The 140,730-nt window shown below is 41.0% G+C and overlaps 5 protein-coding genes across 15 annotated transcripts; 3 read left to right on the forward strand and 2 right to left on the reverse strand.

The window, feature by feature from the left end:
- The first annotated feature begins 6,528 nt into the window (after positions 1 to 6,528).
- LOC110986696 (pyrroline-5-carboxylate reductase 3-like) lies at positions 6,529 to 14,796 on the forward strand. Of its 3 annotated transcripts, XM_022248809.2 has the most exons (8): positions 6,540 to 6,675; positions 7,500 to 7,568; positions 8,378 to 8,502; positions 9,157 to 9,221; positions 10,401 to 10,580; positions 11,094 to 11,303; positions 12,253 to 12,345; positions 13,361 to 14,796. In XM_022248809.2, exons 3-8 carry the CDS (start codon positions 8,403 to 8,405, stop codon positions 13,541 to 13,543), a joined length of 831 nt encoding a protein of 276 aa, XP_022104501.2. In that variant the 5' UTR covers positions 6,540 to 6,675; positions 7,500 to 7,568; positions 8,378 to 8,402; the 3' UTR covers positions 13,544 to 14,796. The 3 variants fall into 3 exon arrangements, with proteins under 3 accessions (XP_022104500.2, XP_022104501.2, XP_022104502.2); XM_022248808.2 differs by lacking the exon at positions 7,500 to 7,568 and having other exon boundaries at positions 6,529 to 6,675; XM_022248810.2 differs by lacking the exons at positions 6,540 to 6,675; positions 7,500 to 7,568 and adding an exon at positions 6,742 to 7,277.
- On the reverse strand, positions 14,030 to 20,124 carry LOC147799826 (chromatin accessibility complex protein 1-like). The gene is made up of 3 exons (XM_087131214.1): positions 19,771 to 20,124; positions 17,617 to 17,737; positions 14,030 to 15,803 (listed from the first exon to the last, which is right to left on the reverse strand). The coding sequence occupies exons 1-3, from the start codon at positions 20,035 to 20,037 to the stop codon at positions 15,742 to 15,744; spliced, it is 450 nt and encodes a 149-aa protein (XP_086987340.1). The 5' UTR covers positions 20,038 to 20,124; the 3' UTR covers positions 14,030 to 15,741.
- An 83-nt stretch (positions 20,125 to 20,207) lies between these two features.
- On the forward strand, positions 20,208 to 61,036 carry trappc9 (trafficking protein particle complex 9). 5 transcript variants are annotated; one of them, XM_087131168.1, is made up of 26 exons: positions 20,208 to 20,453; positions 23,874 to 23,943; positions 31,515 to 31,747; positions 33,755 to 34,131; positions 34,851 to 34,996; positions 35,448 to 35,576; positions 35,966 to 36,084; positions 36,799 to 36,867; positions 37,326 to 37,346; positions 39,419 to 39,619; positions 40,267 to 40,336; positions 42,395 to 42,488; positions 42,964 to 43,140; positions 43,800 to 43,954; positions 44,545 to 44,630; positions 45,071 to 45,197; positions 45,820 to 46,033; positions 47,213 to 47,292; positions 48,619 to 48,762; positions 49,390 to 49,535; positions 50,151 to 50,293; positions 51,274 to 51,384; positions 53,215 to 53,436; positions 54,102 to 54,295; positions 55,720 to 55,844; positions 56,835 to 61,036. In XM_087131168.1, the coding sequence occupies exons 2-26, from the start codon at positions 23,901 to 23,903 to the stop codon at positions 57,048 to 57,050; spliced, it is 3,642 nt and encodes a 1,213-aa protein (XP_086987294.1). In that variant the 5' UTR covers positions 20,208 to 20,453; positions 23,874 to 23,900; the 3' UTR covers positions 57,051 to 61,036. The 5 variants fall into 5 exon arrangements, with proteins under 5 accessions (XP_086987294.1, XP_086987296.1, XP_086987300.1 ...); XM_087131170.1 differs by having other exon boundaries at positions 49,393 to 49,535; XM_087131174.1 differs by lacking the exon at positions 37,326 to 37,346.
- A 568-nt stretch (positions 61,037 to 61,604) lies between these two features.
- On the reverse strand, positions 61,605 to 73,659 carry LOC110986728 (uncharacterized). 5 transcript variants are annotated; one of them, XM_022248876.2, is made up of 13 exons: positions 73,607 to 73,659; positions 73,235 to 73,324; positions 72,520 to 72,609; positions 71,209 to 71,265; positions 69,392 to 70,849; positions 68,952 to 69,054; positions 68,624 to 68,716; positions 67,916 to 67,969; positions 67,519 to 67,616; positions 66,864 to 66,965; positions 66,398 to 66,476; positions 65,644 to 65,847; positions 61,605 to 65,047 (listed from the first exon to the last, which is right to left on the reverse strand). In XM_022248876.2, exons 3-13 carry the CDS (start codon positions 72,598 to 72,600, stop codon positions 64,983 to 64,985), a joined length of 2,394 nt encoding a protein of 797 aa, XP_022104568.2. In that variant the 5' UTR covers positions 72,601 to 72,609; positions 73,235 to 73,324; positions 73,607 to 73,659; the 3' UTR covers positions 61,605 to 64,982. The 5 variants fall into 5 exon arrangements, with proteins under 5 accessions (XP_022104568.2, XP_022104567.2, XP_086987310.1 ...); XM_022248875.2 differs by having other exon boundaries at positions 72,520 to 72,614; XM_087131184.1 differs by having other exon boundaries at positions 72,520 to 72,620.
- Positions 73,660 to 73,784: 125 nt separating this feature from the next.
- On the forward strand, positions 73,785 to 93,418 carry tm9sf1 (transmembrane 9 superfamily member 1). Its single transcript, XM_022248823.2, has 14 exons — positions 73,785 to 73,931; positions 77,107 to 77,196; positions 78,167 to 78,248; positions 78,843 to 78,947; positions 79,498 to 79,616; positions 80,758 to 80,934; positions 81,980 to 82,051; positions 82,615 to 82,762; positions 83,653 to 83,778; positions 84,287 to 84,379; positions 84,730 to 84,840; positions 85,613 to 85,775; positions 86,824 to 87,015; positions 89,208 to 93,418. The coding sequence occupies exons 1-14, from the start codon at positions 73,830 to 73,832 to the stop codon at positions 89,407 to 89,409; spliced, it is 1,782 nt and encodes a 593-aa protein (XP_022104515.2). The 5' UTR covers positions 73,785 to 73,829; the 3' UTR covers positions 89,410 to 93,418.
- The last annotated feature ends 47,312 nt before the right edge of the window (positions 93,419 to 140,730 follow it).

The raw sequence follows: 140,730 nt of genomic DNA on the forward strand, positions 1-140,730 counted from the left end.
TTTTCAAACTTTTCGTAAGCAACCTCACCACATTAAACCTAGCCAAGGTAACATGAATCTTATAAATAGTATTCATAATTCCCACACTAGTAAACATGAATATAGAAATATATATTTCAGCAATCTATTCCAATAAATAACTAGTGAAAACACTGAATAATAGTCAAGATGTTCACTGCTCTACGAAAGATGTCCACTGTACTGCAAATTAAAGGAAGAAAAGCCTGTAAAGACCACCGATTTCTTTAAAATAAATGGGAATTGCTCTCCATTGCACATTTAAACAGACTGATGCTAGTGAGTGCTTCGCTTCCTCCTCAAGAAAAATCCCCACTGCTCACATTCAAGCCTATGCTTCGCTGTATACTTTTAAAAATTACACCTTTAATCATTTTTTCCATATAACTGAAAAGGTCCCCTTACCAAGGCTGTGAGAGTGATTACAATGTTTACAATGTTAATGTTAATATTCTACACTATCTGCTTCATAAGCCTTTTGAGACTACCCAGCTAGAAGCAATAACATACTGACTGTAATTCTAAATTAACCATATTTTAAACGTACATTATTGTACAATTACATTTCACATAAAGTTAAGACACCCCCCCTTGTAGAATGAAATGTTTTGGTCTTTTTCAAATTATTAAAGTCTTCAGTGATACCGATATTTTTAATCTTATGCAAATTTTTTCATCTTTGCTTGACCAAAAGTTACATTTTTTTAAGTTGCATATGTTAATGAATCCATTAAATCATGTTGCAGATGCTAACACTGTCAAGATCATTTAGCATTTTGTGTACCTCGTTAGAATAATCTCTTTTACACTTTATCAAGACATTTTTGAAACCAAAATTCCAGTATATTGGTGACTGCTCTCAATTTGTTTTTAGTTAACATATATTTTATCTCTTTGATCTTATTAGGACACAATGAGGTATCGACATCTTGTCGCCTTGGCAACTTTAATCGCGTGCCTCATGAAATTGCCAGATGTGAGGCAGCTAGATGAGGTTGGCGTGAGAAACCCCAACTGCATATGGGCCCAAATCGCAAAAGCCTTACATCTGAAAAATACGATAAGAAATAGGAGATGGCTGTATGATGAATGGCGCAAAAACAGACATGGCCTACGACACACTGTTCTGCAACAGAGACAACACTTTGCTGACGAGACATGTAGTCTTAATCAAACATCAGTGCAACCTCAAAATCAAAGTTTGCAGGAAGATGCGACTGTTTCCTCTCCATCCTTCAATCAGTCCAATGATGAGGTTGCTGATCATGCCTTCCCGAATAATGTACCTCTAGAAACATTACATCCTCTTGGCCAAAGTATACCTCCACGTAAAACCTCTACTACCCTTTCTCTCATTAACTGTAGAGGTTGGAGTCCTGTAGGTTTCCACGGTAACTCTCCATCCTTCAACCGTTCCAATGATGAAGCCACTGAAGTTGTCTTCTCCGGCACTGTCCGCAAAGAAACATGTTCTCTTCCCAGCATTGGTACTCATCATGATGCAATGTTCTGCTCAGTCTTCAGAGTATCTTCAGACAGTGCAGACAATCAGAGCCTTCACTACATTTGCCAGAGGCCAAATGATGGGAGACCCTATGTATACAGTGCGATAAATGCCATTAGTATTATTAAAACGTGACGCAGCTACGCAACTTTTCGTGAAATCGAAAGTGTATCGAGTACCTACGGCATAAATTTGTGCCGCAAGGGTTACGCACGGCTCAAAGTTACACCACGTTTCGTGAAATCGGCTGCTGGCAGGACTTTTCCCAGGAACACTTTGCAGCAATGCACTCTTGACTGTTTCATGTATCCAACTTTCTCTATAATACCATTAGCAATAAGCAACCGCATGCAGTGCGTGTTGGTTTGGTATTTTTTAAGCGTCTGAAATACACCGAGCAGGTATAATGATGATGCTGTTTCGCCAACAATTCTGTAAGGTCTGACGGGGGTATTTGGGCACCAAGGTCATCAAAATCAATGTCAGTGCGACAGTTTGGCATAGCAGCTCAGACCAAGCTGGGTTGGGTTGAATACTTCGTCATTGGTACTTTGTTTAATGATCGCAACGTCATCGATTTTCAGTCTCATAATGCGGAAGAGAAGTAGTCGGAAACATTCATGGTTTGAAGACGTCTTTCCTTCAACAAATTTTGGTTTGAAAAGACGAGGAATTATTATGCTATTAAAGCCTGCTGAATTCAATATTAATAAGCTGGCTTTTTACAGACAAAAGTCTCCTGGTTCCAGCAGTGGATGTCAATCATGGATCCGTCTTCTGACCACATTTGGACGCAGTGCTCGTTTGCTCGATTTGGTTCACCCGGACTCCAGTTAACGAAGCCCGAGGGACTCCCATCGGTCCAAGCAGTAGCGAAGGAATTGTTCATGGTCAATCCAATCCAGAATAGAGAGCCTATTCCAGCCGATTTGGCATAGCGAGCAATGAAGAGGCTTTCCTTGGCATTGGCCACTGATGTTAAATGAGCAGATCTTCCTGGTTTTGAAAAAGCCCGGCAAAACTTCTCGGCATAAGCGAATGTTTTTCGCTCATTGACGCTTAGGTAGCAGAAGTTGTTATAGGCTAGCCAGGGCGGTTGGCACGTGACATTCTTCCAGTTCAAATTACACCTGCACTCTACGAATGGTATTCCTATCTGCAAGAACATGTAAAAAGAGAACACACAAAGTTTGATTTTGGCCATGTCGTCTCAAAATGTGCAACTCTGTTTTTCCTTTTGTTTACTTCCTTTTGGTAACATCTGCAATTCTTGAGCAATACTCTCAGAATGCCATTAGCCAATCGTGAAGAGTTGCTTTTTGTACATCCAATTAAAGTACCCGGTAACTGCTTTTCCAACCGCACAGAACTGGGGATCTCTGAACTGTTGTAATGTATGACCGTTGCGCATTATTTTCATCCGAGCGCTGTGTTCAAAATCACTGATCTGCCCGCCTATGTGGGTCAAAGCCGGAATAAGTTACCGAATAAATTATGGGCCTTTTCTCTCAGCACTCTGCGCTTTTTATGTCGTACGTTTTGCCGTCGTAGCTAGGCAATTAAGGCCGTGTGCAAATTACGTACCTGCTGCATACAAGTTCATGGATAGTGATTATAGGTCCATAGAATCGTGTGTAATATTAAGCTTTTGTCAGGTAATTAGAACACGCCCCAATTACTGCAGTATGAATTTCAATAATGCTGTTTCCGAAACTGCGCAGTACTGTGGGTCAGAGCCGGTGAGATAAATGACCACTATATGCGCATTTTCCTGTGTCGTGCATGCGCTTTAACCCATAATCCGCGCTTTTCCGCCTTTCAGTCAACTACTTGTATAATGACAAGGAATCCCAGCGCAGTGATGTCGGATATTGATCGTCATAAAAAAAGGTCAACCGTGATCGGCTCGCTGGGTTTTTTTTTTTTTTGGTTTTTTGTTGGGTTTTTTTTTTTGGGTTTTTTTTTCGTAAAACTGGCATCTGCATTACACGTTTTGTTATCTTTGGAAAGAGCTCTGGCGTATGGTAATCAATTATACCAACAACTTCTTTCATGCTACTCCGCTTCGCTCATACGCATAAGAAACAGTTTTAGTTTTACATAACGTCAGAATGAAGGAACAGACTCAAGGAAATTGCATTTCCAGAGTTTATTATACACGATGGGGAGTGGTCTTGCACTTGCATGCAAATAATGTCCATTTCTTTTCTCCCCCTTTCTCTCTTTAAAGGAACCATAAAATAGAAATACCTTTATAAATTTTACAAAAAACCTTGAAATTGCATCTCTGGGTTTCAATTAACCTTATTTCAATTTTTTGTTATGCAATTTTAACCCATATTTGATGCTTTATTAGTTTTTACGCTGATGTATATTTGCATATTGATGAGCAGAACTATGACGTCCTCCAAGGCACTGAATCTCAATGTTGCGCTGATTTGTGCGCGGAAAATTTCTTGATTTTTTAAGCACTGCTACGGCTGATTTTATTTTCTTAAGCAATTTATTGCTATGGAAGTGTTTGGCAATAATCCAGCAAAAATCCTTTTCCCAGAAATTTTCCCAGATTGCAGATTTGGAGTTCATAATTTCAACATAAAAACATGCAACCTGATGAACCATGTCTTCCTGGATTTACATCAAAGCAAAAGCGTGCTCACTTGGCCAGAAATGCTCGGTCAATGTTTAATATTTGGAAAAGTGCACCGTTCAGTTCACGCAAAAAGATGTCAAACAGTCTTCATACATGGAGAGTACATAGATGCACAAAAGGTAATTATATTAAGAAAAATTCATTTCCTGGACCCTTTAACAATTACACCGGTACCGCAAAATAAAAGGAATTCAAATCTCTTGCCACCTAGGCCACAAACCTATCTAACATGGGCAGGGTCAACACTGGGACATCTGCCCTCACCATAGGATGTACATCGAAAACGGAATATCAAATTTCTGTTTAAGACAACTTGAAGTCAGGAGCACTGATTGTTATACGATAGTACAAAGAAAAAACATAACATTTACTCAAAATCCAACACAGCAAGAAAGAATTACAAACTATACGATTATTACATCATAATGGTCTTTGCAACGAACATCTTCTACATCTCTTTTTACATATTGGGTTTTTGCTGCTGTCGCTTTCCAACGACCATGTTGAAGTATTAAGTCTTCAGAAACCCCTTTATTGGCCAGATGAGAGGCTCCCCCGATCGGAGACTATGCAGCCCGTGGTTATTCACAAATGAAAAGGGACAGAAGTCTTACGATTCAAAAAAAGTAAATTATTCATTAAAAAAACAGGATTGTTCGTCTCTTAAATCTTACTAAATCGTGGCTGGAGATGCTCCTTGACGTGGAAGCTATTGTAGCGGTAATAACGTATTATTGTGTGCGTTTTTGCAACTGGTTTGTTCATCAACAATCTGCCGGTGCGCAGTCCTTACGACCGAATATTCGATCGAATTGAAAGTTGAATATTCGAATAGCGAATTTATATTCGAATTGACTCAGCCCTTGAAAATATCTGAGCATTTAATTTGAAAATATTTCAAAATGTTCAGACTAGTCTCACAGGGTTTGCCCACAGGGTGTCAAATTCAAGTGACGTCCGTGTATGGAACTCTTTTCCTTCCTTTGAAATAGCCTGAGGCTGAAGATACAACCGACTGCGTGTCGTGAATAAAGCCTATTTTTTCATCACTTGAATTTCGGATCATCTGTCACCATCAATGCGAGACCCAATCTTTCTGATATTAATCAAAGAGGGCTTGCAACCAAAGACCAATGATTTGGAAAATGTTGTTCAATTTACCTTAAAATCCCGGTTTCCTATTTTCCCCAGGGCACCCTATTAATTTGATTGAAAAAGTAGAATTCTTGAGTGAAGTTATTTATGGGTCTAGACTGGATTCAAAACCTATAGCCTTACGCATAACAAATTCCTTTTTAATAACTCCGTGCTGAACTGAAGGGTTGCGTTTTGGCAGTCAAAACCAAGAATACGGGCGATTCACAATAGTGCGCCTACAAGAGTGCAACGCGCTAGCCAATCATAATGCTCGAAATCTGTCGATCCGCGTTTGGGGAGGGTCGACAGGTTTCGCCCATTGTGATTGGCCAACGCGTTGCAAACTTTTGGAGGCGCATCGCTCGTATTGGTCCAGTTCGACTTAATTTGGAACCCTATCTAGTATGCGTACTCAAGCAATGACCTAGCCTTTGATCAAGGCGCCTGCGGCGAAATGGATAGTCAATACCACATAACGAACCGCAAGCCCGAAATTAACCATGCATGCGCATGCAGTAGCCGAGCTGTGTATGTCGTGGACAGTGCGTGCGGTCGTCGTGTAGTCTTTTTTCGTGCGTTGGTTTGGTGCTTAAACTAGTCTCCTCCAGCTCCTCGCTCTTGAGCGACTATCCATTTCGCCGCGGGCGCCTTGATGAAAGGCTAGCAATGACCAAGAGAAACAACGGGCCTCAACTTAAGGGTGCACTGAACCAATTCAAGCTCCATTGAAAACAGTGTAAAATCAACCAAGTTTGAAGCCCCATGGCAGGCAACTGAAGTCCCTGAGGCCTCTCAAACAAAAAACAATGTGTTGTTCGGTCCTTTAGGTTTCATTCGATTTTCAATTTTTAGTAGGTTAACCAATGAATTTTTTAATTATCCGCCCAAAACAAACTCACCCCCAAAAAAGTCAATGTTTCCAAGTCTTCTCAGCGGCCATTTTTCAAATGACATCCCTCACCTTCCGGGGGCTCTTCTGACTAATTTTCAATCCCATTTTTGTCTGCTTTGCCCCCAGATGGGTGCCCCTGAATCTACAGAGATGATCCTGGGCCATACTGACACAATCCCACCATTTCTTGGCCCAAACAGACCCCTCTTTTCGAAACAATCTCTGGGGGGGAATTTTCCTCGAATTGGGACACTGCACCCTTAATCGAATGCTGCTCAGAATACAACGACTGGTGGCGCTATTTGAAACTTGGCGCGGCGCCAGCGCAGCGCGCAACGTGTCACTAGTAGTACAGCACGCTAGTAGTACGTATATAGTGACATGTTACGCATCATTAAAATCTTTGGGCCGGAACAAAGCTTAAGACTAATAGAGCCAGCGCTCTGTCTCTTGCAATCCTTGACCTTGCAAGTAAGTAGGAGTGGGCCTGCATGTGTAGGTTTCTGAATGCTGTACGTGCATGGAGTATCTCCAGCCACGATTTGGCAAGATTTAAGGGACAAACGATCCCGTTGAGGGTTTCTTTTCCTTTTAAAGTTTTAGGCCTAATGAGGCCGAATAATTAATTCTTTTGCTTTTGTCCCTTTTCATTTGAATCTGCGTGAAACAAGCCGCCATAGTGCAGTGTTTCTCATTTAAAACAAAAGACAATTCTCCCTTTTCATAAATTTTGCATATATTCAAATACGTAAAATAATATTCGAATATTGAAAAATCGATCAAATATTCAGATATTCGGCACAGCACAGCCCTGATATTTTCCCCACTAAATTTGAGTGTTACTGTTAGGCCGATTGCTTTCTGATGGAAGAATTAAATCATTCACCGCTTCGAGGAGAAATGAGCCAGTTCGCTATTTCAAAAAAGGAAAGTCAGGAATGATGCACACTCGTGAGTCTGCATTGGGCCATGTAGGGCAGACTTCACTTGTGCATTCATTTTGGGCATGTGCTGTTGGAATACCAATTCACTTTTGAGAGATGCCTTCGTATGGAAGTCTTCCCCAAAGGAAGGTGTGTTTAACAACTGTGTTCAGTTTTTCAAACAGTCAGGATTGAGTTTTTAAAAGGACGTGAAAATTGGTTCTGTTTTAGGTACCCTCCCTGTCATAAGTTGAGATGGATACATGGGGTTAGGGAACCCTAAAAGGACAGGTTTGTTATGTTGAGACACTCTGCTGAGCAGCCGTACCAGGCACATGTACCTTGACCTCAGTCCAGTCTCTTTTTTTTCAGTCAGGTTGTTTGGACACAAGATTGACACTTCTTCACCTAAAGACGTCGTGATTGATGACCTGTATCAGTGTATGTCAGAATTGAACACAAACTTGGGCATCAGTTGATCGCTATTCAGTAGTGGGGAATCCAACCTTGAATAAAACTAATGCAAGCGTGAAGCACAAAGCCCTCATGGCGTGGGGTCTGGGGGCTTCTGAAAGGCTGAAAAAAAAAACTGTGGAGAGGACAAATGATATGATATCCCCACACTTTTGAAAGTGGGACGGAGGGCATGACACATGGCCCCCCCCAGTCCCCCACCAGTTGACAAGAACAGAACCGTACATGTATGTGGACTTGACACTGATGCTTCCAGATTGGACAGTTCAATACGGGCGATTCACAATAGTGCGCCTCCAAGGCTTTGCAACGCGTTAACCAATCACAGTGCTTGAAATCTGTCAACCCTTTCCAAACGCGCATTGTTTCGACAGATTTCGCACACTGTGATTGGTCAATGCGTTACAAACTCTTGGAGGCGCACTACATGTATTGTGAATGGCCCGTATTGGCAAAAATATTTTGTTGCCTGTGTGAAAATGTAAGCTGATGAGATTGAAAATATACTTTTTAAAACAGATCTCTGGAAATAAGCCTAAAATTTTGCAACAGAGCCCACCGATTCTCGTAAACAGCCAGTTTTTAGATCATCAGTCAGATTGATGTTAAATCAGTTATGCATGACCTTAACATTATCTTGTTGGTATCAAGTGAAATAGGACAATATGAACTTTTGAACCTGTTCATTAGCTACTGTGCAGTTCACCCCCAAAGCGCAGTGTCTTTTTTCAAAACACCTGCATTTCTTGTATTTTGCAAATGTTCCGATTAAACAGACAAAAGAGCAGAGCAAGTTGAGACATGGCGGATTGTGAGAGAGCAGATCTGTCAGGTATGACAGTGGGCTTTGTAGGCGGAGGTAATATGGCGCAGTCCGTCATCAAGGGGCTACTGAAGGAAGGTAAGTGGTGGCAATCAATGGGGCCACGAAAAACATTTCACAGCTAAGCATGCCTCAATACTACCCTCCCCCTCGCAAGATCCTTCAAACTCCAGGAGGATTTTTGTAGATCTTGAAGGTATGAGAGAGAAGTACGTACATGTGAGGCTCAGCTGTTCAAGGAGAAGGCATTACCGTTGTGGCACCACACCCATGCACGTGTTAATTAAACTTGACATGCGCCCATATTTTGGTCAAATAGGTATGGAGTACCGAAGTGTGATATCATTTTGAACCAGAAAATGGACAACAAATGGAGTACGCAAGCATGTTGGTTCACAAACTGGTCCTGGTGCTAATGTGTTTTACACACATAATCATGCCCATGTGTATTCACTTCAGTACCCTGTTGAACACACGTTAACTTCCTGCAAGCCAGCATGGAACCACCACATAAGAATTTAACTCTGCGCGCCGGTTCTTGCACTCGGCAGCCATTTTCACAATTTCAAGTTTTGACACACAGGTTTTTCCACAAGTGTAGTCAAGCCCCAGCTTCCCAAGCAAAAGTTATTTTTTTTTTAGAAATAATGTGAACTGTCAAAAAGTGCCATGGATACTTTTCCTTGTTTATAATTTTCCAGAGTGTGTCTTGTGTTTTCCTTGCCGTCACAGATCTTGTAAAACCAGAACAGTTCCTCATCAGTGCACCAAGCGACAAGAATCTCAACAAGTGTAAGGTAATTCTGTTAAGAATGTGGGTTGGTTCTGGCTAATGCACTAGAGGGCTGTAACTGAGATATACAAGTTCATGCTGAATTTGACCAAAACATGCGTTGCAGTTAGCCTTCTTTTCAATTTTTGCGTCAATAGCTTTAAAGGTACTTCAGTGCCTTTTCGGTTTTTCTGCTAATGGATATTTCCATATTCATTGGCACATCTGTGATGTCATTTCCTGGGAGAAAACCTCATTGCTGCATTGAAGTTGTATTGAAAAATGCTGCTCTTTTGTTCCTCATGTTCGGCGATTCATCATTGCACGAGTACATCCTGGCACGAAGTCAGTAAGCAATTCTCTCCCGAAAATATTTTCAGTGAGTAGAGTTTGCGTTTACAATTAGAACAGAAACCCCACAAACTGAGCAGTGCCTTCCCTGATCATTTGACCTCACAGCAACAGTGCCCACTTTTGTCCAGCAATTTTAAAGTAAAAGAAAAAAACCCAAACGGATGTAGCTTTCATATATTTAAGAAGGGTGCAAAGTTGCACTGAAAGAATGTCTAAGAAAACTTCATTGCCCGGACTCTTTTTTAAACACTTGCTGCCGGGTGCTTTTAAAAATGCAGTGCACACATACGGGCAGTTTTCAAGATTTTCAGTTTTCAATATTCTTCAAAAAGTCATCATTTCATTTAATGGACATTTACACCCACACGAATGACTGTTGCCTACACTAAGCTGACAGGTAACCTTCCTTGACTCCTGGGTATGTCAGCCAGGCATGTCGCCCTTTAAAGAGAGCCTAGAATGGTGAGGTGTTACGTAATTTCCTTTGCCCCCAGTGGATGCGAGTGGTGTCTTTTCAAACGTGGCTGGATTAGCATGCAGCGGTACTGTGTCGCTCATCAATGGGGCCCTCAAGCACTTTTGTCTACGGTGCTAATCCACAGGCGTGCTATGCCCAAAACAGTGGTATACTGTTTAAAAACAGTGACGGATTACCTTCGAAAAAAGCAAGCCGAAAAATGATGGCAATTCCCAACGCCAAGTCTTTTGTTACACGGACCAGCTCTTTTGCCCCATTTTGGGCACCCTGGCTCTGAGTATAAACCCATGGTGCTCGAAACAAGGTTCCCCGGCAGCAAGTGGTTAAGAGCTTTTGGAAATTGCCAACAGGATGTATGGTTTTTCCCAACAGGCTTTGGGACTTCGTGTCACGCACAGCAATACGGAGGTTGCACGAGAGAGCAACATTGTCTTCTTGGCTTGCAAGCCCTATCACATGGTTGATGTCATGGCAGAGATTGAGTCGTCGATGGCAACAGACAGGCTCGTTGTGCCGATAAGTGTCGGGACACCAGTAGAAATGTTTGAAAAGGTATTCAAAAAGACCTCAGAGGTACCAACTGATTTAAATCGTTTCCTTGTTTCACGATATTTTTATTTTATGGACTCTATATGTAGCCTTATAATCATCATTGTTACATAGATATATGCAATATAACCAATGAGTCTGCATTTCATAGTATTGGAACATCTTTCTACAGTAACTCAGCTGCATTACACATCATGTGGGCCAATTTCCATATAAGAAGACTTTTGTACTGTTTTTGTGAGACAACTACCATTGATATGGTTAGAGGGTGTTTTACTCTGTAAAATTGATTAACAATATCTTTGTAAAAAGCAAAATACAGTGTACAAATTTTTGACTTTTTAATTTTACATTTTACATAATACTTAACAAAAACGTGTTAACTTACAATGTACTTTACAAATGGCAAGAAGAAGTGGAATATTTGAAACTGTTACAGTGCCTAACTTGTCAGCTGCTAACTCTAAACAAATGCATCCGGGTATTTTGGTGCTTTATTGAACTGCTCTCTTGCAGGGACTACCACGTGCGCACGTCATCCGTGTCATGCCCAGCCTGCCCAACGAAGTGTCAGCTGGCATCGCTGCATACACCTCGTCCAGCAAAGCCACAACGCATGACAAAGCCATCGTTGAGGCCCTCTTCAAGCCCATTGGCTTCTGTGAGGAGGTGAAGGAATCCCTGCTGGATATCACGGCGCAGCTGGGCGGAGCCGCGTGTGCATGGGTGGGTACCCTTGATTCAGTCACTGAAAGGTGGCAGGACAAAAGGGAAAAAGTCCTTAATCCCCCCCAAAGAAAAATAGTTCTGCTTGTGTTTACATGGCCTCTGAAAACTGGGTATGTAGTTAGGAAATTTGTTTTTTCACGTTTTTGTACTGTTTCAGTGCGCAGCTGAGTGTTAACTGGGTAAAAAATAACAAAGGAGGTCAGGTGGCATCTATTTCAAATGAAATCAGCAAGACATTAAACGGTATTAGTTGCATGCCTTAAGAAGTCTTTTGACCGTTGTTCACCACATGCTCTTCTTAAACTTGCAAAGGACCTCAAGTCTCATTTGTACTTTTTAACTTCTCACATCTTTCAGGATTCCTCAGAGCCATGTGATGCATTTTGAAAGATCGAAGTACAGTAATTTGCAAAAGTTTAGGACCACCCACAGGAAATGCATTAACCTGAAGGAAAACCAAACTTAAACCAATCAATCATGGCAACTTATGGTTATTTTGAATGTGTAACCTTGGTACCTTGGTTAAACATTTTTGACTACATTTCCATGATTTGACTGTTAACAGTCTAATATTCAGTGTTCCCGCCTTTATTTCTGATTGCTTAGACTGTTTTTTTTTCCCAAGCTGCCTTACAGACAAAATGTCATATCAGACCTGCCTTTGCAAAAAATTTCATTCAAATGGGTATATAGCACCACAGTGATGTTATGCACCACTGTAAAATCATGTTAAGTAATCATTTGGTGAGACAATGTAATGCAGGTCCAGTGACAGAAATACCAATAAAATTCCAGGTAGTCTTAAACTTTTGCAAATGACTGTAAGCCGTCAGGGTTTAAGAAATACATTGTAAGATTGCCACTTGTAAGCATGTTCGTGTTATGTAGCGAATGTCACTGAGTACATGTATACAAAATGTGTGAGTTTCTGTCTGATTTCCTCCAGCATGCCATAATTATTGAGGCTCTAGCAGATGGTGCTGTCAAGATGGGAATGCCCCGAGACCTAGCCAACAAACTAGCCCCCCAGTCAATGATGGTGAGATCATTAATGAATTGGGTGGGGGAAGGAGTAAAATAAGGCCAGTACTCCACCCCACCCCCCACAAAGGCAACTTTTTAAAAATTTCATTGGGACCATTTTTGGGGACTATTTCACCTCCCGTTTCCCCCAAATTGTTGAAGAAGCCAAACATTTAGCCTGAGAAGGCAGATTAAAATATAAGTGTTCAGTTTTTGTTTTCCCCCAATTTCTTTTTTGCAAATGAGCCGCTACAAAAGCATTTGTATTTGTTCAACATGTGACTGGTCTTGTGATAGGACTTGTGCCTGGACTTACGGATGCTAGATTTGTCAATGGACGTGTGATGGGCTCAACTACAACGCTGTCCATCCTTTGGTCATTTTAGCAGGCAAAAGAGACTAAAACAGTAGAACTGGTAAAGGGCTCACAGTGGCCAGCAAAAATTAAAAGTCAAAAATTAAAAAAAGGAACTGGTTGGTGAAATGCGAGGAATAAAATGCAGCTTTCAAGAAAACATGAATTTTTGAGTGCTATCATTTTATTACAGTTTTTTCATTTTGGCAAAGGTGACAAATATTGCCTTATGTAAAAAACATGCTCTGAACGAATGATATTTTACAGAGGCATGATCACTAAAGAATAGAGGACTTGCTAAAGATCTGTTAACCTTTTATGCCTTTTTTTGTGACTGACAATCAGTAACTAGTGGTGCAGCAAAAATAGTCATGCGCATTGCTCTCAGATCAAATCACCTGAACGGTCCACAGTTACCTTTCTGCTATCTTGAAATCACTACATGATGTATGAGCGTGCTCCTGGCCTAATAGTATGTTCTTGCTCAGCCACTGGTCACACCCTCACTGACTGGCTGCACAGGAGCGTACTCCTGCATGTGGATATGGGTAGTAACCGGCTCGAACGCAGCCAAAAGGTGTTCCACTCTTACAGTAGAGTGTTTCAATGTTCCGTGTATATTCTGTCACTTTCGTATGGTTCTTTTGTATCCAAAATGTACTTTTTCCCCCCCCAGGGTGCCGCAAAGCTGATTATGGCTAAGGGGATCCATCCAGCCCAAGTGAAAGACAATGTCACGTCACCCGGGGGGACAACGATACGAGGCGTCCACATCATGGAGCAGCGCGGCGTGCGAGGGGCCATCATGGATGCAATGGAGGGCGCTGTGCTGTACGCTCGAGAAATTGCCAAATTGTGATGGAAACGAGTTGCCTCTGTAGAACTGTCTGAAGTCAATTTGGCACACAAGGTCAATCCGCTAAGCCGAGACCACTGCAGAGCCAAATTTTATGTTGAGCAAAAATGAGCAGAGAGCCAATCTAAAGTAATGTCCTTTGAATGGATTTTGGCTGTTAATTGGCATTTTTTAGCAAATAGTTTCTGTGCTTTGTGTTTCTATGCTTTCTCACAAAACTGGTTCAGAGGAGCAACCGAATCATTTTCCTTCTCAATGTGCACAAATTGATAGAAGTGCATGTTGGGCCTTTTTCTTAGAGCTCTCAAGCACACAAATGTGCTACAAGTAGAAAACATGCTCAGCAGAAAGAGGTTACCAGCCAAAGAGCATGTGACACATGCAACTTTACACTGGTTCCCAACTCTCTGCAGAGCATGTAAAGTTGCTAAGCAAAGTAGGCTCTGCAAATTATAGGCACATAATTTTAGAAGTGCTCGAGTGTCCGTCAGAAGCACTGCAATATGCGAAGCCGACAATTATGGACAAAATCAATACTCAGATTATTCAAATGAATGCTGCATAGACAAGTAAAAGTTACTTGGCATTCGCAAATTATTAATTTGAAAATATAAGCCACTGAGATGACCGTATTTATGGAGTCCTTTTCCTTTACATAAAAATGCAGTGTGCTACTGTATACATGTAAATACACAAATATTTTTCCCACTATGCAGTACTCATTTTGGCGGACCTTTATTAACCAACCACATAAATAGGACCACAGAAGTGAATGCAGCTTCAGACTGTGGGATTTATTTCCAATTGAACTTGACTTGCAAAACCAAGTTATCTTTGTCTGACCATGGTGCCCCTATTGCACCATCAATTACATTTATTTTGTTAGGCAGTAGGCAAAGGTATGCCGTCACCACTAGCTGACATGAATCGCACACAACATGCACAATCAGTAGCATTTAAATTAGGTTTATTTATACAAATAATTGTTCCCAGTAAACTGTTGTTTGTATCAGTGTTCAGACCATTTAAATCAATGGTTCTACGCTTGTCACATTGCAATGTTTTTTTAAGAGAAAAGTGATTTTGATATGCCAAACAAAACCAAATGCCAAATAAACTAATAATAATAGTACTAATAATAATTCAGGCATTTAAAAAAAGTATTCTTACACAAACTGGTATCTCTACCCTTTACACAAGAAATAATGTAAAACAGAATGGTAAATTGAAATTAAAAAAAATTATACTGGAACACACTCCATGACTTTTTCAGCCTTGAAGTATCGTCCCCACTACTTCCTCTGTACTGTACTTTTTGTTCTGGTTGATTTGTGACTTCCAACTAATCCATCATTTAAAAGTGAAACTTAAGTGTCCAGTGCCTTCGTTACATGACGTTTTTGTAACTATACATGTACAAAGTCTTCTTCACTTTGTACTTGACTGAAGTAATTTTCAAACTTCTTTCAAAAGGCTTTGGGTCTAGAACTACTCTTGTGCTGTTCAGCCAAGATTTGCAGGCTATTAATGTAGATTTGTAAGCTGCCCTTCATAATGGTTATCAGTAAGTAGTGAAGTCGGTATTATTTTTTTAAGTATTTCTTACCACAAGCTTACTGTCTTCATAAAATGGGTAACGCATAATGAAACTTAGCATTTGAAGATAAAATCTCACCAAACACAAAAACAATACCAAAATGTGGATGGGAGCTTTTTTTTCATCTTCCTGAATTCCCTACAAAGGAACACATTCATTGTAATTTTGTTGGAACCACAAATTCCGTCCAAAATCCCATGGTTCAAAAAGAGGGATGTGGGTGCATCTGGGCGTTAGGAAGGTAGGAAATAAACCTTCTGCAAGGTAACCCTAATTAAAGTCCATGTATTAGTTTGATGCCACCAGGCCCACTTTCAAGTTGAGTTAGAGGCTTTCACACAAATCTTGCATTCTGTAAATCAGTACGGATCCTCAACATTTTTCACCTACATGATGACATTTTCATCACAATAGAGCATTGGCTGTGCCCCTCTGAACAGAGCTCAGTTTACTTTTCCTAAGGCAAATAACAAAAATGACTATTTGTTTGGCGGGATCCAGTTGCAAATACCGACTCCATTTCTTCCTTGCGAGAGCTCCTGAGGATCCACGTCGATGCAAATATTTCATGCCAATACTTTAAACATATGACGCCAGATTAGTGCTAGCTGCTATTTTCCAGTGACTGCAAGTAGTCCCTTGCAAGTACTTTCTTGGGTAGTACATCTGTGAAGACAATGGTAAACAAAGACGGTAAAATCCTAAAATTAAACGAGCTTCACAAAATTGAAGTTTGATTGGGATTCTGCCGAGCAGTATTGTGGCACGGAGGGATTACGTGAGATTGCGCTGACCAAGCCTTCACAGTTCAAAGCATGGTGTCTCGTGAACACATCCATGGCTGGTGACCCGATGTAGGTAGCAACACTACAGGAATAATATCGACTGTAGGGCGGGTGTCATTTTAAGATGGCAGGGAGGGCACGTAATCCCTCTGTGCCGTAATACGGCTCGGCAGAATCCCAATCAAACTTCACTTCTGTGATTGGATTCTACCTCGCCTAGTATTACATCACTCCATGATCACGTGAGTTGCTCAAAGATATGTGTGAATGAGACACCCAAGAAAAGCAAAAGAACAGGAGGTGCGTGGTGTACGTCAAACAACTTCACTATCTTATTACATGTTTTCAAATAACAATCACCATTACCATCAAAGGTACTTAAATGAACATGTTTAGTCAGGCATCTTCCAACATGGGTTCTTCTGACTACAAAGCAATTCTTGGTAAACTGTGTGATCTAAGCAAGTAACCTAAGAAAGTACTAAAACTGTACTGTTGACTTTACAAATTATACATGTACTTAACTCCACTTCAACAAAATGAAGTAAAACTTTCCTCCAAAACTTTCCATCAATAGGTCTACTGACCCTAAGCAACAATGATTGCTCATCACTGCGACATATCCAGCAGCACATTAGCAAACGTGCCGCCGACATCGTGAGGAATTAGTGATTTATTATAAGTAGCAAATGTTGATGCATTTGACCATCCTGCACATTTCATGATGAAGTCAAGAGGCAGTCCACTGAGGTGTGCCGCTGTTGTGGACGATGCCCGTAAGCTATGAGATTTAAAACTCAGCTGTATCAATGCCAGCCTCTTCCAGTGTACACTTTAACCAGTGACTGATAGTGTCTTTGGATGCAGCTCGATGAGGCTTTCGCACTGTCATCGTTTTTGAGTGATGTCACAGTAATTTGTCACAATGACGGCAATCGCATCCACACACTTGCGGGTGATAACAGTTGGATCCCATGTTGTCTTATCAATTTTACCCGTTTTGAGATCCACTAGGGTATCAACAACCTGTAGCAAGGGCACCAAGGATGTCAGTTGAATGCCTTGCAACTTCTGAAGTTTTACATCTTCTCACTTGGAGGCAGTGCGAAGTTGGCTCCAGATCTCCGGGTTCACCTTAATGCAAGCCATTGCATTAATTGATTGCATTTTCGTCTTTGCCATTTTTGTGTCAACCATTTTGGATTTCAGCATAGCATTAATCATTATTGCCAATTGCCTGCCTTGTTTTCATCACTGAAATCTTGCACAATGCCCTCCAAGAAACCTGTGTTGTCTGCATTGTCATATGGCGTGCCTGTTGGGTTTGCTTCGGTGTTGTCGACTTTTGAAAGCAGAAGTTCGTTAAGAACTTGATCAGGATTGCCAGCTGGCAACTCATCTGAAGCCATTGGCGGGACTTGATTTTCATTCCCTGGCCATTCTGGCTCTGTTGGCCGAGTTACAGTGCATGGACGAGGGTTCATGGCACTTGCCAGTTGCTGGAAACCCTCCTGCATTTCTTTGCAGAGCATCTGAATAGACTGTTGTTGCATTGAAATTAATGAAGTGGTTAAGCAAATAGTAACGTGAAAGAGTTTTCATACATTGAAGACGAATACAAAGTTGAAGAAAAATTGTGTCTAAGAAAAATTCATTGTAGCTGCAGTTTAAATGATTCAAAAAATATTACTTGCCTGCTAGAAATTGAAATGCGATGTCCTCATCCACCACCTGAGCCAGGTTACCATACGCCAGGCTGGTCTTGTTTTGGCTTCGGTTGTAAGACTCCTGTGCGATGTGCTGCACAAACAGTTCCTGAGTGGTACACAAAAGAGGCACATGTACAGTGTATGGAGTATGAACAGACCACTGAATTGATGGCGCCATTGAGATGTGATCTTATCATGAATAGACAATACTGTGGCTTTTTTGGATAAGGAAAATGTAAAATCCCCTCAATGAGGGCCTAACCCCACCACTGTGGTCAAGTCTTATCTGCTGATCAGACTATACAACGATCACTCGCCTTGACGGCTGGCCACCCACGCACTCACCGACCACAAAGGAGGATTGTGAAGTTCGAGTTGGAGAACCTATTCCTAAAATTCCCCCTCAATCTCACCCCTCCCTGGGCCCACCTAAGAAGACGACACCATGCTGAATATTTGTAGGATTAATTTTATGAAAGAGAACAGGATTTCTGAGGGAAAATATTGGGTAAGAATTATGACGGTGACAAAAACACGCACTCTAAAAATAAGTATGTCGACAGCGTCCAAGCTCATTTGCTAGAACACTGCTGATTGGTTGCTGAAAAGTTCAAGTAACAAGCCAATCTCTGATGGGTTAAGATGAATGACCATCCTTCACTACCAGTTATCTGCTGTGCACAGTGAATATGCATCAGTGTGAGTGTCGATTAACTCGACTGCACTGCCACTAACTTAACTACACGAGCAAGTCACATTTTCTCCGAATTTACTGAGCTAAATTTACAAAATAGAGACAGCATAGTTAAAAGAACATTGCCTGAACTTTTGGGGAATAACTTGCAAAGGAAAACAAAACAGACAGGTCTGCAACTACAATAAATAGCTACAAAAATAGGAGATCAAGTCTATCAGGTGTTATTTTAGGTCTGTTCCTGTTGGACAGTGTCTTTTGATGACATTTGATTGAAACAACATGTGTAGTTTATGCACTTGTTATTTGCATCTTACTCCCCGTGCATCATGCATCAATCTGATGCACATACATGTACATGCATGTGCACAGTTGCTTGACAGCACCCAAATACAAATGAGCTGTTCAGCACCAGTTCGACATCAATTTATGACAAAAACCAACTTCCTTTTCTTCCTGAAAATCTAAGCTTCCAAATAAATACTATTTTATATTGTTTCATCATCTCCTTATACATGTCTTTTGGGGATTTTTAACAGAAAAATGCACATTTTTTGTTACCTTTTTGCAGTCTTCACAAACCAAAACAAGGCTTGACGATGCTTTAGTTAAATGCCTCGAGTCATACATCAAATGAAAGAGTATATTAAGCTCTACAAGATGATGACATCATCGTTCCAAACTCGGTTGAGTCTCGCGAGATATTAGGCTTAGATGAGACACACGACAACAAACAAAGATGGCCGCACACAGTTGTTGACGTAGTGTAAGTGGCTCCAATCTTACATTGTCATCATACTTTACACCCAAAACTCGACAAAAACGGACATGATAAATGGTACTAACACAAATTTTGGTTCTTTTAAAGTTTACAACACAACTGCTTTTTAAAATATAGAATTTGATGCATGAAAAGGGCAGAAATCAATAATTGAAAATAAACACTTTTACATGCTTCCGGTTCCAGAAATAAAATTTAGAGGTGCCTTTTCACTGGACTCCCAATTTGAAGACTAAAGAAAGTACATGTACATCACTACAAGTACATGCATGGTACATGCATGTAGGCATTGCCCCTCCTCTCCCCTGCTAGATAGTTCGTATGAACCAGGGGACAGGGAAAAATACATGTACGAAACCTCCATGCACATACATGTACATTGTAGGCCTAGCCTACATACATGGGGCCTTAGCTAACAGGAACACAGCCATGACAGCTACAAAATCTGACATGTCTGACAATCAGCATGATCAATGAACATGATGAATATGTCTTTGCCATCGCCCACACTGGCACTGCACAAGTTTCGCTGCGCTGCTCACCTGTACTATACAGGCTGTAGGCTGTACCGTGCTGCACACAACGTGCACAAGACCGGGCCAGCGGTACCGGTATCAATTTTCCTCAAAAACAATTATTATTTCCGCACAGAAATTGGCCATACCGTTGCTTTTGTTATCAAGAACAAAGATTCTTGTCCAATGACTGTAATGTCGGGTGAACTTTTCATGATCGTTCGAATCCTGGCGACGGGCAACAGCGTCAACTTCGTCGATTTGTCCGCCATTTTTTTAAGTCCCTTGTCAAGTGAGAACCTAGTCTTCATCAACGTGATTTTTTGTACAAAAGCCAACGAAAGTACCCTGAAACTGAGCAATGGGTGCCCGACTATCATGAATTCGTAGGATAAATGATAATTCTTAGTTTGCATTTATAATTAAACCAAAAGCATAAGAATATCACATTTTTATTGAGCAGAACTGTAAATTGATTATCATAGAACGTCATGAATTGTTACAAAGCGAGGAGTATTTCAGTTAAAGGCAGCAGAAATACATTTGAAATCACGATGAAGACAGTGCGATGAAGCACCCGCACAACCTCTTTCTCTGACAACGTTTCATTTTACCTTAGATTGGCGTTTTTGTTCGCGCCATGTGCGTAAACGAGGTTACAGGTGACAATGTGTCGATATGTATGGGTGGTCTGAACTGCGCTTGTACTTTTTGCCATTAAAATGTAGGCGTTGCCGTGGACTTCTGCGTCGAAAATCCTTCTAAATGTGATCAAGATGTGTCTAACTTCAAGACCAGTCCCAGTTGCTACGTTCCCAGTATTCTGAAGTTTGTGAGTATCCTTTAATACAAATAATGCCAAACGACAGTAAGCCCTGCCGTGGCCATGACGCCTTGCCCGGGCTGCTGCATTTTGCCATGGTACTGGCACTGATTGGTGACGGTGGTGGCAGTGAATGAAGATGAATCGTCTGATCATGAGTGACACTGATTAATTGTGATTGAAATGATCAGGTGATGTGTGCAATTTTTGACTTGGTTTGACTTTATTCTGTGTTTAAAACTTAAAAAACAGATTTTGTTTAGGCTATCACTGTATCAGTATCCAGGTATGGGATCAGGTCAACTCGGACCCAAACCAACTCGGACCCATTCCAACTCGGACCCATGCCAACTTGGATCCATGTCAACTCGGACCCAATACTAACTCGGACCCACGACCATCTCGGACCCACAACCAACTCGGACCCACCTTGAGTCAACTCGGACCCACTGAGTCTTATGGTTGTATTACACCAAAAACGCGCCCGTAGACCGAAATAGCGCCGACTGTTGAACCTCGCGAAGAGGTTGGCCTTCATTTCTTTCGCTGGAAATTCAAGATTATTTTTTTCCGCTGGAAATTCAAGATTATTGCCAGATTGATCACTTTTCGTTTCAATTTTATGAAGTTTTTTATTCGCCTTTGCCCGAAGATACCCCCCTAATCGTAGTAAAACTATGCACTCATATGAATGTAGCCGCCTGCCTCTATCCAAAATAGGCCCGCATTGTGGGGCTCTTTGTGAAAAAAACTCTGAACCGGAAACTATCAATCCCAAATTCGGGATTTATATAAATAATTCTATGATCCCTCGTGATTATGGCACGTCTTATTGTAAAAAATAAAAAACCGTGGGGATCACAAAATATTAATAATGAGCTTGCGAGCAGACATACAACGCTTCAAAACCGTCTCCAAGTTTAAGCCAATGGGAAATATTCCACATTTTTATTTAAAATGATTTGATTTGTGTTGTTTGAAATTACTAACCTGTTTGCGTTATTTGGACAGTCAATTTAGGCCTGTATGGATGAATTCCTCCATCTGCCTAAATCTTGCCGGTATTCGGGGAGGGGAGGGAATGGGGCAAGGTGGAGGTGTAAGACTTGCCAGGCCAAAAAATGTGAAAAGTGAGGTGAGGGATAACACCATTAGACACTATAAAAGGTCAATGTTTGTGACATTGATGTATATCTGCAGTATCTGTTGTATGTATGCAGTATCTCTTATGTACATCAGAAGGGCCTATCTGTGGCTTCTTATTGCAACAAAAACTTTGGGGGCTGTTTGGTGAAAGTTCATTCGATTTCTGCTGGTGATCTGGAGTGCCAAAAACACTTCGGAGAAAGGGCGTCAATGATTTGGTACTGTCAATCACACTCCAAAAGCTGCTCCCATTGGTTGTCCTAAGCTCCCACTCCCCGATCATAGGGTCTCAAGAATGGAAGGTGACAAAATCAGTCTTTGTGGTCAATCACGTCGGTACCTCGGAAGCTAATACCTGATTAAGATTCCAGATTACAAGCGGCAAATAAAACATCAAAGGAAATGTGCCTCTATAAAAATACGACGCTCGTCGGTTACTTATCAATTGTTTCAAGACATCACTGATATAAAATCTAGTCCTGTACAGTTTTTAACCACCATGCCTGTTCAAACTCGAAAACGGAGAAATTCTGGGAAGCCTGTGCCACTGTTTCCCTGCATAACGTGTAGAGAGGACGTTAAATCTCGGCAGCATGTAGTGCAAAGGTGTCATTTACCAAATGCTAAAATGTAAAAGTGGACAAAATAAAAATTTTCAACAAGTTAATCACGCTCCTGGGTTTGGGTCCGAGTTGACTCAGGGGCGATCCGAGTTGGTCGTGGGTCCGAGTCAGTATGGGTCCCAGTTGGTTGTGGGTCCAGGTTAGTACTGGGCCCGAGTTGGCATGGGTCCGAGTTGGTCGTGGGTCCGTTTTGGCATGGGTCCGAGTTGGCATGGGTCCGAGTTGGTTTGGGACCAAGTTGACTCGAAACCCCAGGTATCACTGTCAGCCATGTCAGCTGTGTTTGGTTTGTTGTTTCTATTTATCATGTTTAGTTACATTTTAATAATTTAAACTTCTTTTGATCCAATCATGCCAAGAAAATCTACTAAAGTATACAATGTGATTGGTAGGTCTAAATACTCTGATGATAGACATTTATAAGACCAAGTTTACAGTCAACTTAAACTGTTAAATGGTTTATAGGCCTGCGTGGAAACAACTTGTCATGTTAAAGTCTTTATCTGTTTTCATTTGTATTTTTGTCTACTTTTTAAAGGTAGACTCAAAAGAAGACTAAAACTTCACCACTGTTCATAACTCTTAATGTTTGATCCTTTTAACCATTGTCAGTGGCATAAAACAGAATGCCTGAGGTCAATGAACTGTGAGAAAGGGCAGTAACAAGTGTCTTTATAGAGAAAGACACAAGTATGGTCATTACCCCTTCCTGTGAACAAATCAAACACAAAGATTCACTTATCTGCAATACCCTCATCAACATGTTTAGATTGATATAAATTTAGAAACATGCTGAATCCGTTTGTATTTGCTTTGTCCCATTAATAGCATCAGTCCCAACTACCGGTACAGTGCTACAGTTCGGCTGACCCACCTACCACGAAAATTTATCAACCTTCTGCAGAGCTCTAGGTTTTTTTGCAGTGCAAAGCTGACAGAATTCGCCAAAATACTTGTATGCCACCCTGTCGTTCCATCCATGACTTAGACAAAAAACAAAATTTGGCTAGCATGTGTTCCTAGTGTTACGAAAATGATGATGGCACATGCAAAATCAGTTGCAATAGTTCACACAATTGTACATGTACCATTACAATCACTAAAATAGCTTCTCACATCTACATGCAGGAGTATCTCCAGCCACAATCTAGGGGACCAACAATACTTCTTGCCCTGCTGAAGATTTCTATTCCTATTTTTTATTGAATAATTTACTTATTGAGTCATTGTAAGATTTCTGTCACTTTTTATTGAATCTGCTTCAAACAAGCCTCCATGGTGCAATTTTTCTTTTTTAAAACGAAAGAAAATTCTCCCTTCCTTTTTATGAAATTTGCATTCAAATATTCAAATTCGGAAAATCCAGTATTTGATAATCGATCGAATATTCAGATATTTGGCAGAGCCCTAGCATGTATAGTGGAACGCCGCTATAATGAATGTTTTCACGGCCTTGTGGGGTACCTCCCATTGTTCCGGTACCCCACAAGGCCCCATGTATAAGCGCATGTATACATGTAGATGGGACCAACCCAGCTCGTGCATTGAGACTGATGCTATTGTTGGGACGTGGGGTCATTGTGGACTGACATGTAGTATTTTTTTTTTGTGATGCAGACTTTTAATGCAGTATTTTTTCATCAAATATGCTTTTTTTCAGCCTTCCACCCAGATTTATTTGCGTCCCATGGCGGCTGGTAGCCCCTCCCATAAAACAAGGCCAATACATTGTAAGAGGCGAGTGGGAATCATCTAACCTTCCCCGTTCATCTCACTCATCTCGTTTTTGATGGTTCCTCCAACCATTGCATGTAATTTAACATCCATCCTAACCAAGACCTGGCTTTTCTCTGTGACTGATTTTAGATCATCTTTTGAGGAAGTGCTCAGAGTAAAATGCCATGTCTTCCTCTGCCAAGATTCGATCGTGCTTTATGAGGAACCAGTATTTTGTACATGTATGGTATAGTGTACATGTGCCAATATGTGCATGTGCATAGAACCATGGCATTTTATCGTGCACTTCTATAGACCTTGATTGCCATAATACCTTCATTGCATACAAGACAGGCTAATACGATGTTGTGCAAAAGGAATTGTTTGGGTCGACTTATGGCTGAGTAAATACACTAACGGCATGTACGTGACATATTTTTATGAACGCTAGTTTCATTATGGAACCATGCTCAGGTTGCATTTGCCTAACGCAAAACATTACATTTTTGTGCCCATTCAATTGAAAATTGATCACGTGCCTTCAATTGCTCCACTCTTCAACAATAGCCATTGTACATTTCCGTGTAATTTTTAGATTTTTTTGAACCAAAGTTTGCTTGAGTGTTGTTAATCCAGTATACTTTAATACTAATAGTCGGGGCCTACATGTAGCATAAGAGTACCGTATTTTCAGGTTCACATACATATGTAATTGTTCTTTCTTGTATTAACAAAAAGTGTCAACCTCTCTCTCTAACTTTCTTGTCATGTCAGAGATGACTCTAAACACCCCTGCTTGCTGTGTTCCATTGCCTGAATTTTAACAGTATTTGACATTACTCAGGCCCCATCCCTTCTCAGAGTGCATACGTGTACATGTATCATATTCTGTATGTCTATACTATTACGAGAGAAACCTGCAGGTGCTCTGTCCGCGTTGCCAGTGGAGGTGCCGGCACACCGTGCATATGTCACGTTTGTTTATTGGTCGTTCTTGGGGTCGTATCAAACAGTCTTTGCTATTAGGCTTGTGTGCCATGGTCCTGGTTCTGATCTTCCTGTGGTCGAGCTGAGTACGGATGGGATTACACCTGCATGATTGGTCGGGAGCAGTGTGTGTTGGTTCCCCGACTGTTCTCTTTTTAGTCTGGTTCCCTGCCCAAAGATTGCCTGACAACTCTTGATAATAAAATCTTAGGTCAGGCATCACCCACGAATATAAATAGATAGACTTTGATTTTCCTGTTGTGTCCATGATTATCATGGAGTGAAATCAGGCAAACAAAGGTTCTCGCAAGCCGAAGACTACTTCCATGATCGTGGCTAAAAGTATCGAAAATTGTTTCACGGTTACCGGTGAAACTGCGCCATGGTGTAATGACTAGGCATGCACGTGGCTGGAATCTCACGTAATAAAATAGATATGATGGAAGGGTCAGGGGTCACAAGTTGAGAGCCTGGGTGTTTTCGATTTCACTACAGTGGTGCATCCTGTATGTGGGCATTTCCCATTCATTGTCAGGTCCCGGTGCTTCCTAGATTCTCCTCTAAGGAGATTATTGAGGAGACCTTCAAAGCCTGCATTGGTCAAAGGAAGTGTATATACTGCATTTCGCCTGGCATTAATTGATTTCGGCCAAGGCAACCTTCGATTTCATTGTAAATTCAAATATGACGATCAACAGCTGCCATTAGGATATGGGAGTTCATGTTCAACAGCTGGCCTACTTACTCAGCCGGGAATAACGGAACATCAACAGCACCACCCAAACATACTGAATGTAAATGGGACGGCTTCAAAATATTTCGGCTATTTCCAAAAACTGGAGGAATTCCTCCAGTCTTGGTCACGTGGACATTGGGTGATACTGGACCCTTTATTCGTAGAGTAGTTAAAATCATTGGGCCTGGTATCCAGACCATTCTCTTTTGTGCTTCTTGGTGGTGACGTAGTACCTGCTGCGGCATTCCAGCTTGTCTGGTCCTCGGAATTTTGCCGAATATTCACAATATGTGTGCGCTACATGTATCTCCAGGTGTGTGACATGGATACATGGTACCAGTTGCAACCTTCCTGTTGGATTGGTCAACAGGAATGATGTGAATATTCATTATCTATTCCCTCTTCTCGTGTTGTTTTATCTGTTCTTTTTCATGCAAGCCTGTGACGACATTGTACCGGTAGCAGTGCTTGGTTGGCATGAAAGGTGAATATCCATGTCCATCCCAAAGTGCCAGCATTGCAAATGGTCTCCTGTTACCACTTTTCTGACAGCATGCCAGCTATTCCCATTGTCTAAAAACCACTGGCACGGTGCCTGAGTACACGTGGTGCTTTGCCATTACAAGAAAATAATAACAGGTACGACAATCCCAAACATGCACATTAATTTTAACCTTGATTTTTTCGGAGAGGAGGATATGTTCAGGGGATGATTCTGGAGCAACGTCCAGCGAATATTTCGAAAAGACAAGCACTTGGATGTAACAAAAATAGAACTTAGGGCCTACAAATTAGGGCCCTGCTCTTCAGATCTAAGGCCTGAGTACTTGGTACGTCTATGTATTAATCCCTAATACAAGTATTGGTCAGGGCACAATTACTTTCACCCCATGAAAATAAGAGTAATGAATACTGTTACACCCTAGATGATGAACGCCAATGTGAGCATTCATTGTAAATTATATAATATAGGTAACAACACACGGTCACTGTTTGAAACGAGTATGAACGATTGATAAGGAAGACTTGAAAGCTCACAGTCAGAAACTGTTTCTAAAGTTCGTTGCCGACCTCTGCTAAAATTCTCCCCTCGCGTTATGGTTTAATGATACAGTTTCTAAACGGGGCTTAATTTCTTGACTCTGTATCTAATTCTTTCTCGCGTAAGGTAACTTTGATTTCGATTAATGTATTCGGCCCCACTTGAGTACTGTTATTAGCAGGAATGATGAGGTTAAAAAGCGATAAGAATGGTACTCCCTGAAAGCAATGAACAGGATTAAAAAAGAAACACCTTTACATGTACATCACATTCCTGAATAGAAGGAGACACATTTGCACTCTACCTCCATGGTATCACTCATGCCACCTTGACACCAAACTTGACTGATTGGCCAAGCCATTTAGGAGAGAGTGGCTCATTCAGCACTTGAAGGTGACTTATTCTTCAGTGTTGGTATCGGCCATGGTGAATAGTTTCTGACTGGTTGCAGCATCTTTCTATACTCCTTAACAATCTGCCTGTCTTTATAAACACACAAATCTACCTCAAAAAATCAATTACAATTTAAAGAACTCAAATGTCCACAGTGGTGACAAGGTACACGTACATTAAAAAAAGTCAACGGTTGCCTCAGACAAAATGAAGGTTGAGATTTGTAGGCATCATTAGGCTGTCATCTGCAAAGTGTGTTCCCTGCGTACTATTCCACAAATTCCTCACTTAAACACGGGCCGGGCTTGATGATGTCCTCCGGAACACTGTCGACTTTTACACAATGTTTTTAATACCACACGATGCTAATGTTGGTAAACATTAGAAATATTCAGAGATATGCCAGCAGCAGCTTAAAAAGATTGTTACAAACCTAAGACCTCTGTAAGATCAGTTTTATCTGTCTTGGATATCAAGCGAATTTTAGTCTTTTAATTTGTGTACCTTTTTGGTGGATAATCTTTTGTTTTATTTACATGTGTACATATGTATTTTTTCTCTTCTTAAATCATGCCAATAGAAATAAACTTCTGATTTTTTTATAATGCAGACGATAAGTTTTTAATCTCATCTACATGTAATTATCTTAGTAAAATTACACTGGAGTGGACTTTTGTGCCAACTTCTTACTTTTACCATTGAAAAGGAGACAACGAAGTGTTGAAATGGTCCTTTCTATTTACCAGTATGTTGGCCTCAATTCATTGATCATTCCTATCCCAAGAACTCTGAGTAGAACAGAGAACCCAGCAGACTTTACTTCTATCAAACTTGAGTTGCCTGGAACAGCTGCAGTATTCACAAAAGAAGACATGAGTTGGTGTCATGCTGCTTCCTATTCCTCGAAGGCTGTTTTTGTCTACACTTCGAATTCACTGTTTATGGGCCATCCCCTGTGAGAAGTTGGGTCTCTTTATTTAAGTATCATCAGTCTGAAAAATGTCAAAATCCAGAGATTGTCGTGTAATCGGAAAAAAATTATTACTTATTACAAATTCCATTTACTTTGTTGACACATGATATCGACGTCTCAGCTCAACCATGCCTCAACCCATCTAACAGGTGCCGTGCGTAGCACGGCATCCCGCTAGTGCCATAAAATGTCAGTTTTGTTGTCTTTGATTTTCCAGCCTTCTAATGCTGGTATGAGGAAAGGAATCTCTAGCAGGCTTTTGTCTCCTAGCTTGTACCATGTTAGCCCCAAAACAGTCAAATGGCTGCCACAGCATAAGTCACATACATGTACAATACATGTACATGTACAGTGTACATACCAGTACATGTATACATGTACTGTACATTTACAAACACCCTCCATTTTGTTTCAACGTGAGGGACTTGAACAAGTCTAACATGAAGTGAGTCATTCCTCTACAGTAGTAGGGGAATGGACATACACTGTATGTGCAGGGAGATATGCTTCCATGTTATATACAATTGCAGTGTACATGCATGTATGAGAATTCACTAGGTCCATAGAGCACAACTGAAGTGGACTATAGTTAAAGGGTGGCAATGTGAAACTTCAACTTACAATGCACAGAATGCAACACAGGACAATTACACCAGTGTACGTGAAGCGACAGTGTGAACGTAACATTTTCATGTACTCATTTGTAGTGACAGAAATTCTGTCTTGGTTTTTTTTATGATTTGGAATTGGGATATGCAACCATACCGGTATGGTTGTTCATGTAGATGTGTGTACGTGTACATGCAATACAAAATGGAGCTACATGTATGTGAATTGAAAGTGTTTAAGGTGCAAGGAAGTGAGCGTGTGTTGCCCATTCGGTATGATTCATCCATTCAGAATGAGAGTAGGGAATTGAACATGCTCTGTGTGATGGTCACAAGATGGAGAAGGGAAATTCAATTGTACAGAAATGTAGAGGAAAGTGGCACAGCTACATACATGTACACATGCATTACGGGGACGTCACCCAGCAGTAGACTGACAGTACAGTACAGTGTACATGTACATGCATTACTGGGACATCGCCCAGCAGTAGACTGACAGTACAGTACACATGCATTACTGGGACATCGCCCAGCAGTAGACTGACAGTACAGCACAGTGTACATGTACATGCATTACGGGGACATCGCCTAGCAGTAGACTGACAGTACAGTACAGTGTACATGTACATGCATTACGGGGACGTCGCCCAGCAGTAGACTTACAGTACAGTGTACATGTACATGCATTACGGGGACATCACCCAGCAGTAGACTGACAGTACAGTACAGTGTACATGTACATGCATTACGGGGACATCACCCAGCAGTAGACTGACAGTACAGTGTACATGTACATGCATTACTGGGACATCGCCCAGCAGTAGACTGACAGTACAGTACAGTGTACATGTACATGCATTACGGGGACATCGCCCAGCAGTAGACTGACAGTACAGTACAGTGTACATGTACATGCATTACTGGGACATCGCCCAGCAGTAGACTGACAGTACAGTGTACATGTACATGCATTACTGGGACATTCGCCCAGCAGTAGACTGACAGTACAGTACAGTGTACATGTACATGCACTACTGGGACATTCGCCCAGCAGTAGACTGACAGCATAGTACAGTGTACATGTACATGCATTACGGGGACATCGCCCAGCAGTAGACTGACAGTACAGTGTACATGTACATGCATTACTGGGACATCGCCCAGCAGTAGACTGACAGCACAGTACAGTGTACATGTACATGCATTACGGGGACATCGCCCAGCAGTAGACTGACAGTACAGTACAGTGTACATGTACATGCATTACGGGGACATCGCCCAGCAGTAGACTGACAGTACAGTACAGTGTACATGTACATGCATTACTGGGACATTCTCCCAGCAGTAGACTGACAGCACAGTACAGTGTACATGTACATGTACTAGTAGTTGATGGTTGTCTAATGCAGATGTACATGTACACATGTACATTGTATGTGTATATGTGTACTTAAGGTGTACATGTATGCTCTGTTCTTGTATATGGTGCTCACATTTTGCTTCATGTTGGTTTGGTTGTTACTCATGTGTCATTCGTGTTTGTCATATTTAAGTTTTTGATGGAACATCAAGCCGAATTCCAACAAACACGTACAAGGGAAATTTTGTCCCCAAAACTGCTGTAGAAAGTTTATGCGTACACATTCAAATTATTACCTTGATGTTTTCAATGTACATGTATACACATGAAATATCAGATTGCCCATTCATGTGCATCAATTCAACTGCTGTGTTACATGTACATGTAACTTCTGAAAACCCATGATTATGAATGCGCGCACGATACCGTACACATATGGGTACATCTTCAACTGTCCTTGCTAGACTTCTGGGAGTAAGTTCAGAGAACAGAGTTATGTCGTATCACTGATAGTGATTTTAGCCACCCAGACTTGCTTTATTGCTTGAGCACCTTTCATTTCCCATCCTCAGCATTTGCATGTACAGCATTGGTGCAAGCCACAAAAAACAACTCTTTTACTCACCGTACAATTTATCCACCGTACATTACTGGCCTAATTGATTTGCCCTGTATAAACAAGCAATAAACTTAAAGCTTTTAGCTTAACAAACTTTATGCAAGAGGGAAGAGACTGCTTTTTCCAAAAAACTGCTTTTTTCCTCACTTGTGAAGATAAAAAACCTGCAATGCAAGCCATACAGAGTCAGCCATAATCTGACTGAGCTTAAGTACATGTACATTGGACCAGTGAATACAAGATAGAATTCAGTCCTACATACATTTATGTAAGCGTCTAATTCTAGACCAGCTTGTCAATCTTTGCTTTGCTACATCCTCCAAATCATTTCGCTTGTATCTGAAGAAAATGCCCTGATCTTTTAGGCATGAAAGTGTTGTACATCTGCTCATGCCTAGGAAGAGGTACATTGTACTGCTTGAATTATATTTCTGTGGCTGGCAATAAGGTGCATGTCTATGGGAAATGGTTACATCCGCAAGCTAGAAGCTTCCATAGGTGCACGTTTAATTTCTAGCCATAGCCCAGTATTTCAGATGAGGCTTCACATGTAATCCTCTGACGTACAGATATGGAATCTTACTGTTCACTCCTTTTTAAGGGGCTGACCACGGACAAATCACTTGGCTATGGCTGAAAACAATACACAAGTCTGTAGGAAATACGTGACACCACTAGCTGGCGGCTCCCATTTGTATTAATCTCTGTTAAGCATTCTTGTTATTTCCAGCTGGAGCAAAGTAATTGGGTGTTACTCCTCCAGTTCACTCAGTGTAGTAGGGTTTCTACCTACCGGTATCAAGCTGAATGGCTATAAAATATCACATCAAAGGAGCCTAGTTTTGACTCTTTGACCTGTTCTTGCAGATATATCTAGCAAAGCCATGAGTGTCGCCGACTACAGCCAACGGGCTGAGGACCACCAGCGGCTATTGGTCCTGGTTAAGCCCCTCATGCAGCTCAAGACCAAGTTCTATGCCCGCATCATCGACCGCGTCACCAGTGTGACCTACATCCAGCTGCCGGACTCCAAGCGTAGCATGTGGATCCGCTACAGGCAGCACATGCACCTGGAGAACAATGATTGGGGAGATTTCCAGGTCAGTATTTTCAGTCCGTTCACTTCAAATTGGAGAGGTTCTACATTTGTGCTTTGCTGTAAATATGAGAAACGGAATTAAGGTGCAGTGCCTCATCTCAAGGTGCAGCACCTCATCTCAAGGTGCGGACCTTCACCTTACGGTGCAGCACCTCACTCTCAGTTTAAAATGCCTCACTGTGAGGTATAGCTCTGAAGTGCCATACCTCACTAGAGGGGGCACTTCAGTGTGAGTTGCTATAATTCTTTGTAAGGTACATTATCTCACCTCATGGTATAATAATGCATATGTAGCTTTATATGAGGGACATTGTCTCAGTGGGATACAAGTCCTCTTGGGAAGGCCAGGCGCTAAACAGTTGCATATATAACTCACTTTGCATCAAGTATATATTAACTCAGTTTGAGATTTTCAGATGAAAGCGCTGTCTGTAAAATTCCAAATGCAGTGCTCATTGTGCACAGACATTGACTATGCTGTCAACTGTGGGCAAGTTGGACCCAGGACCATAGTTAACCATAGTTTGACTAACTCTAATTGAACACACACTAGACAACCATGGTTGGACAAGTGTAGTCAACTATTCGCGACCAGCCTATCGAGGTTTGTCGCATCGTTGGTTGCCATAAATCGTTAATTGCACAGTGCAGAGAGGACCAGTTACGGTAAAAACTTGATAAGTCGAAGCCCGTTAAGTCGAAACTCCGTTTACCTTTACGTCTTTCTGTATTCCCGACAAAAGCATAGGCCTTCATGTACAAGAAATTCGAAACGTCAATACCACTAAAGCCGCTTATCTTGAAGTTTTGGTAGGCCAATTTAAAAAAAAACACTGAAGAATGATGAATAAAAAGTGATGAAAGAACGCTTGCCTTCATTATGAGTCATTACTGTCACGCGCATGGCTTTTTTCTTTGATGAGCCGAGCATGTTCACACGGGCTGCCATTGTCACGTCGACAAGCACTGGGTGGGCATCAACCGCAATCGTAAAAAAGGCCGTGTCCGAAACCGGCTTCCACAGCTATGGCTAGGTCTAATGTGTGCGCATCTCCATGCATTTCCAATGGAGTGAATACCAAGACCTAGCTCTAGACAAGAGATTCGGATGCAGCCTAAATCAGGCACGAATGATGCGCCCTCAAGTGCTTTGTACATGTATCACGTGACCCAGCACGGAAACCCTGACCGACTGGCCTGCGCACTGCGTTTATGCGGTCACAACCCATCAACCAAAGCAAATGAAGAAATTCTCAAGGTACCGGTACATAACTTCATTTGTTCATTGTTTATTAATGTAACACATAAAAATATGTTTAATGATGATGTTTGTGGAAAACTTGCACAGTACGGATAGCCTAAAATCCACTTCGTGTTCAACTCAGCTTGCAGGCCAACTGCCGTAAGCCAGTAAGGTTGCATGTTCACTGAAGCAAGTAACTTTCGATAACTCGAATGTCGGATAACTCAAACTTTTCGTCCATTCCCCTGAGCTTCGACTTATTGAAATTTTACTGTATAAGAAAAATGGTGGACAAGCAGTATGTCAATGGTGAACGACCATTTTCACTCTTAGTTTTGCTATCTTGCCCTTCCTGCTGCCACCTATTTCTCTCCCCTTCTGGTCAATGATCTGACAACAGTTGACTAGGGTCATTCGCACTTCAACTTCACCGCACAAACTCTAGGTACGTCACGAACCAACTTCTAGTTAACCAGTGGTCTTTGATTGAACTCGGCCTGTCTTGCTAGCTTACCAGAGCCAACAAGCATCCCGAGGTTGTACTGCCTCATTCTGAGTTCCCTGGATCACTTCTGTAAACGGGCTCTGACAGATGCTGTTTACCCTTAGAACTTTCGCTTTTTTTTCTGTTGAACTTGGTTATATTAAGATTTGATAATTTGATTTTTGTGACTTTTGGTTTCTGGAGTGTGTGGCATTTATAAAAGCCATAAGGTTACATGTAGGTGAATTTGTGTAATTGCTGTTTGATTTGTTTTTTTCAAGGTTCATCGACGTGTTGCTGGTGTGATCTGCTTGGGAAAAGCAACGTGTGATATTGAACTGGCCACAGTTTATTCAAACTTTGAAACGCTGAAGCAAACATACCGCTACACCCTGTTTGACGCCAGGTGCTTCCTCTTTGGAATGACCCAAGCCGAGGCTGAGAAAACGGCCTCCGGCGCCCGGCCAGACGTCATCTATTACTCGGGACTGGACAACTGTGAACAATTGGAGGATCATGTGAAAGACTTTCTGTCGTCCCTGTTCTGGGTGCTGGAGTCCAAGAGGTTGGATCGGAAGAACGACAAGAGTGACCGCCTGCCGTTGTTGATGGCGCCCTTTGAGAGGAAAGATATGGTGGGAATTGACACTGAAACAAGGTGAAAATAGATTTCTTAAGTTGTTTACATAAAAAAAATATATACAGCTGTCATATCTCACCAAGAATTTAAAGAAATCTGTGAACTTGAAGTTATTTTACTTTAACCATTTCATTTTGGGGGATGGCTGAGCTTGCATTAAGTTGTTGGCTCGTATTTGTGACATTTTTACACAAAAAGTAAAGAACAAAATATAATTCCACTGTTGCAAGATGTCAAATTTTTGACACAGGGTAAAAAAGAACCTTCACTTTTTCTTGCCCCCATGCACCAGAAAAATTGAGTGTTAGTACATGGGCTTGAGTGTGAATTATCAATGACCCTGACTTCAGAATACTTCGTTTATTTGGGCTAAAACACAGTTTAAATAATATATTGATTTATGCAGTTTCATAGTTTTATCGAATACTACTTCTCTCTTAAGTTCAAACTTCAGAGCCACGCATGTACAGGCCCATCACAAGTCATCTAGTCTTAATTCACGAGCTGTGTAATGAACTCTGGCAAAGACATTGCGTTGTTAATCCCTGTAACTTGTGAAGAGACTTGTGAATTGCAATTGATTTGTGATTTGGCTTGTGAATGACTCGTTATGAACTCGACTACAGAGCTGTGTGACGAAATAAGTGATCACCAGACATGCTGGAAATTGTACTCACGTTAAGCACGAGTCCTACTCAAGTGGCCTGTTGCTGATGTTCAGTCGCTGTCCTTTTCAGAACCTTCAAGCGTAAAGTTCAGGGAAGAATGCGCAAACACCTCGCCGATCTGCACCTCCTAGCTTGCCTGACACAAGAGGCATTTGTACACTACCAGTCTGCTCTGGAAATACTCAGAGGTGCTAACGACTGGCTTTGGATGGGAGGTACATAGGCCTTTAGATTCAGTTGAACATTTTAAAAGTGGAATCAAATTTTCTGAGTGCCTCACAAGACACTTTAACCTCATAAATAGTTTACTAATAAACAAGACATTTAACGGGCACCACTCATGTGTACACACATACAAGTGGAGGAAGAACATTTTTAGACTTCTCTTGTAGTCCATCTTCATACAGTAAGCAGTGTTTTCATGGGCATGATGCGCTGACTAAAAATGTTTTCAAAAGCAATGTGAATTGTAAAGGCCTCAATTCGCGCACATTGTAGAACTGAGTGAAAATATGAATATGAGTAAGCACATGTACATGTAATGTCTAGCACTGAAATTATTTGTTCTACACACACTAAACCTCACACAAGGTTTTTACTCAGTGAACCTTGTGTAGACTGTATCTACGTTGGTCCTGCACTGTCTGCTTTGATTTTGCTCTGCAGCTTGCTGGGAGGGCATGTGCGCTGCCTCAGTCATCCAGCTGTACCCACCCAAACCCAAGACGGGCATCCCACGGAACGCCTCCTTCAGTGGGGGCAACTCCCTTATAGGTGGACGGGTACACAGATCAGGTACGGGCCATTTTCCAACTGTGGCTACCAACTGTAGCCTCGGAATCATGTGGCAGACATTCCGAATGGAAATACATGCACTCTAAACTGTGCTTCTTTTGTCTACAGAATTTGATTAAGTCAAGTAAATCAGGTTTTGGTACTCACCTACTTCTCAACACACTCTGAGTTTTTACCTGTCTCTAACAAAATGCTTGGTTATGAAAACAAGTTTAATACACTTGAGTGTTTACAAGAGAGTAACAAAAAATATCCATCTGGTATCTTAGTAAATCTGCCATTTTGAAATAAGGGTCAGACAAGATGATCTAATCTGGATGCAAAAAAGTAGACTTTCATTAAAGCGCTGTCACCTGGTCAGTTTGTACTTGATGTTTCTCTCCCCTCAGAGTCGTTTGATCTTGCCAACGGTCTCCCGGACTTTGTCTCAGAGGAAAGACCCAAGAATTGCCTGTTGGCCGATGACATCGTGGAAAAGTACAAAGAGGCTATCAGCCACTACAGCAAGGTATGTGAACCACTGAGGGCGCTGTACAGAAGACGCAGTCTGGGGCAAGTTTGAGTCGCTGCCATTTTTCTATCACTGGTTCGATTTCCATTGGGAACCTGTTCACACAATATATCCTGGGTTCTGGGAGAAATCAATCAGCAATTGACGAGTGGTCGTCAAACTTGCCCGTGGTTGCCCTATCTGAGGCTATGTTTGAATCAAATGGCTGTGGCTTGGAGTAGCACACATGCTTATGAGAAATAATGTAGCTACTAGCTAGTGGCTTCCATTGATGCATGTGTTATTTATAGCCCTCGTTGTAACATGGCACTGCTGATCGGTTCTGACTCTGTAGAACAGGTAGCCAGCCATGACCAACATGGGAGAGTAGAACACCATCCTTACATTTCCAAACGTGCACAATTTTCTGGATGAAGGACTTTGGGATGAATTTTGTCAGCCTCGGCACTCCATAGATTCAAAATTTGGGCCAGTCTGACTGATGCTGGTTCTACAAGGGTTGAAAAACACCTTCAGATCAGAAAGATGTTGAAAGTAGCTTGTCTACTGTGACTCCTTGTTAATAGTTTGTGGATATGCTGGGTGGAGATTCTCACTTGCCTGAACTGACTGTGAAAAACGACCAAACTGAAAAATGACCTTGCTGGCTGCGTGAATTTGTCTGTGATATCCAACGGTAACCATGTCTCTTTGGAATAACACTCATTGCAGTACACCAACGCTGGCATCGTTGAGATGGAAGCTTGCATCAAAGCCACACAGGTTCTCGTCCAGCAGAAGGTGAGATTACCAGTCTGTCGGTCTGTCCATCTGTTTAAATTCTGTCCGTCTGAATTTCTGTAGCCTTTAATTGCCCAACAATGCATAGCCTGTGATGTTTTACATCAAGAGTGTCTGGAGGGTTTATTTCAGTTTCAAGAAAGGCCATATTTGCAAAACATGAAACCATTCATGAGGAATTGGTTACGTCAGAGACATTTTCAGTACAGTGGCTGTTGAAACTGATTTCAAAAGGCCGGCTGAATTTACCTTGTACCGACTGTTTACCTCCGAGAGCACAAGGTTCTTTGTCACATTAATTTTGACAGCAATTGTGAATTTCCCACTGAACTTACCTAAGGAATGCACATTTCAGCTAAGTTTGCTCTCAAGTGGAATAAAGCGTTTGTTGTTCATGTTCATTTGTCTCACTAACCAGACTCTGTTTTTATTGTACTTACTCCAATCTCATTCAACAGGCCTGTTACTGCAATCATAAGGTATTTGGATGTTAAGGGAGGGTGCCAAAACTCAACCCCAATCCCGTTGGGAACTCTGGTTTTTTGGGGGGACTTCGCACATTTATATCCTTGCAAATGCTGCGTTCTCTTAACGTGCTGAAAGTTGTGCACAGTGCCTCGGCTCGGATTGTGTCTCTTGGGTTTTGATTTCTGTTGTGAAAACTTGGATCAAGTTGTGAGAACTATGGCGCATCCTCACATCATGTTTTAGTCCCCAAAGTAACTAACCGGCAACTTGCATTTCGTTCTCACAACCCAGGAACAAGCGAAGCTAGAATTACCTATGTGCAAGAGTGTCTGTGCTTCAACAAAATCACAAGAGTACACTGGATATTTTTGTACCGATCTTCATGGGAGTACACATATTCACATCTAGCACTTCCTCAATAAGAGTTCCCAATGGATTACATCACGGGTTGGGTGTTTGTGAGACACTTCCCGTAGCAAGCTGTGTGATGATAATGAGCATGATTATGTAAGCATGTGGGATTGTGTACTGTGCTGTATGATGGTTGGTTGAAACGCAGCAAATCCCTTGTCACTGATATACGTTTGCTGCATGGGGGATGGGCACTATTTGGGGACAGTCTCTGTTCGGGAATGGGAACTTTTTTGGGGACATCACTTGGTAGTGTCAAAGGTTGGAGACTTAAAGAGAATTTTTGGATTGATAGAGCAACACTAAGAACTGAAATGCGTTGTGGTTTTTGGTCATTGTGTTGGCAGCAACTGTAGTTAATGTTACATGAAACTGTTCATAAAAATTGAGGCCTTTGTATAGGAAGAAAGTGATAGGGTCTTTTGTTTAAAGGTCATTTTTGTTGAAATGCAACACATAAATAGCACAATGTTTACTTTAGATTTTGGGTTACTGCTTGAGGAAACTTCACCAAAGCATCTAGTTTTCCCACCACAGCATTTCGATAACTAGCAATACAGGTAATTCGCAATACAATGTACTAGCAAGAGCTAGCTACGAATAGGCCATTTTTAGTTCACAGCTGAAAAAACATGGTATTTATGTGTGATTCTGTGGATATTTATGAGGTTTTTCCCCTTTTTGAGTTTGTATGGGGAAAGAAAGTATCTTCATAATTGAAAATAGTATTTAAAACAATCGATGAATCTTTTACCCAAACAAAAAAATGGAACAATTTAAGGTCCCCCCTACTGCTGGCATGAAAAATTTGTTGACCATTTTCGAAAAATGGCCTATCTGTATCAATGTCCCAGTGGCACATGGTGTTGTGAATTGCCTATATATCTGTGATGACATTTTTTTTCCTTTTGCGTGACTGCAAACAGATTTCCAGTTCTGGGATGTCCCTGTACATATCTGATTTTATTTTCCTTTTGTTACCAATTTCAGTTTATCAGTATTGTTGTTGAATCACATTGTTAGAAGTTATATGAAAAGACCGTTGAAGATTTTTTTGGGGGGAGGGTGATATTCTGTGTATTGCAAATGTACAGTCTTTAGTTTACTTTTACGTTTATAACAAATACAAGGTTTTAAGATGAAGATGGTGTGATGGTTGTTTTGCTGCATGAATCGTCATACAATTACTTTCATGGATGGATGCATTGTGTCCCTTTGATTATATTTTCTTTAGATTCATAATCAATTTAGTTAAGGGTATTTATTTCAGTTGTCTGTACTTGTTATCACACCTCCCTGGCATATGAGTTTGAGGGAAATTTTTGAACGGAATTTGATGTTCTATTATTGCCTGTCACCAACCAAATTCAAAATGCATGCTGTGCTGTGGGAAAAAAGGAAAATTAAATGAGCCAATACGCACAATTAGTGTGTAAAAGGCATGCATGCGTGAACCAGCTTGTGAACCAAGACACGCGCGTACTCCATTCGTTTGCACTGCACTTTCTGGTTCACACTGACGTCAGACTTCGGCACTCTATTTGGATGAGACTTGTTACCCTCAACCTGTCTACTGGTGCAGATTTTTTACCACAGTTGGGACTGATTTGGCACAGAATTGTAGATGATACTGGTAACTCCCCATGTCCACTTTTTTTCTGTCTGCCTTTAGAAAACTTTAGAGGCTGCGGACTTTCTCCAGAACGTCATCTACATCAACGTGAACCTGAGTGACCAGGAGAAGGTGGAGCGTTACAGCGCCCTCTCTCGCCTCTTCACACTGATCGGTTTCCACCGAAAGGCGGCCTTCTTCAAGCGGGTGGCAGCTATGCAGTGCGTCACTCCCCAGAACCAACATCCGGCCTGGAACATGGTATGCAGGGGGGACAGGGTGCCAGCCGTCAGTCACCGTTGTAGCCACATGGCAAATGTTTACAAACTCGGGAAGTAATCCTGAGTGCTTGGCAAAAAAAAAAAGGTTGTACTTGGCACTGTATAAAAATAGTTCCAAAAATGTGGGATTTAGCTAAACCTGAGCTGTTTGTATTTAATTTTTCAGCTGATCTATTGCAGGAGTGTGCCTTTAACAGGTTTATTGCAACCAGGTACCCACTTTCCACATGGTCAGGTACCCACTCAACCATACCCAAAATAATGTAACCATTTCTGTACAATGTAGTCCATTTCTTCTGTTGATCCACTGAGCAACTTTTATGCCAGACATACAATATTTAGTCCAAAGTGCAATGAACCTGCAACATAATCCCATGCTGTGCTGCTGCACTGCGAACTGAAAAAATTAAGACGTTGAAAGACAAAAATTGTAATGTCATATTTTGGGGTGAAAGAAGAATTACAGATGCATAATTTAAACTTGTTACCCCAGCCTCAAAACATATCATTGCTTCACTTGCCATCAATATTTAAGGGGTTGTCACAATGCCAAACCTTCACTACAAATGTACAGTGTACATTTAATCAAATGTTTCATGCGTTTAATTTCTTGGTGTCTTATTATAGTGCAACCAGTTATTAATGGAGGCAATAAAAGGCTACAAGTTGACCCTTGACCCCAGGGAGTATCCCACAGGTAAGGTGACGTATGGCCTTTTGTGCTGCATCCTTCAGATAATTTTGGATAATGTCGTACGCCGCAAGATCTTGCAAATTTTTGCCAGAAATCAGACCTTTTGAACCTTTTAAGTTTGTGTAATTTTTTTACAAACATATTCTAAGAACTAAAAAGTATTCAATCGGAAAATATCACCCTTGCCCAATTTGAGACCCTTTGTGAAATTACTAATGGCATCCTTGATTAAAGTGTGACATTTTGGAGTTACTGACTTCCAGACATGTTGAATCATCCTGTGTTGAGATACAGGTATTTGTTTGGTAACAAATCCATGTGGCAGGTTCCTCAAAATATGGACCATTAGATAATGTTCAACTTTGGGGGTTCATTTTTCCTGAAGTGAACGCAGTGAATTAATTCCCAATGTCTGATGTAATGAGCGAAGTCATGGCTGATATCTGGAACAATGATGACTGTGTCCATCTTTCAACTTAATTGGAGTTAATAAATTCAAGTCTCAAACGCCAGCATTTTGGATGGACGTGAACAACCTGTTGAAATGCCCGAGTATTTCATCCAGGCCTGCAGCCTTGTCAACAGAGCCCAGATTGTGCGGTGTTATACAACTGTCTTTTCAATAGGGGCCAGATTAGTGTGCGGCAGTGCTGTGTGGCTCATCACTGCTGTGGTGGAGCACTTTTGTCCCCGGTGGTAATCCGCTCGCTCTCAATGCCCCAAACCCTGGTATACGGTTTCAAAACAACGCTGGATTATCACCACTTTTGAGAGTGAAAAATGCCGGTAATGCCCAGCAGCCTGGTCTTTTGTTCAGAGTACAGTCTTTTGTTACAGGGCCCTGTTTCCTTTGTCCGAGTTCAGAGACCCCGGCCAGGCATATAAACCATACGGCTCCGATTTCGGGGTCCCCGGCTGGTAGTGGTTAAAAAAGAGTGCAAAAAAGCACCCCCTAACCATCATCCTTTTATGACTGGACGGATCACATTTTCTTCAAGCGTGTTTCTGAAAACCGCAGTCCAAAATACCGATCGTGGCGATTTTGCAGCTTCCATCTCTATCTTCCGGTTTTGTTAGAGAACGTTTCGCTGCATCGTAGCCTGTTTGACCTTTGACATCAACCCAGATAATGCGCCCTCTTTTTTATTCGATATTCATGTGCCTCTCCACGGAATGGCGAAGCTCCAGGATTTGTCTCTTCGGAACAAGGTTTCTCAAAAGAAAATCAGTCATACTGAATGACGTTCGAAAAAAATGATGTTTGAGACATAAAATTCGATTCATAAAGAAAACCCAATGCACAGAGTTAATAATTTTAATGTAATTATTAGGAGGGATATCTCCAAAATAAATGGCAAAATGAACATCGCGCATGGAATTTTTAAGTACTACATGTGACAGCATTTTCGGCATTCTCGAATGTTATGCAATTTTTGTCAAAATTCTCGAACATCATCAAAATTCTGTTAAATATGACGTTTGCAAGGAACATATTGTACTCTTTATACATTTTTGATGCAGCCGAACTTAAAGATAATTTTCAGTGGTTGAAAGGTTCAAGACCTGGCAGATATGCTGCTATGGTGAGAGTGATTATAAACGGTTTGAGAATGAAGAGAGCCAAACTTTTCTCATCATTTTCCGTCAATTTTTGCTCTTCTTTCATGGCTTATATTTTTTTTAAAGTTATTTCTCAGGTGCTCTAATACATCAGTTGAAAAATATACTGTATTCTCCTTGTTGTTGATAGAGGTTTTGAAATCAAGTCCTCTGATGCAAACACTTTGACGTAAAACTTTAAATGAATTCAACTCCATTTGATTTGCACTGGTAGCCAACCAAATGTACACATTATGCCTAATTATCCCCAAATAATCATTTTTATAAATCCAAAGATGCTAATTTGTATTTTACATGATCAAAGTCACTCTTTTAGAAGTTTTGAAAAATGACTTCCAGAGTTGCATTTTGGTCCATTTTATGAAGAACATGCCACATCCAGATTCAGAGCCAGAGAGATCTGGATATCAGAATAAGTAATGTTATTTATTTCTTGTTTAGATCAACCCTGTGGTTGGCCACTGCTGCAGACCAGAATCCTTCATGAGCTTGTCTTTTCAGCACGACGCATGGGGGAATACGGGCTGGCTGTTAGGTAACATGGCTAATTTTAAAAAGCTGCATTTGTAGCTGGCAGAGTTTTAACACTTGGGTTTCTGGCTGAATAGGGCATCTTGGAAGTTCAAGCCCAGCTTGTTTTTGTGTTACATGTATAAATGTTCTCACTCAGACCAGACCAGCTTGCATCCACATTCAGAGTGCTTTTCCTTACTTCACCAGCTTTTAGCTAAGGACCTTTAAAATTTTGCTGCGGATAACATGTTTTACTGACACGTTGCAGAGCTAGTTTATTCTACTGCCGCCACCATATTTTGGAACTTATACTGAAAGTTAAACTACTTTTAACTTTGTTTTGAAATGCAATATATTGTGGGCTTATATTATGGCCTTGATGTTTATTGTCCAATTTTAATAATTCTTTTGTCAGAATTGAAGTGTAGTGCATTTGAGTGTGGAACTAACTTATTCCACTGCTGCCACCAAATTTGCCTCATTCTTTAAATCGGCAGGATTTTGTCCTTTATGCTGCATGTTCTCCATGACCAGCTGAGCACCACCGAGAAGAGAGAGATTGCCATCAACCTAGGCACTCTGACCAACAAGGTCGCCGGTGTTCCGCATCCGATCGCCAGGGAAAATGGCACCATTATTCCAGCTGTGCCCTTCACGAGGTTTCCAACGGTGAAGTGAGTATACATTAATAAAGAGACATGTTTATTGGGGTTCCTATCCTTTTCAATGTCATGAAATTTTATATTAAATTTTCAGGTCTGGAAAAGTCATTGGCATTTTTTAGAATGAAAACGTTGTATAAAATACATAGAATTTCGTTATAACCAACCTGTTTCTCTTTTTAAACTTTGAATATTCATAGCAAATTACTAAAGTACTCAAAATCCGATTTTTGTGCTTGACTAAATTTTTAATTGTTAGTCATTCAAGTTTGTTGGTCTGATTTGTTGTGTAATTTGTCTTTTTTCTTTAAGCACTTTCTCAGAACTTGTTTTAGAATTTTGATCTACATCTTGATAGACGAAGTCATGGCTGTGCAAAATTGTTGTCATGGAAATGTCGTGAATTGTCCTAAAGGTGTAAGAATTATTCCAACTCCACATCAGTTAATCCTCACCTTTCTAGATTCTTCAAATCCACCAGCTAGGAGGTTTTGGCATTACTGAACTTCACTACACAGTGTTAAATTCTGGAGGAATCAGAAATATTCCATCTGACAAAATGCCTGAAAAATTTGACGTAATGGATATCACTTTTTCGGTAGAAACAAGATGCTGACAGGGTATTAATTTTCAATGATTTTTATTGAAAATCTTTGTGTTATACCCCCCAGGGCTTTTCGGTTGGTTCCCTTGTCAAGACAGCTAACTCCATTATTGCAGAAGTCTAGCCTCAGTACCAGTCCTTCAAGCGAGTCGCTAGGACCGTTCATCTACTCCCCGATACAGAACAGAGTCTGCAAAGATAAGAAATTAAAACCCAGAGTTGGTAAGATTTGCAAATACACAAAAAAAGATAACACCATCAAAAAAATTATTGTTTTAGTATCATGAACTTAACAGCAGAATAAAACTAATGACAGCCACATGATGCATTTTTGCCAATAATTTTGAACAGGATATCTTTGTCAAAAAGTTTATATGACCAGAAAATGCTTAAAGTCCCTTCAAGAGAACCAGGACCACTGACTTATTTTGAAATGACTGCACCGGGTTTTGCTACAGTCACTCTTTACAACATACACCAAATGCAACTTTCATTCAACCTCAGCCATTTGTTAGCCATTACAAATCCCTAAAAGTCTCAGGTTTCTGTCGTCACAACCCCTCCACTGGATGTTTCGTGGATTTCTCTTCATCCCACTTTTGCATATTACACTAAGGGCCCAGATAAATGGTCTGGGTACAAGTATGCCCTTCATGAAGGACTACATGATTCTGAAAATTGCTTGCAGTGGCAAATGAGAGATTAAAAAATCAGACTACATAAAAAAAAGCACAGTCAGCTGTTCTTGCTCATATGGTGGGTCCAGCATAGTAAAAGGAATAAAGATGGCCTTGTTGGTCTTTATCCATCAGATTTCAAGTGGGTGGCAGAAGATGTCTGCGAGATGTGTCTCAACTTCTACAACCCCTTACCGTTTGAGCTGCGAGTCAGTAACTTGGTAAGCTGTGTGGTAACTTAAATTTTTCCAAACCAGACATTCCATCCAGTACACAGAGATCACAGTACTCACAATGTACATGTACCTCATCTGGATGCAGTTGTTATTGGCAATTGAAGTTCTGCCCTCAGGTATGCATTACTGAGAAACTGTTTCTTCAAATCAAGGGCTTACAACCAGAATTGCTGTTTGAGGAAAAAATGGCGTTAAATTGTTGGAACCTTTCTGAAAATTAGAAACTCCCCCAAACCAATTATCCTCAAGGTGTCTGTAACCAATATTTATGTATAGGACACAGGCATTGCTGGCTCCAAAACCTTTACCCAGTATATGCTAACTGGTTAAATGAAGCTAAGAGTGGAAAAGGTCTTGTTTAAGCCCTTGAAATAATGTCTGAGATACACTTGTGTATAATTCAGCTCAAATTTTATTTGTCACAGGGCTTTCTGACAGAAGGTTTGAACTTTGACCCCATCCCAGCCACAGTGACCTTGCCAGCAGAGTCGGGTCCTCACACCGTCTCCATTATGGGGACACCCAAGGGGGCAGGGATCCTGACCATAGTAGGTAAGAAGCAGGGTAGTTAGTGACTGAAGCTATAAAAAAAGGGTCTAAGCAAGCATGCTGAAGATTACTTGTCACATGACCTGTTCAGTAACAGAGACGTCACTGAAAATGGTATTTACAAAATGTCTTGCTCAAACTGTATTGTGACATAGCAAACTTGACTTGGTGTGGCTGGGCTAGTAATTGACTCAACTACAACTCCTGAAGAATAAGCAGAACCATGCCTGAGTCCGATCAAAGAAGAGAATATTTGAATAGTCAACCTGAAATTCAATCAAGTATTTGAATATTTGTTCCAGCAGCGGATTTTCACTCAACTTTGCCTCCAGACAGGCAGTTTTTGTTTATACTCAAAGTAACACGTTATCATTTCAATAGTTTGGCACGTTTAGCACTTTTGCCAGCACAAAGGAATGATTTATCATCCAGCAAAACTTTAGCCAATGATACAATTCAGAGAAATACTGCAGTATTTCTTTGCATTTCACCTGTGAATAACCAACTTGAAAAATAGATATTTGCATGTTCAATAAAACATCAAATTTTCGACTGTTCGGCCCAGGACAAACTCCCCCCTCGGATGTACATCCTCATATTTCCAAAATATTTGTCCACCCTGCAGGGTACACCACCAACGTCCTCGGGGTGGAAAACCACTGTCGTTTCAAGCACATCTCCACTGTGCCCCAGAGCTACTATGAGGTGGCGGTGGTGCCTGCCTTACCCCTACTGAGGGTCAAGACTTCCCTACCCCAGGCGGTCAGCACGCTCAGCCTGGACCCGGCCGAGAGCAAGACCAACACCAGCGCAGCTGTCAGTCTGTTCCAGGGGGAGAGGTCAGTCGTCATGCGGTCATCTTCTCTAACCTTCACTCCCAGGGACCCATTTACACAAGCATTAAAGGATATTCCAAAGACATTGACTCCACTCGAGATTGTTAAGTCCGAGAATGGCCAAACTGTGCCATAAGGTGTACGGGGGATGAACTGCTTTAGTTTTCAGACTTGGGGGATTTGTCATAGAATTCACCCTGATACATCACGCTGGCCATTCAGCAGTCTCTGACAGACGGGCTGGCATGGTTGAGTGCATCCCTGTTGTTTGTACAATTCTTTCTGTGGGGTGCTGTTGTTAATGTGGAGAGGCTTTAATCAGCCTACTGAGCAGCATCCGTCTTGTGTCTAAATGTGGAATACATATGTGCTGCATACCATTTTTCCTCACTGCATTGGATTATTGCTCATTCGTGTAAACAGGCCCTGATGTGGTCATCTTCTGTTACCGTTGTTGAATTTTATGACTTGCATGCAGTTATTGAAGTTTTGAGGAATGATACAAAAAAAGATTTGTGTAGATTCCAGGATCATGGACCCCCCCATTGTGGATCATAGGGGTTGCCCCTTTTTTATTTTGTAGGGGGAAAAGAACTAAGAGAGCTTTCAAGAAGCGCGAGAGAGAGTTTGTGCCTTGTTAGCTAAATTTTTTGGCCATTATTCTGATCACGCTGCTGGATGTTTAGTGGATTTTTCTTTGGCCTCCATTCTCAACTCCTGATGTCGGTTGTTAAAGATGATGCATTCCTGCTCTGTTACCAAATCACAAAAGGAGACTTTAGGTTTCCATAAATGTTGCTTTATTGATACTTCTCCAAATCACTGCTTCAAGCTTAGCCATGTCTGGCCCCAATTGCATGGAATTGGTGCAGAATAAACGTACTTAACAAAGTTATCAAAAATAATATGAAAAAGTTGCTTATCATAGTGGATTTACTAAGCAGAACTAGACCTGGTATGCCTATATATTTGATATCATTTCGATAGGTTACCCTGCTGTAATTAGGAAATACATTTTTGTGCGTAACAAATTTTCATGCTTGGTTGTATTTTGTTCTTGAGCAGGATGATTTGTCAGCATGAAAGTGTAAGAGTTTTTATTCTTTTTGAAATTGTTCCCTTTTTTCCAATTATCCAAACAAATTTTCTGTGAAGATTTTTTTATATTGTTGTGTTCTTTAGTTGCGAGTGCGGAGTGACGTTAATCAATGGCGGGAAGGTTCCAGTTGAATTTCTGTCACTGAAATTAAACTCCGAATCAGGTAAATTTTGCAGGCAGTGCTTTTTGGGCTAAAAATTCTGACTTTAAAAAAAACGCAATTTTTCAAAGACCATTTTCTGATATAGGTCAAGTCCTTGCTATGTCCCATAAGAAGTTTCACCCTTGGCAACATTCAGGGATTGCAGTGGTTTCCGTTCTACTATCAGGCATTTAGGTTGTAAAACCCTCAACAAATTTCACATCACTAGTCTTTCTGATGATTGTGTAATTAAAGCAAACACTGCATTACGTATGGGACTGGGACAAGGGAACCTATGCATGGACTGACCCTGTATAGCAACACACCTCATAAACTCACTTTACTGGGATCATTTGAACTATACCACAACCTCATATTTTGCAACACTTCTGAAGGTTACCGTGGAGCAATATTTGCCGTATCATTAGCTGATGTCTACAGCAGAGGCATTACAAACAAATCCGAGGACACGCCATTCCTGAAGGGGCCGTCACACTCAAGCACCTGTCTTAACTTGAGCTCGCGCGTGCACTTTGGCAAGTCATGACCCCTTACTGGTGGGAGAGGAATGTAACACGTGCGTACCGCCTGCGTGCCAACAGGATGGCCCCACAGTAATGGCTCCCAATAGATCTCTCTCATTGGGCACCATCTTTGTAGGAAAATAACAACTGCTCATGCACACAAACAGGTGTGCTTGTGCACGGTGTGCAAATATTCTCTACACGTGTGCACATTGATCCAGATATCTTCGAAATATGGCGCAGCCGATGCAGGTCACCAAAATGTCGATGGACGAGGCAATCTGTAGGAAGTGACGTCATTCTTTGCATTCCTGCATGTAGATCTATCCTTAGCACCAGATTTGTCTATACCCACTCACTGATAGTGACTGGGGGCACATGTGGCTGTTTAACCCTGTCAGTTGTCCCTGTATATGCCGAGTGTTAGATCATGTTTACACATCCTCTGGCACAAAATGGTTTAAAAATCATTCTTTGACTGAATTTGCATGGCGCCAGACAATATTGTAATCCCCCCTTCACCATTGTGTGCACTAAGAGAGTGCTATTGCTCAAAGATATGTTTCAGAAGTGTACTTACCTTGAATGGAAGTTTTTATCTCAAGGGGCCAAGATGTAAACAGAGCCAATGGGAAGTTTATGGTTAATTATGACAAGCCATGTCCAAATCAACTGGCTGTGGCTAGAAGGAACAAATGTCTATGGGAAATGGCTGTAGCCATTATTCAGTGGCTTCTATAGGAGCCTGTGTTATTCCCAGCCATAGCCTTGACTTTTTCTGGACACACCACTATTCTTTTTCTTTTCCTTGTGCGGTACATAGGTGTGCTAGCTGATAAAGTATTCAGTTGGAGCGAGGAGAACATCCGAACGCAGCTACCTTTGCAGCCAGGGGGTCAGATGATGTTCACTCTGTACATCAAGGCTACGGGGAGCTTCATTGCCAAACACAAAAACAACTCAAATGGTGAGGACGTTTGGACAAAAGATTGGCCCATTTTGGTGAATTTTCTTTGAGGACGTTTTTAGTTCTAATAAACCTGCTTCTGTGGTCTTGTGTTTTGAAGAGATACACACATAAGGATGTAGTCATTGTGGTTGCAACATTTCTGTAGAGATTTTACAATTTCGTGTGAAGAAGTCATCGGTTGGGGGATTACTAACAACTAGTCTGGGGAGTCAGGTTGGCATAGGGGTTCTTTCCTTGCCTTTCACCTCTTTGGCCCGGGTACTGTTCCCAGCTCAGCCCACCTGAACATTAGGATTAGTCCCTACCTGATTCTATGGGTTTTACCCAGAATATTCCTCTGGGGTTTTCCTCACACCTCTGAAACTGTAACTGCTTCTTAATGTCTCCTTAATTTGGAATCAAAATCAAGAACTGATACTAGACACTGTCACCTCACCGCAGGGATGAAGTAAAGTCCTGACCAAGCTGGAATTAATCTTTGGAAGTTAGTAATCTAACTGGCGTTGAGAATTGCAGCATGGGGAAAGTCAGGTTCCAAGCGGGTCGGGTGCCATTTTGGTCTGTGGGATGAACCTGATGCCGCAGTAATTCTCTATGTCATGTCGCATTATTTTCCTTTTTCAGCAGACATTCCGGTGACGCCTACCCCCAGCAGAACGTTTGAGTATAGCACGCCAAAGAGTACACCCAAGCGGTCGGCGTCCTCGACCTTCTTGGAAACATGCAAACCAGACAGCGGGGAGTCGGTGGAACCAGACAGCCTTCAGAGAGTAAGTGTATGCAACATGAGTTCAATTTTACCTCTGTATTCGTATTAGAATATTAAAATATGCACTTGGGAACTTCTGTAGTTTGTTTCAACAGAAATCCCTCAAAATGTGGCAAAGACTTTTTGTTTCGTTTTGTTTTGCTTGAAGTTTTCACCAGGTCAAATTAGCAATGTAAGAAAGCTAACTAGTTGTTATACTAGTTGTATAACAATAAATATGACCAAAGGAAATGAATGGAGTAAGATTTGAACCAGTTTAATGATAAAGATGAACAAAAAATTGACTGGAGCAGGCTGCTTTCCCATCCAGCTTTCTGAGTCCTATTTTTCCACAAGACTCAATTGGATACATTTTCGCTTTGACATTTCAGACATACCTTCTTTGTCCAAACACTCAGAGTCAAATCTCTCCTACTTACAAACATTGTCCAGTTTTCCCAGCTTGCTTCCTCCTGTTCTCCCTGATATTTTGAAATACTTGTTGGACTAAGAAAAGCATTTGACCGCAATACTGGTCAGGTAATACTGAACTGAAGTGGACAAATCCGGTACCATTTTATTTTTTTGAGATTAAATTCTGCCATTAAAGGGAAAAAAATTTGGTCTGGATTTACAGACTGTTGAGTCGACATTGAAGATTTCCTATACTGGTGGGCCGGGTATGGAAGAAGATTTCCACCGGGAGGCCAGCGTGCTACTTAGGGTGGACATCAAGCCGTCGGTGGTCTTCACCCAGTGGAGTGCCATCCCTGCTACGGAGTAAGTTGTATGCCCCTGTGGGTCTGTCTCCCAGTGTGTTGCTGTATGTGGCTGTATGTCTGTCAGAAGAGGCTACCCCAGGGGGCTGTGTCACTGTTTGTGTCTAAGTGTTTAGCACTGTGCCTAGGTGTTTGGCCCTACGGCACAGAAGGCAGCGCAGTTATTTGTGAAAAGAGAGAGGAAAGTATTGATATTTTATGTATTTTTATTTTATTTAGTGGCTCTCCACTGGCCAGCAATATATAAAATCAGTTTAAAAATACGCATCTGTTATACATGTAAATATTAAAATCCATAAAATTCCAAAATACAAGACAGTACAATGAAAGACAGAGACCAATCCTCGCCGAAGTAATTGAGTCAGTGTGTGGCAAGATGGAACAGGTGTCCAGCGCCTCTACCAGGCCATCCTACCACCAGAAGACAAAAGAAACAAAACTAAGAAAACAGTATGGCACATTCTGTGACGTGGAGACGAGTGTGCTGGAACAGTTTTGATCGAGTGTCACATAACCAGCAGGGTCAGGTTACTGAAAATGGTCCAAGCCAAAGGCACAAGGATGCCATAAGTGACCAGACTTTGAAGTGACGTATTAAGTCACCACCTGGTTTTTAGATATGACATTTGTACCTATCCAGCACTCTGTATTCCTAAGATAGCTCTTGTCACAGAGTTTAAGGAGTCAAACTAGTCAAGTTGACAAATTTCCAACAGCATCAGCCAACCAGTTTATTGTAGTGTTCTGTGGAACACTCACTAAACTTCTCTCTGTGGTATGTGCCTTGGGTACATTGACATTTGTGGTGTGTATGGCATGACTCAGCAGAGAAGACAGTGACCTTCAGCAACATTTTTGAATCCTTTAAAACCCTCCACATGACGGGCTTTCAACCAACAGGAATACTCAAACTATTCAGGTATGTTTGCCTGCTTAAAGGAGCGCATCCTAACATTTTACTCTCTGTCTGTGCTCTTCCAGTTCCAAAGAATTCCATCTGGTGCTAGATACGCTGAACGCAACCAGCCAGGAACTTGACGTGCAATATGGAGACCAGGCCTCATTGGTACTAGGCAGTCAGCAGAATAAAAGGTGTGAAATTGAATAGATATGAATGTTGAACTTGGGTCCCTGTTCCAATCCACGCCTTCAACTATGTGAAGTTACCGGTAGGCTTGGCTCTACATATAAGCGATCTCGGGTGAAAACTCTGGTCTCTTTAGATGCTCTGTCTAAAGTAAGTTAAAAAATGATGGTTTTTCACAATGAAGATCTGGCTCTGTATATGTCAAAGTCAGCCAGGAAAGAGGGTTATTTTGTTCAGTGGCGCAGCCGAGCAGGGCTCTTCTCAGAGGGCAGGCAAAGTACTTTTGCAAGAACCATGTTAAATAGGTCTGAATAAGTCTCATTTTTTTGGGGGGGGGGGAAGAAGTTGCTGTCCATGCCCCCCTCCCTTAGCTACGCCACTGGTTCTGTCATGACTGGTAACCTGCAGTTTACCGGTTTGAATCTTGATGGAGATGTTCACCACAACTTGTCAGAAGCTCAGAGTAGGGTATTGTGAGCAATGTAGGATGGCTACAAGTCAGCGTGCATGGGTTGAAATCCTCGGGCTGGATTGCATATATGGATACATATATGTGTAAACTTGGTAGTACATGTCATATGTTTGCAAGAGTGTGCCCTGATTCTGGCCCAAGAAGTTCAGTTATAAAGGTGAACAGACTGAAAACGAACGTGGCCAAACCCCTCCAGCTCTTACTAAACACAGCAAGTGGGTTCAGAAGTCATAATCTAGTGGCTAGTATGTGGGATGGAACTTCAAATCAGTGTTGTAGCTGAGTGCTTAACAAGCACTCCACTTGTATTTTTCACTTGTCATTGGACATAGTGTCTCAGGCACTGTCATTACTGACAGTGAGTGAGCAAGAACAAGGGAACACTTCATATGAATAGCGTCTGGCTTTTATTGATCTTAGTTGCGTTGTAGTCACCCACTTGACAGGTGTTCCGCAAGTATTTTTCCGAAGTCATTGTAAATACTATCGAAAGGACTCACTATTAACCACTTGCTGCCGGGTGGATTTTTCTTGAGCAAGACAAGATGCCGGGTCCTCTTCAAGATTCTCTGTTTTCAAAATTCTTCAAAAATTCATCATTTTGGGCACTACTCTGAAGCTGACAGGTAAAATTCATTGACTCCTGAATATTTCAGCCAGGCCTGCAGCCTTGGAAAAAGAGCCCAGATTGTGGGGTGTTACGTAAGATTCTTTTGTTCCCAAAACCGGCACCATGCACTGCTGACCTCTTTTCAATAGGGGCCAGATTAGCGTGCAGCGGTGCTGTGTAGCTCATCGCTGAGGTGGTGGAGAGCTTTTGTCCCCGGTGGTAATCCGCTTGCTCTAAATGCCACAAACCATGGTATACTGTTTCAAAACAAGGCTGGATTATCTCCACTATTGAGAGCGAACAAATGTCGGTAATGCCCAGCAGCTCAGTCTTTTGTGCTGAGCACAGTCTTTTGTTATAAGGCCCAACTCTTTTGTCCCAGTTCCGGGCTCCCCGGCTCTGCATATAAAGCCTATGTACCCAAAAACGGGTCGCCTGGCAGGAAGTGGTTAACAGTAAATGAACAACAAAGGAATGTCACTGCTACAGTTTCATATGAACAGCTTGTGTCAGTTATCGAGGCTGGGGTACTACTGATATCCTTGGGCAGCCTTCCGAATATTTCTTAAGTAAGTGTGAAATACTTGCCTCTATTGTTTGGATTAAGCTTCAAAGAAAGAATGGGCCACTATTGTCTTGTGCTATGGTGAATTTTGGACAATTCGAAGAAGGTTCCGGGAACAGTCACCAATGGATTCAGGATCTAATGACAGGTGTGGTGCTTTTCTTCTTTTGCTTCTTGAATGGGTCCAGGTTAGCTGTGAAGCTGAAGCGCTTTGTCGTGGCCCAGCCGAGGAAGCCGACCCTCAACGGCTTCACCGAGTGTGACATCCGGCCAAGCGGTGGCGGCAGCGTGCCCCAGATTGCCGACGTCCAATCACAGAGCAGTGAGCTGCCAGGCACTGACACGCAAGCCGGCTTAGGCAGCCTGTATGCCCAACAGTTGGCCACTATGGTAGACATCAGATGGACATGCATATCCTTAAACAAAATCCTTGTTTCAGTTAGGTTTTTCTTGTCTTCTTTGAACTGAGTATCCTATTCAGTGCTGAAAATCACTGATCTCCCAATGGTCCCAGTAAACAAGAGTACAATAATGCATGTATACAAAACACATAAAAGTGCAAAATTAAATATGGGTAATCTTATTTTACAAGATGAAGTCAATATCATTTTAAAATAGAAACTTAAAAATGGCTGAAAATTTTAAGACAAAATCTAAACACAAAAGTTGAATAGGTCAGAGTGTCCATCAATCACCGATAATTACCAAGTTAATCAGTCAGCCTTCAAAATGTCAGAAATTAAATGTGGGGCTGTGTGAAATTGTGCAGAAATCAGTTTAATGAGATGCATATAAAAATCCAATTGATTGAGGTGGCGCCATACTTGTGCGCATGCCACATGTATTTTTTAACTTGAGTGGAAAGCCATTTTAGGTTTTAAATGATTAATATAGACCACTTGTCAGTAAGACTCATCGAAAGTGTCATAGTTTTGTGCATTTAAAAGGAGAAAGATGCACATATCTTCCCTGAGAAAATCTGTGTCATGGACCCCTGTCATCAGTAGACATCAGTTTAATATGCCAGCAACAAATCCTCCATGATTTCTGTCTCTTTCCTTGACCAACTCGTCCACCCCGCCTTGAAGAAGTCCGGTCTGGCCACGCTGGACCACCTGGAACTCTCTCCGTCCATGCTGGATCACGTGCGCACCTGTCCCATCCACTGGCAGGTCTGTCTGGAGGACAGGCTAGTCAACACTGACAGCCAGGCTAGCTTCCCTGCAGGACAACCGCTGAGCGTGGAGGTCACCATCACCAATAACATGGGTAGGTTGCAATCGCGGTAACTTCTGTCGTATAATAGATTGAGTGATGCAGCCTTTGCCATCACTGACACCTGTTGTGTAAAATTCCTTACCACACCGTTGGAAGTGTCTCATATTAAAGAAGAATGTAAGCATGCAACTAAGCTGTATTCGTAAATACCTGGGACAGTTTTTCTAGTCCTGTTGGTCAAAAGGTGACCGTGTATTAACATTAGATAATGAGTGCTTAGAAGTGATAATGCCTGCTGCGTAAATCATGCGCTGGCACATTTATACAATTGAATTGGGTCTGGAGTCTGTGTGCACGCAACGCGCCACGCCTGCACTAAGTTTATTGAAGGGGATTCTTTTAGACAACTTTCAAAAGGAATATACCATAAAATGGACAGGGGGGTTCCGGAAAATGAAAGTGAAGTTTTAGAACAAAATCGTTGGAAATCGGTGATTTGTTTTTACCCTCTGAATAAAAAGGTATTTATGAATGGGAATAAATGTGTGCTTGGCCAGTTTTAAACTAATGTTTAAGACCTTGCTCAGGAGAACAAACTCTGGGTAGTTGCATCCATTTTCCTGAGCCAGTCTTAAACACACATTTAATACTGGTGAAGCACATGTTTATTCCCTTATTTTGGATCAGTTTGATGATCGACAATTCATCCTTTTTGCTTCTCCTTTTATTACATTGTTAATATTGGTGAGTTGCCATATTGTATCAATCTTTTTTGTTATCTTGTGGACGTTTTTATTATTGCCAATGAAAATCTAATGTTTTACAGCATATTGTAATGTTTGAGATAGAATCAGCTCTTCAGAAAATAAACGAATAAACAATATGAAGTAAAATGAAGTGGTATGTAAAATGGATGGGTTGTCATTGTGATCACCAATGCAGCTGTTGCCATAGTAACCAGCAATATTGAGAAATTGTAATCATGGTAGCCAAGAGTGTGGATAAGGTGTAGTCATGGTTGTAAGAAATATCCGGAACATGTTGGCGTCAAGGAATTGTGAAGATCAGGTTTTTTGTTAACGTGCTGTGGACTTCAGCCTATTCAGAAGCCTTTCTTTGTATTGTGAATCTGGAGGAATATGGAGGCATTACTTTCATGTAGAATTAGATTTGTGCATTCGAGTCTTCAAGGCATGTATGTGCAACCAAAACCTCTTTGTATGCTACTTTCAACTTTGACAAATATTTTCAAAGGATGCATCTAAACAGTGATTCAGTTTAAACTGCCAAGTAAGAAAATACTTGAATAACTAGTAAATACCATTGACTGGTCTTACGTTCTGCTGCATGTTTTCTGTTTATGGTTTGAAAATTGTGTGGTTAGTTGTATTCACAGAGCATGTAATGGAATTAGAATGATTCCTTCGATAAGAACCAAAAAAGAAACCAAGCATTCCTTTTTTCCCCTTTGAAAGATGAGGCAACAGGCAGGTTACAGTTGTTGGTGGAGCCGTACATAGATCACCAGAATGGAACCAGGGAGGTCAACCCCCAGGACAAAGTGGTTTGCTCTGGAAGCTGCAGTATTAACAGTGACAAGGTAGATCCCATGCTCATTTTCAGGGTCGGCATTCATTCAACTTTAATCACCAACTGTTATACATGCACATGTCTAAAAGACACAGAACACTAATTATTTACTTCTCTTTTTTAATACATATACATGGTATCTTTGCTCTTTTTGCACAATTGACAACTGTGCTTAAGTCTATTTAATGTGAAACATTACTAATTTTGATGATGCTGGGGCGGGATAATTATCATTTTTTTTTTTCAAAATTCTTCACTTTAATACTGGACACTAACACCCACTCTAAGAACTGTCTGGTTTCTACTCTAAACTGACAGACAAAATCTATAGACGCCTGAGTATTTCAGCCAGGCCTGCATCCTTGTAAAAAGAGCCCAGATTGTGCGGTGTTATGTAACTTTCTTTTGTTCACGAACCTGGCACAGTGCACTGCTGACCTCTTTTCAATAGGATCCAGATTAGCATGCAGCAGTGCTGTGTGGCTCATCACTGCGGTGGTGGAGCACTTTTGTTCCCAGTGGTAATCCGCTTGCACTAAATGCCCAATACCGTAGTATACTGTTTCAAAACAAGGCTGGATTATCTCCACTATTGAGAGTGAAAAATGTCGGTAATGCCCAGCAGCCTGGTCTTTTGTTCCCGAGTACGGTCTTTTGTTACAAGGCCCAGTTCCCTTTGTCCGACTTCAGAGACCCTGACCATGCGTATAAAGCATACGTGTCCGGTACCGGTTAACTGCATCACTTAACAGAGTCTGGGTGCTCCACTACAGGAAGATTCTACTTCCTCTTGATGTCACCCCCATTTTGCACCTACTTCTTGAAATGAAACAAGTTATAATTTAAAGAACATTACTAATGTAATTTAGCAATGTAATTTTCAAATTGTTGCAAAATGGAAATAAAAAACAACAAATCAACCTGTAAGGCCACCAAACACATATGAACTGCCTCAAATAAAGGATTCAGATTCCTCCTCCAATCTCACCCCTGTTAACAGTTAGAGGCTGAACAGTCCCTGACACACACCTCATCCTTCATCTTCCTCTTTCCTGGCCTCTACAAGTTCAACATCACCTGCACGGAAATGGAACCTTCCCAGCTGGACCAGGCCCCTGTTGTGGCTCCCATCATCATTGAGGAAGATACCATTTTCACTAAGAGGGAGGGCCAGTCATGGAAATACCGTCCTGCTCTGGAAGTGATGATAACATAGATGAGACTTTAAAACAAAATGTCAAGAGGGGAAAAGGTCTCAGTATATTATGAGTGGTATTTTCCTTTCTCAATATGCCCTTATAAATAATACCACAATAGGCATTCAAGACTCAATTATTGTAAAAAAAAAAACCAGTTTTAAACGTGTCAATGTAATTTACATGTAAAAACATTTAAAAAATAATAAAGTCAGCGTCTACCAATTTGGACATTTTTGAAACTTTCACAAAAGTAACTGTATTTGATGATTTTATCATGGAATGTGTACAAAGTATTACAAAGGATATAAATTACGTCATATTTATATTTATGGAGTGAACTTGTAATGAACTTCAGTAATTGCCACAATCTTTAAACAGTTTTCGCTTAAAGTTTTTTAGCGTCATTTATGGAAGCAATTCGTGTCTCCATGGCAGAATAACCCGGCCTTGTCTCAGAAGTTTCAATGTGACATGTTTGGTGAAGAAAACTACCAAAGTAATCAGATATTGAGGGTCAAAGGTTAATACCAACTACATGTACTCAGAAAGGGTCAAAGGTCAGTGCCAACCAATTGTAGGTGAAAAATGTTGAAGTCTGCTATTGATTTTCATTATGCAAAAGTAGGTCCAGGGACCGGTGTCTAATTTGCTTGGTTTGGGTCCAAAATGGTAAATGTTGCAAATAACCATTGTGTCCTGTTACACACATTCTTGTACCCACCACTTGGGTCTTGAAAAGAAACTTATTTGAAATAAAACCCTCTCCAACTTGACTTTTGTTTTTTATGTAAGGCACTAAGACATCAAAATGCCCCCAAAATCCTTTGCATTTTATTTGTGGTACATTTGGAGCACTGTCAAATATGCAAACATGATTGTTCTTTGTGTTGAATTTCCTATGTGTGTGTGGTATACTTCAAGAGCGTTTTTCCACGATGCCCATGTGTAGTGATTGTATCGTCCATGTTTAAGTTGCCTAGATTAGCCAGGAAGTAATTATGTAACAATAAATATGGTGTCTTGTCCCCAGCTGCATGTCCTGACCGTCCTACCTATTCATGTTTCAGGGCTATTGTTACCTTGTCCAATCTGGAGAATAAGTATGGTTCCTGGACACAGTCTGCCTGCACATTATGGCTTCACCATTAATGCTCCAGTGCCACTTACCTGATGGATTATCAAAAAGTGGTGTCTGGACTTCTTCCTTGTATTTTCGTATGCATCAGGATATTATCCAGCAACCAGACTCTTTTTTGTTTCTTTTGGATTATATATATGCAGCAAGGTATGAGACGGAGAGAACCCCCCCTGCTTTGTGTTGGTCATTGTCTGGCAGGAATCTGGGGAATTCCTTTCAGACATCTTGGGGGATGTGTTAAGTAACAATAGTCTGGAATGTGTATAGGGATTGGATATGTTGGGGGTACCCCTCGGTCTCATTTCTTGCTGGGTATATTTTGGATGAAGCTTGAATTGTATAATTTGCATGAGGAATGCCTGGTATTGCATGAAACAATACTCAAAATTGATTGTATATTTGTCCATTGTTGGCCTTAACCACCTCTCGTCTCATACTTTTTCTTTTAACTCATATCGTTCACAGGCAAAACAATTGTTGATGCTGAAGAAAAATCCTACAGAGTTCATCTTCTGTGTTAACACACCTCAATTTTTTTTCGCATTCAGTAGTTTATTCCCCGAGTTCCTTTAATTTTTGTCTGTATTTTCTTCCATGCTAAGCTATTTGCAGTTACAGAGTTGACTTAAACCCTCTCGGATAGCTAAGATTGATGTCATAATAGTAAAAAAGTTGCCTAAAAGAAAGAAAACAAAACAAAAACAAGCACCCCTTGTTAGTAAACTAACTCCACCCCAAAAGTGGCTACCAGTAATTTCAATCATACTTTCATTTTCGTCATTCAGATATTGCTTTTCTGTACATCAAGTTCCCATTTGGAATTTTTTTCTATGTAACCTTGGTTTCCTAACCAACCAATGTAGAGGAGCTACTCCCCTCCAAAAATCCTGGTTACATGCATTCTGCACTCTCAACCACCTTTCTACGTACATTTTCCACTGATCCGTTAAGTTTTCAGGCCTGTGTTTAAACTGTTGGTCTAAGTGCATTGGGCATATAAACCCGACACTGACAGTGTATTTTACTTTAAAAAAAAAGAGTCAGCATTTTATGCATCGTGCTTGTTATATTTTTCATGCTGTTTACTTGCTTGGATATTGCTGATGAAATGCTGAAATACTTTACTTTTTACTGAAACTGTGGAAATCATTTATGACAAATTTACTTCAGTGGAAAGTTTAGCCGCATATTAACCAACATGATAAAATGATGTGCTGAGCATTGACGACAACCACATCAAATTGATTCTTTGTGCTGTAGGTATAGTTGAGCTCAGGTCTGAAACTGAGGCGAAAACTTTTTTTCAACCCAACTTGTCCACTCTAGTCAAAGTTTCAAGTCAGGCCCAATTCTAGCGTGGCCTAGGTTGAATGTAGACTTGAGTCTGGATTCTTGTCTTTGAATGTCATAACCATCTGACGTCTCATGTGATAACTTGTTATTTCCGAAGGTGAGTCTGTGAGTCCAGGACCATTAAAAATTGTTAAAATTGAGGGTCAAATTTGGGCCGGAGACCAAGCTCAGTTGGAATGACAGAAGATATAATAGTTATTTGTAAAATGTACGGATTTTCTCATTTTTTGTGCGAATAAGAAGGCAACATTATTACTTCCCCTACCCATCGTTCCCGTAAAAAAAATTCCCAAGGACCATCTGAGGTCCCTCATTCAGCTCAGTGGGCCTTAACAGCACCTGATGTTGATATAGTGTTGTAGTCCGGTACATTTTAACAAGTGCTGAAATACAGTGCCTTGTGGAGACCCAGGACAATAGGTTGAAAAGGTCTCCGCAGGGAAATTCTAAAGGTATAAAGGTCTCCACGAGGATTTTGTTTACGTTTTTTCATTTTTCTGTTTTTCCATAAAGTGCAATGATCAGTTATTGAATTGCACTATTTAAGCACTTGTATCGTTATTATTGTATTTTATTATTATTTCTTAAAATTAGTTTGGAAATTACTCAAAAAGGATAAATTGAAGCATTTTATACAAGGGACATGCAGTTGAAATTTCAACCCAGGTAAGTAACTCTGGCTCATTCAGGAGCATTGTGAAAAATGGTGTTTCACATCGAAGTGTTTTAGCACACAACAAAGCATTGTCTCCATAAGGATACAAATTCCAGTACCGGTACGGCGGTGCGTGTACACGAGTGTAACTACAAGTACAGGTACTTCCACATGTGTACTAATGGAGTATCTCACTGTGAGTACAAGTATCAGTACATCATCATGAGTATGAGTACATTTGGAAAAGAATCAGTTCGAGTTCCAGAAAAGTACTCAAGTACATGTACAAGTACCCACAAAATTGTGTAAATTCTCTCCTTTAACTGTTGTCTTGATCTGTTGCCATTACTGTCAGGCAGGAATGCCACCTGCAAACTCTGAATATCATGGTCACAAATGTGCAAACTCAAAAAAGTCCAATTTCTGGCTTCTTAAAAACTGCAGTATGCTCAAAATGTGGGCAAGATTTGAATTGTTCGTCAATGTTTGTACTCTAGCAGTCTTCATCTAGTTTTCTCTGTGCTTGTCTTTTGCTTTGGGATTTGATGTTTTGTTTTTGCTATTTTGTTTTTAATCTTTGGTTGCGTCTACCAAACTGTCGCAGAGGGCACTTACTTTACGCACACAAGTCCAAAAAACAAAAGGAGAGTTGTGTGATGAAACCAGACAATTGACATATCAGTGTTAATGTTGCTGCTTGAAGAAATGTAAGAACTTAAATGTTTTATTTCCTCAATTGGAAAATTCTTTTATAGAGTTTTTAAATACCATGCTTTGAAAATCACAAAAAAATCCTGTTAAACATACTTTTACATAGCCACACAAAGTGAACGAATAAACACGTTCCTGGAATCAGACTTTCATTTCTGAAAGTGCATTTGGATCTCTATTCTTGTCTTGTGTCTGCTCTTCAGAAATAAATGGGATGGGGGATATTTCGCTTTAATTTTGTATCTAGCTTGAAAGCCTTTTCTAATTAAAGACATTGCCCAATGGGGTCCAAAAAACAAGAAAAGAAAAAGAAACCCAGTGTTTCAGCTCCCACCCCGCAAAAAAGTTAGTTCCTGATCTATCCTTTTGCACTAAGTTCTGTGCAGATGTTTGCCAAAAGATGTTTCTGTCTTTTGTCTTTGTTGTTTCAGTCTATTAAAGAGAGGTAGACTTCCACAATTAGAGCAGATAACCCCCATAATGAACAGTGTCTCCTGAAGTGACATCACAGAACTACTACCCTGATTTGTCTGGAAAAGCACAGAAAATTTCTACTTTGAAAGAAATTTTTTTTTTTAATTTTTAAGAGTAGAAAAACTGGAAAGTTCCAAAGTAAAATTAATCTGACCCTTCAACGCATCACAAGACTCCCACTGCACATATTTCATAGGCTTGTAGCTACTGCACATATTTCATAGGCTTGTAGCTGTAAGGTGAAGTTTGTGTTAATTCTCAATTTATTAATCTCTCTTTTATGCAAGCAGATGGGCATAGGAAGCTACAGTTGTTTCAGAGAAATGGCGTTTTCTTGATAAAATATCTTAAAAAGCTGAATTAAGAAATGCACTTTTTTGCACACTCGGATTAAGTACATGTACTAGGTTTTTCAGTGGTGAAGTACAACAGCATCCAGTGATCGGAGTATTACATAATGGCTCAATGACCCAATTCGGTATTTCAAAAAGCCAGGGTCTTTTGGGGAACATAGCATGTGCGCAAGTCGGTGTAATGCTGCTATGATTGGACAGACTATTGTGCGCACATAGCTGCTTCTAAATAGCCTCGTTCTGAGCATGCGCTGTTGAAATACCGAACTGTCTCATAGCTGAGCTTGGACATTTAGTCGTGAATTTTTATCTATTTAATGACAAGTGAAGAAGCATTTTGATCAAAACAGATTCTTTGAAGAAGACTATAAAAAGAATCATGTAGACCATACTCAAAGCAAAAAATGAAAAGATGAAAATCTGAAAATGGACAAGAAACCAAAAGCAAAACAAACAAACATGGCAAAAAATGATTAATGATAAAACTCCTTCCCGGAATGACCAAAAATTGACAGGAAATTCTAATCTTTTTACAAGCCTCCTAACATTCAATGGGTGAGATGATCTAATGTGATAAAGCCAACAAGCTTTGATCTGTGCTAGACTTGAGACAAAGTAGGCTATCCAAATCCAAGCTCTGTCCGTCTCCAAATGGGCCTGATTCTTATTTCAAGACTAGGGCTGGAGTTTTTAGCTCCACACACTGGTTAACTCTGTTTTGCTACAGGACCATGGAAATACATGTTGGCAACCAAAAAAAAACCTTGACTGGGAAAACCAGGCATGCAACAGAGAATTCAAAAGAAGTGAAAATTCAAAACGGCATAAGGCTGTACGATATTTTTCAATTTGCAATGGCGTAATAAACTGTAAAATTAGGGGAAATCAACATATCTGACGGAAAGATAAAAGTACATGCCTTTGAACCAGTGGTATTTTCAGAGAGAGGGCACGTGGTGGCTGAGGAAACCTCCATTTCCTCAAACAAGGAACACAAAATTCTATTACAGGAGCCCTTCAAGTTAAACTGGGGCTAACATTTCCCTTGTTCATCTGCCAACTGTCAGCTCTTGTGTTCATACAACTATCACACTCCCTGTTGCTCTTAAACAATCTACATCATAGCACACAACTCATCGTGAAGGCCAGTATGAAAGTTAACAAGATTACAAAACTGAAAAGTCAGATAAAATATTCGTGTAATGAAGTTGTGCACATTTCACTGCAAAAAACATATCTTGTCAAATTTGCTTTGCTTTTGTGTTTGTCCGAGGTATGAACCGCCCTTTAAACCACGGGCCATTTACCCAGGGATGTGCAACCGTGAGCGGCCCCAGTACAAACACATGTGTGACCTTGGTTCCATGCGTGTTACGGATTGCAATTACCCCCGCAGGCACTCTCAACTTTCTCGAGAAACCTCCCAACCACATGACACGCGTTGTAGCATGCAGCATGTACAGTGCAGCCGTAGTTATGCCGAGACGACGCGCCAACGCGGTGCTTAAATCTATTTGTTTTGACGAATAAATCTTCTCCATTTATCGATTTCAAGGAGAAACGAAGTTTTAATGAGGCAAAATTCCCCAATTTTGTGGTACACTTTTCTCAGAATGAATAGGATGAAATATCTTGAGCAGCATATTTTTAGAAAGGGTGTACCCTGACTTAAACTATTACAAGAAAACAAAGTGGTAGACAGGAATATATGTTTTATTATTAGAGAAAGTGTTACATAATCCAACTTAATTTCTGCTTTGATATTGTGCCAGCCGTAACACGCACTGAACCAGCTCTGAGCTTAAGTTGCACATCCCTGGGTAAATGATCCGTGTTTAAACACACCAGTACTCGTAGCATTCAAGATTAGAAGAAATTTCAGTGTTTACAGCAAAAGCTATCAGAAAAAGATTGCACATAAATCAAAAACAGAGACAATAAGGAAATGCTGGCAACAGGTACAGATTGAAGACCTTTTCATATTTTGTCAGTCACACCAGGAAATGACCTATCTTATGAATAAGTAAAGCCTATAAACACCATGGAAAACCCTTCCATGAAGTCACTTTGTGGTGTGTTTTACCACAATGGGTCATTTCCGGGTATGACCAATGAAGTGTGACTCACCGTGCTAAAACCAGGTTGAAGTCGGTAATATTGACATTTAACAATTCTCCCCCTTCTGCTGATTTCATGTTTCAAAATGATCCCAAGTATAAAGTTTGTCAGCAGAAAGCTTTCGTACATGTAGTTAAGAGCAACAAAAGTTCCAACATTGTTGGTGTGTTAAAATGGTAACATATCCCAGATGACAGCTTTTAATTCTTCAGCCTGGCTTTGAAATGGTGAGTTGAATGTCCATAGAGGCGCTATCCAGCATGTGACCTAAATGGAGTCATTGGTCAGAACCAAGAATTTGGATTGGTTAACAGCTGTCAGATGACCTATGCATATTCTAATTTGTTCAACTATGTACCTCTTGGCAAACACAATGGCAACCTCCGAAGTTCCAAAAGTCCCGTCACTGAAATTCAAAAATCTACTGAAGCCAAATAAAAACTAGATAGCCTTCAAACTTTTTTACACAATAGATACATCTCCTCATATTACATTTGAACAGGACCTGAACAAAACTAGGCTGTTTACCATTCTTTCCATTTTTTTGTACTTGATCTCTTTACAGACAAAAGTAAAACTACGGCTGGACTTTGGTACAGAAGCAATAGATATTTCATTTTTCTAATAAAATCAATCATCAATAAAAGAACTCTGTGCATATCAACTACAGACTTGTTTATTTTCTTTAGGAAAATAATTAATACTTGCATTTCAATCCTTATTTTGCTATTTCATTCAATATTAATGTTTTAGGGTGTATATTTCATATTCCATGGCAACATATGTATATTCCATCCATATATCCCACTTTATATACTATGCTGCTTAATATGGATTTAGTATAGCAAGTTAAATCACACTGATATCATTGTCAGAAAAAAATGAATCTGAGTACTTTTCCAAAAGTTTATAGGCAATTTCATACAAACTTGAGAGATTTAAATACATTTATTGAGCAATTTTACAGGTAATTATTTTCTCACAGTCCAAACTCCTTCAAAGTCACTTTTTACCGGCTTAGAAAGAGCAATCATATGGTGCCAGCCCCCATGGGGGGGGGGAGGATTTGTTTGAGAAAGTTCCAGGGAAGGCTGTGCCAACCTGACCATGATTTACAAGCCTGTGTCAAGGGTCACAGGTCATCTTTTCATCGGCGAAGTTTCTTGATCATCTTCAGGGTCTTCATCATCATCGGTGCGACGATTTTGGCCGCTGCGGATAGGAAGAGAGTTAATCATTTGAGAACATTCAGTACTTTACTAAACAAAGTTTCTGATATTAGTTTTTCAGCTGTAGGCTCTGCGCCAATGACCCGGCTGTGACTTCGAGTAAAATGGACATCTACGGCAAGTAGCTGTAGCCATAAGGTAGCCAGTGGCTTCTTTTGATGCACGTGTAATTTCCAGCCACGACTTTTAGTGCCAGAACGGGTGAGGTCATTCATGACAGCGGACAAATGGGCTTCATTTTTTTCCACTTTCCATAAGTATGTGTAGGACAGCCAATTCATCAAGATTTCCAATTGTCAATGGAGTAGAAATCTGGTTGCTAAGCGTACAAGACTTTTCAGATCAAGGCTGCAAAAATAAGGTAAAACACGGCAAATAGAACACACTCTTGGCAATTCTGGAGACTGCAACACACACAGAAATGTAACAGACACTTCTGACACAGACTGAGACACACATGAAATGGAATCCACACACAGCACTGAGCGAGGAATCTGTTGTTAAGAGGCGAGGGGGGTGATTAGAATGGTGTGACTGAACAGGGGCTCCACGATGAGTAGGAACCGGGTTTCCTCTTACGTCTGGCCCGTCTTCGCTGAAGGCCTGACGCCTCAGCCTCACTAGAACTGATGACCACGGATGACCGGTCGGGCTGGACAGTGCTGTGTGAGCGCTTCTCTGGCATGAAAGTCCCCGAGGCTGTGCCGTGTCGCAGCTGCTGACGCAGCACATTGCGCGGTGGCTTGGCCGGACGGTCCAGGAATGCCATTTTGGTGAGACGGCCTGCAGAGAAGTTAACAATGCCAGAAACGTGACCCAACCCAACAAATGAGTCGTAAGTATCAACAGGAACCTTCGATTCTTTTCCCTTAAGTAATGCCTATCTTCATTATGATGCCAAACGAAGTGATATATCAACACAAATATATTAGTTTACTCTTTCCAATGCAAATGTGGTATTCCAAAAAGGAGCGTTCTAGGAAGGAATTCCTAATATTCAAAACCTACGTACATTTGGACCACGCTATCTACTCCATCTGGCTCTAAATTTTCCTCAATTTTTGCAGTCCCACTCAGGTGACATACACGTGTATGATTACCTCAAGATACCTGAGGTAATCAATGACCTTCCTCTAACTTCTAAAAACCACTCCTTTCTTCACCGTCTCCCCTTTACAGCTGTCTCAACGCTTGCCAGCTACAGTGCCACAGGCACTTTGGAGGAATCTCCGGTTTCATTACCAGAGATAAACAGTGACCACTCAGCAAGGAAATGTCTAATTGAGCTGGCCTAGTATCCATCCGTTTGTTAGAGCCAGGCTAAATGACATACCTGGGTCCTTGGCTGCCATATGAGCTGAGATGTTAGCTGTAATTGATTTCAGCTTGGCTTCTCTGGCATCATACTCTCTCTGAACAAAACGGATAAAGGTGCTGAGATGATCAATTGACTCATGATTTAAACTGTGACTCAATAAAGTGAATTACATGCTGAGCATCAAATCAAGTTAATTATATGTTGAGCTACGACTCAAATCAAGTTAATTATATGTTGAGCTACGACTCAAATCAAGTAAATTATATGTTGAGCTGTGACTCAAATCAAGTAAATTATATGTTGAGCTGTGACTCAAATCAAGTGAATTATATGTTCAGCTGTGACTCAAATCAAGTGATATAAAACTTAAGCTTTGACTTGGAACTCTACCTGACCTCAACCCAGAGTGACTCTCAATAAACAATTTTTCTGCAATTCAGCAAAGGACGAGTCCTGAGATAGAGTATTTTTCTCGACTTACAATGTAAATTTCTCTCCAGGACTCCATTTCCTCTGGCTGCTTGCCCTTGAACTCCCTCTCAACGTGTTTCTGCCAAAGCGGATCGGTGTCTTCAAGAAAATGCTAGGGGAAAAGGATGGTGTCTATCGCAGTCAAAATATTGACAAAAGACATCGTGTGATGCCAGTAACTGAAAAAAAAAGTTATTCTGGACTAAGTCACAGACATAAAAGTTTACAAATACCCAACTATGAGTCAGGTTGGCATAGCGGTTCTTTCCTCACCTTCCATCTTTGCCTCCAGGGTTCAAATCCCGGCCCCGTCCACATGCGGATCAGGTTTTCAGTCCCTCCCTGATTCAGCGGGTTTTACCCAAAATATCCCTGAGGCGTTTTCCTCCCTCCTCTGAAACTGTGACTGTGGCTTAAATGCTACCGTGCCTAGGGCACTTTTGAGGAATCCTTGGTGTCATTACCAGACACGATTAATAATAATAATTAATAATAATAAAAAATATGCAGACGGAACTTTTGAACTTCTACCATTAAAGGGTTTACATTTTTCAAAACTGTTTTCTTATGATCTTGCGAACAGTGATACATCACATTTTTATCCAAGCATTTATGCATCGACTAAAACAGATCACAAGTGGTATCATAAAGAATCTGGCACCAACCGGATTACAGTCCTCCAGGTGGAACAGCTGCTGTGGAGTGCACTTTTGTAAGACGGGGTACAATATATCATAGGGCACCCCACCTACATCATCCAAGGCTAAATACAAAACAGAAAGAACAAAAGAAAAGTTAAAACTTACACTCTTTGGAGTTAATTCAATCATCACGTGTTTACATGAGAAACAAATTAAATATTGCTAAACGGGCCATTCAAAAACTGAAGGAAGATGAGCACAAAATTCAAATCTGACAAGAACGGGAGAATAATGCTTAACGCTCAAAGAGAAACGTCGCAAAAGGAAAGTAAACCTTAAACACTGGACTTCCCAATGACAGCAATGTGTGTCACAAATAGGAAAATTAGATTTCAATGGAACAAACCTGAAATATACTCACCATCTATGTTGTCACAGAGCATTTCCATGCATATGTCATATAACCGTGGAACACCTGAAACCAATACAGTAAATTGTAACACATTCTTCGTAACCCTCAGCGGTGACAATAGGTTTGGCTTCAAATCCAACAAAGTAAAATTATATCTAAAAGAGGTTTTGTGTCTGGAAGATGTTAATTGGCACTAGGTTGTTTTGCCCTTCACTGTTGTATGTTTATAAAAATTATGTTTGCAATGTATGGCACAGTATGTGCCAAATTTCTTTTGTTCCACATAAAATTTCAAATATTGTCAGATCCTAAAGTGGTCTTAACCACTTGATGCTGGGTGTAATTTGAAGTTGCATGACGTAAAACCGGGTGATTTTCAAGATTTTCCATATTCAAAATTCTTCTAAAAAATCCTAGCTTCGTTTACTGAATGTTAACACCCATACTAATGACTGTCTGGTGGCAACTTTAATCTGACAAACAACATCTATTGACGCCCGTGTATTTCAGCCAGGCCAGCCGCCTTGTAAAAAGAGCCCAGATTGTGCAGTGTTATGTAATTTTCTTTTGTTCCCAAAACTGGCACAGTGCCAACTTGCGTCTTTTCAAAAGGGGCCAGATTAGCATGCAGCGGTACTGTATCGCTCATCCAAAAAGAAGAACTTTCTTAAAAATGGATTTTGGACAACTTTTGAGACAGTCCCTAAATGTATTTACTTGTGAGCCGATTGATTCGGGATCGTCCAGAGAAGACTTTAGTCCGTCCCTGCTTGGAGGCAAGATAAGCCATCTCCTCCTCAGGCGTCAGAGCTACAAACACAAAACAAACAGCATTTTAATGTTGTTTTGAAAGCCTTGGATTTTTTATGAAGAAATGTGGGGTCATTTGCAAAGCCCTCCAAAAAGCAGCGTTACTTGATCATGTATCCTTTTCAGGTAAAACTTAACTCCTTTGGGCAACTGATTTTTATCAAGAGTATTTATCAAGAGACTATGACAAAAGCCTGATCTCTGCAGAGAAATGATGAACATTTAGTCAGCTTACATCTCTTCTTCATTGGAGATGGTACCTCAGGAAGACGTATTGGTTTGTAGTTAGGCTGAATTTCGGGCAAGCTCAGCGATACTTCTGTCGATTCCCTCCTCACCTGATGGAATAAAACAACACTCAGGTTACTGAAAAGAAACAATTTTAACTACATGATGCAGTAGTCAAGACAATCACAAGACTACAAACACAAGTGGTCACAAGCAACTTGGGGAGCAATGACAAAGGAATGCTTTTGTTGCAGTTCATTTGAATAGCTTGCGACTTGAAGTCAGACTGAAGGTGGTATGTTGGTTGTGTGATGGTCTTATGGGATTTCATGATGGTTGTTTATGGTCTTGTGACGGTCAAAGTGGACTTTGGCGATCACAAAAAAATCACACTTGACAGATCTTGATCTTTGACAAGTAAAATTTTCATTTTTCATTTTTTTTTACCTTTTTGGCCATTTTAATGGCTTCCTCCTCTTCTTCACTTATACTCCTTTTCTTCCTGCTCCGCCGACCTTCTTCTGACCTCTGACCTCCCGACAAACTTTCTGAGACTGCCTGCTTACCCTGGAGGCTCTTCTCCTTTTGTGAGCTTTTCACGTTCACCTTTGCCCTGCTGGGGTCAGTTTTGTTACCTTTGACCTTCGCCCTACCAGGGTCAGACAAGGAAGTACTGGCTGGTTTGGCACTCGCCTTGCCCACTGTTGAGGGTTTAATAGGGCTGGTGCTGGTGGGCATTTTCAAAGAAAGTTTTGAAGTTGTGGGTGGCTTATTTTTAGTGACTTTTTTGACTTTGGTTACCATGGGACCCAGCAGGCAATCTCCAAATGACATTCCAGAGTTATTGAAATTCTGCCCATCTGACTCGTCGTCCAAATTATCCGTCTTTACGTTGTCATCCTTCAGCTTTTTGTTGCTGCTCGGTAGTTTGGATTGAGGTTTGTTGAAACCTTCCTGCTGCTGCATTGATGCTCTTGGCTTGATCTTGTCGGACAAATGTGATGCTGATTTTCCCTTGTTATCTGTTTTGGTTGAAGTTGATTTCTGAGACACAACTTCGCCGTTAGTAGTCAAGTTCTCCTTTTTGATAGATTTTGTCACTTTCTTTGGATTTGATTCCAGCGTCAACTCCACATTAGCAGTTGTATATTTTTCTTTTGTGGTATTTTCTTTCCAGTCAGTTTTTTTGCTACTGACAGAATTGTATTTGTCATGAGATTTGTGACTATGCCCAGAATGGAGTGTTTGTTTGTACTCTGAAGATTTCTGTACTCCAATTATGGCAGCTTTGTTATGTGATCCATCATGCGACCTATCATGTGGCTTGGCCGAGTCTGTCACAGATCGCTTATCTGAAGAAACATGGCTTTTGGGTTTCCCACCAGTTTCCACGTCTCTCTTATCATGTGACTTGGCCGTTCCACTTACAGGGGAGTGATGGCTTTTCAATTTCTTCACAGGACTCCCACTGGAGGAAGAGGGCTTCTCCTTCAGTTGAGTGTATTCTCTTGCGGATGAGGCATCGTTGCTCTGGTGCTTCCGTTCAGTGGCAATCTTGGAAGAACCCTGGGACTTGGGGGAGCCGTGCGTCGACGTGTAACAACTCGTCTGCGATAACATTTTCGAGTTGGACGGCCTGTGTGGTTTGGAGACATCCTGTGACCTCGGCAAGCTGTGGGCATACGGGCTTTGCTGCTTCGGAGGACTGTGTAACTTTGAAGCTGCATTGGACCGAGGAGACGATTCTGTTTGGGTCGGCATTTCACTACCCTCTTGCCTGTTGGCCTCTTCATGCATGGCTTCCCGCACCATGGCTTTCCAAGTCCTCACCAGGCTGCGCGCCGTTTCAGCAATGTCGCCCTCATACTTGCGGAATCCATTCACAACTTTGCCGATTCCTGTTTCCTGTAGGAATATTTTATAGAACATCAAAAGAAAAGTTTTACAATTCCTGCAAACCTGTTTCTGCTGCAAGTGGATCTGATAAAACCAAAAAGGGACCAAGTTATGAAATTTCATTGTTGGCATCCCCTGAGGGAACACAATTTTCTGAAGGCAATTTTCAACTAAACAAGAAGTTCACAGTACTTTTTTGGATTCTTAGAAAAAAATGCAAATTTATGGCTTGTGGGAAGGGCTTCTTAATCAGAGCAAGTCTTGATCAGAGATACAGTCTAAACCGGACTTGCTGAAACAACTGTCCGTTCTGTACTGGTTAAGGTTATTATGCCCAGCTTTAAAAAGTCATGTGGATTGCTACTTACATGCAATACATCGATGGACATAGGCAACTCTGATAGTTTTTGGAGAATCCTCAAAATCTACAAAAGCGAAGAACAATTGACTTTATCAACACTGACTTAATCATTTATCACATTCTTTATTACCGGGAATACATGTAAGTACATCTGTCCTTGATGAGAGGGGACTGCCAAGTTATGGTAGTTAATTAACCAAACTTCTGATGTGTTTATGTATTTATTGTTGCATTATTTTCACACGAATATACAAGGGCTGTCCTACTTAACCAATTGCTGTCGGGTGCCTTTGGAAATGCAGTGTCTAATGCCGGGCGATTTTCAATATCTTCGGTTTTCAAAAATCTTCCAAAATTCATATCTTTTTTATCCAGAATGCTTAAACCCCATCGAGTGACTGTCTGGTGGCTACTTTAATCTGACAGACAACATCTATTGACACCCGTGTATTTCAGCCAGGCCTGCCATCAAAATGGTCCACATTGTGCGGTGTTAAGTAATTTTCTTTTGTTCCCGAAACCAGCACAGTGCGCTGCTGGCGTCTTTTCAACAGGGGCCAGATTAGCGTGCAGCAGTATTGTATCACTCATCACTGGACCGCTGGAGCACTTTTGTCCCCGGTGGCAATCCGCTCGCACTGAATGCCACAAACAGTGGTATCATCTTTCAAAACAATGACGGATTTCCTCCACTACTGACAACTGAAAAAATGTTGGCAATTCCCAGCGGCCCAGTCTGTTGTTCCGAGTACTGTCTGTTGTTACAAGGTCCAGCTCTTTTGTCCAATTTCAGGCACCCCGGCTATGCGAACAAACCCAAGGTACCCTGTACCGGGCACCCCGGCACAAAAAGGTTAAGACGTTGACTGCCACGCACAATTTCACAGGGTGTTACCATTTGCCTAGTGTAACCATGCGTGCATATTTAATAGGTACCTTTCAGGTGTCTGTTTGAACATGATCATTTTACAGGTGTATGTCCTCAATACTGCCAGCAGTGTATTCGTTGTGCTCTCAGTGATGCCAGTGTATCAATTTATTTCACAACAGCCTCTCATTGTCACACCTGTGACAACGTGTACACTTGTGGGGGACAGTCAACGTGTTAATAGCGTAATTTAACAGGACCTGAAATCTCTGATTTTTGGTATTTTTGGCTGGCCGCCCAACTGCTTGCACCACCCACTCACCCTCTACAAAGGAAGGAATTAAGCAGTTATCATTGACATGTATCAGTTTCATGACCATGCCAGTTGCTAAAAAACTAAAAAGGGTGAAACTGGACGACGGCAAATGACACTCTTTCTTTCACAATTACCTTATGATGTGGTGGGGGTGGGTCGGCAGACAACTTATCACGGAGCAACTGAACAACTGACACCACACTGATTTCCGCCATGGTAGCTCACTACACTTGATCCGTGATGCATTAAGGGGTCAAGAGGTCAGCAAAGAGGTCAGGGGTTACTTTAAATCTGTGAAGGTGCCAGTAGCAGATCCTAAGTATTAATAGAGCACAATCTCATTTGAAATGTACCTCAGTTCACTTTGCAAAAACGTGACACAAACTTCAATACAATGTTCAAGTCTGAACTTGAACCTGAACAGAAAATAATTGAAATTGGAACAAAATGATCGCACAGGCCCTGGGAGTGTAATAAATAGCAAAGATGACACAATGCAGAAATAACATCAGGAGTAAAATATGTTATGATCCTTTTCATTGCCAACTGTACATGTGTACTGTTCCAGACCATACATATCAAACTTGAATGAATAACTTCCTGACAAAAAATGTTAGAATATGTATATGCAAAACGGCCAAAATGTTGGATTGAAACAATCAGTCTCTAGTGCTGGTCAATCATGCCTCTTCTGCTTCTGCTTTATTCTGTAAACAATGCTCCACTGGAGTACTGGGCCTTCCCGGTAACCAATGGGTCCTGTAGAAATTAAGGAGTGACTTTATTCTTTACTTCCTCGTTATTCAAAACAATCTCCTACGCGCACGAAAATGAAATGAAAATTGATACCTGATGCACTGTCATCAATAGATGGCAGACTGATTGACTGATAGCAGAAGAATATCCACAGATAGCACAGATCTTGAAAGAGGTCTGAAACTGAAAAGTATAAATAAATGCACTCTCAGCGTCACACAGCAGCGGTACCATAGTACACTTGGCATGCTAGTACTAGGCTAGACTGACTTTTGCCACATGCCACACAGGATGTCTAGCCGACTAGCTGCCTTCTGAATCAAGGCTGTGGGGCCAATAAATTACAACCTAAACAGTGTTAAGAACTGCTGTTTGAGTATACTTCATTCTTCATAGTGGTTTACAGTATCTTAATTTATCAAACAAAAATTGTTATTTAAATTGACTTCTCCGCCACAAAATTACCACAGCTGCTCTCTCATCCCTGCATCCCTGAATTCGACCGAGGTGAAGAGCGCCCTCCGGAGTTGATAAAAAACATCGAGGGCTAGTATCTTTTCTATGTATGGATTCTTTATGTGACCAAACCTGCTGTCCAAGGGCAGCAGACTACATTTTTAGGGATTCTCGAGAAATCGGTTTTTCTCGGGAATTCTCGACCGGCGCGGCTCACGTACCGTAAAGTAAGATGGCGTCCGTCGAGGTGGCATCTCGAATTTTGTTCGCAATTTTGTTGACATTGTTGGAGTCCTCCGAAGCATCAGGTAACCACTTTAAAGATGGTGATAAGGTAAGAAAGTGCCGAAATACTCTGGGTGCTTGCATTCGTAATTTAAGTATTGGACAGGGTGTAATTTCGTTGCTGTGAATAGACATTGGACATGTTGAACATGTTCTTGAACATGTTGCGGTTGTGTTGTTGGTTTTGGAATGTAAATTTGGGGACCCTGTTCCTATAATAGTATAAAAGAAGGGAGAGTTGCATTTTAACTTTTGAATTGACCTTGGTAGATGACTGTGACATCATGCTTAATAACTTTGGGGTTATTATTGTCAAAAAAGGGCAGGGTTTTGATGGAAATTTTGAGGGGAAACTGTGAGTGTTTTATTTTTTAAACACGACACATGGCGAATTCTAATTTCACTGAATTTGCATGGTTAATTTATCACTTTATATAAGTAAAAAGTCACATTTTCTCTGATTTCAAGTAAATAGGGTCAGCGCAATGAACAGAGTGTTGCCTTTCGTTTGGGGGGGAACTTACCAGTTTTGCAAAATCAAAATGTCAAAAAACTGGGGGTTACGTCCCCAAATATATACAATCCCCTTGGATACCCCCAGAACACAGCTAAGAATCACACACACAGGCCCCGATTGTGGGAAAAAAAGGAACAGGCCACTTTGGCCTTGCCTTCATTAAATTTCAACAGGGCACCAGGCCAGCTCAAGGGGCACCAAGGCCAATTAATTTGAAACCAAGTTTGATTTACGTTTTTGACAACCAGTCATGTAAACTCATGTCATGAGTCATGTGAGTATAAGCTATTCAGTTCTTGTACAACATGCCATCCCCCCTTTAATAAAAGGTGTTTATCATGCTGCTATTATTTGTTGCGTTCCCCGTGTAAAACTGTAATGGTCATTTTTAATTAATTACAATTACCCGGATGATTTCTTCCTTCTGAATCCAGCCTCTGATTTAATACTTGCTTAGATTTGGTGTCCCTTTCCCGTTAGAATTCAAGGATTCCTAACCCGCTTAAACTAAGTTTAAATATAATAAATAGTGTTTATCCCTTTATTTAAATGAAATTGGGATCCTTTTAAAATATTTACTGTTTGCTAAATGGTTACAGAAAACTCCGGGTCAAGTCGGCATCATTCAACTCGTAAATCAGCCTTTTGATAAACATACAGATCGTGTGTTGATGCATTTCCATTGATAATTTTTAAGTGGGCCTTTATAAGCCGTCGTTTCGTTCAAGTCTGCATGTTCTCTCAGTTTCTTTTCCACAAAACCACAAAAAAAAAAATCCTCGGTATAAAGTGGGCTGTAAACAAACAATCGATTTCCAGAGCTTCGTTGTCGATACTGACGTGGAGTGGGCCCACATTGTACTGTACATGTATATTTTCCATGCACGCGAGCGCGACCACAAATGGGTTTCCCCAATATTCGCATTAATACCAATACCCCCTCTAGTGCATGCGCATGCGCTCTGTCCCTTTTTGGGGTTCGCCCTTTTAAACGAAGTTTTACTTGCGGCCTGCCCCCCGAGATCCCGCGTGCATATACATGTACATGTACGTATATACGCTCGGCGCCTGTGCATGACATGTATGCTAGTGCGTGTTAGCGTTATGTCAGTACAAAGAGCATGCACGGGTCGTCCTTAGTACGGACGGAGTGCTAGCGATGATCAAAATCGAGGACAAACTTACCTGAATCGACAACGGAGATAGAAATAAGCCAGGGCAGATCAAAGCAATTAAACTGGCGCAATGAATCATATGGATGGTATTAAGGCAGAACACCGTGTAAGTCGGCAAGCAGCACATGTCGGCATTTAGAAGTCATTATTTTTTACAAGTTTATAAATACTTGATCCCTACTTTTTCTGGAAAAGAGGCTTTCAAGCTTCTGGCATTTTGAGCCTTCCTGTAAGAAAGCATCCTTTTAGCATTTCTTTATACAATTGTGCGATCGTGACAATGTAATAACATTAGTCATGATTGGATATGTGCAATTTCTTGCCTCATATGATTAAAAAAGGAAGATTTTATTCTAATACTGCTACAATTTTGGCCTTTTTCCTGCACCAATTTGAAGAACAACGTGCATGACCGTAAATTGATGATAGTCGCCAGGTACTTCCCAAATTGTAAGGTACATGTACATGTACTACTCCGTAGACCTTACCGGGGTCATCTTCTTGATGGTTCCGTACTTCATGGCATTTTGAAAAGTGCTCTGCCAGGGTCAGGTAGTTGTTCCAGAGAAAACCTCCGTTTGTGCTTTCTGGAGCAAATCTTCCCCTAAAGACCCTAGTACTGAATTTCTACCTATATTGAAATGCCGGGTTTTTGTTTATTTTGAAGAATTTAACCTATATTATTGTCAAAAACTGAGAGTTTTTTTCCTACCATCCTCCCCTCTCATCCCTTGACGATCTGCACACATCTGTATTCTCTTATGGCCATACGTCTCGTGACAAAACAGACACAGTGACCGCTTGGCCTGGCATGTTGTTGCTGGAAGAAGCCAATTTGTTTGGGAAGAGTTTCCTCAACGGACAACTCTAATTTTCCCTTAAAATGTTATAATAGCCATCAGAAAGTTACAACATGTCCCAGAGATTGAAATTAAAGCTAATAAAAAAGTCCAAAGTATACACTTATGTTACAAACCAATTAGTTTTTCAGACAAGTCTCATAGGTTTGTGCACTGGGCATCAATTGTTGGAAGATGATCTTTCCATTTGTTTTACTTCACACAAAATACTGCTTGTCTCATATGAATGTAATATATTAATCATAATTAAAGACATTTGAATAAAGGTGTGAACATTTGGTGGAAAATTCCAAATTAAAATTAAGGACAGTCAAGACAAGGTGTCAAGTGATGTTTATGTATGGAACTCTTTCCTTTATTTTGTCATTTGATCCATGTCTTTAGTCAAGATAACCCATTCACAAAATAATATGGCCTCATGTAAGACACTGTGCAAAAACTTACAAAGATAATCAGATACAAAAAGAGTCAGAGTGGGAATGAGGCTGGAGAACCTTGGGTCATTTATCCACAATCTTTTGGATTTCTCTAAGAGCGGTTGAGACTGGTCAGTGGGAGCAAATCTTTCAACTGAGTTATGTTACTTATTTACGTTTGCATAATATAGTGCGATACACTTTGTTTTTGACAATTATTTTGATAAGCTTTTTTCATTCGTTGGTTGGTTTGCAGGTGGTAGTGTACGTAAACAAAGTGGGACCTTACTTCAACCCTCATGAGACTTACCATTACTATCAGTTACCTGTGTGTAGACCAGAGAAGGTAGGATGCAAGGAGACTGTTTCCTGTAAACTGTAGCACACTTTTCCTCTAGCAGTCTGTATCACAGAACTCTACTTTTGACATCTTGTAGAATTTACATGTATGTCCTGCCCTTACAAGGCATCTTCAGTTGGTTGCGGGCGTCTGTCTACATTCGTTGTAAGGATGATGCAATTTGTGTATAATCGCAGCATTGATGAGTGCTTGATGTACGTGCTCTGTGAAAAACTGAAAAGTTACGCAGTATAGGATTAAGCATCATCAGTTTTTATCTTGACGGTTTCATTGATCAGTGATTGAGATACAGATTTGACTTTAAAAGGTACTTGATGCACTGTCCTATATGTACTTCAAAATGCACAAGCACTGTATGTTGACCATTAGCCCTATAAACTCTCAACGTGCTCCTGTGAATAACCTTCATATATCCTTTCACATCAACTACTTACATGTATGATATCACACTTGTCAATCAAATGCATGTGCTTTCAAAACTGAGCAAACTTCTGCATGTATACATGTATAATATCATAATTCACACAAAATGCTCATAATGGGTGTTGTGAGAAGGTAGACCATTCAAGAAGGTCAGCTCACTATGGGCACTATTTAAGCTAATGTCATGGGAAATAACAGGACTTTAGCATGTCATGTAATGCAACATTACAGGCAACATGTTTGAATTTTTCAGACCAGTCTCATAGGATCTGTTCACAAGGTATCCAGCGGCATTTGCATATGGAATTCTTCCCTTCAACAAACCTCTCAATTTGGCCTTTTGTACTCATAGAAACTCCCCACGTAAATGGTGTATGAATGTAGTGTTTCCAAATATTCTCAAAGAGCCCATGAAGTTTATGAACTGACTTGTGTGATGTTCATGTACCTCACAAATAATATGTTTAAATCGTTGACTTTGGTAAAAGACAACAAACTTTCACATGTACTCCTGATTACTCTGGCTTTCCAGGTTGAAACACGCAGCTTAACATTAGGAGAAATTCTAGATGGAGACAGAATGGCAATTTCTATGTACGATGTCAAATTCAAGCGTAAGTAATATCATGGGTAATTGTACGTGAGGCCACATTCAAACCGGAATAAATCCCTACGTGTATAAATCCTCACATTTCCTACACGTACATGATCAGAACTTTCTTGTGGCCAAGAATCCAGTGTCTATTTATCAATTAAATCAAACTTCTTTGGTTTTAAATGGTGTGGCTGCACCATACGGTGGGCTGAAGTCAGTGACACGTGATCAACAATTATTGATCAGATGACAGGACTATTTTGAGTTTTATTTTTTTTAATATTGACTAGCCATACCATTGCAACTGTGTCACATGATAGAGATATATGTGTACAAATGTCAACGCCTGTTCCATCAGTCATTCTGTCGCTGGACTTTGTCTTGTCACAGTGTTCACTTAAGCAATGTTCAAGTTTACTGTTGAAGACTAGCCAATGTATAAATCGTTGTAGAAGGAAATTCAGTGTTGACTCTCTTTGACTGTTAGAAAGAGGTTTATTGATCATGTGACTTTCTTTCGGCCAATCAAGCGAGAGACACAAGTTAAAATAATGCAGCAGAATCGAAAGCCACAGTTAGTTAGACTTATGATTGCTTTCACTTTCTCTGCCAGAGAACGAAATCAACAAACAGTTGTGCATTGTGACGCTGAAAGAAGCCGACCTCAAACAGATGAAGGAAGCCATAGAGGATCTTTATTACTTTGAGTTTATCATGGGTAAGGTTTCTTTACATCTAGCACTCTTCAACCCTAACCCTCCTCAATCCTCCAAAATCCTTCGGGTGATTTTGAATGATTTTGGAGGATTGAGGGTGAATGGCAAAAGTGCATGGTTGATTGCAAAGGATGCCATGCATGAACGTCATAGGTAAGACTTTGTGAACATTGTTTTTGCTTAGTCATGCGTAAATTCAGCCTGATATTTCTTTTGAATCAACTTCACCGCTCAAGGGTGCCACTTGAACTGCTTCAACATAATGACAGGAATTGCCGGAGGATTTTTAAGGATTGAGGCAGTAGGTGCACCTCTGAGTAACATTTCCAAGAAAGTTTGGAGGATTGAGTCCAATTTTTCACCCCCGAAATTGGAGGATTTTGTAGAATCGAGGAGGGTCCCTGGCAAAAAGGGCCGAGGGGGTTGGGTTAATCCCTGCACTGTCGGAGCCTCCAGTCATGAGAAGGATACAACCTGTGCTCATTGCAGGGATGCTTTTACAACAGACTGAGCTGCGATTCTCTCATTTCTGAATTGCTTTTCTTGTTACAGATAACATTCCACTCCGCGGTTTTGTTGGCCATTTTGAAGAGGGCGGGTTCATCCCCCACACCCATAAACTATTCCTGTGGCATCACCACACCTTCTATATTGAATACAACGGGGACCAGGTAGGTTAACAGAAGTTATCCAGTCAGCGAATGTTAATTGCATTTGAAAATTAGAAACGCATGTGGCTGGATCCCACAAAACAAGGCCATGGTTTTCAGCAATCTTGTTTGTGTTTGCATCAAAGAGATCAAACCAAGCTCTCTTATTCTGATTCATCACTCAGTTTGGCATCCTGATGAAAAAAGGACATTATTTAGAAGAAAATTGAGGGTTCCTGTTGTGATGGAGCAATCTTCAGTCAGCCATCTGCGTTAAGTACAGACTCGGTCAATTGGGGGTAGTGGAGGACATCAACTTTTCCGTACTCAGTCATTTATTCTCATACACAAAATCAAACTGCAGTCTACAGTGAGCCATGGCGACCGCACGCCTGTGGAACACAGACAACCAGCATAGGGCAAGACTTGGGGTTTTATATAGAATTAATATGTACCACTGGGTTATGCAATTGAATTCCAAGGTACACGGTAAATGCGGATTAAAGATGCACATGTGCCTTTATATTCCACATCATAATCAAGAAAACACTGTAAATAATCAGAGGCATCACTCTATTAACATTGTGTGGAATTCTTTTCAAGCGGTTGTGGTTGGGTCATAAATGCTTAAGTCACCCAGAAATAAAGTTTTGAGATTCTTTCGTCATCAGATATTGTCGAACAGAGATTGTAGGCTGTGCATAGGCACACAACAACGTGCGACATAGATACAAAACACCCATCAGCTGTGTCATTTGAATATACTCACTGCGTATACAGGTGGCTGCATCATGCTTGTCCGGGTGCTTGTCTATTGATTGAAAAAAAAACAGGTGTTGGCATTTGCGCAGTGTGGTTCCTAGACCAAAAGATTCCGACTGTATTCATCATGGGTTCGACAATCAAGAGTGAATCAACTTGGGAATAAATAGTAGCTATGAGTGTGATGACAAGATGTTTGCATTGCCTGCTCACTTTGTGTTCCATTTTCTGATGAAACCAAGTTAAGATATGGTTACATTTAATGTCGAGATGTGCTCATGTAGATGTTCCGGTAGGTGCAAAGACCCAGGCCCAGCTTTCCATGCAGAACTCAGATGTGGCCTCATCTTTTCCCGCGTGCGGTTTGCCAGTAAAATTGCTCTTTCAATCCTTTGCGCAGATCGTTTACGCCAACATCACCATGAGGGACCGGATGCCGCTGAATCTCGACGATGCCGTGGCGCCCCTGGAGGTGCAGTTCACCTACTCCGTGGTCTGGCAGGAGACCAAGACGCCGTACAATCAACGCCACCTGCGACTGCTGAAGAGCAGCAATTTCTTCCCCAGGACCCTGGAGGTATTTCAAGCTCTTCTTTCAATATGGGCGATACACAATACCGTGTTCCACCAAGCGGTTGCCATGGAGTGCCATCCTGTTTGTCAAGTTTATGGTCAACAACATTAGGCATTTATGTCAGGATATTCATTTTTAAAGTGTAGGAGGAACTTTCTGAACAATTCAAGTTCCCCTCATGCAACCAGCGAATAAATTGTGTCAATTGTTCCCCACAGTGGCATTTTGATGGCCTCTCGATGTTAACCTCTTGGTGGTGCACTGTGTTGTAAACTGCCGGTATTTCATAAACGCTTCCCCGAGTCCTCTAAAATCTTCCATACCTCAGTGGAGGATTTTGAAAGATTAAGATTATTTAGCAAAAACTTGTGGCTGATTTTTCAAGGATGCACTCTGTTAATATCTTGAATAAATGTTCAACAGTGTATAAGTGAATGCCTAGATTATACCTTAAATCATTTCCACTGCTACATGTACGTTGTCTTATTTACATGGCCTCAACTTATTGAAAATTGTCTCTGGAGGACCTGGCAAGATTGAGGCAGTGGTCTTACCTCCAAGGAACAAATTCATGACGTGAAACAGTTTTGCACGGAGGGAGTTGGACGCTTCAGCTAGTTTTAGGTTTGCATCCTATCAAAAAGACCGCAGCGTGTAGGGTTCAAATCCAGTTTAAATTCATCAACTCCAGCAGTCCTAAATTCGCAAACAGAGGATTCAGAACTGTTAGGGTTGAGAGCTCATCTGCAGAAAGAGTAGATGATGTAAGATCACTCACTAGAGCTCTGGTGTGAGTGGCTCCTGCTGGGTGCATGGAAAGTGTTTGACCAATATTTGTCTGAACCCGCACCAGTGTGTAGTATCTTTGGTGTAGATGCCTAGAGTATAGCAACAATGACATCTTCTTGTTTGTCCTGTTTTTATCCCAGTAGATGTTACCATGTGTCAAATGATCACAAGTAATTCTTCAGTTGTTGTTTTTTTCTCCAACCCCATGGAAAGGTGCGTCTTTGTTGTTGGTTGATACTATTGGTCATTTTGTGTACAGGTTCATTGGCTGTCCATTATCAACTCCATGGTGCTTGTGTTCCTGCTGCTAGGATTTGTTCTGATCATCTTGGTGAGTGAATCCACCTCAAGACTTGTCCCCTGACTACAAAAGCTATCTGTCACCAGAGTCCAACGAACGAATCCCAGGGCCATTTCTTGAGAACGAGCAAACTGAGGTCGATTTGTTGCATTAAGCAGTTTAGCATCAGGATAAAAAAATTACAATGTGCAGGTGGAAAATGTCGAGGGTTCCTACTGATTTACACTGAGAAGAAATCTTTTCAAGGTCTGCAAAGTTCTCCAAATTAGCTTTGGCAACATACGGCTCATTTTGTTAGATTGAGTCATGTATGGTACAACAGACCGGTGCTTGCCTCTGGTTTCTGAAATACCAAACAACTGAGACTATTTCTGATCCCCTGGAGTTTTGTGCAGTGATATTCATTTACATTCCTTGGTAGAAAGAATCAAGTCAGGGTAAAACGACTTCCCCAAGGACACAATAGTTGGCCTGAAGTCGGATTCAAGCCAGTGACACTTTTATCAGGACTTGCCCTAACAACTGGGGACTTCACTCCCTCTTATCAAGACTAGGAACAATATGTGTTTCTTCAATTATCCCCGTATTTGCAGATGCGAGTCTTGAAGAACGACTTTGCCCGTTACAACCTGGACGACGACGACGCGGATGAGATGGACCAGGAGGAGAATGGCTGGAAGATCATCCACACAGACGTCTTCCGATTCCCTCCGCAGAGGAGTCTGCTGTGTGCCATGCTTGGTGAGCTGAACAACGCTACTCTCATAGCTTTGCCTGATGTTACTCAGATATTGTTACCTTTTTGTCGTATTGATAAGGTGGTGCTTCTTTGTCACTGAGACCAGCCATGACTGTTCTGATATGTGGTACAAAGATGAGCTCTTTAACTATCTAAAAATCCGTCTTTTTGTGTTGTGATTTTTTGACCGTTTGGAAGCAAGGAATTTCCAGTATAACTCTTTGGTATTCTCACTTGAAGCTATTTCAAAATCCTCCACTGTGTAGGAAACCAACTGACCATTCTTTGTACCTCAGCTGGGGAGCAGTGCGGGCTGGGGCTCTACTGTACTTTCTTCAATCCAGCAAAATCCTGTGAAGCCTCCTTTGAGCTTTGACTTTGATAACGATTCACCAATATGCAGAAAGCCATCGGCAGAACAGCCTCCAGTATGCTGTCTTTATTCAGGGGGTTTCAATGGTGATATTGTATCATAGTATTTGGTGTTGTAGTCCAGGTTAGCGTAGAGCATAATGCTCAGCTAACAGTTTGAATGCTCACGCTCAATAGGGAAGGCTTTATTTGGAAATTAGGCCTATTCTTTATCATACCTGATCAGTGATCAAATTTCCTGTGTACTCTCAATACCAAACTAATACTGAGCTAACACGCACATGTACAATTTACTCTGTGGCAAAGGACAGTATTGCTGAGGGACAATTTGCTCCCGGGCAGAGGGAAGCCATCACAGTACAGTAACCTGCTCAGGGACATTGGAAGGATAGTCCCCGGAAATGGGCATGGAAAGAATCCATCTGTTAACTGTTGATTTGCTCCAAGAGATTGGAATTCTGAGTGTGCATTTTTTATCAACTGTTTGCCTCTCCATCCCTGATTTTGATTACACCACTAGGTGTGGGCTCCCAGTTCTTGACCCTGGCCACTGCCATCATCATCATGGCTCTGCTGGGGATGTTCAACGTCCACAAACATGGCTCCATCAACACCGCGGCCATCTTGCTGTACGCTTTGACCTCAGGTAAGTGAATGTCATCTCGCAAGTAGCATTTCACTGAGCCATGCGTGAAACTTACTTGGAGGAAAGGAGTTTGTACAGTTTACAGCGTATGTTTGCTGGAAAGCAGTATTTTGGAAACGGTGTCATAGAAACATCTTCATTTATACTGCCCAAAGAATCTGGAATTGTGGCTTGAAAGAAACCGTGTTTTCTACATTCTAAAAAATTCATCTGTTGGACAGTTTTTGTGTGTTTTGTTAACTCAACTTTGATGCAGTGAAATTTCTTCTTTGTTATGATCAAAATTGGCAGCCCTGAACGATTTCAAACAAAACAAACCAAAAATGAAGGCAGCTTGTGTGTTGCATTTACCACTTTATGGTAAAATCCCCAGGAATTCTCTTAGATAATTAGGCTTGTAGTTCAACAGCAGTATCATGGTAGAGTGTAACCCATCATTCAAAGAGTTTCTGTAGCACACTAAAGTTGCTTCCTTTGCTGAATAATGTTTGTCTATGTCTGTCACCAGGTGTGTCTGGGTATGTGTCCAGCACCTTCTACAAGAAGCTGGGAGGGGAAAACTGGGTGTGGAACATTGTTTTGACATCGTCATTGTTCACTGGTAAAATTCAGTTAATTTTCTCCCCAAAGCATCGTTGAAGAGAGGTATACAGAACCCAATTTTTTAGTGAAGCTCAATCCATGCTTGTTCCTGTATTTATTTTCTTTGTCCAGTAAAATTAACAATGCATGATTTAAGTGTTTACATTTATCTTGTTATGTGAAATTTGTAACTGTCCATTGTACCTTTACAGTTGGCCTTAATGGCCCACAATGTGTGTATGCACTTAAGGCCAGTTGGCCTTGGCCATTAGAAAGTTAAAGGCCACAGCCTGTAATTTAGAGAATATTGCAGTGCTTCATTTCCCAATCTTGGTGCTTTATCCTGCTGTGAATGTCTTTGTTGTTCAGCACCATTCTTTCTGATCTGGAGTGTGATCAACTCGGTGGCCTGGTACAACGATTCCACCCAAGCCCTGCCTTTCACCACTATACTGCTGCTCATGTGCATCTGGATACTAGGTGAGTTGGCCTTGCCCACTTGAGAACGACCCACGTTGGAACAGCATACTTGAGCTGTAAATTAAACCAAAGCAGCTCCTCTATTGTGTTATGGACATTCTTGGAATACCAAGCCTGACTTGAGAAATACAGGCCTGATAAGCACAATTTTTACCTCACCAGTTCAGGTTTACTTTGGGACTCAGATTTGGCACTTGATTTAGCTGTGGAGCCAACTGCATAGCCGCAACCATAGACTTGTGTGTAATTTCAAGCTGCAGTCAAGTAATTCGGACGCAGCCTTAGCACAGAAATTTACAATGTAGGGAAATATTTGAAGAGTTAAGAAAACACAGGTTACCAGCCATAATACCATACAGCATTTATTGCCTGCGACTGGTTCCCCGCTCATATCTCCTCAGCACAAAAATTGGCTGGGCGGTATATCTGCGTAGGAGCTGTGTGAAAGTGGCTCTCAGTCATCAGTAAATCATGCTTTGTAGCTTTGACTTTAAAGTACAAGCACGAGCCAAGATTATTTGGGGTTTCCCACAGAGCTTTTTATTGTCATAAAATAGCTAAATAGTGGGCTTTTTCCACAGTTCAGAAAACTGTCAGAGGATACTCTTCCAAAATTTCAAAAGAGAACATTTTCAGGATGCACCACGTGAGCATTTTAGGGAGGGGGTGGACTGGTGGCTGTGTTCCATGGTCCGAAGGTCCATGGAAACTTTGAAGATTTTGTTTAAACTTGAAATAGCATTTGTTGTCGGTTTTTGTTGGATGTTTCCAGTGGGCTACCCTCTCACGGTGATTGGAGGCATTTTTGGCAAGAACATGGCCGACTCTTTTGACGCCCCCTGCCGGACCAAGAACATCGCCCGCGAGATACCATCCGTGCCCTGGTTCCGTTCGGGCTTTATGCATTGCTTGGTGGGCGGGTTTCTCCCCTTCAGGTAAACCACTTCTACCTCATACGTCAGATCCTATTGGATCCAATGGATTTCCCCTCAGTTCCTGTCATTATCTTGGGGTTACAATCCAGCTATAGGTCCCACCTGCTTTGAAGGTCTCGAGGCAGCTCTGACCCAAGTTAACAAAATGGCCCTTAGGTTGCCAGAGTTATTGTTGAATTCAGGCCTTCAAAAGTGCAATGTAAATCAACAGCAACTTTCAGCAATTTTCATTCACATAATGTTCATTGTTATCAGGATACCATAATGGGTCTGACATCATAAGAAAGAGCTCAGTACGCTCTTTGTGATACAAATTAAACCAGAATATTGGAAAAGAGGCCTTAAGATCCGTTTTGTAGGAGCATCAGAGCTCGGGACCTAGGGAGCACTTAACCCAGCGCTACAATCAAGTCTTGGGCCAACACTAGTGATATCCTTGCTTATTACCAGTGCCTCATTGTCATTATTTGGGGAGAAAGGTGAGAGCGGAAAGTTGTTGAGCCAATTCGCTATTTCCAAAAGGCAAGGTCATTCAAGAACAAAGCATGCACGCGAGTTGACACATGGCTGTTTGATAGGGTAGACGTTGTGTGCACATATCGCTTTTCCCTATTGGCCTCGGGTGGGCTTCACGCTGGGCATGTGCCAATAGAATACCATAATTGGCTCATTAACCCTCCTATGCTGAAGTCACTCTTTGGGTCATTTGGTGAACACCTCAAAGAAGCACAGCTGTGTTGTGTTGTGCACTGCACCAACAGTCCCTCACAGGAATATCAGATTGCACTTTTGTGCTGCCCAACAACTGTGCTTCATTGTTTCATGTGCGTAATTGTGCATTAAACCAAATGCAGTGAAGAGGACTGCACAAAAGACCCTGGGTCATTTTGTGCAGGGAACTAACTGGTTACACACTGAACCTGTGCATGTTTGTGTTCCATATAGAAAACACATGCAAGAGAGTGACTGTGGGAACTCGTGCATATTTGTGCTGCAAAACCAAAGGAGGTTTAAAATGAATTTTTTTTTTGGGCTTGTGTTGGAACAGTGCCATCTCTGTGGAACTGTACTACATCTTTGCGACGGTCTGGGGTCGGGAAATGTACACGCTGTACGGCATCCTGTTCGTTGTCTACGGCATCCTGCTGAGCGTGACGGCCTGCATCTCTGTGGCACTGACCTACTTCCAGCTGTCCAATGAAGATTACCGCTGGTGGTGGCGTTCCGTCTTCAGTGCTGGGTAAGTCCAACCTCTCTGGTTTTTTCCAAACACCAAATTGCATTTGCATTAACCACTTCCCGCTGGGGTGCCCGGTTTCGGGCACCGTGTATTTATACGCAAAGCGGGTGCCCGCTTTCGGGCACCGTGTGTTTATACGCAGAGCCAGGTGCCCAGTTTCAGACAAAAGAGCTGGTCTGTGTAACAAAAGACTGTACTCGAAACAAAGGACCTGCTGCTGGGAATTGCCATAATTTTTTGACCTCCATTTTTTGAAGGTAGTCCGGCACTGTTTTGAAACAATATACCACTGTTTTGGGCATAGCGAGCACGCAGATTAGTACCGCGGAAAAAAGTGGTCCAGGGCCCATTGAAGAGCGACTCAGCACTGCTGCTCGCTAATCCAGCTGCGTATGAAAAGATGTGACTGGCATTCGTCGGAACAAAGGAAATTACGCAACACCTCACAATTCTGGGCTCTCTTTTACAGGGCTGCAGGCCTGGGTTGAATACTCGGGCATCAATGAAGGTTGATTGACAGATTAGAGTAGCCACCAGAGAGTCATTCATGTTGATGTAAATGTCCAATAAATGAACACATGAATTTTTGAAGAATTTTGGAAACGGAAAATCTTGAAAAGGTCCCGCCATCTCATCCCGCTCAAGAGAAATCCACCCGGCAGGAAGTGGTTAAGTGCACTAAACCAATGCCAAATTCTGTGTTCAACAAAATCCAACCCCTGGGTTCTTCAACTTCATCTAAGGTGAACAAAGGTAGGTTCTACAACTTTCACAACAAAGCCAAGTTTTACAGTCCTATGCAAAAATTACCAAGGCTAGATTCTCAAGTCTTGTGTAAGGCTAGCAAACCTAGGTTCTGTAGCCTTACATACATGAACAAAATTGGGCAACAACCCCATGTAAAGTTAACAGCACAAGGTTTTACAACCTCCTGTTCGTTTAACAAAGCTGACTTCTAAAACCTTTGTGTAAAGATAAACAAAGGAGGGATCTACAGCTCTGTGTACATCCAACAAAGTCGTCTTGTACAGCTCAGTGTGAAGTTAAAGCTGGATTCTGTAATTCTATGGATGTAAAGTTATCAAATCCAGGCTCCATAGCTGGTCAATTTCATAGCGCTGCTTAAGTGTAAAATTTGTTCAAACGTGAAAAAACCTTGCTTGACAAATCAGGTTATCAGCCAAAACTTCTCATGATGTATATTGTTTTGAAATGGTATTTACCTGTCTTTTGGTCAGCATGACAATCACAAAGAGTTTGAGCTGGTACCCTTTGTTTATTAAGCAAGGTTTTTTCGCACTTAAGCAAATTCTGTGCTTAAAGCAGCTCTATGAAATTGGCCCCAGACTGTTAAGTCAAATATAGGGTCAGTAGTCCCATGCAATGTTAGCAGAACTTTGGATTCATCAGAATGCTGCAGAACCTGTGAAAAATAGCCCACAGTTTTGTAACAGTTCTAGAAGAGGCTAGGTGGTTCAAGTCAGCCTTACAAACAACCCAGGGACATTTTCTGGGTGGTTGCTTTAGGTCAGTGTCCAAATTATTTTGACATCAGCTGGAAATATCAAAGAAAATACAAGTCAGCAGCTGGTGGCTTCATCCATTTTCTGTAGGCCTTGTGTTATTTTCCAGCTTCAGCCAAGTAACTTCATATACAGCCATGTGCTGAAGACTAGGGTGTTCTCGGAACCAAAAAAATTTGACTAGCCAAAATTTTGTCTGACATCTGAAGTATCCTCCAACTTAATGAAGTAGCCTGGTGGCTTACCTAGTCTTGCTTCATTGCTTCAAAGTCTCACCAAGCTTTGACATCTGGCTGCCAAGTGTAACATTTTAGGTGTAAAATTAACATTCTTGAATACACAACATTATCTTGATGAATATAGCTTTCCACGTATGTCTAACATTGTTTCCAATTTTTTATCAAAAAGTCTCCCTCTAACATGCCTAAAATATCAAAATGGGGGAGGGGGTGGATGGATTAGACCCTGATAAAATATGTCTGAGCAACACAGTTTGTCAAGCGGCTCTTTTTACCAAAGCCCTTCTGCCTATATGATTCTAATATGTACTTCCGTTTGATGTTTTTCTTAGTCTCGATATTTTGCATAATTGACATGTAAATCTTGACCGTTCTAGCCCCCTCATCCATCCATCCATCCATCGGTTAAATCTTTTCGTTTCATTCCTAGATCCACCGGTATTTTCGTGTTTATCTACGCGATTTTCTACTTCATGAAGCGCTCCAGCATGACAGGCATTCTGCAAACGGTACAGTTTTTCGGCTTCACGTTCCTCGCATGCTACGTCTTCTTCCTCATGCTGGGCACCGTGTCATTTTTCGCGTCGCTGAAATTTATCCGTTATATATACAGGAATCTTAAGATGGATTAGGTCTGCCCGATCTAATTGCCTTGTAATTTCATTTGTTTCTTGGTTTGTTTATGGGCGGTTTACAATTTTGAGCATTTCATTAACACAGCGCAGACTTAGGCATGTCACAGTATTTTGTTCTGTCTCGTCTATTCAGTTTTGTGTAAAGTACACAAGGCACCAGACTGCAAAAAAATACAGTGTTCCCACCAAGTTTCTAATGCGACTCTTAAAGACACTGTCGAACACTGGTGTGTAACCTGCGGGAACTGTGTGCTTAATATATTGTTGTGTCCCAGGTATAAATCTGGCCCATTTAGTGATTGCTGCAGTGTTCGGTACGTGTGCGCTGCATCTACCAGTGCATGATAGAAAACAGTTGGTTTTCTACAAATGGCCTGGTTTCTTAGCCATGGTTCTTCAATGTGTAGATATCAGAGTGGCCATGCCACAGCAATTGGGCACTCCTCGATGCAGATGGAGTGTTATGGACAATTTTGGATGCACGACTACACATGTGCGTCTTTTAAGGGTGGGTGTGTGTGGGAACACTAGAAATAGCCATATCGTGGTCTGAACCCCAGAACTCAAGAAGTTGTTGATTACTGTAAGCTGCAGGATCTGTCAGTATCAGTCCAGCTTTAGGCATTACGATGGTCAGTGCCCTTCATCAAGACAGTGTGTCAGGACAAGTAGCTGCATCTCGAAACCCAGGAGTCAAATGGGCTACCCTTGAGGGCCAGAAAAACAACTGTTGTGTTTGGTTGAGTAGTTTGGACTGTGAAGGGGGACCACCATGCTGTGCACTTCCCAGAGAGCCCAGAAAGTTCTGGGAATGTTTACGGACCCCAGTGAACGGGTTAATGAGACTGTGTACAGCGCATTGAGCAGCGGGATTGGTGGATGCCTACACTGCTGAAGCATACCTTACGATTATTTTGATAACTCATCACTACAATGCAACAGTCACAAAATATTCCCAGATATCGGAACACCTGAGTAGTCAGGTAGAGCCAGTATGATGGCCTGTGAAGGCTTGACCCTACAGGTGTTTTTTTCCATCCGCCAACATCAAAGTTGTGAATAAAGAATGGACTGATAGAATCCATACAAGTGCCACAACCTGTAAGGCATAGTTGAGCTGTCAACTCTCCCCCTCCCCCTCTACCAAGCTCCCCCCCCCTTGAGTTTGGCAAGCAAACATAAACAGGAATGAAAACTTCATTCCTTTTGGCAGTTGTGTGGTGTTTTTTTTCTGGGAACATATCCGGAACATGGTTCAGTGTGGGTACTATTACAACTACCCTGTCACTGTTGCTGAATTCCTGAGAGCAACAAGGACACAGCACCAAGTACTGCACTATAAGAATGGAGGATTTGATGAGGAAAACCGGATTTGTCAAATACAATTTGGGACGCAAACCATTTTCGGCTTTTACAATGTGCTTTGAAGCTTCCAGAATGCAACTTTGCAGTGGGCATAATTACTTGCATATGTGTGCACGTCTCCGATCATGGGTGAATTTTCTGTTACAAAGACACCATGTGGAAACCGTTGAAACGACAAGATTTATTCAAAATAATCTTGTATTAATCACATCCATACAATTCATCAAAGCTTGACTTGTGAGCAGGTTGTTTGACAAGTACAAAAACATTTGTTGTAGATTTGGCAAAGATTGACCAACATTTTCTGTCATTCCTAACCCAGCAGTGCCAGTAACATGCCATGAATAACATGCAAATGTTGTCTTATCATAGACTAATTTGTACAGTAATAACACACAACAGTTGCTCATTCTAAATGAAAGCAAGCACACAATTTCAAAATCTTACGCTGTAGAATGGCCAAGGAGTGCCTCTCTAGTTTTCCTGATGTTTAGAGTGGTGTCAACTGTACCCAGAATTGGAGCCATGCACATGTGTGTTGTGGTACATGCATATACTGTGTACTTACAATGTGAATTTGGGCACTGTGTGTATATTAATGCATGATCCAGGGGACTGCATTTATTACGCCCACCAAGAATTTATTAGATTTGGAATCCAAATTATTAGGTATTAGGGTTTAGTTAACATTAGAAGAATTAAAGTCAACAATTAAATGTAAGTCTTCATAAAGATTTGGCTTTCCTAAAGAAGAGCCCCTACTTTTAAAATTTCTATTCAGTTTGAAAGGCATTGCTGAACAGATATACAATGTTTTGAATTGTTAGCACATAGTTTACATGTTTCCAGTTGGGTTTGTATTTTTACAATTTGTTGGGGCACAAATTCTGGATTAAAGCGATATTCACACATTCACCGTTGTTACAATATTTCCTGATTATCTTGAGTCATTGAGAGCCAATACTCGTAGCGCAGTTGTCATAATTTTATGCTTTCTTCCCAATGTGTACCTGTGGTCCATAACCTGGGGCTTTCCTTTGAACGAGCTCACTGTAAGAGTTTAAAAGTGATAACTTCAGCAAATTTCTTGCGATATTTGGGAATGGATCTTTATCATTGTACATGAAGGTGTGAGTGTCTCCTGCAACCCTCTGTCTATTGTGCTATCAAGCCAAGAATATGTGGAGGTTTTAACCGTGTAGGACACAATATGTTTTCCCCCTCATCAGAAAGGTTTGTTGGTTTTCCGTGAGACAGATAATGAAGTGTTTACAGAACATATGTTCTGACTTTATGGTTTGTGCAAATAAATGCATTGTATGACGAGTCGCATGGTTATATGAATGGGATTTTACATTGGTGTTACATTTGTGTAGGCAGCTGAACATTTTATGGATTTCTCCACTTGGAACCACTGTTATTGCTGTTTCATACTTAGCCTATATAATTGGATTTATGTGCTTTGGAGACACACAGGGGCAGATCTGGAGCCCCATGTTCAAGGAAAGGGGGGCAAAAACTTTGGGAATTCCTTGGGAAGTTCTGGAGTTTTCATGCTCTATGCAAAGAAGAGAAAGATTCTGCTATGATCGAAATATTATTCCATATTTTGTGATTTGTATTTTAGGTCACAGTAGTCAGTAAGCAGTTTTGTATTACAAAGAAGAGAAGATTAACCCCCCCCCCAAAATGGCCATTCATCATATTTGAAATGAAAACAAAATTGTCCTGGAGGGTGGTCCCTGTTGTCCCCATTCCCCAAACCAGCAACGGAGACATAGATGTCAGAACAGGTGTACATAAATATGAACAAAAAAATCCACTTTGAGGAACTTTGACAAAACTGTAAATAGCTGTACATTTATCGAAGGGTATATGAATGCATCCATAGGTCCTAACATTATAAATGTATTACATCTTTTCAAAACCTCTTTTGTCCACATGTGGCAAAATCCTGGCCAGAACTATGAAAATACACATATGAAAGTTTGGCTTTAAAGCTTGCATTTTTTACTCGGTTTTCATTATTGAAATATCATCTGATAGCTGTAATTCGACACTTTGTTTTCTTGATCTTACTTTCTTTGTTTTATGTAGATATGTATTTAGCATATCATATTTTTTGTTTTAATAAACTCAGTTGTGATATTTATTGTAAGATTATCGTCCAAAGTAGCGGTAAAAATCATTTAAAAAGACTGTTTACAAAGACGGGGATATTGTAATGGTATTTACAGCTGCTGCATTATTCTGAATGGTACAGCATAAGTTCTGTTTGCCGTCCGTTACACCAGCAATTCCAGTAAGTTTAACATTTTGGTTGAATCATGGAATTAGATTTAAATGTATTGATATACTAGCCATTGATTTGTTACATCACTGAACCCTCAATTGATCGTGCCGTTGATTTACAGATTCCTATCAGAAACTGACCAGATGGCAGAGCAAGTGTCAATTCCATATATGTGTTATTTCAAGATTCAAGGTAATGATTCTGTCATCAATGTAGAATTGATCTTACCAGATACATGTGCGTAATTAATGCTTTTCTAAGCCAAGCCTTGTGTAAAGAATAATACTGTACTGCATGTGAGAAATCTGTCTTTGTAGTTCGGAATAAAAGGAATCGATTTTTAACTGATTTTCCTCTTGTGGCTTTGATGACATTTAATTCTGCTTACATTGTATACGTACTGACGGTTAAACTTAGTGTCAAACCAAGATCCTTTCCCTTATAGATCTTGGCTGCCCCTTGCCAGATCTTTGAGGAACTTGGTATGCCTGCAAAGAGTAGCACACCAAGCTCTTCAGGTTGAATTTCAGGAAAACCAATATGCTCCAGTGGAAATTACTGTGGAAGATCTCAAGCTTTCCTACAGTAAGTTTACAGGATTTTTAGAGGTTTTTGACTCAAACATAAAGGATTTATAGAGGTTTAGTCATTCAGGATTTGATATTTTTATTAATTTATACAGGAACACATGCAAGTTTATATGAACACAATTGTTTTTGGACCGAGCTTGTTAGTAATGGAAGTCCTGGAAAGTCATTGGAGGTTATTGTTTTTGTCATAACCCTTTGATGGATGTTACAAGAATTTCTCTTGGTCAAGTCAATAAACAAGTTAAAACCAATATAAACAGATATTTAGAACAGATTTGTCAGAAGTTGGTCTAATTCCAGGTATAGGTTATGCCCAGTGGTATAATGTAAAACAAAACACGGGAGAACAACCTTTTAATCTACAGTAGTATTATGTTGGAAGACTACAAGTACAGTGGAACCTCGTTAAGAGGTCCTTTGGACTTGGCAAATTATCTTGTTATAACAGAAACCTTGTATTATCACGAATGAAAACAATGAAAAAGAAAGGATTGGGACTTAACAATTTCCTTGTCTTAAGCAGGATCTTGTTAACGAGGTTGGACTGTATGTTTATTTACTGCTGCCATCAGTTCATTTTGAACTGGGGCAAGGCTAGACGGGTGTTGAAAGCCAAAGGATTTTCTGTCCAGTTACTTGAATGGTGTTTTGATCGATATGTAATCAATGCACAATAACTTATCCCCTTATGTCAACACAGGTTTCTGTGTTGAGTCAGGGACCTGTGGTTGAGTTACTGGCATATTTTGTAGCATGATTCTCCTATTCCAGGTCTCTCTGTGGTCCTGTCTGTTTTTTTTTCCTTTTTAAATGTGAGTGTACATGTAGTTGGTTTTTCCCTAATATACCTGGCTGAAACATAAAACCCACACTCCATCATGTGTTGTTAGTGCATGTTTTTCCCTCCCGAAATAGGCAATCAAGATTCCAAGTTCGCAAAGAAAGAGCAGGTATTAAAAATTGGACTTGTCGGGAGTTTTTGTAAAGAAGGTGTTTTGGTCTGTATTTGATTTCTGGCAGAGAAATTGCGTGTCCACTCAATCATACCTGATTCCTGTTCTATCCAGCCAAAATTGCAATGTAGTTGCCTGGGGATAGTATTGGTTTAATGGGAGATTCTGTCTTTTTTTGAGGGGGGGGGCAATTGGAGGTTGGGGTGATGTGGGCCTGGCTAGACCATAAGACTGCTTGATAAGGAATTATTACCCTGTTCAATACACCACCACGGGCAAATCAGATTTGAACGTGTGGTTTCCAAGATACTTTTGCCGTCAAACACTTTCTCTATGACATGATTCTGGGCCAGTGTCGCACTAGTAACCTTTGAATGAGTTGATGGTTTGGCTCCATGTCTAATAATTGTGCTTGAATAATTGGTGTTGGTTCTCTTGCACAACAAATTTTGGGCATGTGATTTTTCCCCAGATCAGCCAATTTCTTTGTATGTCGCATGTACATGTACGATTATGTCATTACAAAGTGAAAAACACTGTACATCCATGTATGTGAAGTTTTTAATTTCCATGGTTTTTTTCCAACTTCGTATGTTGTCTGTTCCAACTATGTAAAAGCTTGATATATCATCCAGTACATTAGCACTATCTTACACTTCAGGGATTAAACTGTGTCATTTATTTGAATTGGGTCAGTTTTTAGATGTAAAGAGTTTACTCACAAAGGCAAAGTTAGTTTGCAAATTGGAAAATATGTTATTTTTTTTTGTCGGGATACTTTTGCTGAAGAGCATGCATGTATGCTGAAAGTTGAGACAAGAAAAGGTTGGGAGATTATGATCCCCGAAGTAAAATTCAGATAGTAATTGGGCTTGTATTATATAAACAAAGACAACATGATAAAAGCCGCAATGGAAATATGCTGACTAAGGAGTGACTTCTGACAGTTAAGTAATGGAACCAGTGAAGAACATGTTCCAAACCATGTCAAGTTCACAAAACATTGGAGGATAGAGCATTAAAATATCAGTCAAAACAAAACACTCCAAAATCTAATATTGTGTTTTGTTACAGTTATAAATTTTCATGTCAGAGAGATGTACACAGAGGAGAAATATTGGAGAAATTATCTTGACATCTAAAATGCAGTTTGAAAGCATGTAAGACAAGGTCAAATGATTTCATTGTAAATCATGATGTAACTTGGAGGGCTTCGTGAAAAAATGTGCCCTGTACAATGTAATACTTAACAGCTGGTAAGTTTATAGTATCATATGGTTTGGTTTGGTTTGGTTTGTGGGAGGGTGGATTACATTTCGCCCAGTGTGTCTGAATTATTGGATGTAATTCTATGTTGATTTTTTACACTTTTCTTTCAGATAATAACAAAACAGCATCAGGTGGTTGATTGTGAAAGCCAGTGATTAAAAGCTGGGAACAATTCTTCAGTTTTAATGGAAACCAGTGACAGATTGCTTCCTTTTCCCAAGCTTGCTAAATACAGTCGGACCTCGTTAATAAAAGCACTGTTAATACAAGATTCTGCTTATAACAAGGAAATTTTTAGGTCCCAATCCTTTGTTCTTCATTGTTTTAACTTTTCAAATCACACGAGATTTGCCAAGTCCAAAGGAGCTCTAAATATCGAGGTTTAACTGTACTTCTTTTTACCTAGATCACAGTTATACTTTTTGGGCCTACCAGTGGCTGGTAAACTATGGCTTGCAGTCAGTACAAAAGTAACAGAATAATTCATAGTCACAAAGTGTGAAATGATCTCTGGCAGCTATCAAAACACCAAACAATAAATACCACTATTTACTGTTACATGAAAATGTGGCCTGCTTTTAATGCAAGTAATGGGACAGATGTACAGTTTGAGACTAAACATGACACTAGCCAGTGCAAGGATAATATATGTGCACATTTGGCCACCCACATGAGCAATGCACGATAGGACTAAGAAGGAGCTCTATGTATCTTGGAAGTGGAAGAAAAATGCTTGTTTGTTCAGGGCAGGTGCTTTTTTCAAATATTTTCATTGGTTTTGTCTGGGATGTTGGATGGTGGATGATCATCTTGTGCTGTGTTCAGCATTGCTGTAAGTTTGCTGCTCATATTTTGCATCCGTACAAGTATGCAAAAGAAGGATAAGTCTCAGTCATCCTTTAATTTCCTTTTTCCTTTATGGAGCCTTGTCATTGATAGGGCAATCTTTTATTTAAAGTACGGCCTGAAGAATTTGGCTCTTTCAGTGCAGGAATTCAAAACCTCTGCGTGCTTCTCACCTCAGCCCTACGTGAATACAGTTTTTGTTTCACCTGTTTGTGCTTGGTCATCTTTTCAGAATGAACGGAAACTGGGTGTATTTTGTGTTGGGACTGAAATGTTTTTAAACAATTCTGTACTTCCCCCAAGATATAGTATGTCCTAGCCTTTTAACAATTTCATTTTCAACAAACTAACCGAAATTTAGTAGTTTGTTTTGCTGCTGTTGAGCACAGATCTTAATTCATGACCACAAAACCGTGACATGTTTATTCATTTCCAATGTTGCCTACTTTTCAAAAGGGACCCCATGTGGTCGGTGTAGGGTTACAAACGCGACACTTTGTTAAGATAACTGTCAGTGTGTCTGGCCAGTGGGGTAAACACTACATGCACGATGACGTGGACACATGGCAATGGGTAAAAAAAAAAGAGAAAGAAAAAATCCCCAGATATGTTTCTCTCAACTTGTCAACAGCAGTAAGTCATTCTGTGTAACCGATGATTGCATTGTCATGGCAACTGAAAGAATGTTTCTGTCAACATGACCACCCTGGAAATATGGTACCCACATTGTAGACCCAGTCTGCCTGCTAGTGTCTTCCACTTCTTGAAACTACCTCTCGCAAACATCTCGCTGTCTGCTTTGCAAAATGCGACAAATCCTTTAACTGCAAAACCAACACTTCAAGTCCCTGTGCACACTCTTCAAGATCGTTGAAGAAAAGGAGAAAGTTTTGCCCCTTTTTACAAAGGGAATAAACATTTGAATTTCTACCCACAAAGCAGGTGGGGTGTCATGCATTCTTTGTCAGCTCTCTCTCATTTCTCTCAGGCCTGTAGGTTTTGCCAGTCCAAGGCAAATATTTACCTCAAACATTGGAAACCCTAGCAAGGTGTCTAGTAAGATGCAATGAAAATAATTGGGAATGCACTTTCATTTTCTTATGTTTCTTAAGTGGGGCTTTTTAATTACAAAATGATGCTTGACAGAAGAGTTTCGGCAGTGCTCTGTATTACTAGAATTCAAGAATTCATCGCCCGGTGATTCAGCTTCAAATTAGATTCAAATGAAGTTGTATACTGCAAGTCAAACTTGGCCATAGGTCAATTGGTGAATGTGTTGGCCAGTTGGTTGATTTGTGGGCAGTTTGGTCACCAATTTGATGGTTAATTCACTGATAAATTGGTTGGTTGGTTTATCGATGGTTGGTCAGTTGGTTGTTTTGTCAGGTTAGTTTGTCGGTTGATAGGTTGAGTGGTCAGTTGTTTGCTAACTCAGTTGATTTATTTTTGGGTCAGTTAATCAATGCATTGGTCATACATGTGGTTTGGTGGGCCAGTTGAATAGTTGGCTGCTAGGCTGATGCTTAGAGGTTTTCCCTTTTGATTTTGGTTTGACTTTGTTTCTTTTTACTTTCTGTCTCAAAAAAGGCCAACTGTTTTTCTAGTGTAACTCTCAGACGTGTTCAAGCATGATACTTCCTGTATTCTGTACCTCCTAAACTCCTACTTTAGAGTGTGTACTGTCATCATTTTCAATGGAAGTTTTCTTAGAGAAGTCTTTTGCCCTATTATTTCATGTGGCCCTGTTGTATGAGAGCATGGAAAGTAAACACCAGAAACTGTTTGCATTAGGTGTCACTCTGAGCTTAGAACTTTGCTGTCACGCAAAAATATAATGCTCCATACGTGCAGCCATTTGGCAATGTAACCAAACACAGTCATTTCCAATCACATGTACCTGAAGGGTATCAACACCAAAACGTTGATGAAGCATAACAAATTGGAATGGCAGAAATGGAATAAATAAATACCCCTTGGTTGTGTGTAAATAGCACACTTCTAAACAGAAGTTTGTTTTTCCAGACATTACACAGGGCAAGATCCTTGAATCCAAATGGGTTGGAAACTGGACTTGCTAAGTTACAATTGAGTCGTATCTTGCTAGATTTTATATATATATATGGCCATTAAGTAAATTTGTTTCTGAAATTGAGTTGAATTAGTGTTTTAATTTTTGTTTATACATCTATTTCCTAAGTTGTACATTATATAAGTACGACAATAGTGAACTGAATCTATGCAGTCCTTCATGGATTTCTAAGGAAAATGCCTCAGAGCTTCCTTCAGATCCAAGACAGCTTTTCTGCACAGTTATCATTGAACGTGTTGAATTTTCAAGCAGCTTCATCCGAACTGCTGCTGGTAATTCCAAGTTTTCCCCACAAAACTGTGGCCATCAGGGTGCAGTGTCCCAAGTCAAGGAAATTTCTCCGCCAGGCCGAGGTGCATAAAAAGTACCCCTACAGATTCTTTCGAAAAGAGGAAAAGAAATTTGTGGGATTGTGTCAGTATGGCCCAGGATCATCTCTATAGATTCAGGGGCACCCATCTGTGGGCAAAGCAGACAAAATAGGATTGAAAATTTGTCAGAAGAGCCCAAGAAAGGTGAGGGGTGTCATTTGAAAATGGCCCCCGAGAAGACTTGGGAGCATTCACTTTTTGGGGGGGTGAGTTTGTTTTTGGCAGGCAATTAAAAAATTCATTGTTTAACCTACTAAAACTGGAAAATCAAATGAAATCTGAAGGACCAAACAACACATTGTTTATTGTTTGAGAGGCCTCAGGGACTTCACTTTCCTGCCATGGGGCTCCAAACTTTGTTGATTTTACACTATTTTCAGTGGAGCTTGGATTGGTTCAGTGCACCCACCAGAGGGCGCACTTCACTCCCCCCTGCTCAGAGCTGCAAACTCCATTGAAAACTGTGTAAAAAAAATTTGCATTGTTGGGGGCCCAGTTTTTGACACTCAAATTTCATTATTGTCTAGTCCCAAATCTTTCACTTTCTTTTCATTTTTTTGTGGGTTAACAAATGGCATCTTTAATTATTCCCACAAAACAAAATCACCCCTCAAAAAAGCAATTTTTGTAAAGTCTCCTTGGAGCCCTAAACTTTCTCGAGCTCTCTGGACCATTTTTTCAACCATTTTATTTTGACCATTGTAGTCTCAGATGGAAGCCCCAAAACCAGGGAGGTGATCCTGGCAAAGATTTACTCTATCTCACTGTTTTAGGGGCCAAACATGCTCCTTTTTTCAAATGATAGTGTGGCGGCACTTTTAATGCTAATGAGCTTGCCAGAAATTCTCACTTGAATTAGTAGACTGCATCCATAGAGGGTTCCGACATGAGTTTTTCAATTATTGGAATCAAAATGGTGGATTATGCATTAGTGCATATGGACAGTTAGCACACAATAGCTGCATGCTGTACTACACACGTAGTGAACAGCCATTTTTGGTTCCAAAGTCTGAAGTTGGTGGTGCTCGCTGTATATACAGCTCTGCCCCTGCTCATTGGACCAGGACTCAAAGTAACTTGTTCTGTAATTTTTCTTGAAAAATAATGAAGGGAACAAAGATGGAATCTGTCAAATTTCAGGAATGGTTTGAGACTTCACTGAGTGAGTATGAAGAAAAGTAAGCAAATTTGAAGTTACAACGTTTAAATAGAGAAAGATAATTTCTCCTTAATTTCTGTGGGCTCTGTGAACAGGAGGCCTTCAAAGATTGAAGGTAAAGCAATGGAAGGACCTCTTCCCTCATATTCCTGAGTCTACCAGAACAGTCACTCTAAAATAGTTCAAGAAGTACAAGTGATTACATTCCCATTGCTAATTATTGCTGTTGAGCCTAGTGGCAATTAATGATCTGTGTGCTCACACAGTCACGGCACGATACCAGGCGCATTCTCTGTTAAAGCGTTCAAATGTGTCATTTTTGTGTCACTCGTGCTTTTTAGAAGTAAGGAGTGTGTTTGATAATGCTTTCTTTGAGTTTTCTTGAGGGCTGAGTTTTGTTTCAGAAACCTATGTGGTAAGAAGGTCTATAAATCAAGACAAATCTTAGAAATGGTGACAGTAAGGTGATATGCGGTTTTCTCATGTCGCCAGCCAAAGTGCGTTTCGTGAATACTCAATATACTCTGCGTCTGTCCTGTGCATACCAGTGATTGCTCTATTTTATTATTAGCCCATAGTGTGCCCTAAATATTAAACAATAAATTGGAAAAGATAAGTTCATTTATATAGTCCAGATTTCTGAAGCTTGCCCACCCAGTGAAAATTGGTTTTAAAGGCCACTGGGCGCACAGCCTTCCCTTTGAAATTTGTTCCCCTGCTGACCTGCAGAGCTTCTGTATTTCTATAGACCCTACAGTACAACTTTCACCCAGACAGATAGGTCATCTGTGCATTAAAGTTCACTCTTGAACCGTCAAGCCACACATGAAACACACTACATGTACTGGCATCTTCAATCCGCACTGAAGTATGGATGAATCCAACGACGTTTCACTGGACGTTCCTGATGACCTTAAACTGCGCAAAGCATCATGGTTGGGTTTTGTACGGAGTGACTTGTCACAGAACAGTGGCTCCATACAATAGTTATCTCAATGCTTTCCTCCATTGGTGGGGGCCACTGCAAATGACTAGTGATAAGGTAGCATTACTATGGTTGCCAGATTCGTTACTGTTGGTGTAACTTTTACAGCTTGGTGTGTTTCATACGTCCTCAATCCGCACTGTATCTTTCTGTCTCTTTCCTTTTTACGGACTGTCCTGATAACAGAACACATTTGACCGAAAACTAAGTTCATACCTCTTTTTCCTTTCTGAACCACAACTGGGGGTTAGTTCCTTGGAGCAGTGTATCTGCAAAGTTTCATGGTCCATCAGGTTCTGTCAGTTGGACAATGTTCAAGTCGAATAGTGGATTGCCAGAGTTCATGGTTTTGATTAATGCTGTTTGATTACTGTTCTTCTTTGACTCAAATCCGGGTTGTAAAACCCTGCTGCCTTCCCCACAGACTTAACTTCAAGCTCCATTTATGCCAAGAGAAAGGAGGTGTAAACTTTTCCAGGACAACACTTTCATTCTTAGACATGCTCTCAAAAATGCAAGAAAAGGTTTCTATGATTATTTTGCATTTTTGTGTTGTCTTTTCTTGCCGAGTGTGGAAGTTTGTTTGGGTTCAGTCTTGAAATCCGGATTCATATCCGCCTATGTTTTTTGTTGCCATGGCTACATATCCTTGTTTACACCAACAAAAACAGTGTTGCTTGATGCAGATGTTCTTTCAAATGACAGTCAAGAGTACAAGAAAGAGAAAAATTTCTAACAGCTAAGGACTGAGGCCAGATGCCCCCAGGAGCTTCCAACTAAAGGCAGAAACTTGGAAAAATTAAAAAGCAAAAAAAAAATGAAAACATTGTTCCAAATGAAGAGTCCACGCAGTTGAGCAAGTGTACAAAATAAAGGTTGTGATCACTTCCTACTATTGGTGTAGTGAAAATTAAGACAGTGCAGTATTTATCATGAGATAATTGTTGTGCATGTTCAGTGGCATATCCAGGGAGGGGGGAAATGTACAGTACCACCTTACAGATGGGGGGGTGTGAAGAGTATTTATGGATGTAAATATGGACTGTTGTTTCATAACAAATTCCATTTTCCCACAGACTAGAGTCTTGATACACTATTGGGAACAATCATAATTTTTTTGAAAAATCTTCAAATGTAATTTTAAAGCAGTGAATTCTCAGAATTCATCCTCATTTTTTATTTGAAAGAAGTAACTGAGAACTGGTGAAAATTGTTGTAATTTCTGTATATTCTATAAGTACATGTAATAAAACAAAAATGCTTTTATGACTTGGTGACAAGTAAATCTCATCTTATGTAGAATTTGTTGCCAAACTGTTCTAAAATGTACATTTTAGAATTTTACCCTTTCCTAGTCGCCCAAAGTCCAGTAACTGGTTTCATGTAAATTAAATACAACTTCATAAAACAAACAAAATGAAAAATGAAGTTGTGGCACACCTGGGTAACTGTACACTGTTTTTCAGTATTTAATATTTCACAATTGTGGAAAAAATAACTTTTTTGCAATTGATTCTATTACTCATTTTGATTTGGCAGACCAAGTCAAAATTAGAAACACACTGAAGAGTAAAGAGCTGTGCAAGTACATGTTTTTCAAAATCCAAGCAGATAAGGGAATCTTTGGGAAATTTAGATATTTGCTTTCTCAGTTAAGAAAAAAATTCTCCCTCTGGAAATAAGCAGCTTGACTATAGTGATCTCATTTAGTTACTGCACGAGTTAATTTTTATTTCTTTTGGGGGAGAGGGGTTGTTTTGCTGTTTAACTTTTTTGCATTTAGATTCGTTTTAACTTGTTATTCATTATCTTGAAACATTTTGTTTCTTGAAGGTGACTTGGGTTCTAGGGGTTGATCTGGTTTCACATCCACAGATTCTGTTTGTTTTGTTTAGTTTTGTTAATTTTTGGTTTACTGGGGACAAGTACGTGATGCCCCAAACAGATTTTAAGAGGTGGAAAAATGGTGGGATAAAACTTAAGCAGTTTTTGGTTGCATTCATGAACTTGAATCCTTTGACAGCTGTCCATAATTTGAGATCCTTTTTTGTCATTTGTTTTTCATTTTTGTAAGGTCAGATTTTATGCTGTTGTCTAATATCCCCTGTCATTTTGAGGTTTGGTATACATACCAAACAGGCCTGTAATTTTTTCCATTATTCGAAAGTATTATACTTACACAGACTGAAAACAGTCAGGGGAGAAAATTATAATAAAAAAATTTGGAGAAGAAAAGAAAGATTGCCGCGGTCTTTGGAGCTCTCCTGGGGGCCCATTTCAATAATGCGCCAGCTGTGAAGTGGTCAAAGGTCGGTGAATGCTTAACCTGTTGGTGAAAAGCTGTTCCTTTTGTACCTTTTGTTTGAAGTTCTTCTGATCCATGAGGGGGTGCCAAATCTGGGGATTCTTTTTATGACATTGTCGCTGGGCTTTTCTTTTCCTTTTTTCCTTTTCCCCCTTCTTTTTTCATCTGTTGTTAGCCTCTCCGTGGTGGGGGACAGGGGTATTTGCTTCTTTATTTGTGCAAAGTTAAAGGAAACAGGGTTTTCTTTCTTTCTTTAAATGAGAAATACCCGGATTTGAGTGGGAAATTTATAAGAATCAGGATATTTTGACCAATTTTGAAGCGAATTACATGTATATTGGGTACATAACAATGTTGCAGTGGCAATGTTTCCAGCAATATATATTTTTAAAAAGTGCTCCCATGATATAAAATGCCAGATGCAAAATTGCAAGTACATTTCCAAGTTAGTAGAGATTTCTGTTTTGTGCACTCTCACTTACTTATAGTGACTTCCAGCTCACTAAACTTGACTTTACTCCACAATTTTTTCTGGCACTTACAACCAAGCTTTGTTTGCTTTAAAGTAAGCCACTGCATTATAATTTTTCCCACAAACTTAACATTGCAGCATATGCAAAGAACATTAGTTATGTTTAAAAATTCTCGCATATTTGATATCTGCATTATAGGCTCGGTTGGAGTGTTCCTCAGAACCCCCCCCCATCTTGGGAATAACTCCCCAAATGATTACTGTTACTTTCATTTCGCTTGCTGTCTGCTTGTGTGGGACAGGTTGGTCTTTCAAAAAGGAACTGTCAATCCAGAACAAAGCCCTCGTGTGAGTCAGTGTATAGACAAATCTTCAAAATGAGTTTGAAGCCATCATATATAGGGGCCATCCTGTTTGCACACAGGTGATATGTGCATTACATTTCTCTCCAACCAACAGGGTGTCATGATTTGCCAAAGTGCGTGCGCGCGCTAGAGTTAAGCAGGGGCAAGTTCGATCAAGGACCATAGTTAACCATAGTTTGACTATCCCTCATACCATAGTTTGACTATCCCTCATACCATAGTTTGACTATCCCTCATACCATAGTTTGACTATCCCTCATCGAACTCACGTTAGTTTCCGATGGTTGGACTAGACTAGTCAACTGTTTGCGACCAGCCTACCGAGGTTGGTCGCGTCATTGGTTTTTATAAGAAATATAAGTTAGAAGAGTCATAAATTAAATAAAAGTTATAAGAAAAATGCTGCAAAAACAGTATGCCACTAGTAAATGACCATTTTCACTTTTGGTTTTGCTATTTGCCCTTCCTGCGGCCACCTTTTCTCCCCTTCGGCCTAATGACCTGACCACGAGTGACTAGGGTCATTCGAACTTCCATTCACTGCACATGCGCTAGGTACATCACGAACCAACCATTAATTAACTAGTGGTCCTTGATCGAACTTGCCCCAGGTGTGTCGGTGTGATGGCCTTGCAAGAATGGCATCTCTTCAGATTTGTCCATAGCTGCGCAGCCCACACTGATAATGCAGACTTTGTGTGCATGTGTTGCTGTTCTCAAATGACCTTGGACATGCTTCATCTTGAGCGTGCATTGTTGGAATACTGACCTGGCTCATTGAATGATTTTTCTGCAGTAATAATAAAAAGCCTTTTTTTTTGTTATTGTCATCTTCAAAATTAAGTGTACTAGGCAGATATTTCTGGTTAACATGTGTACATGTGTACGTTACATGCAGATACTGGTAGACATTCACACAGATCATCGCTGGTAAACCATGTGGCAAGTGTTATGGTACATATTGATTTTTGCCCCCCTAGGGCTCCATCACAACTCCTTAAAAATTCATGATGTTAACAGACAGTCACTTCATAATAGGCTACACACAATTTGGGTGTGCATGTCCCGGCATCACCGGACAAGAAAAAACAAGCCACTGAAACAAGTGCATATATGGAGAGAAAGGGAGATTGGGCAAAAATTTCAGAGCCGGAGTTTGACTATTTTACTTTTTCATCAACTTAGACTTCGCAAGAGCAGAATGCTTTACATACACAATTAAAGGAATAGGAAGACTTACTGCAACCAGTTTCCTTTCAAGATGGTGTATCATGCTCATGTTCATTGAAACTTGACGACTTCAGTTTGTCATGTTCACTATGAAATAATCATGGCAGTGGTGGAAAAACGAAATTTACCAGATCATTTAAAAGTTTATTACTTTAGGTGTACTCACTCAGTGTCCAGTTGGGTAACTTGTTGGTTTGGGCAAGTTGTACCTGATGACTGGTAATTGTCCATCTTCGGACCAATTTTGTGAAACTTTGAAACAGCAACACCATTTTTTCCATCCCTTTAGTGAAATAATTTGGCAAACCTTAAGTATAATTTGCTGGTAAGTGTACTGATGACTCCTGCATGAATTGGGGTTTCTTGTTGCTTTTATTAGCAAACATTACCGAACGCTGTTTAACATGGTCTTAACTGTGCTTACCACTGACATGATCACTGTGATGTAAATGAATTTAATGTTTCAAGCAGAAGATCTTGTACTCCGCAGAACTGGGAAATAGGGCCCTAACTTCTACTTTCGTTCTCATTTTATGTAATACTTGATCTATATCATCTGATTGTTTTCAGTCTTTGTGATTTTTTTGTTAAAGGACACACTATGAAACTCATGTATCTTTTTCTCTGTGTAGGCTAAGATGACATTATTTTTCACTTGCAAAGCCCGACTGTATTGTTGTAAAAAGTATGGAAATAATAAGTACAAAAATTTAAACAATCCTTTGGCATGTACTTTTTTCCAAATATACTGTTTTATATCTCTGACAGATGGAACACTATTAGTTTGGTTAACTAAAAGGCCTTGCACTGTACGTTCGATGCTTAGAAAAAAAAACTCGAAAATAATTGTGCCAGCTAATGTACTGTTGTCTTTATCTCTCCCTTCTGCCAAGATTCAACATGTTTTTGAAGTACAAACTTGACATAGGTCATATCTCTTAACCCTTGTTAAGAACAGTTCTCATTACCTCAACAGTGTTCTGGTATTTAGTATAAATCACTGTCTCAAACTACATACAGAAGCATTATCTTTAAGGCAGATTAATCCCAGATAAGAGGGAAATAAATTATCTCTGTGTCAAAAGACTTAATATTGTTTTTAATCAAAAATGATTTTGATACTTCAAAAGTACATTACCCTTCTGATCCAAGGCTTGTGCACAGAAAATGAACTGACGTTTTCTGTGTTTAAGTCCCACCTCCATGTCATTCAATGTAGATGAGGCTCATGAATAATTTATGATCAGCGGTAGAATCCCATTCATCATTTCTTGACACTTGTTGAAGCACCAGTGGGGGCCAAGATCCTGTGACTGGCCATCAATGGAAAAAGTTGTTTCTTGGTCTGAACAGTTCCTGACTTGATTAAGTTTTTTTTAGTACACAGCCTTCCCTCATATCAGGGGCAATTACTTCAGCTATATTTGCATAATTTTGATATTCTGTCACAAACTGAACATATCCCAGAAATTGGTTTTCTTAAAATTGCTCTTTCTCTTACAGACAGGACTAACGGTTTTAATTATGTTTTGGATTACATGAACTTGTCTACATTTCACTGAAAACCTGTCTACATTTTTCTGTTTTGTTCTTTACAATGCTTTGTCTTTTCTCAGTCTTTCTGTGGAAAGAAAGTTGTTTTGAAAAGTCATGGAAAATTGTGAAAAATATAGGGAAAGATTTCCGTACACGGACATAACTTGGCATCCTGTGCACAAACCTTGTGAGAGCTCTTTCAAAAATTTGAAGTGTTTATTAAGTAAATGCGTCATGTTTTTCCTGCTAAATGTGACTTTTTAGCACATGCTATCACTTTCTGATGGCTGGCAAACTATTGCAGGGGAAAGTAGTGATAGCCATATATGGAACTCTTACCACATATAGGATATCCTGGAATTCTGTCATCAGAGGAAAAAAGTCATGGAAATCAAAATCATGCAAGGGTTATTTCTGGGCTGCTTTTGTGTGATAACAGAATATTAAAAAATATTTATGGGCTGTATTGTTGTCAGTCTGTAGAAAGAGCTATGGCAATCTTATAGTTCATAATACTAAACTTTTTCTGCAAAATGGCATTAAATGTCCAGGAAATTGTAATATTTTGTCCTGGAGAGTCAGGAAATTGTTTTTTTAGACTTCTTTGGGAACCCTGTTCTTGTGACCATTCTTGTATTTGGCTTCGTCCAACTTCTCTGATCCCACAGAATTGGGCTGAAAGTCCTCAAACCAAACCCCTGGGCTGGCACAACCTGACCACAGCTGCTCTGAAGAGAAAATAACAAAACCGAAAAGATCAAAACAGAAAAAGAAAACACCACGTCATCATCAGCGGTTTCCCTGTTTCATTGAGCACGTCCATGGCCCAGTGGATTTCTATTGTGATTTAGAGAGAGCAAAGACCAGAACACAGTACCCAGTTACACCAGTTGGTTTTTATGATCACTGCAGGAGCCACAGCCAAGTCTCACGCCGAGCTCTTATTCAACTGCTCATACACTGTATCTCTGCCCCTGACACACATTTTTATATCAAGTATTTCTTTTCCTTTCAATTTTTTGCGAGATAAGCTCTCGCTACAATTTTGATTTGATTGTGTAATGGAATAGGTTGTGTGGAAGTCATTTTTTTCAAAGAATGGGCATGATTTTTCCGCGTTTTCCACCTTATTAAAACTTATTTCCACCAAGTTTTTATCAGCAAATACTCTTATTCTGCAGTTGTCGTGTGTACAAGAAAACCAACCACAAGCTAAATTCCACATCTGACTTTTCTCCAATCTTTGTTAAAAAAAAGTTGACGGGTGTGCTTCAGTTTTGGTTTTCTTTTATTGAAGGAACCAATGAGGACTGTAAACCGAATCCATTAGGCTTTTTGCGGTGTCTTTTTGCGCACACTGGCGTCATCAGTGGCCTTGCCAACCTGTACAATGGAACTAGAATTCATTGGCCCGTCAAGACTCATGATTGAAATGGTAAAACCCTCAGAACATGATTTTATACTAAAGAAACAAACTGAACACCAAAATAGCCGAAAGTGCTGGTACGACATGACTCGGCTCAGTTGAAAAGAAATTGATGTCCGTTTTCAAATTCTATTATTTTTTTCAACTTGGTTGGTCTCATGTAGTGGCAGAGCATCCTTGTAGCCCATTCAGAGCTTAAAACTCACACTTTTTTTAATTCATCACATCCTAGTAAACAGGTTCTTCCTGGAAGAATTGTTAACAGTTCACAGAGACCAGTAGTGTTTCTGTATCCTTTGTATTCAAAAATAAAGGGTCTGGAATTTGGATTGCGACTGAACCAGTTTCAACATTCTGCCAGGATCAAATATATGAGGATCTGTAACTTTTAGAGTGTCATAGTTAAATTTAGGTCACTTGTCCATAAACATCGAGGAAATGCTGGTATTTCTCATCTGTATTTGATTCTACTGAATTTTTATTCTTTGTTTCTGGGCTTTTGAATGTTTACGATTCAGATCCCCCCTTGCCATCCAGGAGCCTGGAGAAAGTTTGAAAAATGGAGGAGCAGAAAGAAATATTTATTTTGTCGGTGAAAACAGTAGACAAACAATCTAATAAAACTTCTCTAACTGTCTTGGTTTACCGTGGCAGAAGATGTTCCTCTCTCATGACCCGCCTTTTTAATTCCTCTTCCCTGGCCAACACCCTAATTGGGATTAATTTCACAGGGCTGCTAAGCTCAGAACCTTGCTAAGCGGAGACAACTGTTTACTTACAAAAACAGGTCACTAGCCAAAAGCTTTATTGCATACACTTTTTGCGACTGGTACTCTCTATTGCCTGGCTCATAAATTTGCTAAGCACTTTTTTCTGCTCAGCAGTTCTGTGGGAAATTGAAACCTGTAGCCATGTAACTTTTGGTAAATAGATATTCCTTTTTAAGCCAGGCAGCAATTTCCCAGTTTGTCACGTCAGGTTTTATCCTAATCCCTTAAAACCCATCTTGTCAACACTTCTCTATCCAGCTTGACGTCTTATTCTGTCCAGTCACCACCAACAATGCTAGACTCCTCATCCCTCTCTCCAAATTAAGTGGCCCAACTTTGCAACATCCGTACCCATGTGGTCCAGTTCTCATAGAGTTCTTCCCACAACTGTTCTTGTCTCTTTTGGTCACTCTCTCTCCCTCTTGTCAGAGTGGACCGTGAAAGTCCCAAATTGAATTCAAGACAGTGGACTGACTTAGCATCAATTTTTGATGAGCTGTGGAGCTCCCCCGCTTAGAGCGGGACCTTGACGAAACCTGGCCGCCAAAAAAAAAAAAAGAAAGAAAAGAAAGCACCTCACCAGTCAAATGAGACCAAGTGATCAAAGACCCAGATTAAAATATAAACAGTTGTATGGGGGACTCAGAGGCATTTGTAAAAGCAATGTTCCCCTGTCATTGTGCCATGTAAACCCTTTGTGACTTTGGGGAAAACACGCTGGTGATATGGTTAGGAGAACAGGATGTACATGCACATGACAGACTGTTTCTTTTGTTTGGTCAACATAACATGGAATAATTTATTTGTATGAACTGTCTGAGTTGTATGCAAAGACATGCAAATTTGCTTATTAAATGCATTCAAACCGTAAGACCCACGGATAAACAATGCACAAATAGTGAAAAAAATGAATATTTAAGCCCTGCTTAGGCCTACTTGAAGTCTTGTGTGGTGGCAGCTTCCTTGTAAAGTAACAGATCGCACCTTTAAAAGTAGGTAAAAATGTAGGTAGCTGTATATCTTTGTTTACACACTGGAGCATTATGTAAAATAGTGATTTAGGCATTTGGGGGTTTAAATATGTCAAGTTTGTTCGTTGAAATTAAACTTTGACAGTGTAGAAAACAAAAACCTCAGACAATTAACAGAAACTTCATGTTGTGTTGATTAAACAGGGGAAGTAGTTGCTGAGAGGTCCCTATTTTGAGAAAAGAATTTATGGGGTACTGAGGAAAAACTGAGTTGTGAAGGTATCATGGCTTGGATAAGACGGCAAAACATTCCAGAAGGAAAAATTACCAACCTGGTGAGTTTGTTCATGAAGTACGCCTCTCCTCAGATGGAAATACATTGTTTTTGGGGTTACTGTCTTGATAACGTCGATTTTTTAGATCTTGTGAGTAAAGTCTGCAAATATAGGGTTCCAGTGGGATTGCAATGAGCATCTGTTCCTTTGGCAAGGCACTTAGTTACAAGGGCTGCGTTTGTGAGTATTATGATCAGTACTTGTGTGTATAAGAAAATGTTGCATGCGCATTGATTTAGGATCACATCGTGCAGTCAACTGTCATTTTTCTGACATCTTGAAGTTACCAGGTGATACAATAATATACTTCCAATCCAGTCAAGAGTGTACTCTTGCTAGTACCTGCAGGTCTCGCTCCTGCCATTTCTGTGAGTAGGAGTGTACTTGTACTCACACAAGTAACTCACACTCACGTGGCCTCAATGTTTCACTCTACCAAGCCAGCCAAGAGGTATCTGCAGGAAAGGAGCAGAGATAGTCATTGTGTCTAATTCAGCTCTGCACACCAGCAAGGACAGCAGTGAAGTGTAGCTACAATGAATGTATGAATACATCTTTTGCATTCCTATTTGGTTAAATGCATTGAAAGGAGCAATTTTTAAACACATGAAAATATCCGTGCTTTCCAGGACAACTTGAGGGCGCTGCTGCTGTGATGTCATCCAGGGAAGACATAGTACAGTGCATAGGGGTTTCTATTCAAATTGTGTACACGGAATACACATACTGAAAACATTTCTGCAAAGGGGGCTGATGCTTGCTTATTGCTATGCGCATAAAAACAATGAATCAGCAAAGAAAAGAAAATTGAGTCCAGCAAAATCTGCAAAAGTGCAGCATGTTTTTTTATGTATACTAAATCAATTCATCACAGAGGATTTCTTCCTTGGATGACATCACTGTAATGCACATGAATATGGAAATAGTTATTAGCATGAAATCCAAAAAGGCATTAAAAAACCCTTGACATAGTGAAACAAATGTTGAAAACAAGGTTAACTGAGATGCAAAGTGCATTTTGAAGGTTTGTATTTAAACAAATTGATTGTAGCTACTTTTTTAGCTTTACACTTTCCAGAGGAGCTGAGATACGTGTACCTGAGACATGATGAGCAGGGGCCATTATCACGATGATCTTGGGTCTTCATCACCAGCAGGTCCTCCTCAATTGACATCACTTCCTACAGATTGCCATGTGTATCAGCATTTTGACTTTGTGACACACATATATAGAACATTTGCACACCGCATGCGCACACACCTGATTCAGTTTTCATTTTCCTGTGAAACAGGCATCCTGTGAGAGAGATCTGTGTACGTTACATGTGTTCCATTTCTGCAGTGTCCTAAATGTAGAATCTGGCTGTCATAGTACAGCTTGGTTTAGTTAGCCCCCTTCCAAATACCCTAATTTAAATAACTTTCCTTCAATTAGTGTTTACTGGTTGACAACATACCAGGTTGAATGATTTCATAAGATAGTTTGTACCAGTCCAATAAGGTTTTCTTTGCAATATGGTTTTCTTAATATTAGAGAGTAATTGCAAATAATTCATATCACCTCTCAAATGACTGAAGAAAATTTATACCTGTCGTACAGTTATCTGTTGTGATGGTCCATTTTTTTTTTCATTTGAATGCAGAACAGGGTTTAGTTTGTTGCCTGACCTAGAAGTCCCCGTACTTCTTTTGTCCCCCAGCTCTCAGATTACAAATCCGTGATTTTTATGTTCGCTGTGGGGGGACAGTTCTTGACCTGTACAGTTAATTGGCTGACGCCGCATTGCAGATGAATGCTTGTATTTATTGTTCCAATTTCAAAGGCTTTGCAGAGGTTGGCTATGATTGTTATGAATACAAAATATGAAAACAAATATGTGCAAAGTTATTGCCGATGAGTCTAAGATCATAATATCACAGAAATTAATTTTCGGTGGTCTCACCTAATCGCCAACGTGCATGTATTCCCATAGGCCTTCTTATGTAGCACTGGTGGATTTTTTTCTGTCTATAAAACTGCAGAGAGCCAAGAAAACTTGGGCTCTCGACCTAGTTAACTTGAACCTATGCACCAATTCAAACTCTACTGAGTTTTAACCAGTGGTGTTCTTAGCTGGAGGGAGGGAGATTGGGGCAAGTTGGTTTTTTTTTTCAATACGAATTGAAAACACAAACAATTTTTGAAACAGTGCTTCCCCTCCCCTTGGAGGAGCAGGAGGAGGATTTTTTATGAAAAAAAATTGGACAATCTTCCTTGAGATAAATCTCTGTTTTGCCCAACGTGGACTTAAACCACTGGCAGCCCTTGGTCCTGTTACCAACCATTATAATTTCATTCCGTACTCACAGTAATCTCTTGTGCCAAGAAGCAAACTGGTAAAAACCTTATATCAGGGATGTGCACATGCACAAGCCGATACACCTTCCAAACAAAACTATGGCTGGCCCCCAGCAAGAAAGCAAAAGAATAATTGGATTGTTGAAAGTCTCATGCAGCTCAAAAAGCACTAAAGCTTACACAGCTACTAAATATTATATAAAAGTAATGGCACACATATACATGCAGGGAAAAATGACACCAACAAAGGGTGATAGCTCTGTAAACGTAGCCGCCCATACAAAAAGCAGACTTTAGGCGGATTATTATACACCCTTTGACTAGCTTACACTTTTTTGTGGCAGGGTTTGAATTTTGCTTGTCTTACTTCTAAAATTTATTCAGAATTCATTTTGAATTTACACCTTGAAAGATTCTGCTGAGTGAACTTGGAATGTTCTATGTTGTTGCAGTTCTACCCTTCAAAAAGTTATGAAAGGACCCTAAAATAGTATAAACAGGAAACCAAGAGATCTTTATTTTTTTTATTTTTTTCTTTGGTAAGCAAAATGCATTGTGAGGATCGCACCTGCATGTTCCTACCCCATGCGTGGAAGCATGGTCAATTTCCATCAGCAACATGCTGGATAGAAAGTGGTTATCCCTTTTTTCTCCCAATTTGGCCACCTGCAACTAGAGTTAACCACAAAACACTATTAGTTTAGAGTGTGACCTCTTCCCCAACCATCAACTAAACTTCCACCCATTATGTTGACTGGTTGTCCTTTTCTCAATGACAGCAGCTATTCTGGAGAGGTTTTTTTTGGGGGGGGGGACTAATGGTCAGCAACTGTCCTATAGAAAGCTGACCTGTGTATAGAGGCTTTTCTGGTCCAAAGGCTTGATTTCAAGTCCTGTTGTCAGTTTCTTAGCTGTGAAGTATCGCTGACTTGCTTCCAGTAATCCTACAAGTCTTTTCAAGACGGACCTTTTAAACTGGCAGGGACAACTTTTGTGCAGGGACCATTTCTCCCAGTTGTGGTTGTTTACCCCATGGGATGCCTGCTTTTGCCGCACACGTCTTCTGCTGTGATCATTGAAATATTTGTTTGGTCCCTGTATAAACACTGAAATAGAGATGAGTTCCAGGAGAAAAGCTGTGTTTATAGTATTTTAGTCTGTTTGAGTTTGGGTCCTGACTCAAGTTTGGGGTCTAAATTTAAGACTTTGTCTCTCAAACACATTTGGTCATATTTTATTTTTTTCAAAAACACCAAATACTTTTCAGTTTTAAAAAGAAACAAACATGTCACTTGCTGTTCTAACTGCTCCTTTTCCAGTTTCTAGGGAAACTAGAAACTAGATGTAATGTTCTTTTCCAGTTGGTTTATTGTCACATCTCTTGAGGCCTAAGACCACACTCATGTCGTGTGGGCATAAATGTCAGCCCCCATTACCTAAAAATGGTTTATTTGTCACAAGTCCCACAAAGGTTGTCTGCTCTCTTGTCAGCATGCTCCAGTCATTATCCTTAGTTGTGCACAAGGTTCTTTGTACCAGTTTCTGGTCTTTTACACCTTTCTCTTGGTGTCACTGTTTTGCTCCTTTTTTAGTTGTTTACTTCAAATACCCCAACAAGGCCCAGTTTCAAGGCAATTTCCTCTGGATGAAGAAGATGCAGAAGGGATGATCAGGCCTGTCTCTGAAGTTAACTTCCTTGTGACTTTTTAAGCATTTCTAAATCATTCTGTTCCTGGTTGTTGTTTCATCCAACAAGGTTATTGAAATTAATTCCAGCAGCTCATTGCAAAGGTATCTAGACTTAGGATTTCTTTTAGGACAGGGGATTGAGGTCACATAAACTTTGACTAAAAAGCAGAGGACATCAATGCCAGCCCTAACCATCACGTTCAGTTTTAGGAAGGAGATGGATGTGCCCCCCCCCAGAAAATTTCAAAGTTAGACCCCTGCAGCCTGTAACACAAATTTTGAGGCAATTTTTGGCAGTCAGTTTTTTCATACCATTAAGCTTAGAATACAAAAAACACAATAAAACTGTCAATGTTTTTATGAGAATGTTTTCATTAATGCTGTATCTTTTTCCTTGTTTGTGCGGTTATTGGCCTATTTAGATTATTTGTGCTTGGAGAATTTTTTTGCTTATAACTGCTGTATAAGATTACCTCCAGTCCTGACTCATCTTCTCCTTTGTTCTGTTCAGGGTTTCTCTTCAAAGGTTTCATCTCAATAATCCCCCACTTCAAAGTTTCTGTCTACTTCATGTTGACACACATCATACCATGTTGCTGTTTTTACTTATTGATCAGACCTATTAATAGCAGAGCGGCCCACACTCGTTACTCCACAGCAATTGCCTCATTGAATTGATTGGCCATCACTACCCTTTATTTGGTGATAGAAGGGTTTGTTTGCACATATGGGAATCCTACCAGAGGATAAAATGGAAGGCCTAGTGCCTTACATCATCAGGTGGTAATAGCAATTCAGGTAACCTAGAAAGAGAGGCAAAAAATGATCTCAGAGATGCATCCAGGAAAAATAGAAGTGTCAGCTTGTCCTGCAGGTTCTGTCTGATTGGCTTAGAGGGTATCACATGAGCAAGGATATTGCCTGTTGCTGCATGACACCTTGTTGCATAGACCTTTCCCTGCAGACCCTCTGAACATGGGAGAATTTTCCTCCAAGTGAGCTGAAATATTGGTGGGTGAAAAAAGCATGTGCCTAAGTTTTCACTAAGCTCATTGTAAGCTATCCAAACGTTTGCTGGTATCCATGTTGTTGCTGTGTGTACATTTTCATCAAGGTGTCTCTGGAAGTTTGAGGTTCCCAACCTGTTTCACTTTTCTGAATCCTAAACTTATTTCCCTTTCTCTGAGATGATTATCTAAACCTGTGTTAACTCAGACCCTACCCACATTCCCCAACTTATTTCTTATGAGTATTAAAATGACACAATTCTAGACTGCTGACCAGGGTGGTTTCAGATTAAGAGATAAGAGGATAAGCAGCTTTTGGGATGTTCAAAGGGGTTGTTCCCCAGATAACAGAGCAAGAAGCCTTAATCCTCATCAATAACCCACTCGCCCAGAACAATTGTAGGTTAGGTGAAGAATGGCTCCCAGGCTCCCCCACCCTTTGGGTGCTTTTGTCTGCAGTTGTAATGAAGGGATGGCATTTGGAACCTTCACAGGGCAAAATTCTCAAGGGGGTGGAAATCAAGAGGTGATGTTGATGAAGGAATGAGTACTTGTAGAGTGTTGGAGTGGACTTAAGAAAAGAGGGTAATAAAGAGCATTAAAATAGTTTGCACCATTTGGGGAGAGTATTGGGATTTAATGTGTTGAATTAAAGGTTACCACCATTTAGGGAGATCATTATAACTTAACGTCTGTAATTGTGAGTTAGCTTTAATGAAGGAGTTACATTTTCCATTAGCCAAAAAGTAAGGGTCCCAGTTTTCAAGTTTTTAATCTGAGTAATTGTGCCAAATGTCCTTTGAAGTTTACGGCTAGCCTACTTTTATTTTGAAGTTTTAATGAATTGTGTGTTGAAAAACTCAGTACTTCTAAACCCCTCAAAGGGTCATTAGACCTTCCAGAGATGCATCCGGGATTAAAACAGCTGTCAACTGAACCTACTAACTCTCTTTTCATTGGCAAAGAGGTGTCACATGATTATTTAAATCAAAGACAGTTTCAATGAGAGGGAATCTCACATCCTTGAGAGGGAATCTCAAACTGACAGAGAAATTTTTACATCCGCACAAATGCAAACATATCCTCAATTGAGGGGAATTCAGGCTTAGAACATAACAACCTTGGGGTACATGTATGTTTTAAGCCCCATGCCTGTATTGGCATACCCCCCACTGTGCCTTTTCAGTATGCATGGTTTGCTTTTGAACGTGCCCCTGTTCTGAGCCAGTAACCCTGCTGGAACTTATCTCAGCAACCGATGGTTTAATGATATTTCTCTGAACACAAAAGTAGTCCTACCTGATATCCCCCCCTTGCATAGCATAGCTGAAATTTCTGATGGAGAATGTGAAGATAAGGGGGACCCACACTACCATGCCTCATTTTCTGTAATGCCAGTATCATCAAGTATGCTGAGAGCAGATTTGCTTATTTACACAAAATGCATTTTTTTAATATGGAACATAATTAAACAGTAGATGGTGTCCTGAGTTAGTGGTTGTTGTTAATGTGATTCATTGGCTTGTACAGTAATCTAGTGCCCTTAATGCCTTAAACATTTAAGCAAGCTTTTCAGTATGCTAGAAGAGTTCCTCATTCCCCATATTCCTTCCTTTCGACCTGAAATGTAGCAGTCATGGATTGAAGATTAGATTTACACAAAAATACATTTTTTATGCAGAATTTTTCAAGCAAACAAAACAGTCATGGCTCTTGCATTTACATTAAGGAAAAAACAGAGTCACTCTACTGACTGAAAATGGTAGTCCTCATCAGGTTTGCTATTTTTAAGTCATTTCCCAAATAGGCTTTATCTTTAAAGAAGTGTGCTGTTGTTGCTTTTCAATGCAGAATGAGACCAAATAACCTGTAATTAAACCCCAAAGTAGAAATTATCCAGGGACCTTAAAAGTAAAGTCAGAGAAGTAATTCTTTTAATGCAATAGATATTGAGTATAAAGATTAGTCATTGGTCAACAGTTTTGTTACGCTTTGGAGAAATCCTACAGTTGTATCATTTTCCACACTTTCTTGCTGTTTTCAGCATTTCGGAAGGTCTTTTTAGATCAAACACACTGAAAAGTTGTTAACATGGAGCTGTCTTTATTTAGGTAATATTGACAAGTATGAAAACACTTTTAGGTTGTTTTTAATTGGAAGATATAGGAAGTACTAAGGGTGACAGGGAAAGTTTGCTGTTTAATTTTTTCTTCAGAAATACATTCTCTAACACTTTGGTAAGACCCTCTAAAGGTATCCAAAATTACCACGTTGGATATAGGGTCTGCTTCAGAGGTTCTGTCAACCCCTTTCAACTGTAGCAATGATCCAATCTGCTATCCACTCTTTGCAGATAGAAATGGCACAGGTCAGACCAGGCTTGCCGAGTTCTCAAAGCTCTGACTGTGCTTAAAATAGTAGAAAAACACTGTGTGAGTGTGAACAGTACACCTGTCTTCAGTCCATGGACAATTAATTACCTTTCTCCAGTTTTGCTATTTTTTCCCCTTAGTAAACAAATGGGCAAAATAAAAAAATCTCAGAAAAATGGAGAAAAGTGAAAAGAAGAAGGATAGATGAAAATCGCCAGTTTCCATCAAAAAATGTTTGTCTGTCTGGCAGTCTGCTACCATTGTTGAGTGCCCCAGTCCCCCCCTACAAAGAGTTATGCCTCCACCCATGGCTTGAGCTGGGCCCTGTCTACTCAGATCATGGAAAAGGGGGTTATGGATATATTTGTTTTCATGAGTTCTACAACTGTAGACCTCATTCTGCTTTGCTATTGGAATTTAGCCTAGGGTCATGATTCCATATTTAAGAGGGCCATAGGCCATACAAACCTTTAGGTATTTCCTCCACCCATCCTTTAAAAAAGTTTATGGTGAGTAAACAGAAATTTCAGAAAGCACATGGACTGGACCTACATGTAGTGTCAAAACAATGCCTGCATGTTCAGTGTGCACATAAGTGCATGATACATTGGCTGCTGAAAGCATGTTGATTGTTCTGGATGTATAATATTACCCCCAACCCAGCTTTTTAAAATGTTGTTTCTCTTTCCAATAACTCCCCTGAAACCTTTGCTCCAGATCTGCCAATGCCTATTTGAGTGGCTGTTGTCTGACAGCCTTTGGCTCCTTCTGCTCTGTAGGTATATTGGAGAATCATGAATTTTTTGGCATTTGGGGACTTGGAAAACTTTTGGGTGGAAGCTGAGCAGAAGCAGCAAATTATAGATCATCTCAGCAGTAGTTTTTCATATCAGCATGCCATCCTGCTGCCAGCAGACGTCATACGTAGACTCTCCTGTCTGGGTGGAGTTTTCATTCAGTTGAAGATTCTGGTTCTATTTGAAATGCCATGTTGTATGTGTTTGTTGTGTTCCAAAACTAACACTTTTTTGCTCCCTCGTACAAAATGCAGCCTGACCCCTCTCCTTTGTGTATGTCATCAGATGAAGAGGGCACTATCTCACTACCCTCCCGGTGGATCAGTATTATCTGGGAGTGTATTATTACCCCAAAGCAGCTGATCCGACTATGAATTAGTAATCCCTGTTATGGCTAAATGGATCATCCCAGGGTTGGTATGAATGGGCTTTGAATGGCACTGTTGATTGCAACATGGGACTTTGCCATTGATTAGGAAATGGGGGGTTTTATCATGCTTTGTTTTGTGAGGAGGGTCCCATGATTAGCTGTGCTAGGTGCTTAAATTTGCAGAGGGCTTTACATTCTAATATTATAGAGAAAATGGACCCACTATTCTTCTATTCGTTTCTATGGAGGACTGCATCAGAGTTTGCATTTTTTTAAAGTTCCTATTTCCCGAAGTGCATGGAATCAAGGGAACAGTATGTGCAGTGAACCATTCCCCCAGCCAAAAAACTGTTCATCGCTTACTGATCGATGGGGAGCTCCAGAAACCCCTAAAGAAATTTATGACCGTGATGTCTGCTCAGGGACACTGTAGCCCTACATCAACTCATCCATGTAGCACCAGTAGATATCCTATTATAATGGAGCCACTTGGAGTCAGTCTGGTGCAGGGTACACTCTACACCCTCTGCATACGAACTTCAAATCATACCAAAAACCAAATTGATTATTTGAGGGAAGGTTTTGTTCTGTTTGTTGTTTTGTTGTCTATATCTGATTCCTGAGTTTGTCTCAATACTTTGATCATAGGTCCCCCCCCCAGAACTGAAATTTAAATTTTTAGATTGTCTAAATTTCCTTCAGACATCACAAGTTTCTTCAGGCTTGCAAGCCATTGTCATCCGCGCTTTCAGGAACTGTTAGTTTCATGTGAATACTAGAAGTAATTTGTTTGAAAAACATACAAACAAACAAACTTGTATTGTCCATGGGAAAAAAGGGAACTGTAACACCCAGACCCAAATGGATAAAGTAATTATACCTTCTTTTAATCCCAAATCTGAATGTTATAGAGGGGAAAGGTCATAAGTGTAAAAAGTGCATGAAACAATAAATTGAACCCTTCTTTAGAACGGCACAAGTGAAAAGAAGCATGGCACATGTACCACCTACCAAGGTATCTCTTTATACATTTTTACAGTCAGGCCACCAGCTGAGCCAACTGCATTGTCAATCTTTCAAAAGTTCGAGTCTTACCCTGTGCCTGGTTTTTTACTCAGTATACGGATGATTGAAAATATTGAACTTATTAGGTTAAATGGCAACCTAAAACATGGCTAGTAGAAAAATAATCATCTTTACCCTGTGGAAATTTTTAGATGTTTGTCAGCCTTAACGTGTCTCGAGTTCAATTTTGTTCTGTTGAATCTTTGTTTTTGGTCTGTTTTTCAGCATTTGAGGTTTGGCTAGACAGTACTGACATAACAAGTGGAAATTTTGTGCTATCTCTAGTGCGAAATTTGGTGTAGCATTTTCATGTGTATTCTTCTTGGTGGTTACATTGCGGTATTGTTTCCTTGTTTAATGTTGTTAACATCTTATGCTCACACAGATTCAGACTGGCTGCATGGTTTGCTGGGACAGAGCAGGTGTCTGGGCCTCCAAGCCATTATGCAGAGCCCATGTCCATTTACAATAAAAACCTCCAGACAGCTCATGAGATTCTTCTTGACTTGGTATCATGTACACCATGTTCACCTATTAGAATGGAAGATGGGCCCCTATTCGGGGATTACCAGCTCTTTAATGGTTTCGGTGTATGCAGTCACTGGATATGCACTCTTGCTACAGTGCCTAATTAGCTATCACATGATGTAAATTATGGGAATAATCCAGATGTATACAGACCTGTAGTGTTGGAACTTAACCATGAAAATGCTTTCATGTTTGGAAATTTCATGTCATTTTTGGGGCAAGGAAGGATCAATTTGCATATGCTCAACTGAAGTTGCTGCTGTTGTTCCATTCCAAGCAGTCAAGTACTGGCAATTCCCAGGTTCTGCATCAACCTTGCCAATCTGTACTACTCCTAGAACAGTAATAACAGCCTGATGGGTTGGTAGTGGTATCGAGCAATGTGTAGGACTCGAGTCTAGACTCAGACTGGTACTCAAGTCCAAGGCCAGATCCAGACTCAATTTTTCTTGGGGGGGGGCCAAAACAAGTAAGCAGCTTCCTTGGTGCACTTTTGCATCAACTGATCGCACCAGTCACAATTAGGCAGAGCAGTTGCTCAGAAACAATTTCCGGAACAAAATGGCTCTGTCCATACAAAAAACCTCCATTTAAGACACTTTATATCTTCACTGATCGATTAAAAAAACACCGTTTTGGGGAGGGGAAATTTTGAGAGGGGCACCCCCCCCCGCCATTGGTTCAAGTTGACCTTGTGGGGTTATTGGCAGCAATTGTAGGCCTTTGAGGGATATGTCCTTAAAAACAAGTAGATTTGATTTGCAAGTCAGCGCCTGGGTTTCCATTCTTGTCTCTGTAAAACCTGTGTGACTTTGGACTAATGAATGATGTTTACCCTTCATTACAGAAACCCTTGGTAACCAGTAAATAGAGCCAAACTGTATGGATTGCTGCAATTGGGAAAGCAAGACATCATGGGACCTTTGGAAGAGGATTAGGTTCTAAGTCCAAATAACACCCTTCTCCCATCTTGTATTTCACTATGGCAACTTCAGCAGCTCAAGTCAAAACCTGAGAGCATCACTCAGTCCTTATGTGTATTTTCTTGACTAATTACACTTTTCCAAAATGCACATTCAACACTTCTTTACGTGGATTGTTGTTTCCCTTTAAAGGGCAATTCTTTCCAAACGCTCATTCCCAGTAGAGGTTCCATTTGTCAGACTCTAGCAATGATAATCCTCAACATCCCACCATCTAATTTGTCCTCGCAAGAAAGAACCACTGCATTGTCACTTTGGAAAATACCCACACAGGGTAACACAAATAACGGGGGATAGAAAGTGCTATTTGATAGCATATTTAGAAGAGGGACAACTGTGTGGCAGATTAGGGAACAAAACCATAAGTCCATGTTTTACAACACGGGGAAGAAAGAAGGAATTAGTAGTTTTGCAAAGGAAGGGGGGCTTAAGACGCTGTGGAATTCTGCGCCCATGGGTAGAAGGGAAACCCTGACATAAATCCCCCCATTTGTGTTACAAGGATTATACGCCAACTGGAGCCACTCAAGAGACCTGCCCGTAACTTGTTTATTCTGTTTACAAAGACTGTATTGGAAACATGGGGTTTAGCAGGAAAAAAGATGCCGATTGGGATCAGTTTCTTTAAGGTCTCGGATTACAAGCTAAGAACAATTGGACAAGATACATAGGTACTCTCTGTAATGATGCCCGTATACTTGTTTTTCGTTACAAGTGTTTTTTCGTCCAGCCCAGTACAAGTGGAAAGCCTTACGTGCCTAATGGTGTGGACATCATTTTGTTGTCATTGTGCCATTGGGGTCATTGTTACAAGCCAGCATGTAAATTGGTTGTCTGGACTTAAAATGTTATGGCATAATGGACCAGAAGTCAAAATCTTTCTTGGTTCCTTGAAAATAGGCACATGCTTTTCTTTCACATCTTCCCATGAACCTCATTTCGATTCCCACCAAGGTCACTCTGGGACTTTTTCTGCCCTATTTCCTCCAGTCCCTACTTGCACTTTTTTCCTGGACGGTTAGTTCCAAGGGCTGACGTGACTTCTTAAACTAACTCTCCCTGTTTTTGTCCTGGCGTTTCCTCGCTTGTACCCATGGGAGAGCTAGAGAATAATCACCAGTGGCCACCCAGAGAAAAGAAAAACATCAGTGTTCAGTTTGGGGATCTTGTAATTTATTTTAAATTTGTCTCTTTGTTTTGTCATATATTTCTCAATATGATGTATACCTTTGCCCTTTCAGATATTTTCCTTGATATTTAGAAGAGACTTCACAAAGCATCAGTTTAGAAGTTTTTTGTAAATTCCTCTCTGGATCATCACACGAGAAGAACGTCATGTCTTGATTGGTTTGTATTTTTACTCTGTTTAAAACTGTGTGACAGTCGCACTTGAGGCATTTATGTAGGATTGTTAGTTTCATTTCAGAGAAGCCAGTGTGTAGTCTTCAGCACATTTGCTCATGGGTGTAATTCTTGCCTGATTTTTAACGGTCTTCAATCCTCCGATTTCAATATGTTGTAAGGAACTGTTCTACAACCACTTTGACCAGATCTCCTCAGACCACGGCAGGTTTCAAGAATACACAGTACTGAATACTTTCAAATTATTGTGTTCAGCTGTATACAAGTTGATGAAAGGAACTCCCATGAAGACGAGTGAGTCCTTACAAGTTTGTGCAAACTCTGGTCTAAAAATGTTCCCTTTGCTTATTAGGCACAGGGCTGCATCATTAGCTTTGCTTATCAGAAGACTAGAAGTGTCAGACCCGGTGAAACATATCAGAAGATGTTAGACATTGATGAAGACTTTGTTGAGATGTTTCCTTTACGACGAAAGTTTGTTCCATTATACATCACTGAGATGCTATCCCCATTGTTACATGTTTTTAAAGGAAACCAAAGCTATTAAGGGTAACTGTATTATAAAATCATTTTGAGGTTTGTACCTAACGTTATATGATTTGAACTGCCATTAGTTTTGAAGTCAAGGCAAAGCGTATACACTGCAGCGGTATGACTTATTCTTTTGACTGTTGTGTACTTTTCCATGCATTGCACCTGCTTATCTTAAGTCTACGCAACAAGATCTTGAAGTAGCCACTGTGATGCCTACAAACTAAGAAAGAGCTGAAGCTCTCACGTCCCACCCATGAAAAAATCGCATTTTGTTAATGTATGTTATGTTCGTGTCGGGAAGCAGCACCATTGTGGCCTTTCAAAAGCGAGAAGACGTATCCCAACAAGTCGAACAACCCTTGAATCAGCGTTTGGCTTGGTGTTTATTGGTTAAGTGGTTTCGCAATTGCATTTTGAAGTGCATGTTCTGATTAAATGAACAGCCCCTTCAGTTGGGAGTGTCTGAGTTGACACAAGCGCCAGCAAATCTTCACAGGTTATGCCGGCTCGTTACCGGGTCTTGAGGGTGAGCAAATACTGCCAAGGTGTGTCAATCAGCAGGGATTTCTTAACCGGTAGCACAGTGTTCGTGGTTCTGTACATCGAGGTGAACAGGATTAAGAATGCAACACTACCACTAGACTTTGCAACCAGTCAGTAAGTTCTCTAGATGGCAGAAGTGTAAAGTACATGACACGAAGGGTAATGAAATGGGAAGTTTAATTGCTCATAGGAAATAACAACAGTTTAAACCTGCAGGCCTATACTTGTGAGTAAAATGTTGGGGCAGTTTTGAGTGCCAGGGCAGCTACAGATTACAAGTACCTGATGTTCACTTTGAGTCCTGGAGAATACTTCGTAGCGCTACAGAATGCTACAGGGAAAGTACACAGGGCTTTACTTATCAAAGTGGAAGGGCAATTGAAATGAGACATTTCACTGGTCATTTGACAAGATGGTTCGTCACATTATCTGTCTTGTTCTAAAGAAACCATCTTGCCAAAATGAGTGAAATCCCGTCGCTTTTAAATTTCTATCGGCACGAGAAGTTTGCAGCGCATGGAGAGTGTCCCGTTATAACCATTATTGGGAAGGCTTGTTTTTGGCAACAAGGATGGTCGCATAAGACCCTGGGCAAAGCTGGGACACCCAAACAAGACCACTGACGACCAGGGTACTCTGGTGAGTACATACTGTTTGAATTTCATTGTGTCGCGATAGCACACCTGAATTTCTGAGACACTCTCTCCTTTGGGCATTTGTAAGATCTTCTCTGCAAATATTTACCGCATCACCGGAAAAGAATACCTTGCACTTAATATATGTACATGTATACATGTATTTGTAGTATACAGTAAACTTTCTCTTCCTACATTCCGGCGATACATCAGTTAGAATGAAGCTCACAATCCCCTCTTTCCCCTGGGGTGAGGGTTTTGGAGACGGTGTCTACATCTTTTCCAACATCTCGGAGAATTTTAGGAACCGCTTCTTTGTGCTAAATTGTTTGCTTTCTTACAGGGCTTGGTAGAGATCAGAACCATTCGTCACAGACGACTAGAAAAGAAATGAGACTTCAAATCAGGAAAAGGAAAGTTTTCTAGTGTTGTTGGTGGCCAGTGGCCAAGTTGAGCGGTTGTGGCAGCCAAATAGCTAGGGGATTAGCTGATTGAAATCCCAGCGTTTTCCCCCCGTATGAATCGGTCTAGCCGTTTGAGGCCACATTGTCCAGGCCCGGGGCGAATGGTACCACTGGGTGATTGGATGTCTGAAGAGTGAAACTACCTGTTCGTACGATTAGCCATAGAGATTTCTCCGTCGATATTCCCGAATCTATGATGCATACGTGATCGCCATGCAACTTCCACAAAGAAGAAAATGCACTTTCTGAAAAGTCCGGAAGATGAAGCAGGTAATCCACTTACAAGGCCGGGTCTACAAAGTGTTGTGAGCACATATAAATTATAACAGAGAGCAGCAGTCGACCAAACACTCAAGCAACCATGTGTTTAGTTGAAACTTACTGAATTGTTGTTACTGGTACAGCTGTCGATCATCACATATTTCTGGTCTCAGGGGATTTAAGGGGAAAACAATTGGGAGTTAGAATCATTTTTGCAAGGATTTCTCCAAAGCTTCTGTCAAAGGTGAACGACCCATCAACAGCTTTTTACACTCCGAACTGTTTTTTTTTTATGCTATTATATATTCGAAACAATGCACGAGTAATAGAGGGAGTCCTTGGTTGTACCAATGGTGTGAACCGAGGTGGTTGGGGCTTGAGTTCTGAGCCCAAGAATGCAATGCTACAATGCGGCGGAATGTGGTAGTTAAGCGATCAAAGATAAACGGTAGACTATCACAAAAAGTTACCTCGCAGTTACAGAGCGTCCAACTGTTGGCGTGAAAACAGACACACACTTTTTAACCTCACAAGGACCAGACGGCATTGAGCTTTGTTCGGTGATGAAAAAGAGCAACAAACGGGAGCATTCGAAAGTTTTTTTTGCGTGGCATTGATGTCGCTACGGGCCTGCTTGTTTTGACGTTTTTTAGCTGAATTCACTGGGGGACTGAGACGGTAGTGGTGAGACGGCAGTGGTGAGACGGTAGTAATGACGGATAGGCCTACTACGAGGTTGAATATAAACTTGCTTGGGCGGCAGGCCTGCCGTAACTGCTGTTCGGCTGTATATACATGGGGCCGGGGATGTTCAAATGAGCAGATAATTGATATTGATTAAATTAATTGTATGGAATACTTCAATTTGCCAAAGTCATTGCCGCCGCATTGTCTACAAATGCCAAGTCCAGTTTCAGTAGCCCGAAGTATTTTGTGCTTGACCCATGCATTCCATTTGTGTGCGATGTACTGGAGCGATTGGAAAATCACGGCACCCAGATTTTGTCGCACGTGTTCATTGTTTATCAATGATATCAAAGCGTTGGCGCGTATCTGAGGAGCCTACGATTTAAGGGGGTACTGGTGGGTTGTCCCCAAAAGATTTGGATTGAATATTAGCTTGGTTCTTAGTTCGGGAAGATTTATCAAGAAAGAGGTGTAAATTATTCCAGCAATCCCCTTCCTGTGCATAAGGCGATACGAAGACAGAACCAGCTTAATTCTAATATTTTAAAGCTAAAGTTTCTCTTCTTTGCTGATTCATTTTTGTTTATTTGCACAGTAATAAGCAAGCATCAATTCCTTTCTCAGATATGTTTTTACTGAGTAAAAACCTACGCACTGGACGATGTCGTCCCTGAATGACATCACAACGACAGCGTCCTCAATCGTCCAGGAAAGCATGGGTAATTTGAAAAATGTAAAACCTTACACTTTACAACGCCTTTTATAAAAGAGGTGTTAAAGAGTTTTCATACATTGAAGAAGAGTAAAAAGTTGCAGCAAAATTGTAAGAAAATTTCACTGCACTTACATTTTAAGCCTCGGTGTACTGCACCCTACCCCTCCAAACCACTTCAACATGTTGTTAAAGAACAATGAGTATGAAATAAAATTATTTTGGCCAAAATGCGAGAAGGACCTCGTTGAACCTAGCAAGGCACAGAAATAATTGCTCACTGTACGGGCGCAAAGTAACCCAACGCACGAAACCACACAAACCCGCTGGGCATAATAATGCGGTCTGATGATGCTGCGCGCACGGTACATTTGTCAACCGAATCCCAGGAACACAATCATAAAATCCCTATCAAGTTCAATGAAGTGGACTTATGAACTCAATTCCCCGAAAGTTAAGAGGACAGATCACTTCACAGCTTTTTGCAGATGTTACACATTATCGATTGTTTATTGTTGGGTTGTTTGTTTTAGCTGGTTTTGGTGTGTTCTGTGTTTTGCATTGGTGTGGCTTGTTTTGTTTTGTTTTGTGTAGTTTTTTAAAGCGACTAACGAAGTGGTGCGGTCCAGTACACATGTACACCATTTAATGTGCTATGTTTCAGTGACATGAAATCTCAGTCGAAACAGATTACCGGTATTCAATCCGCAATTTGTGGTAGCACTTTTCAGTCAGAAGGCTGCAAGCCTTTTTTCCATCCTACGTGTTGATAGCTTAACATTTCATTGATTGGGAATAATAATTGGACCCCACCGTGAGATTGTGTTTTGTGTAGGTGAAACCGGTAGCTTGGAAAGACCGAGCAGGTAATGGAATCTAAAATCGACGAAGCATTGTATCACGTCATTCAGCGGACCTCTCCGAAGTTCAACAGACGGTGTCTGTCATGCCCTGTAGGCAGGGTATTTACTTTACGCAATTTCATCACAATGCGCCGGGGGAGGGAAGTTGAGTAGTCCTGCGCCCCTTGTAGTATTGTGAGAGCACAATATCAAACGCCCGCCATTTCTGCAGCCCGCGGCCCCGTTGCCCGGGCAACCACACCCTGCTTGGTTGACGCGAAGAATTAGCGGGCAGGGGGAGAAAATGCTATAAATTAAATACAAATTGTTGTTTACGGGACCATGGTGGGCCACGTGAGGGGTCACGGGCAGGCCACAGCGAGGCGTTTCTGACCCATTTTCGAACTGGAAACAGGTGGCGGAGTAGGCCTACTGCTGCGCGGTGGTGCAGCGAATTGTACAATTAACATGGCGTTATTGAAGGCATATCAGCATTGCTTTAAGGGCGTGAAAGCACGGAGGATAATACATGTATTTTGCAACTGAATCACTCATTTTTTTCAGTATTACTTCGGTCATCCAGTGAGTCGCGGAACAAAAAAGTGGCAAAAGATAACTTAAAAACCCATGAATTTCAGTATACAAATCCAGTCTATTTATACCGTATTTGTGCGCAAGTAATTATAATTTATTGTGGATGTTTTGTATATAATAAGGTAATAGCTTTTAAAAGTGCTTTAAAATAGCTTTAAAAATGAAGGGGGAAATGACAAGCAAGTTATTCTTTGGGAAGAAAGGAGTTTAGTCTTGTCTATTAGGTTAGATCAATGTGTGGAAGAGCTTGTGCTCCCACCAACCCTTCATATCAAAGCCAGTCCTGCTTTTCAGCTCGTTTAACTGAACACTGTCGTTTGAATATGACACGGCGGTGCACGGTTATGTTGTACATGCAGCTTCCACCCATTGCGTCGACAAGAAAAGCAACCAAACAAGGGGACAAACCAAAAAAAGACAAACAGATTACCTTCGAAGTTGAACACGTGCACTCCGGTCCCCCATAAATGCTCACACTGCGTCGGGCAAACACTACGTGTTATTGTAAACTGACAACTGTTGCTCGTGGAGGCCACCGCGACTTCCCAAGAGGGGACCCGGGGAATGCGGCTCATTTACCGCCGCGAAGTTTCTGGTGCCTGCGCCAGTTATGACCAATTAGAACCTTCCAGAGACACTTTGACCAACCGGGGGTTTCAACTCAAAAGGTTCGCTGGTATCACCTTACCTCCCTACTTTCGCGCATCGGAAGCCAGAAATCACCTCTGTAGGGCAGTCGTGTTGTACCAAGGGGTTCTCTTCTCGCTATCCAACCCCTTCTCTAATCAGTTACTTATTAGCGATCTGAACTCAAGGTTTTAGTGGGTTCATTGCTATGCACCTGTTCACTTTGAAAACTCAAATGTTTTAATTTTGAGCTTTGTATCCTAAAATGAAAAGTAACAGTATCAAAGAGGACTACGATGTATGCTTTTGCTATGCTCCGCGCGTGACATTGTTGAAGTAGTTATCTAGATGCCAGAGAGGAACAGCTGAAATAATTAATACAACCGAAGCCCATTTTTAGCCCAAATTCTTCTAGAGTCAAGGCAGTGGTAACGGAGTCATTGAAGCAACGACTTCACACGTTCCTAGTAAAGGACTTTGGACTGTTAGGGCGCCCTAACAGTCCCAAATCGTCCGATTTCAATATGATTTTACATACACCCTACGGGGTTAGGGTTAGCAAGGCAATTTGGTTGGTTGTGAAATTACCCTGTTACACCTGTGCGTGTAAGGCTCTAGTCAAAGAGCAATCGCTATATGCCTCCCCCCCACGCACCGATTGTCACGTGTACACTGATTGTAAGGATACTACTTTTGTCCTTTCAGCAAGTCAAGCGTTGCTGTCGTCTATCTCTCTTGTCTTCAGTCGATTTAACTTTCTCCCCCGGTAAGGTTGGCCTACGTGACTGGAACGCCGGTCCGTCCCAAACGAATTTCATAGATTTCTTCCCCGCTTTGTCGTGAGTCAAAAGACTGATTTTACCCACTTAGTCACGTGACCTATAGTGGGTATCAAACATCAACAAACGTGGCGTTCTCCCTTAGCAAAGTGTGCCATAAGTGTTATTTACCCAAAATGAAACCGACGATTTGTGAAGTACTCAGACTACAGATATGCTGAGGGTTAAACCAGAAATCGTTTTTTTTTATAGTAAACAACACTTAAAACACACTTTGTTATGGGAGGACGCCATGTTTGTTGTTTAATACCGGTATTCACTATATGTCACGTGACTTAGCAGGTGCAATCGGTCTGTTGACTGTTATCACGGCAATTGTGAGATCGCTGTAATCAGATATCTCTCTAAATTCTAAAGAATGAAAATCACCCTCAGAAAGAGTGAGCCCCTTACAAAACTACTCTAAAGACATCAAAAAGTCGACTCTTTTTATTTATGACAGGAGGAACCCGTTAGCGTGTACTTCACAGTAGAAACCATAAGAAATGCTGTGTGTATTCAAAAAAGTGTGTCTGCACGTGAAGAGTTGTCCCGAACTTTGGAACTTTGTGAGGTTACGGAAGCAGGTGCGCATATCTCTGCCTCAGTCTTACCAAGTGGACGAGAGGAAATAACCGCATACACTGGCAACCTATTCGAGCTGCATACACCCCCGTAAATGGAAGGTTTTACTTGCTCCAAGTAAAGAGATACGGCACACTTTTTAAATGACCTGTGAATACTGCTTCATGATCTTAGGCCGTGTCCGAAACGGGCTTCCAGAGCAACGGCTAGGTCTATTGTCTGCGCGTCTCCACGTACTTTAAATGGAGTGAAGACCTAGACCTAGCTCTAGACAACAGATTCGGAGGCAGCCTTAGACTACAGGCCTAAACCCTTGGAGAAAATAACCGTAGCAGTGTTCTTCACACGAATCCGATTTTCACCTTCAACTGCAACACGTTTATTCGCACATGTATTGGCGTAATTACTGTGCACCAGACTAATACTACTGATATCTGTGTCATTAATAATGTTGGAGTCACCACCGGTTGCAAATGGGCAAGCCTGAGCAACCACTGGTCAATTTTTTTCTTGTAAACTAATACGATTAGATGCCACACTCTAAAAACCCCTGGTTCAGACTGAACCAGGTGTTTTAAGAGTGCATAACTGCGGTGGGTGCCGCACTCACACGCATATTCTACAGCTTGACGCGCGTGTGCTTTGGGAATATACTGTGATAATTAGACAACCAGAATACGGGCAATTCACAATAGTGCGCCTTCAAGAGTTTGCAACGCGTTGGCCAATCACAATGCGCGAAATCTATCGACCCAATGCACGTTTGGAAATGGTCGACAAATTTTGCACGTTGTGATTGGCCAACGCGTTGCAAACTCTTGGAGGCGCACTATTTTGTAGTGATTCGCCCGTATTAGGAGCCATTACTGCAGTGGTACAACGCTTGTGGACAGGTGGTACGCGCGTTACATGCCTCTTCAACCAATAAGTTGTCGTGATTTGCCAAATGCATGCACACGCGCATCAAGCGGCAGAATGTGCGTGTGGGTGCGGTGCCACAGCAGTTAAGGCGTCTAATCGGATTAATCTAGTAGTCCCACCCGAATGGCCTCAGTCAACCCTGTCGCGGAATCCCATTGACGAAAATAAAATTACATTCACACTTTTCTTGTTTTATTTAGGGAGTGGTTTTTGTTCTGTTTTCTTGATGATCCTTCGTTTCATAGTCTATTAGTCATCTCGCACGATTATTTATATTGATGGTTCCCTGTGTACCTTGTTAGAAATCAGATAACAAAGCAAGGCAACCGATGGTCGAATCATAATCATTCAGATACTGGTGGTCAACCATTATTAAACCTTATTTGCCCTTGTACATGTATACATACGGCACGTCCAGGCAGCACTCAGTATGCTCATCTTTGGATACTTTGAGTATTCGGACCTGAGTCTCGCATGGCTTGATCCACCTTTTAACAACGGACACCGTGTCCAAAGCGAGATACTTGGCACTCATTCATTTGTTATCTGATTATGACAAGTTCCATACTTCGTAAATTGCACAAGGCGGTTTGTAAGTGCTTGGAGTTGTTACTCGAAAGCCTCTCGTACCAATGGTGGAGCTCTGGGATAGCGTAGTGTATGGGAATGGCGCGACTGAGAACCATGGAACCTTTGGCACGTTAGTGTATTAATGTTGGCCCATAAAGGGTAATCATAAAACGGCAAAGTGTCAAGATCCTGGGTGATTGTCAACACAAATGGGCGGGGATATTTAGGGAATGTTATGCAAACAAATGCGAACAATGGGCGTCAAAAACCGCAACCCAACTAGCCGGCAATTGTGGCTCGGGACTCCAGTTATCATATGCAGCAAGGTATGAGACGGAGAGAACCGCCCCTGCTTTGTGTTGGTCATTGTCTCGCAGGAATCTGGGGAATTCCTTTCAGACATCTTGGGGGGATGTGTTAAGTAACAATAGTCTGAAATGTGTATAGGGATTGGACATGGTGGGGGGTACCCCTCGGTCTCATTTCTTGCTGGGTATACCAGTTATGCAATGCTGAAATCCCAGCCCATCACGCGGTACACTTTTCTACAAAGAATGCTATTTTGTTTTTCCCTACCTACTAGTTTTCATGACGTAGTCCCAGATTTGACACCAGGTTTAGATGTGGTAAAAGGGATAAAAGTGTAAGATTCGGTACCTACAGTTGTGTAGGTAGGCATAGACCTCGTCCTTGAACTTAAAAATGCTATTGACTTGAATTGAATTGAAATTTTACGTGGGGTGAGTTCGCGCCAAATAGGCCTAAGTCACAGATAACTAAAGCCTAAAAACTGTTGGACATTGCTGGCAGGATGTGGAGCCAGAATCAAACTGACTAGATGAGAGGGAAACTTTGTTTGTGTAGCATAAAGCTGCAGCGCGACTTAAGGTTTCCGTGCAGTTACGGTATATACGTCACGGGTTAAGATACTACGAAAAGTTCATTTCTGTTGGCCTGTATAATTCGAATGTAAATCTGCCAATCACAGGGCGATTTGGGACCTTTTGGTTTGTGATTGGCCAAGGAATTATGTCGTTCTGTTCGAGTCCTCAAGTCATGATAAAACGAGAACATCGGTTTCTTGGCACTGGATTTTAATGGGGCGGCTGGGCCAAATCCGAGACGATCCGACAGCCGTGTGATACCTCCCTCGTCGTCTTCTGTTACCTGTGACCGATTGCACCCATAAAAGATATTAAACAGCGTGGTGCTGTTTCTTTTCATTTTAACCACGTGTTCCTGGCAAACATCCAGTGACGCTGAAAAGGAATTGTAGTCATATTTGTCACCCGTGGCAAAGCGATATCAAATATGCCCCGTTCGAGTGGACCCATAGGCACCTACTGAACTCAATTCTTAAAAGAGCATCAAGCTGGATTCGAAGCGGGGCCGCTGGGTTCACGGCAAAGTATGTTTACCCATTGAGCAATGAGCTCTATGGTTTGAGATCTCATTCATTTTAGGTTATTCTTACGCTCATACGCTCAAAAGGGGATTTCTTACCAGATGAAACACTGTTCAAACGTGTATTTCTTCTCAACCTCTCCGTGTCCCAGCTTTGCTAACTGTTACAAAACTTTGCCCTTTTGTGGGTTCTTTCCCTCTAACGGTCTCATTTTTTTCGGCGTGCTCGAATTTCCGGAAGAACGCAGCGGTTTAATAAGCACGTTGTCGCAACGTGCCCATTTATCTGGTGTGCTGATTTTTCCAGTCGCCCCCGTACCGTATACGGGGTCTTGTTCGATCCGCATTCGGCGCGGTCTAGGGTAAACACAAGGGAATGTACAGAGGAGACATCACCGCCGTCTAGGGGGTGTAAAACAATGCGCATTTATCAATGTTAAATGACTTTGTCAGAATGACCACAACGAAGAGCAAGCGCTAAAGCTTTCACTGCGCTCTACACTCATGCCGCTGTCATTCATCGAATATTATTGAGCCAGACAGTCATATGTCACTCCGCCCCTTGCCCAGGGACTTGGAGCCTGGCCTGGGACTTAATGCTCCTTTCTACCGGGTCCGTTATCCCAGAAGGATACGACCTACTTCGCAGATACCGTTTGTTCTGTGGCGTTTCTTCTTGTACCCTTCAGACATGGCACCAGACGCCGTGCCATATCCAACGAAATTACCGCGATAACCACTTCGAAGCAGGCGCACGGACGTCATGACGGATGTGCGCGCTGTGTGTAGGAACTCAGCACACCCATAAAGCGAACCAAAAACGGGATTCATTGCGCATACGTTCGGGTCCCAGTTCGGGTCGCTCGGCAGTGTTTGCCTACTACCCGGAAATCCGAGCACGCCGGGAAAATGAGACCGTTACACCGGTATTAACAATGAATAATGTGATTGGCGGATATTGCATTGCCAATGTCATATGTATTTTGTGGGTGTAGAACACTACAGCCTTGTGAATTAACAACAGGTTCCTGATCGCGTAGTCGGAGGCTCAACACTAACTCATATCAGAGGAGGCAGCGCTAAATATTCGTTAGCGATTCCAAACCCAATATTGAAATGCAGTTGCAAACACTTACACTCAGTATATACGTCCACCTAAGGACACTTGTTGATAGTTATTTTACTGTGAGTATGAAAAGCGGGCAGCCGCTGTCACGTAGGCGCTAAAGTGAAATGACGCGAATATCAATTTAATGCCCAGGAATTATTTATGTGCGCCCCACGAATGACAGGCTGAAATATTGTGGCGTGATATATAAACAGAGGTTCGATAGGACAACAAACACGGCAAGTTGTCGGGAATATCCCTACGTTGTAACTACCCGATTGAGTTTCAGAATGTGACACTCAATACCCAGAAATTAGGTGCCTTTCATAGGTGACATATTTTGTGGTATAGGTGCCACGCATCATCTTTAAGGACCACATATGTTGCAGGTGACTCACCCAAAGTGAGTAGAGTTGGCATTACTCTTAGGAACACTACCCGTTTTAAACTATGAACCGCAGTGACTGCAATACTGTAAAAAAATCTCTCTAAACTGCGGTTTAATTCAATTCAATTTAATTCATTTCTTCTTTATTCAGAGTTCGAACTGTAACTACAGTTTGAAAAAACAGAAGCGCCAACTGACCCGTGTGTGGACCAACGGAAGAGTCACTCTTATTTTTTTTTCCTTAATTGGGACTCAAGTGCATGAGACAACCACTGGGTTCATTGACACGTCACGGTGAAAATTTTGCGTGGTCATTGCCCGTCTGGTCTGAAGTAGACTGGAATTAACAAGCTTTGGGGTTCGAGAAACCCTTCATTTCGCACGTCGTCACGCAAGGGCAAAAATATCATTGAGGAAAACTATTATCCATTGCCTTCGTCTGTACCCGGGAAAGTGCAAGAAAAAAACAGAAAGAATTATGAAAGAAATTACGAAAACTAGATGTCGTGCATGTGTCGAATAACTGGTTTGAGGTTCCTTAAACGATTTTGAAAGTAATTGTACTGGCACCTGGCACAATGGAACAACGAAAATATTTTGACAGTTGACAATGCGTTGATAATGAATTGCTACGGTCGGCCGGCGAAGTCCAGCACCTGAAAGATCACAAACGACGGAAACCGACTTTTTTCATCAGCGAGTTCGTCCACCTGTATTATTGTGCCGTCACTGTGGGAGACTCATTCTAGTTCGCTTCATTAAACGGTGAGGTGTGAAATTGCTTGTAAACTCGAAGGGGGAGGGTATTATCGGGAATAACGCCGGAGAGAAGCTCTGGTAGTTAACACGTGATTACATCCCAATTATGATCCGATTAAAAGCTTAGGACCCGCCGGATGAATTGCTGAATTGCGGACGGGAAGGAACCGACAGAGTGGCAGGATTTTTTTTCAGGCGGTGTGAAGAGAGGCAGGCGAATGCCGCATTGTCGGCAGAGTTCACGGACAGCGCAAGGTCAAAAGTAAATCCCGTTTGTAACGCCGACGGAACGCAAGACGCTAAGACGCAGATACGAACGGAAGAGACGGTGCGTGACGTCATTCCACCCAAAAATTTAAATTGAAACAAACTGGTGTCCGAAACTCTATGGTTGTTAGCGGAAAATGTACTTTTAGATTGACTGTACTGCCTTACGATGCCAAACTTCTGCTCCAGTTTCATGCATTTGATTGACGGTCAGCTATCGTAGTTGATCACTGGGGTGTAAAGTTTAAGCATTAAGGAAAAAATGGGCAACATTTGTGCATGGAACTAAGCGAGAGGGACATCGTTGCTCGCCGGTCGTGCTAGCATGTTTGTATAGGGATACCGCGGCTACTCGACGCAGACAGTCGGCAAAATTCAACCCGACTCAACTTTGCCGATCGTAAGTTCGCGGACTGGTCTGCGTATGCCAATGGAACGCATGCAAGAATAAAATAGCCTGGTGCCATTCTTATCAATCATTCGCTATTTGTCAAAGAGATTCGGGGAATATGATTGAAAATGCCTGTTTAGCTGTGGTGAATTCCAAGATAACTTTTTCAACAGCCTGTCATCTTGCGCTCTCTTAAAATATACCAACTGGGAGTAACATCTTTCTGATTGTCCAATTTTCATGCGATTTTTCACACCCTCTATTGACCTAAAAAAAATTCCACCTATTGGCTGTTTTGGTTGGAATTACTGTATGAGTACTTCTGATTTTATTCAGGGGCCCACTGGCTACATGTTAATTCCTTGTTTTTTGGCTCCCCTCGCTTGGAGAGCTCAAGTTTGATTTATTGGTATTTATCGAAGTTAAATCTTTTGAGTGAGGTTACTCTTATTCTTACGAATCAGTTTTTCTTTAACTACTGTTTTTTTTTCATTTCTGTAGTTCTTGTGAACTTGCATTTCCAATATCATAAAAAGGTCACCAAAAATTGGATTTCTTTTGTTGTGGACAAGTGTCAGGCTGAAGTTGAATCTTCGGAGATGACGATTGAATCTGCAGCCCTATGAGAGAGGAGCGCAAAAACCTTGTAGTTGTTGTATTTGTAAAGGTTTAATTTAATTGGAAATTCTTAACGGTCATCAAAGCTTTAAAAGTGTCATTAACTTTCAGACCTTGTGCCATGAACTGATTTATGCTTTATCATCGGTGAGGAATATGAACCCAATTATATTACTTTGAGCTAGCTTGCTTTGAAAGGCAGCCGTGCAGGAACGCTCGAGGCCAGTCGTCGTGTCGTCAACCCGCGGTAAATTTGTAGTGTCATTCAGTGAAAAAGATCATGACATATTACTTCGCGATTGTAGTCATACTTTGAGCTGTGCAGCACGAGGACTTGGTGCCTTTTTTTCATCTGCGTGGGAAATGTTCTGTCACCAAGCAGTTAAGTTGCACGACTGAATGACAAAAGTTATTGAGGGGGTTTATGTGCATTTCCCTGCATTTTTCTATACTTCTAGCTGCTATTGTTGATTATGATCTCGCTGATGTGCAGCTGCTAGATCTATTTGCTTGCATGTGTCAAACACAGCTTACATTTTACTTGTAAATCTTTTAGCCATTACTGTAAACCGTATCACACTGAAGAATATCGAAGAGCTCGAATAGTCGACTGTGTGTAAAATCCATATTCCATAAAGTGCCTTGATTATAGATGCCCGAGAAAGTATAGACTTGATGACAAACCGTTAGATAGTCGTGTTTTGTTTGCGAACTTCAGTCGAAATCCATTGGTGAAGCTCTAGTGTGTACATTTTTGGCGGAGTTCCGAGGGTAATGACCTCTTGCGAGTTAAATTTGAATAAAATCTGGTATACCGAGTTCTTTAAATTCACGGGAACGTAACCATTTGAAGTCTCCATACTAAAAACACTGTTGCTATACTTTGTGATTCGGGAAAAGCTTTTGCTTTGTTAGGCCCCACAGAAGAGACGCCTCGCAACAATACACTGTTCTCAATGGATAAGAAGGGCACAAGGGAACCAGTCCATTCCACAGTTGGTGGTCGCTATGCGAAAGCTTGCCCCGGCGCGGTATAGCAACAGTCTCTAGTCTGAGGATTTCAAATTGTTACGTTTATGTGCAATCTGATAACTCTGTGTACCAGATTTTATTCAAATTGAACTCGCAAGAGGGAACCAATGTACTCATGCAAAGATAAAAATACATTTATGGAGAAATTTCTGTGCGTGTCCGCTTCGAAACCGAGGCTCTCTGTGTTGAACTTCGTCGCGTGCGCCCGCGGAGTGGACACATGCAGTATCCGGTTCGTAAGTGTGACGCCACTTCAGTTTAAACCACGCCCACTGCACGTGCAGATACACGACCATCGCAGGTATAGTACGTTAGTTCGCAGTAAATTGCTGTTACGTTTTTTCTTTTGGTTTTTACGTGTCAAGTCATCCTGAAAGACTCTTCCACAAATATTTTCAGCCTGAAAAGTCTGAATTTAACATAACTTTATGTATTTTGTGTCCGAAGTTGACTCCTTACTTTCAGTCGTCTGATCGTATTAAGAATTGAAGCTGACACATAGAGCCTCGTTTTCAAACGCGGAAGTGCCCAGATCGACGCTAAAAGCGTCGTATTGGGATCCCTCAGGGTGCGTTCGATTAGCTTACACGTGTAAGTCATACTACCAAGAGAGCGTTCATTTAGCCATCACATGATCTTCGTGCCTGCCCTGTTGTTAGCCACCACCACACCGGCTGGCGAGCGGGTCTCTGGAGGCTGCCCGAGTGTAATGACGTCACGGATGGACTGTTCGTGCATGGACGTGATGGAACGTGGCGGGGACTTGACCTTTTTCCCAGAATGCTTTGGCGAATACCCTGCAGCGTTCGGTTAGCCTCATTTCGAGGCTTCCCTTGCGTGTAACACTAGTCTATTCAGGGAAGCCAATCGAACGCACCTATAGTGTGTAACTCGTCGCAAGTAAAGGCGCCTTTCCATATCATGTGCGTCACATGCGCCAATTAAGCGTTGCATGTCCGTCAAAATTGCTCCCGGGGCGATTTTGACGTCCGAACGCAACGTACACGTGTGTTATGTTAATGGAATCGATTTTTGTCTCGGTGAAAGTGAAACGCACCCCCAAAACATACATGTACATAGGGTGCGTTCGATTAGCGTCCCTGAATACACTAGTGTTACACGCAAGGGAAGCCTCGAAATGAAGCTGATCGAGCCCCGCAGTGTATTTACCAAGGCATTCTGGGAAAAAGGTCAAGTCCCCGCCGCGTTTCATCATTTCCATGCTCGAATAGTCCATCTGTGACGTCATTACACTCAGGCAGCCTCCAGAGACCCGCCGGGGTAGAGATGGCTGACACCAGGGCAGGCACGAAGATGGCTAAACGAACGCTCTCGTGTAAGTTTGACTTACACGTGTAAGCTATTTTCAAGATGTATTTTTGCGTTGGGGAGATGTTAATTATATATAATAGGTTTTGCCCTTATAAAAAATACATCGTGAAAATAGTTCGCGGTACCCGCTGCTTCATTTGACTCGGACCGGCCAGCCGACCCCGGCAAGCTCGGTGGTCGAGTGGTTAAGACATCTGCACTAGTAGGCAGGAGGTCGTGGGTTCGAGTCCCACCCGAGTAAGCTTGTGAGGTTTTTTCGCAAGCTCTCGGACAAGCACTGAGCATACAGTGCTTATTGATATACGTTGGGTAAGGGCAAAACCTATTATATATAACGTGTAAGCTAATCGAACGCAACCATTGAAAGGTGCCTTAATGCGCGTGTTGATCGCAACGACAGTGCGCTTGGAGAACAATTTTACCGAACCAATTACCGACTTGGCACCAAGTCTAGAGACTGTTTGAAGTATGTAGAGGCGCAAGCTGTTGAACGTGATTCCTCGTGGAAGGTGACTCCGGGAGGTACAGCCACAGCTAATCATTATGGTAATGATGCGCTTGGACACCTTCGAATGTAACCTCCAATGAACCCCACGCTGCGATATCCCTCACCAACCGACTTGACTTTACAATAACTCACCACGGTCTCTGTTGACAGTCGGCACATAGTTTTGTGTATGGATCAGTCCCTCATTGGATGGACCCCCGTGGGGCAGCGACTGAGGAGACAGTCCAAACACCCCCCCCCCTGCTGGGGACTTCTGTCCGTCTTGTTATTTTGCTCAATACAAGGAGCGTAACTTTTCAACATCACTTCGCGAATTCATCGTTCAATGTGACATTAGCACGCATGCTATGAGCAGTACAAAAGTGCTTTAACTTACTATAAACTATTGGATACGAACTGATGTCCGCCCGAGTGCTTTCGTTGCTTCGTTCCCACTCATATAATACATATACATGTATACATAGTGTCTTCCGAGACTTAACTTTAGCTTTAACTGAGCTTTGCAGTGTGCATTATGGACTATTAATAGTCACTTGAGATTATTCGTTTTCTCTGTTTCACACCCAGAGGTGAAAAGCAGTTCAGTGCAGGCCCATAGAGGAAGCGTGGATGCACTCTTGTGCGCAGGACCCCAATTGGCGCAGCTATACTTAATAACTACCGGTGTAGCTGTAATGCAAAAAAAGTTGCAAAATGCGCGGTCCACTGCCTTCGTTTCGTAGTAAGCGTTTGCATGCGCAAAGTTTGGGTGTTCTGTTTTGATTTTGTTTGTGTTTCCCGTGATTGATGATGGCACTTTCAATTAGAATTCCACAGCGGAATCCGAGCATTTTAGTCTATAACGACATGCAGACCTAGAGGAAGATTAGATGTCGTG

The sequence above is a fragment of the Acanthaster planci genome, linkage group LG02 (genome assembly GCF_054643075.1).
Source record: "Acanthaster planci isolate LZ-2023a linkage group LG02, COTS_SCS, whole genome shotgun sequence".
Classification (NCBI taxonomy): domain Eukaryota; kingdom Metazoa; phylum Echinodermata; class Asteroidea; order Valvatida; family Acanthasteridae; genus Acanthaster; species Acanthaster planci.

Excerpts from the sequence above, each read along its gene's own strand:
- trappc9 (XM_087131168.1), top strand. The coding sequence starts at position 23,901 with ATGGCGGCTGGTAGCCCCTCCCATAAAACAAGGCCAATACATT. Across the intron at positions 46,034-47,212 it reads AGTCTGTTCCAGGGGGAGAG|TTGCGAGTGCGGAGTGACGT; the intron begins GTCAGTCGTCAT and ends TGTGTTCTTTAG. Across the intron at positions 50,294-51,273 it reads AGTGCCATCCCTGCTACGGA|TTCCAAAGAATTCCATCTGG; the intron begins GTAAGTTGTATG and ends GTGCTCTTCCAG.
- LOC110986696 (XM_022248808.2), top strand. The coding sequence starts at position 8,403 with ATGGCGGATTGTGAGAGAGCAGATCTGTCAGGTATGACAGTGGGCTTT. Across the intron at positions 8,503-9,156 it reads CAAGGGGCTACTGAAGGAAG|ATCTTGTAAAACCAGAACAG; the intron begins GTAAGTGGTGGC and ends TTGCCGTCACAG. Across the intron at positions 9,222-10,400 it reads AGAATCTCAACAAGTGTAAG|GCTTTGGGACTTCGTGTCAC; the intron begins GTAATTCTGTTA and ends TTTTCCCAACAG.
- tm9sf1 (XM_022248823.2), top strand. The coding sequence starts at position 73,830 with ATGGCGTCCGTCGAGGTGGCATCTCGAATTTTGTTCGCAATTTTGTTG. Across the intron at positions 79,617-80,757 it reads TTGAATACAACGGGGACCAG|ATCGTTTACGCCAACATCAC; the intron begins GTAGGTTAACAG and ends TCCTTTGCGCAG. Across the intron at positions 83,779-84,286 it reads GCTGTACGCTTTGACCTCAG|GTGTGTCTGGGTATGTGTCC; the intron begins GTAAGTGAATGT and ends GTCTGTCACCAG.
- LOC147799826 (XM_087131214.1), bottom strand. The coding sequence starts at position 20,037 with ATGCAAACTAAGAATTATCATTTATCCTACGAATTCATGATAGTCGGG. Across the intron at positions 17,738-19,770 it reads TCTTGATAACAAAAGCAACG|GAACTGTTTGTGCAGCACAT; the intron begins GTATGGCCAATT and ends TGTACCACTCAG. Across the intron at positions 15,804-17,616 it reads CGCATTTCAATTTCTAGCAG|ATGTACTACCCAAGAAAGTA; the intron begins GCAAGTAATATT and ends TTGTCTTCACAG.
- LOC110986728 (XM_022248876.2), bottom strand. The coding sequence starts at position 72,600 with ATGGCGGAAATCAGTGTGGTGTCAGTTGTTCAGTTGCTCCGTGATAAG. Across the intron at positions 67,617-67,915 it reads GCTCTGTGACAACATAGATG|CCTTGGATGATGTAGGTGGG; the intron begins GTGAGTATATTT and ends TTTTGTATTTAG. Across the intron at positions 65,848-66,397 it reads TATGGCAGCCAAGGACCCAG|GCCGTCTCACCAAAATGGCA; the intron begins GTATGTCATTTA and ends ACTTCTCTGCAG.